Raw genomic sequence first — 143,175 nt, forward strand, 5'->3', positions numbered from 1 at the left:
TTCAATGGTGGATCTGCTTGGCATAAAATCAAATTAGTTATTTGTTACCTGTGTCTCTTGTCTCAACATTCATTCTATCACTCTTTTCCAAAACTTCAGGGTGTGGCTTATTAACTTGATCCTTCTATAGTTTCTACAACTCTGTATATTCCCCTTATTCTTGTAGATAGGTACCAATGTGCTCTTTCTCCACGCATTAAGTTATTCAAAATTAGCATACGTTAGAATTGCCTGAGATATTTTTTTGTGACATGTGAAGGAGAATCTTCAATTTGAGTGTCATGAGAGGGAGGATTAGAATTTTGCAAGCTACCAGGTTCAGATACATCAGCCTATACATTCAATGAAACCAAAAAGGGCAATGAATATATTTGAGGTTAATGTCACCAATTATAAGTCAGATAGGTCTCCAAACATTAGGTTATCAGACAAATAGGCCCCTGTAGAAGCATAATCATTAGGCAGATAGGTCTCTTCGAACAGGCAGATAGGTCCCCATTTAAAATGTTGCCGTTTCGCAACTCTGCCTTCCATGGTGGAAACAAATTTGTCCTCCACGAAACGACGTCGTTCGCCTCATGATCCAATACGGCGTCGTTTTGTTTAGCTTGGATTGGGACTAATTTGTCCTGGAGGTGACACGTGGCAGTTAACCTGACACGTCAGTCCATTAACCTCCATGTAGGACGTCCTGATTCGGTCAAACTGTCATGGGGACGTATCTGGTGTATACCTAAAAACATTAGGGTCAAAATTTTAGTTAAATTTTATTAGGAACAAATATGTCCGACCGTAAATTCCTTGAGAACCTATTTAGAATATTACTCTTTTTGTTATTTTAACTTTAATTCAAACTGTGTCGTTTTATGCAAACCAACCGGGTTTCAATTTGATCCGAACAACCGATTGGTTATTTTTGAAATGGTGTTTTTTTTTAAAGAACCGAACCGCAAATGCTTCCCCTTTTTGGTTGGATTAGTCTAATTAATCGGTTTGGTCCGATTTTTAGAATTATAGTTTTCGGGTGTCCTTGTTTCTTAATTCTTACTATGAGACATTGAGCGATACTAAGGTCATTAGAATTTATTATTTTAACTTTTGAGTCATCATTTAGTCATTAATTTAATTTTTTTAATTTAATAATTCAATAATATACTTTATCTCATACTTTAAATATTAATGACTAATTAAAGCTCAAAATAATAAATTTTAATAGTCCTTTAACATAATTCTATTTTTTTTTGTTGACTTTTTATTATGGAAATTTTTCTTGTAATAAGGTTTTGGTGTAAATATTTTACTGGTTCTTCTTACATTATAAACAACTGTTATCTATCTATTTGTTATTATCTATTACATTAGGGTAATGTCATAGTGAATAGTTAAAATTGTTTCTTTTGATAAAAAAAATATATATATATCATTACACGTTTTTTATAAATTTAGTAAGTTTTTTTTTTTAGAAATTGGTCTTCATCCAATTTTTTTAGTAATTTTATGGGGGGCAAAGTGTTGCTTGCTTCTCTTTCTTTACGTACAAGTTGGTTTTATATTTTTGTTCGCCATAGAAAAAATGGTTTGTCGATATGATTTCCTGGAGGTTATCACCCCATCTAGAGAGTGTTGAAAAATCCACGTCAGGGTGATCTTTCAGACAACCCATGTCCATAATTCCATCATGATAGGAAATTCATAAATGCATAGCATGGGTTACGGTGATTATCGTGCTAGCTAACTGCACAAAACTACATGCAAACGTGTGTAATTTATGAGAAATAAGGAAACGTCGTATCTTCCTGATTATTGAGAACTCAGGTCTCAACTCGCAAGCTATCCTAGTACAAAGAATTCAGCAGCACAGATCCAGCTGCAAGTACTTTATCTTCGCAGTTGCCTCTGCAAAAGCAAATATCAGTAGCATTAAAACCCATCAATGCATATGATAGTCCAAAACGTATTTTTCTGCTTTTGTCATGTTGAATTTTCATCAATGATTTAAAAAATGAATTAGGGAATTAAAAGGTATCTACAGCATTACAGGACTTATCATGTAATGAAAATGTACATTGCTAAGTACAGAGATAACAAACATACCCTTGGGGCATTTTGGACTACTTGCGGTCGCCTATCAGGAACTCTCTCCGGATCTGGTATCAACTCCGGACTATCGTGCTTATAGAATGCCTGTAAAGCTCTTCCGATGAATGGGCGAACGATATTCACTTCCATGGCAGACAAATTTTTTATCTACAATAAATGAAGAATTATGTTGTTCATTGCCAGCAAGAAATAAAAAGACCTATTATGAGAGGGTCAACGTCCAAAACAGTCCCTCAGATTTAGGGGCGGATCTAGCATAAAATTTTGGGAGGAGCCAAAGTTTAATTTTCGAATATAAAGAGATAAAAATAAAAATTTTAAGGGGGGCTAAACCAAAATTTACACAGTTTATAAAGAAAAATTGAAGTTTAGGGGGGCCATTGCCCATTGCCCCCCTTGAGACATGAGAGGCTCCGCCCCTGCTTAGATTGGTTGTATGCACTATAAAATAGTCCTCGAGATCCTAATCGCTCCAATTTATGTTTCTAAGATTGGCAAAAGTGCACCATGTTAGTCCTTCAGCCCTTTCCATCAACTGACTCATCACGCCATTAGAGACTAACGTGGTACACTTTTATCGATCTCAGGGATATAATTGGCGCAATTGGAATCTCAGAGACTATTTTATTGCATGCGGTGAATCTCAAGGACTACTTTGGGATTTAACTCAGTATGAGAACAAACAAGTGTAGGAATGCATGCAATTCTCAATGCAACAATTGTAATTTAAGTGTAGGAAAGTGAGAACCCAATCTCTCTATATTCTACTATATCATTATCTTTTACCTGCAGAGTCAATTAAACAGCTCTACTAGAAGGCAACAAATTTGTCTTGCTTGTATGCTTGCAGTTGGTTTACAAGCATATTAGACTATTAGTATGAATACTATGGAATCGACACAGCACAAGAAAATTTAAGATTCTTTATCTCCCAGCCTTTGTTATGTAAAATTCAAGGGAGGCAACTTTATTCAAAAACAATCTAGCTGTGGAAAAAGTGTGATGAGACCAAAATAACCACGCAAAAACTTGATCTGTTATAGATAATGGTCATGTACATATCATTTTCCAAGATGGCCAAGATTTAAGTTCATTGAAATATGTCGACAAAAGAGTTTAGTTTGGGTATCGGAAATTTTATATCTATATACTTTGGCAACTTGCCTACGCATTCGAGGCCCTCAAAATTTATTTGCCAAGATTATTCTTTGTAATTTTTTTTTTCTTGTGAACAGAACTCTACTTTCATGAAAGAAATTATTTAAAAAGAACTTTAAGTTAGTACAAAATCCTATATGTAATCAACAAGAAAGAACCACTTGATTATATATGGCAGGAACACTGGTATTTTAAACAACTATCAGTGAATCAAATTTACCCAATGCAAAAAGAAATAAAAAAATATTTACCTTAACAGCAATTGTGCGACCATTGAATGCCTCCAGGTCAGTTTCAACCTTATGAAATCGTACATCTCTGATGTCCTCAATTAGAGATCTCACCTGTATAGAAAATAATAAGGTAAAGCATCCGAAAAAAAAACCCAGGGTATATTTCCACAAGGGAGAGGACCATTTTTATACTCACCATATATGCATCCGAAATGTCATCATTTGCACTAAAATTTGAAAAGATGTTAGTCAATGTAGTAATAGTTTGTTTGGAATGCTAGGAATAAGAATTCACTCAAGAGTTAAATTCTTTTTCTTGTTTTGGAACTAAAAATGAATGATTTGAATTCTTTTGAGAATTTCAATTCTCATTTTTCTTTCATTTGTCAATCAGACCAAAAGGGATCTGATTTCCAAATCCACTCACACACTCTTCAAACTTGAATTCTATTCTATAATATATTATAGTCAATCAAAATCATGGAATTGGGTTTCACATAGAAATGAATTCTTTTCTTAAAGGAAATAGAATTCTTTTTTCATGTTAAATGGTTTCCAAACAAGCTTTAAGAGAAAAATGGTATACAACAGAATAATGTCTCTTTTTCTTATGAGAAGAGCAATGTCTCTTAAACTCTGGACTTACTGGTCAAACAGAAGTCTAGAAATTTCTACATAGTGAAATGGCAGTTGCTCTGACATCTCTTGCGAGTTTCGCTCAGCTTCCAAAACTTGAGTCAACTTCTCTAGTTACAGAAAAAGAAAAAGGAATTGGAATAATATTAGGCCTTGTATATTTGTTAATTTCACTTCAATGTAAACCATAAACCAAGAACCTTTAAACTAGCAATAGATCAAGACGAAAGCAGTAATATTGTACAAAACTATAGAACACATCACCATCAACAATAAAAAGGAAAAAACTTGTTACATTTTAAACCGTCTAGTAAAGTGATTACTCATCAAGCTATTGCAAGCAATTTAAGACTTGAGACGAGATTCTACCATCTTTTTTACAATAGGCACTACTCCAACTTTCTCTCTTGTATCTTCATTGCTTATTTTGTCCATACATGCCTAACCATTCATTCATCTCAACATTCTCATCTCTGTCACACTTAACTTATATTCATACTCATCCTTTGCCGCCCAACACTCTATTTCATATAATATAGCCGGTCTAATGGCAGTGCAATAAAATTTTCCTTTAAGTTTTAAAGGTATTTTTTTGTTGCATATAAAACCAGACGCACTCCGCCATTTTGATCAGCCCACTTGTATCCAATGTTTTACATCCTCCTCAATTTCTCTATTATCCTATATCATACATCCAAGATACTTAAAACATTTTACTTGCAGTAGAATGGTTTCTCTAATTTTCACTTCTATATTATTATTTCCTCCTCGCCTGCTAAACTTACATCCATATATACCATCTTACTGCGGCTTATGCTCAAACCGTATCATTCTAAAGCTCCTCTCCACAACTCTAACTTCTGATTTAAATCTTCCATTGTTTCTCCTATAAGGACGATGTCATCGGCAAAAAGCATACACCAGTATTGGTTCCTGGATATGCTTACTAAGCACATCCAAAACCAATGTGAAGAGATATGCGCTTAGAAATGATCCTTGGTGCAATCCTACACCAATAGGAAATTCCTCTATCACACCACCTTGAGTCTTTACATTAGTAGTAACCCCATCATACACATCCTTAATTGCATAAATATATGCAATCCTTACCCTCTTCTTTTCCAAGACTTTCCATAGAACCTTTCTTGGTACCTATCATATACTTTTTCCAAATAAATAAACAATCATGTGTAGATCTTTTTCGTTATTCCGATATCTCTAAAAAGGCAAAAAGAAAAATTTCCTAAGGTAAATCAAAAAGGAGATTTTCTACTATTAATGACAACAAAGTTTTGATTTCAAATTCACTCTTCCATTAACCCTTCTAGTTACACTCTAGAAATATAGAAGAGGCATGAATATTGCTCAAACAGTACAAATGACTCAATGTGAAGGGAAGAAATCCCCCTTAAATATCAGATTGGGAATCATTTAACAATCAACATAACTTTAAGAGAACTTATTAAATTCCTAATTCAATTCCATAGAAATAGAGTAACCAAATTATCTATGATCTCTAAACTTATAGCAAATTAAGGGATTGTGTCAATGGCCATTTGATCTCTGTTCCTAATTATTACCTGTCAATGCCTCTAACTTAATCAAGTACCTAAAATGGTATGTATCTCATGGTGCTTATAAGGTTTGAGTTGTTTCACCCACACTTTGTAATATGGTGCTCATAAACTTTAGCTTAATTCCGCTATACCCCAAAATGGTATTTAAGAAAAACTTGCACCCAATGTCCACAGTGCAAAATAAAGAGAGAATATTGTTGGAAGTTCGAAAATATTAGTTCAAACACATCCTTCAAATTTCCTTCATCTATTCTATATTTTTGGTTTCTCAATTATAGGTTGTAAAAGAAAAAATAATACGTATGGTCTTGTCAGGTCCGAAACATTGCGACCACTAAGATTGAAAGAAAATAAAATGGATAGAGATGTGAAAAGAGAAGCTCACCAACAGACATCCATTGAGGAGGGCAAATGGAGCACTTGCCCCTCTTTTTTAATGCAACAGCCAGCCAAAGCGGTACTTGGGCAACAATCTGTGGGATGAACGGGCCAAAATCTCCCTGCCATTGTTATTAAAAGCTAAGTAAATAACAATGCACTGTGTGTAAAAGGAATTAGTGTTGAGACGTTCCATTTATTGGTTATTGCTTACAGAGATGAAATTAAGAGGACCCATCTTGAGATTGGGCACAATGTCCACAATCTCATCCTCAGCAATGAACTCAAGCTGCACGGTGACCAAATCATAACGTATTAATAATCTGTGAACAATGTCAAAGAATGAAGCAGAGCAAAGGACCAAAAAATTTTAAAAATACCTCCTCTGCTGAAAACAGTGAAAGCTCAGGATCTGATTGCCCAGCCATCTCTTCTCTCCGAACTCAAGATGCAATGAGATATACTAAGCTATGATGCACACACACTAGTACAAAAGGAAATTTTCAGAAACTTTCTGTAATACAAAATGAAGTTCTATTTACTCATTGAAATTAAAGAATATATAAAAAGAATTTCTGAACAAGTAAAAAAATTGCAGCACACAGAGACACAAATGACACAAATTTCAGCACACAAAGAACACTTAGAAACAACAGAAATCGGAATAATAAAATAATAGTTTTGGGCTCTTGGCAGAAAAGAGAGAAAGAGGGCAAAGCAAGGTTGCTGGTAAGAGAGGTAACTTTGACTGAAGTTGCTATTTGTGTTGCTAGCTAGTGGTGGAACAGTCAAATAAATATGAGTGACTGTGAGAGAAGAAGAGATGTGTGGGCTGAGCCAAAAAATGAAAAAGAAAGCATGGGAACAAGGGTTTCTGGAAAATAGCATTGGAGAGAATGAAAACCAAAATAAACAAAAAAAAAAAAAAGAAAATAAAATGATCCAGTTTTAAGTCACTAATAGTGCTGAAAAATACTTTTCTTTGCCAAAGACTTCTTTTTCAAAGGACTTTGACCCTTGTGTGAGGTCAACATCATTTTCTTAAGACCTCTTTTTTCGTTCATCTTTTATGCAGAAAAATAGCAATAAACAAACTTATAAGGCATGCAAGATGAATGAAGTGTGTGGGAGCTATTCTTTTGTGAATTACAGCAACCAGGTCCCATAACTTGATTTTGCCAATGGATATCAATGCCATATAATACAAATGACCTGAAACAGAAGAATAAATACTAGCAACAAACAGTTTAACCTGTATAAGAAGGTAGAAAGGCTACCCACATCATGATGCAATGCTATTCCCATAAAATAATGAAAACTGAAATTAAAAATCAGAGGGGAAATGGCAGACTGAGACTTGAAAAGTAACTTCAGATGATGTTGACAGAAATTTAATCATGTAAAACACAAGAACAAATCATATACGCATCAACTTGCCACAATGGTAAAAGGAACTGAGAATGCAATAGCATGATTTACTTTTTCTTGGATTTAGATACATAGAAAACACAATGTGTGAGGATAGATACTATGGCAATCCTTTTAAACAAATGACACTAAGAGAACTTAAAAAAAGGTGAAGAAAGCAAGATTAATTAACTGTAAAGGGCCTAGCAAGTTCATGGTGAGTGATATAAGCAGCAAGTGTGACTACTGATCCACCTGATTACTACTTTTGATGATAGACTAAAGCAAGGCAATGACCAAAATCAATTTAAAATTAAGCTAGAAGGATACTTAACCTATTAGGGAATAATTAATTAGTCTAAGATCACTACAACTTGCTAATTAGCCTAAAGATCCTAAAGCAACTAATTAATTAAGTAAATAACTAACTTCCGATGGTATTGAAGTAAACGAACTGACACAATATCCAAAATTGCCACCAATCATGTATGTACATGGAATTATCTGCTAACAAATATTCCTTCATGACCAAATCTGCCTAGTTCTGAAGATTTGAATTTCATAATTTGGGAGAATTCAACAGTGCAACCCCTTATATGAGAAGTCCCTCAAAGATTGTATGTGATTTACACCTTCTTTCCTATCATCTATTATACAAACAAATAGAATGAAAACACCACTATAAGAATTAATAGCCAGACAGGAAGATATATTGTCTTTGAAAAGGAGTCACAATTTAAGGATATCAATTTTCACATAAGTTCCATGAATTATGGGAAAGGGACTTGGAAACTCTAGGGCATAGTTACTAGACCCGAACCAGTAATCAATCCAATCATATGACCGGGTCACTGGTTCAACCAGTAGATCACTGATTCACCCGGTTGACCCAATCATAATTAAAAATATATATATAATTATATAAATAAAACTAAAATCATGTGTTAAAACTTAAAATGCAAGTCTTTACAAACATAATAATAATCAAATATCAATTCTTAGACATAACCAATGATGCAAAAAGAGATATTAAATTAGTCTCTAGTACAAAATACTTTCTCAAATCTCAATTTAAATGAACAAGAACGAGCGAAAGATAACATAATCGGTAAATTAAGTCCAAAGGATGATCTCAAAGTCGGCATTTATATCTTCATAGGACAAATTTAGAGCTTGATCAAAATTTTCCTCATTTTGATTTGCATCTATATCTTTCATAGCATTCTTACTCAACTCGGCAACAATAATCAGCAACAAATTCAACTCAACTCAGCGATGTTATCCAGCAACAAAATTCAACTCAATGATGTTATCCAGCAGCAAAAAACTTTGCTCCGTGATATGTTCAGCAACAATTGAACTTACGACAACAAATTCAACTCAACTCAGCGATGTTATCCAGCAACAAAATTCAACTCAATAATATTATCCAGCAACAAAAAACTTCGTTCAGTGATATGTTCAGTATCATTTCAACATACAACAACAAATTCAACTCATTCATAATTTGCAACAACAAATTCAACTATGATAATTTTCAAATCCCTAGTATTCAGCTTCAACAATTCTAAAAAACCACATACAACAACAACAACCACCAGTCCATCACCATAAAATTCTAATTTCACTATGAAACCCTAAGGTACACTGAAATTGACACTGAAAGTCTGAAAGAACAGGATCGAAGAGAGCTCACCTGGGACCGAGGGTGGAGGAAGTTGACCAACTGAACTAACGGCCGAAACAAGAAGACGACCACCACCACCGCCCGAGGGACCAGATGCTGGTTCCGTCTGCTTCTGCCGCTGACGAAGCGAGCGCAGGGAAGGCGCGACAGAGTGCGAGACCGCGACGACGAGCTTCAGTCTGAGATGAGTCCGAGACCGAGAGAAAAGTGAGAGACCGGAGACGAGGTGAGGCCTGAGGGGAGAGATTGAAATAATAAACAATTAAACATGACCAGCCGGGTCACCGGGTTTACTAAAACCGGCCAGATCGAACCGGTTTTTTACGGGTCTAATACTTTGTTCAGTTTAACGAGTAATTTGGTCTGATTAAGTGTCTATGTTTTCGGTCAAACCAACCAAGAACCGCATCATAAATAGTGTAATTGACAAATTACACAATATAAGTTATCTTCATTATAAATATTATCATAATTGACAAATTAAAATGCAATCATCATGAATTCATTATCAAATATGAAAGCTGCTTTGATTGAAGCAATTTTGCAGAATCTTGTTCTAAGAACAAGAGCAGAAACAGAGAGATAGAAGAGAGATTTCTTGTGAATGAAGAAAACTGTAGTGCATTGAATTATGAGCAGGGACGGATGTATGTATACGAGTGTGGGGCAATCGCTCCATTACAATTTGAAATTTTTTTTAATAGTATATGATAATAATATTTATTTGCTCCTACTAAATTATTAAATTTGACCCCACAATAATTTTTTATTCAACTTTTGATACTTCATAGTCAATTTAAAAATTTTATATTAGATGTCATTAGAATGATCAATGCTCAATTTAAATAAAATTTGTGTTTTTTCTTAAAAATCAACTAGAAAGAGTGTTATTTATCTTTTTTTTATATTAGTTTTAATTTTTTTTCTATAACTACATTAGTTGAAATAATTTTTTCAACTATGAATTTCAATAAGAATTGACTTCTAATTGTATAAGAAGTAAACATCTAAATAAGTATTTATTTATATATATGTAAAAGAAATACTACACATCCAAGTTTTAAAAATACCCCTAAGTTTTATTTTGTTTTAATTTTGTCCCAAAAGTTTTCGATTTGCATCAAATATACCCTCGGAGGCTAAATTTTCAAAAAAAATTTAAGACCAATATAACAATAATGCACAAAAATTATGCTTGATTTGCTTGTGTTGAGGGATTGTTCTTATGAAATTATTGTTGAATCGATCTTAAATTTTTTGAAAAATTAGCCGTCAGGGGTATATTTGATGCAAATTGAAAACTTTTGGGATAAAATTGAAACAAAATAAAATTTAAGAATATTTTTAAAACTTTTGTCAAACTTTAAGGACAAAAAATATATTTTACCTTATTCATAAATGATTATTTTAGTGTTTTAATTTGTAAAATTAGATATTATAAAAACTAATTATATTATATTTACATCGAAAATAACTACCTGTGTATATATATTGAAATAAAAAATACATATTAAAAATAAATTAAATAATACATATATTTATATATGAATACATAATAATTAATAAATAATTTATTAACTAATTTTTATATACACATAATATTTTTATTATAAAAATTATTATTATATATATATATATATATATATATATATATATATATATATATATATATTTGCCCCCACTATCAAAATTTTCTGGATCGGTCGCTGATTATGAGTAAATAGATTGATACATTCTACACACTATATATATAGTGTAAAAAGTTGTTACAAGGGAACTAAGCTAGAGTGATCATATAACTAATTTTCTAACCATTTTTAGCTATATAACTACTGCCAATATCCCCCTTCAAAGTTAGAAGGGTTTACTAAACACTCTAAATTTGTCCCTAAATTTTGAGAACAAACGAAATGCTAAGAACTTGGTAAACATGTCTGTTATTTGATCTATAACAGGAATTTGAGTAACATAGAGTTATTTGCAATTCACCATGTCTCTAAACATAGAGGATTTATGAAGTCCTGGACATATTTTTATGATTCATTTACATAATGAAAAAACTTTGATGCAGCCAGACAATGATATCTCATAACTGGAATTTTAATGTCATCTCAGCTTTTCATGAAAAGAAAGGAGGATGAATGGAGATTTCATCTTCTATAGAAGGATTTAAGGAGTTTATGAGTGCACCGAATGACTTTCATGTGGGAGAATTGGTAGATATGAATTTTGAAGGAAGCAAGTTTATCTAGACCAACCGGTAATACGGAGGTGGTTTAAACAAAGAAAGATTGGATAGGTGTTTAGCCTCAAGTATTCTGCACCTCTAACCTGAGGGATCCGAGTGAAAAGATTAGCACAATTCCTCAAAAAGTCAGCCAGAGCACCAATTGAATTCTCACAAGGCCGACGAGGCGACGAATGAGAAAGAGAATAGAAGAGCAAATTTTCCATTTACCTTTTCTTTGCACCTTGGGAAGATGGATTCGCTGCAAAGTTTTATCAATTTTACTGGAGCATGATCAAAGAGGACATTATTCAAGCAGTGACAAGCTTCTTTAATGGAGGTAATACGCTGAAATCCTTTAATCACACACACATTTGTTTGATTTGTAAGGTGATTGGTGTTTTTATTATGATTCAAATAAGACCTATTAGCTTGGATTCTGTGTTCTATAAAATAAATTATTTCTAAAGCGCTAGTATATAGAATGCAGTTTGTTATGTATAGATTCATAAGTGATAACTAGAACACTTTCATAAGGTGAAGACTGATTAGTGATAATGTGCTTATTGTTCATGAATTGATGCATTTTCTGAAGAACAAATGAGGTGGGGATTGCGAGCTTACTCCGGAGGATTTCGAAGCAAATTAGCTTTTGTAATCGATGGATTAGATATAGTTAGAGGAGTGTGTGACTACAGTGTCTTATTCACAACTCAAGACTTTTTTTAAGTCTACAAGAGGTATTTGCTAAGAGGATTTTTTATGCATAGGGATTTTTTTCCTTGTCCTACAAAGAGAAAAAAAAGAATAATGTGATATCTATTTTGAAGTTAAATAGTAAGTGCCCAAAAGTCAACTATCTTTTTCTTGTAGATGACTCTATTTTCTTTTGCAAGACTCATCCTCAAGAGTGTACAAACTTGAAGGATATCATTTATGCTTATGGTGAGATCAGCAGCCAAGAGGTAAACCTGAACAAATCCTCAGTTTTCTTTAGTCGCAACACTCCTTAACATGATGGACATTCCTTTTCTATTGTCTTGAGAGTCTTTCACATAAGCTCTTAAGATAAGTACTTTGGGCTACTAGCCGTAATTAATAGATCAAAAAGAAAAATATTTAGCTGCATCAAAGACAAAATAATTAAGAAACAGCAGCATTGTAAGAGATCTTTACTATCAAGTAAAAGGGAGGTGTTTTTTAAATCAATTGGCTCAGCCAATTCTATATATGGGGTGTTTCAGACCCCGAAGACTCTTATTGATGATATCAAAAAAAGATGTTGCAGTTTTGAAAGGACAGAAACAAGATGAGAGAAAAATATAGTGAACTAAATGGAACACATTATGCATAGATAAATTACACAGGGATTGGAGTTCAACGATTTAAAAGCATTTAATTTAGCTTTGTTGGTCAAATAAATATTATTTTGTTTGCCGAATGAGCCTCTCATAGTTTCAATGCTGTGTAGCACTGTTCTAAATTTGCATCACCATCTTCGTCCAGTAATCAAGTTACAGCTAGTAGCTCTCTTGTCATGCGTAAAATTTGAGGCTTGCACAAAGCAAATATCGAGCATCACATCAGTGACAGGAAGTTAACAAAAACTGTTAATCCGTTGACCGAATAACAAACGTGATTAATTTTAAATATTTCATAAACTAATTTGATTGAAAAAATTATTAGTGGACGGATTTAAAATTCATCCTTCAAAAACTAATTTAACTATTATTTGCTAATTAATGAGAGGTGTTTGCTATGGTACAATAATAAATTCATACGTACCAATATAATAAAAATATTAACAAATTAAAATAAAGCATGTGGATTATATTTTTCACGTCAATAATTAATTTTTTTTAAATACAAATTATATCAATATTTTTACTAAATTATCTTTATACTTTAATAAAAATAAAAAATAAATTTTATTTAATTTTAATAAAAAGACTTAAATATACTTTTTATTTTTATTGAACAAAAATCACTCTAATCCTTTTAATTTAACCAAAATTCAATTAATTTTAGTTTATATCTGAATCAATTTAAAAACCAAAACCAAAATACATTTGATTATTTATATACACTACAAAATTACTTTATTTCTAATGAACCCTAATCTAATTTCTCCTTTCTCATTCATACCAAAAAATTATTTCTAAAATCTGGGTTTCAGAAACCCTCAAATCTTCTCAAGTTCTTCTCTCCTCTTCGTATCTCTCTCCCCTGGGGCTCGGTCTCTCTCATCTCTCTCACCGTGGCGTCGCCGTTGCTCTCTGTCTCGTCATCGTCTTGCACATGGTCGCGCGCCCTCGTTGCGCTCTTCGTCGCCGGCGGCAGAAGCAACAGGTCTTGGATTGCTGTCTTTCTGAATTGAAAGCCGAGATTGCTTTGCTCTGTGTCGCCAAGGTCACTGGTCTTTTCTCTGTTTACTTTGATGGGTTGCTTTCTTTCTGAATTGATTTTGGTGGTTCATGGATTCTGACATATTTCTTGTTCTGTGAAAAGGGGTTTTTGCTTTTAGGTCGGTTGAGTGTGTGTGGTGTTTTGCTCTGTTTTATCTTTGTCTGAAGGTGAATCTTAGGTGCTGCTATTCTTTGATTGCTTCTATGTACTCTTTTTCTCTTCATATTATTTGGTTTAATACTTTAATTGACTCTTTGGGTTGTTTTGTTGTTTCTAAAGTTTTAGTTTTTATTGGAATTTACATGCCAATTAGAGTAATCTGTAACTGGGATGAGGATTGAAGCTGTTGGTTAAGAAATTTGTAACTCTTGCAACTCTGTGATGATGTAATATAATATTCATACAACTATACATGATTGTCCATTCTATAAATTGTGTCTATTGTTTTATCTTAGAACCTTTTGTAATGGAAAAATGATACAATCCTATAATCCACTATAAGTTATCAAACATACATCCGAAACATGCCTAGGTCAAAACACTATAAGTTAACATCAGTTTATGAAACTGTCTACCTACCACAAGACAGATTAAGGGCAGTATGATTCTTCATTTTCAGGATTGTTTATGCATTTTTTCCAGCTCAATACATGTTTATTTTCGTTAAGCTTTTCCTTTTCAAATATTGTATTTTGTAATTTTATCTTTCCAATCTACAGATTTTGAATTTGACAGCAACGCTGAGGTGCTTGGCCCTGGTCCTTGTGAGGGTTCCCTTCTGCAAAACTCAATTTCAGAAAGTCATTCTTCAGAATTGAGTGGAAGCAGCGTTATTGGTTGGGTATCAGAATCTACAAAACTACCCATTTCACAATCGGAATGCAAAAATAATCCTCTAGATGATGTAGTGTCGTATCATTCACGTGGTGCCTTCAGGAACAATCCTCATCAATCGTCAAATGAAGATTGCCTGTACAACATTTCACTTGACCTACCGCATCTACATCAGTTGAATAATGATCATCATTTGGCTGGTGGTATATTATATTGTAAAAAGAAAACGGGTTCAATTGAAAATAGTCAACCAACTGCACTTAAAGAGAAGAGATTCCGAAAGCCTACTCTTAGGTACATTGAAGAGACTTCAAATTCAAGGTAAAAAAAAGGTACCAACTGTTGGTACAAAAAGAAAACATTCAAGTGCCTCATCATGTGATGAACTTCATATAAGAATTAAAGCATTGAGAAAGATTCGAGTTGAGAAGTCTAGTAATGGAATTAGTGATGTGACAATCCCAAAATATGTATATAGGAGGCATTATTGGTTTTTACCTACAACTTGTAATTCCATTGAGAAATAGAGGAGGATTATAGAAACTTGATGATGAGGAGGCATTTTCCTCGGACTCTGAGGATGAATGTTTGACACCAAAAAGATCTAAAAAGAAAGATCGGAGAAAGCATCAGAGGATGTGGACTCTCTCTGAGGTTATTAAGTTGGTTGATGGCATATCTGAATATGGAGTTGGTAGATGGACGGATATAAAGAGGTTTTCATTTTCTTCTTCAAGCTATCGAACACCCATAGATCTCAGGGTACCTCACAAAGCCTTGTTTATTTCAATTGTTTCCTTCTTTGCAAACCAAAGTTTTCTAAATGTGATTTCTGCAGGACAAGTGGCGTAATCTTTTAAGAGCTAGTTCCATTCAGACAAACACAATAGACCAGAAAGAGGTTAAATTTCTTCCTTTAAGAAAATTTGATGATGCATTACAAATATTTCAGTTAGTTCTATTGAGGTGCCAATATATGATTACAATCATTTGTGGTTGCAGGATGATCAAAATGATGATCATACTTTACGCCCCCTACCATTTAACGTGGCATGCCGTGTGCGTGAATTGGCTAAAATTCACCCGTACCCAAGGCAACGCGGTGGCTCAAAGAATTCTCGCAGTAGCAAACTTGGTACTTCTACTTCAGTTAGTCAAAGTAAAGATTCTCCTCCCATTTGCCATAGCAAAAGAAATATACGGAGGAAGTGTACTTACAAGTGAAACTCCCTCTTTACAGAGGTGAATCCACAGTCACAAAAAATCTTGTTGAAATTTAGATATATCATTTGCACAGCTATATACATTTAGTAGTTTCTGCTGGTCTTTTACAAAGGCATAGAAAATTTTTTTAGTTGTAAACTTGAGGAATTATTAGTTGGCTCCGCTCTACATAAATTTGCCATGGTTAATGCCTAATCCCTGCAAGAGTTTGATGTATTAAATGATGTCTGACATGTTTTAAAACCAAGTTTAGATGTAAAACATTTGACATCTTGATGTAGAGAAGGGTGTTATGAGCTTCATCTTGCAGCATTTTATCTTCTTTTCACACACAAAACATCGAGTTGTTTGCACTCTTTTTTTTTCCTTTTGACACCTAGGGAATTTTACTCCCCTTTATCATTAATCTATCCTTCATTTTATTCTCCCATTTTTTTTACTGTTACGAGAGGATTCAATTCTTTAGAAATTCAGAGATGGCACGACTAGCTAAGTAACAAAATAAGAGTACTACATAAATATGTGTTGCATTAGTTGAACATCACAAATTATTTCACATGAAATTGTAGAGAGCAGCAAAGACGTTAAGCTAGCTAGATAGAGAGATAGATAGCTGGATATTAAAAATTGAGGCCTTGTGTGCAAAGCAAGTTCTCAAAATCAAAAGAGAAGAATGAAGAGTAAGTAAGTATGCTTCCTATAGGGAAGCATAGAGAGGTGTTGATTGTGAGATGAGAGACGGGAACACAAATGATAGTGTCATATTTGATATTTAATTTTATGCATTATGAAGATTATTTTAATGTAATTATTAAGATCAGTGTAATTCAACAATAGATTTGAACGATTAAAAGTTTAATTATATTGTATGGATACAAGATTAATTAATTAAGATTAAGACAAAAAAATCATAATACGTGATTTTGTTTTTTTTTCTAATATATGAAGATAAGTAAAAAAAATAAATTAAAACATCACAATTTAAAAAAAAAATTCATACGTATAAATGGAAATTGGAGAATATGCACGAATATTCTTGACTTGATTATCTCCGTTTAATTAATTGACTTGATTATCTCCGTTTAATTAACTGATTCAAAATCCCAATTTCACAAACTTGCCATTCCATCCAATGATCCAAACTTTATATAACAAAAGATGCCTTTCTGAATGACTAATTTTAGTAATTTTAGTAATTTTCATACTACAAAACCCCTTGTAGGAACTAGGAACCAAAACTTGGAGTGAGCAATTATAGAATTATTACATGTAACGTGACCAAATTAAAAGTCTCAAATAAAATAAAACCATAACTATCGAAATTTAGATAGGTCAAATGAAATCCCCATGCAAGATTTTTTCTTATCTTTGATTTCCAGTTTTCTTGAATCCAAAGGCATGGTCTCCAATGTAACAAGTCCCTTCTATCTTTAATTCTGAGTTATCTTGGCCTCAACCAAGACTAGGAAACTATTCACTTTTTCTTAGCTTGTTAACATTGTTGGATTTTAAGCAGAAAACCATTATAAATTCATACTCATCATAGCCATTGTTACTGTTTCACGATTTCCTGCTAGAATCAAAGTCAAGAAAGCATTAGATGTGTGTTTGTAATAAAAACTTTTGTTTGAAAGGTGTTCTCTATATGATTGTGCAGTCCAAGTGGCAATGATCCTGAAGAGTCAAGGATACCACCTCCAAGAAATTGATTCATTTGCAAGCATAGGTTTAAATTACACATGATACTTTCAAGTTTAATAGAATAGCAAATAAATAAGTACCTCTTTATCTAATAGAAAAATGCCAGACTCACTTTCAAGTTGTAATGTTGATTAAAAGAACCGATGCACCAACATAAAAGAAGTCAGAAAAATACTCAAGAGGTTGCTAGGTATTATAAATAAAATTCATTACAACTGGCAGGTCATGGAGCTGCTGCTTATCAGTTTTGGCAAGAAAACTAAGTGAAACTATCTTGAATCAAAAAGATAGAAAGCAATAAACTATAGAAAAAAAGGAATTAAGTTTTGTGATTAGTTATTGATCATAAAAGAAGAAATCAAAATCATAGCTTTCTCTCTACAATGAGTTACACTATACATCAACTGCCCTCTCTCTATTATATATTCTTTACAAAAATCTATGGTCCTATCATACAGTGTTAAAACTCACAATACAGGCACGAATAAAAAGAAAGAAAGAAGGCACATGCAGGAACAGAGAATGAGACTTAAATAATTAAGTCTAAGTCGGTTAACATCAAACGAAAAATTTTCAAGCTCAGGGACCCTAGTTTGTTCAAAGGAATTAGATTAGCATATTAAGTATTTTTTGGTCTGCTCTATATAGTTAGAAATTATTTTTATTATTTTAAAAGCAAATTAAAGTTCCTCCACTCATTTTACAAAGAATAGCTAGATAGTGACTTGAGTTCTTATATTTTGTGCAATCTGTACAGGGAGTATAATCACTTCCAAGATAACTTATAAACAACTAGGAACTTGGCTTTTTTTAAATAAACAACTTTAAGAGTTGTATACAAGAAAATTGCCAACCAAAACCAGGAAGCAAACAGTGGATACCAGAAAAGTTGTATACAGTAAGTAAAAGAGAACAGGACCTGTTCATTATAGAGCTCAAAACCGGTAATGCTAAATTGGTACTGAGAAGTGGCACTTGAATCTGAGTTGGCTAAATTAAACAGCTCCTCAAATCAACAAGAGAGAGTTTGCTGTATGAGTTTTCACCGGTGATCAAATTGTTATGAAATATGTGTATTGTGACAATCCTGAAAATGAAGGCATATTAGAGAAAGGCACTTGTTTAAATTAGTGAACAGTACCAAGGAAAAAAACTAGGACAGATGAACATAAAATCGCACGATAATCTTTCACTTACTTTTTATCCCAGAATATTATCATGGTAATAAATTTGAAGAAACCTAAGGCAAACTAATGGATCTTGTTGCTTAATTAGGCCATTATTTTATTACGATTCATGCATTACATACTTCCTTCTTCTATTGTTACTTAACCAGGTCAACCAAGTGCAAAACTATTTTTGTGAAATAAGAAAATTTGTACATATTATAATACAACCTCCTAAGTACACTGATATCACTAACTACCTTAGCGGAAATAAGCTATCAGTTGAAGTATATCATGCAAAAACAAACTGAAATTATGAAACAATGTACAATATGAGCATGTATGTTGTGAGCAGGGAAGTTAGACCATACAAATGAGAAACATTAATCTTTAGTTAGTATTTGATGCTTGAACATTTGGTAATCCGATTGCTAAAACATTTAGTATTTGACCACTTCGTTAATAAAAAGTTCATACATATTTTTTGTACTTTCAAATATATTCTCTATCAATATATTTTTGTAATGCATTTTACATTATATAATTTTTTTTGCATAATTTTTTAATATTATATATGTTATTGGCCCCTAATGATACTATTTCTGGATCCGACCTGGATGGCCGGAAAAATGTCTATAAAGCGTTTGATAATCCCATCTGCCAAAAACATGATGCAGTAAGGACCTGTGCAGACTTATCGCAAGGAGGCACAGATTTCTTTTGCCCTCTGCACGTTCAGTGCAGGAAGTCTTTCATTGGATCATCATGGTGTACTCTCTTCATCCTGTATGCCTCCATATCCTCAGCCGTAACCTATAACATTACGAATATTTATATATATGCAAAAGGGGGCAATGTATTTTTATAAACACAATTCTTATCCAATGGCATCTTAAAATAATCATACCTCATCATTCCATCTGACATTATATTTACGCTTCCTCTCATCTTTCTCTTCTCTCTTCCTTTGATCCTCCTGTAAAACCAAACTTAACTAATCAGGCACCAAGATAAAAACACTAATATACATTTTTGAAAATTTTCACCTGGACATACCCAAATCCCCAAATAGGGGAAGAATAAAAACGCCAAACAGATCCCCTTCTTTTATGCGAGAAAATTTGGAGTCAAAACTAGTGGGTTACTCCATTCATGGTTTAGGTCAATAACCTTATCAGGACAACACAAATAACTCGTTCTACAGAAGGAAGATAATATAAACATCGAAGAATTAGAAATATTATGAATAAGAGACTTGCATCTACCTTTTTGAGGGCCTCAGCTAGCAACTTGTCATCCAGGACTATATCATCAGGGACATCAGTTCCCCATGTAGCAAGCTTTTTCTCCTCTGTAGGTGTAGGATCCTCTGCACAGATACAAAAAAAAAAGATCAAATTCAATTAAGAGAATGTCAAATATGAACAAACGCATCAAACAAAGACAAAAATAGCAATAGAAAAGGAAAAATGAGGAGGATAGATGCAAAATTAAATCTAGGTCTGGTGTATGTCAGTGTACAAACCTGCAGCAGCCTCCTTACGGGCAATATTAGCCTTCATAAGATCACTTGCAGCCTCAGCAGCCTCTATACCAGCAGCACCAGTGCAATAGCTATTACGTATGGTCTGCTTGCAGCACTTATAGCCCCATTGGTGGTCCCTCCACCATGAGCCCCAAACAGTAGTGTGGTTGTTAATGTAAACATCCTCCTCATACTTGCTTCTAGGAAGTGCTGCCTCCTGTTGACAGCATCAATTATAAAATAAATACATAATCTAAAGAGACATGACGTCACTAAACAAGAAGCGATATATACGTGAGTGTGTATTTTAAGACAATACAAAAGCGTGCATTGTTTTTAAAGGTTTAGAAGTAGAATTTTAGGTTCGGCAATAAAAATTTATGCTTTATAATGCAAAATTTACCTGTCCCTTGATAATTCTACCAGCTCGATCATACTCGACTTGTCTCTCACTTTGACCAAGGAGGAGTTCTCTTGGAAGTTTGTCCTCATCAGCTGCATTGCCATACTTCTCTACAATGGTGTCCTTTGTTTGGGATTTCAGTTTCTCCTTCATGACCTTAAAATTCTTATAGAGCAATTCAGCTTGGGATGGAGCTGCTTGCATGTGAACATCTTGCCCCTTGTCAAATGCTTCCCAAGCATGGATGTTTAATTCCTTGAATTCTAGAGCTTGACCACTATTTCTATATTGGTTATCACCCTACAGAAAAATAGTAGATTTAATCATATACAAGATTAGCATACATAAAACATAAAAACAAGAGAGGTTTCTATAAATTCAGATGCTAGAGTCTTACCCCATAAAACTTCTCATTTGGATCTGCATCCGGAAGAGGATCTTCACGCATAGACCTGGTCTTGGGATCGTAGTGTGCAGAATTGACTTCAAGATTGAGAAGGTATTTGGCAGTATCCTCTCGAATACGCAGGTTCCTAAAAAATATATTTCAGCCCCAATTCATCTAAGATAAACAATGAAAGTGATGCAGGACCAATTATTGTGGCCCTAGATTATCAAAAAGGATGGAACCGTAGGAATTACCTCACAGTTCCTGTACTTCCACCACCTGTTGTACGCACACGCTTCTCAACCTTTGCAAAGTCCATTTGTTTGCTTTCATCGACCTTTGCTTCATCTACCCTTAGGTCATCTTCCTCTTCATCCTCATCACTTGCAGCATCCTCCTCCCCATTTTGGTTGCTCTTCTCCAACTTCTTAAGCTGTTGTTCCTTTAAGTACTTCTTTCGAGCTTCATCTCTAGCTTCATACCTCTCAATGACTCGAGCATAAGTTGAAGCATCATACCCATTCCACCTGTCCCGTTTGCCATCATAGTCAAGCTCAAAAGTTTCTATCTTTTCATCAGGGGCTATGTGCTTGTTTGTCCATTTTGCTCCCACTCTCCTTGGTCTTTCCATGCATGACTTAGCATCATGTGTCATAGCTCCACAGCTAAACAAGAAAATCAATATAAAGCACCAAGTCAATCCACTATAAGAAAATGACAAGAAAAACTGAAAAAGTAAATAAAAGAAGACCCAATGCTTATGCAAAGTGTACTAAAATTCATGATCCAACTGAGAAGATAGTCAATGAGAACATTTACATCAAGACACACAATAAAAACACATTTAGAGTGGTAGATAGATTACTTACTTTTCACATGCACCTTTCCTGTACTTGTCAGCCTGGAAAATTTTAGCACCTCTATCATACCATGATTTGGTGTAATTGGGATCGGATTTCCACTTCCTTTGATGTTTTAAACTCTACAAAGGCAAAAAAGTACAATTCAGAATAACAAGTCCATTATACATGAATAATGTTTCAACTACCAAAATTTCTTGCAGATATAAAATAAATAAATAAATAAAAAATAACACTTACAGGTCTCTCAGCATTAAGATACCAAGGTGCAGATGACATATACTGGGGAATGTGAGGGTTAATTTCTTTACCATCTTCATCCACCTCAGCTGGTGCAAGCCCAGCTTTACGTGCTTCCTCTAACTCAATTTGTTTGCGATGGTCCTCCCTGGACTTGAATGCCACTGCAATCGGCCCCACGCAAAAAAGAAATAAATTATATAATTATTGCAAGAGAATTCACTAACGGCCAAAAAATTAAGCATTGACATCTTATTTGCATTGACTATGGAAAATTAATATCCATTAAAACAATACGGGAAAACCTAAAAGCTTTGAATTGGAGCATCTCTGATTTTTCAATCTCAATACTTGCCCAGATATGAAAGAACATTACAACGCCACTCCCCCCCCCCCCCCTCTTCTCAAACCCCCCACAAAAAATCCCCCCAAAAAAAATAAATGGAAAATCCCAATACGACTGAAGAGATTTTATTTTTTTCTGAAACAATTAGCTACAGAAAAGTAAACAAATAGATTATGTCCAGTTTAATCCAAAAACAAGCATATAGATTATACGATAACCATCATTACTGCTTTTCATGGAAAACTACACAGATAGCAAACCCAAATGGTAAGATTCTAGCTCGTCGGCCACCTAAACAGTTAGGTATTCATCATCCTACATATCACTTTTCTTTTTATCTTTTCTCTTTTCATAAAATAAATACTTTTCCTCAGTGACAGAAAAACAAACCACACCCCTAGTTAGTACCAGAACAATATCCTGAAAGAAAAGTGTGATGTCTAGCATCCTGATAGCTTAATTTCTCTGAGAGTTCAATTTATGCTTTCATATACTATGGCATAGTATACCCACACCCCTAGTTGGTACCAGAACAATATCCTGAAAGAAAAGTGTGATGTCTAGCATCCTGCTAGCTTAATTTCTTCCACAGTTCAATTTATGCTTTCATATTCTTTGGCACAGTATAGCCTAGTGGCTAGTACATACAAGATATTCAACAAACTAATCATTTTCTGGCCTTTGAAATGAAAGATCCAACAAATTTGCACCTCTCACACATTGCACAGAATAGCATCAATAATGGTGACGATCTTCAAAGACTTACAGTCTGCCAGCCATAACAACATGAAGCCCTAAGCCACAAGACATCGGCCTCATAAGAACCAAATGGAAGTATCAGGGCCATCAAAAACATTCAATAAATTCCTTCCTTTAAATTAGGGTAATTTTTAATAGGACATCAAATACTGCAAATGCTCAAACTATTAAGAGCCGATAGCATAAACCCTAGGGTACGAAAATTCACGAGAAAAGGGATCGAAATTGAATGAAAGGAAGAAGGTACCTGAAGCGGTGGCCATGTTGTGAACAACTGAAGAATCAGTCGGAAGAACGAGAGACGAAACGAACAAAGAAGCAGAAGAGAGACGCTGATTGTGATTTGGCGTTGTGTGATTTATGATAAAGTGATCTGATGCTGTGGAACACTAGCAGCCACTGTTGCTACATTACCAGCTGAATTCCTGAATTGAATCGGAAAAATAAAGTGAACTTTCAAACAGGTTAACACTCTACAACACAAACTTCCCAATATAGAATAGTAATCACTAATTGGCCCAAGCAAGAAATATTGTAATTTAATTTTGGCATAGTTCCCATTTACATTCATAATTGTTCATGTTGAGAGTAAAGGGCACTATTAAAATTATCAAACATTTAACACCATCAGCATCTTAGTATTGACACAAAATGATTGCAGTCAGCACATTGAAATTTTGCTTATAGGTTCAATACAAGGTATGGAGTCATGAGACTCAGATGCCACAATAGTGGAAAATAATTCATAAAAGTGGAAAATAGGTTCAATACAAGATACATGATTAGATACTATTATTGGAGTAATTTCCCATGGAGCAGGTTTTTCATTTCATTTTATCCATTGATACCTGCAATAAATCGAAGGAGACAACAAACACAAAGAAAGCCATCACTTCAGCACCAAATTAAGCTTAAGGCCAAAATGGACAAACCCTACCAATGAATTACCATCTCCTTTAAACTAAAAGTCAACACAGCATAAGCAGGGTCTTCAGTGGTTTCACTGAGACTATGATTAAATTGATTCAACAGTTATTATGAGATCATCTACAATCATATATACACTAGCTTAGTTTGAACACCCTAAGAGATTTTTGGGGAAAAAACCATTTTCAAGAGCTATGTCATAAATTTTTGTATTACAGGTTATTATTTCAAACACAAACTAACTTAATCAAGTAACCAGAGCAAAATTACAAAACAGAGCCAGCAACAAGCAACCAGCTAACAACGATTAGAAAACAGCAATTACACTAACATTGGTACATTATGAAACAGACCAGTAACCAGAGCAAAATTACAAAACAGAGCCAGCAACAAGCAACCAGCTAACAACAATTATAAAACAAACCAAAACATTAACCAATGCAATAATCACAAAACACTAAACCTTCACCCAACAATTACAAACATTAGCACATTATAAAACATTCCAAAACACTAAACCTTCACCCAGCAAAACCAACAATTACAAAACAAAGCAATCAGTGAATTTGAACAAAATAATTAAGAGCCATCAGCAACTAGTAATTACAAAACAGAGCCATCAGTAAATTTGAACAAAAATTTCAGAGCCATCACTATCCAACAATTACAAAGCAGTAAAACACTAAAATAGACGAACAGAACCATCGAGCCATCAGTAAATTTGAAAAAAAAATTTACAGCCATCACCAACAGGCAATTACAGAACATTACAAGAAAAATGGAACAAAAATTGAACAACAATTTCAGAACTTCAGACGAAGACGAAGACCGAACATTCAGAAATTAAAAGGAAGAAGCGGAGGCGAAGCCACTAACCTTCGATGGAGGAAGGTACGGCAATCGGCGAGACGAGGCGATAGGCGAGACGACGGCGAGCTGCTCCAAGCCACGAACAGAGAAGCCAGCGAAGATGAAGACGACGTGACGAGCTACCTGAGTTCCGGACACGGGGAAGAGGAAGAAGCGGCGACGCTGAGGACCTGGGAACGGCGGCGGCGCTGAGGACCTCGGGCACTACGGCGGCAATGAAGGGCTAGGGTTTTGCTTTGCTTCAGAGGTCTCCAGGGAGTAAACGAATGATTTGGGGAAGAGGGGGGCGTATTGTTCACGCATGGTTTTGGCTTTTCTTTTTTTATTTCTTAAAACAAATAAACAAAACTACAAAACAGTGTCGTTTTATTCGAACCGGCCGGTCACGGTCCGGCCCAACCGGCCGGTTCTCCGGTTTTCAAACGGTTTTCTATCAGACGGTTATTAGAGGAGGACCGGATCGCTTATATTGCTGGTTCACGGTTAAACCGGTCGAACCGGCTGGTCCGATCCGGTTTTCAAAACCTTGGATTTGTCAGAAGTCGCAGTTTCGGAATCGCGAGAGAGAGCTTAGTAATTACGACTCGAAGAAATTCGAATTCAGGATTGGCGCTAAGAGGTGAACAGGTTACAGTAGTTGGAGTTGTTCTAGAAGGTTCTTGTTCCTCCTTCTCCGGCTCCGATTATCCGGGATCGAAGTTGGCGAATGGGAGCGCGAAAACGATGACGTATTGGAGCAGAAACGGTGCAGAGAGAGAAAGAGAGTATTGGGAATTTTTTGAGGGAAAGATTCTACGGAGCACAAGCGAGAGATCCCACGTAAGTTAGAATACGGTGTGACAAGAGAATGGTGGACACGTGTTAGAAAGCTATTGGGCATGTCCATTTCTAATTAGGACAATGCGATCCCTCACCAAAAAAGTAACCCATGCCGGTCCTTGTCTATGCAAAAAATAACCTATCGCGCCCCCTCCCGTGTATCCCCCGTCCATAGTTGACGGAAAAAGCTTATGTGTCATTTACCGGCGCTGATCTGGCAGTTAACCCAGAGTTAAGTGCCAACGTGGAATAGTGGGAATGGACAGGGGTCGATTTGTCCCCCTGTCACATTCAAAAACTACGCTGTTGCTAGGTTTAAAAGAAGCAAACGTCATTCTCACCCTCATAACACCCCAAGCCCTAATTCAAATTTACAGAATAACCAAAACTCCTCAACCTTCTTCGCGTAATAGGACAGAGAGTGGTGGAAGTAGCAAGTGTTGGTGCTGACAAGGGTGCTGACAAGGCCGCCAGGAAGGACTCGGAGGACTCCTGTAACGCCGCACTTGACGGAGTGACTAACGTTGTGCAGCGGCAGCAGCTTGTGTAGGCATTCAGGTTAGTAATGAATTTGGGCATCTAAAAATTATTCTAATCCAAGCTCTATTCCTAAATTGCATGTTGGTGTCTTAGTGTTCAGTAGGTTGAAATGGGTTGCCTGGTTGTTTATTTTTATAAATGTTGTGATACTGAATGGATTTTGAAGTTTTTTAGTGAATTTGTTAAATAATTAATGTTAACTGTCAGTAGTTTATATGATTGGCACAGTGATGTTAAATTGTCATGAAATGGATTTTGGTTGGTAAAAATAATGTTCATATGGATGAGTTTGAAGTAGTTCCTGTTTTCTATCATGGAGGAATTTTTAAAAGGAATGCACAGGGCAAATTAAAATATGTTGATGGAAAAGTCAAGAAGTGGCCACCTTTAGACATTGATTTGGTGAACTTCTTTGATTTTGAAACGTTACTGAAGGAGTTGGATTATAGGGAGTACAAGACGATGTTTTGGTTTGATAGCATGGCACCTGACTTGAAATCTGGCTTACATGTAATCAGGGGTAATACTGAGATAAATGACATGAGGAATAACAAGATTAAAAATAAGGGGACAAACGATATTTATATCTACTTTGATCACCCGATTAGTGTGCCAGAAGTTGTGGATGAGGAGATGCAAGCTGAGGAGGTTATTATGAGTGAATCATCTGCCTCAGGTGATGGGTATGAAACAATTGAGGACGAGCCATATAAGCCACCTCCTCCGGAATATGAAGAGACTCATAGCAGTGACGATAGTGAAGTACAGAAAAGGAAGGAGAGGTTGAAGAAAAAGAAGAAGAAAATGGTGTCACCAAGGAAGAGAGCTAGTCAGGGTCCAACTGAGGAGGTGAAGAGTGGTCCAGCTGGTGAGGTGAAGGATGGACCAGATGGTGAGGTGAAGTCTGGCTCAAATAGGGATTTAAGCAAGGATGGCCCAAAAAATATGGATAAGCCTGGACCAAGTAAAGGTGATCCATGTTATTCTCCAAAAACAGCCAAGAAACAGGCTTCCAAGAGGTATTCAGGTAGGAGGAAAAAACATATTCTGAGGGATGGAAAAACTGGGGCAGAAGGTGCAGTAGTTGATGGGCCTGAAGCAGGTGGCGATGTGGAGGCTAGATATGGACTGGCTGGGAATACAATGGCATCAAGTTCTAATATTGTTGGGGAAGATCTAGACTCAGATTATGACAAGCCTTATGAATATGAGAGTGAAGCATTTAACAGCCCGGTGTCTGATGATGATGAAAACAAGACTGCATTTGATGCTTTCAATGAGGAGACAGAATTTGGGAAAGTTGAATTTAAGGTGGGGCAAACATTCATCACAATGGAAAGTTTTAAGAATGCACTAAAGGACTACTTTGTGTATGAAGGGAAGGATGTGATGTATCTAAAGAATGAAAAGAAGAGGGTGAGGGCTGCATGTGCAGGAGAGAACTGTCCTTGGTTGATTCTGACCTCTTGGAACAGTGCTGGGGGGTGTTATCAGGTGAAGACACTGATTAATCAGCACAACTGTGCTAGAGATTTTTGTAGTAACCTAGCTAACAGAGAATGGGTGACATCAAAGTTAGTGAAGAGGCTACTGACTCAGCCTGAGTTAAAGCCTAAACAGGCTAGGGAGTATATGATTGAGGAGTACAATGTACATCTTAGTGAGAAAATGATAAGTATGGGACTGAAGGTTGCCAGAGAGATAGTTATAGGGAATGAACAAGTTCAGTATAGAAAGCTCCGCGACTATCTGATGGAACTACACAGGAGTAATCCAGGGAGCACAGCTATGATGGATGTCATACCTCAGCCAGAGTCGCTGCCACTATTTGACAAATTGTATATAAGTTTGGATGCATGCAAAAGGCGGTTTAAAGATGGGTGCAGGCCTCTAATCGGGTTGGACAGGTGCATCCTCAAAGGTTACTATGGTAGACAGCTATTATCTGCAGTGGGGCAAGATGCCAACAACCACTTTTTTGTCATTGTGTATGCTGTGGTTCCAAACGAATGTAAAGACACCTTGAGATGGTTTTTGTCAATACTGAAGCAGGATCTAGGAGATTGTACTGAGTTGGGACTGAATTTTATCTCCGATCAATAAAAGGTCAACTCTAAACCATGCTAATTAGTTACTTGTGTTGAATACTTATGTCTGATGTACTATGTATTGTGTCATAGACTTGTACTACTCTGCTATGGAGTTGATTATAATTATATATAATTCTGCACTCTGTTTTGGTTGGTTACTATGTTCCATTGAGATAAAACTTTTTTTATCTTTTCAGTTTATTATTTCATGAATTAATTTTTATGTTAGCTAATGCTCTGTTTCATTCATCATCAATTATAGTTAACTATGTTGTATGGCAGCTCCCTCATTAGATATTGTATTTAATTTGAGCTACTTTAATTTGAGTCATAGCATTTGAAGTGTGGATCATTGTTAATTAGAAATTTTGTGTCACAAAACTATTAGTCTTTAATCTTAATTTTAATTCCAATCTCAAAAATAAACACACTTTAAAAAGTGTCTTAGCTTACTGTTTTTTCATTATTATATAAATACTGTAAGATTCATTATAAATATACATAAAGATACTCTATAATATATTTTTCTTTTCTACTGCAAAATTATGGAATTATTATTAATTAGGTAATGAATAGACATATAGATGCAGGTTATGGATATTTTCTTTGCTCTAATTATTATTAGATATACTAGCTTGCTTTGCAATAAATTAGAACAAAGTAAAGGCTTAAGTAGCAGCTAAATCTTAGCATGAATATTTTGGAATTCAATAGTATGATCTTAAAAATATAAACTATATATCTTACAGTACAACTTCTATCCACTAAAAAATGATCCCCAATAAAGAAATATTATTATATCAAAATCTGAAGAATCAGTGTTCGCTAAGAAATAGTTTGGTTGAAGTTACACTGCATCAAAGAGATATAACTGAAACTGTACATCAGAGCATTCCTTCCTTCCGAAATTCCTAACATGTACAGTAGAGTTCTTTCAATATAAAAATAGTGGTTGTTATCGGTTTAAGTAATAATAGTTGTCAACCATAGCTATATGACAAAATCATTACAAATTAATTAAGAGTGGCGTCAAGCATTTTATTGAATAAACTAGCTTGACCATTGTTGGTCTACTTTTTCAACTACTGCATGCATTGAAAGTCATTATGATTCGTTTAATGGTCATTGAATTGATGTTTTATTAATTTGAGCTACTTTAATTTGAGTCATAGCATTTGAAGTGTGGATCATTGTTAATTAGAAATTTCTTATCATATCATGTTCTTGGACTGATACACAGGGCTTGGCATTGGCCTTGAAGAAAATATTTTCGAGAGTTCACCACAAGAATTGTGTACTACATATTTGGAAGAACTTCATCAAGCACTTCAAAGACAAAGAGACGAAGCAATTGGTTTAGAAAGCTGCTAGGTGCACCACACACACACCGAATTAGCTGCTGCGATGAAAAAGTTAAAGCGAGTAAGTGCACCAGCATGGGAGTATATGCAAAAATTTGAGCCAGCTGCATGGTGTAAGGCGTACTTTAGTCATGGGCCGAAAGTGGACAACATAACTAATAATATGTGCGAATTATGGAATGCAAAGATTGTGGAGCATAGGGAAAAGCCTATTCTAACCATGTGTGAAGGGCTGCGGTGCTACATAATGAGAAAGATGGCAACGCACAAGAAGTTGGAGGCTCACATTGGACCACTTGCACCAGTCCAACACAAGAAGGTGGATAAATTTATCAAGCCTAAGAGTCATAAATAGAGAGCTATATGTGCTGGTGATTCGGAAAGAGTCCTCTTTGAGGTTCATTCCCAAAACCATAAAGTGGGTGTGAATCTTCACAAGAGGACATGTAGATGCAATGTATGGCAGTTGACTGGTAAGTCTGGTTATATAGTTATTGGATAATTATTTAGTTGTTATAATTTTTCGTTTATCCCTCTCTCTCCATTGTATTTTTCTGATTCTGCATCAATTTGTTATTGTCCATAGGAATGCCTTGTAGACATGCCGTTGCAGCGATAGCTAAAATGGGCCTTAAGGCTGAGGATTTTGTGCATAAGTGGCTAACTATGGAAGCCATCAAAGCAACTTATTACATTGCATTAAACCAGTCAACAGTGAAGAGTACTGGACACCTACCGATGCACCAAGGCCACTGCCTCCCACTATCAAAAGAGCTGCTCATAGGCCTAAGATGAAGAGAAGAGTTGCTCCAGTTGAAAGAGAGATGAGCACCACCAAGGCGAAGAAGACATTCGTTGTTACTTGCTCCAAGTGTGGCCAAACAGGCCATTACTACAAGACATGTCCGAATGCAGCACAAGATCCCAACTGGAAGCCTATGACTAAAAAAGAGAGACGATCACAGAAGAAGACAACAACTCACACATCATCAACTGATCCAGCAACAAACACTGCTCCAACCCCTAACACTAATCAGATACAATGTGTTAGCTTTAAGAACTGACTTGTCCTAAACAATAACTCTATGTTTGGAAATTAAGGTACAATGGCTGTGTTATGTACTGATTAGGTTTATATGTTGCTTGGTTGAGAATGGCTATGTTATGCACTGATTAGGTTTATATGTTGCTTGGTTAAGAATGGCTGTGTTATGTACAATGGCTGTGTTTCAGAATTTTCTTTTATTGCTTGCTTTCTATAATATATTGAATTTTGTCATAGAGCAAAGCTAGAAAAGCTAAGAAGAAACTACCCAAAAATCAGAGAGAAGAAATTTCAGTTTCGCAATCTGCACCACCAGCTGAGAAGGTATTTTTTTTCCTGTTGTTTAAAAAAATAAAACCTGTTTCATCCAAGAAATTATTACATCTCAATTCCTTAAAGTTTTCATTCATATAACTGTTAAACCTACATTGTTACAGGCTGCAGGAGAAAACTCCAATGACAACCCTCCAACATTTAGGGAGAAGCAGCAGATTGTTAGGCCTCCAGCTCCATGTAGCGTGCCTCCACCCATACCAGCACCGGGGCCAACCTTATGGTTCAAATCTCAAACTTCCCAAGCCCCAAACCTCATGCCTCACAGCTCACAGCTCCAATCAAATGACTCAATAGTTGCGAAAACTACTCTAGGAACCAGTCATGATGCGATTTCTGAAGAGACGATGGCAGTTGCAAATTCAACTACAGCATCACGACTTTTGAAATTTGTGCCAACACCCGGCTACAGGCCTCCAGGACTCAGGCCTACTAAGCAGGGGTGACATTTATAATAGGGACTTAGATATGTGATACTGAGATATGTGATAATGTTATTTTGGTATTTTGATACTTTAGTTTGAAGGATACAATTATGTCAAGAAATATCTTGCTGTTCTTTTGGTATTTTGGTATTTACGAATGTGTAAGTTTTGATTAGGGCCATGTTGCCTCTGCAATGATATTATCGCTGTCAACATATGAATTACATCTTTCTTGACAATATGAATATAATGGTATGAATTTCTATGCTTTACAAGGTTTACTTCAATCTATGTTACATGCACAAATATATGCTGCTCTAATTTGCATTAAGTTCAGGTAACAAGCTTTAAACAGTCAATATAATAATTCATCTTCATATAACCTACATCCACAATGTTTACATATCCAATCTCATCTTGCCACACAGTCCTTAAATAGCCTAAAATTATTCATTAGGTTGCATACATAGTTGTCCTAAATAAACAGACAACCATAATCCCAATCAAAAATGCAAAAATACTACACCCTAACCCCAAGCATCTATTTTCACCCATTTTTTTCCTGCTCTTTTCCAATTGATTTTCTAATCCAATCAACCTAATTTCTAGCTCTTCCACTTTGTCATCGAGCGCATCACTAAGGCCTTCAAATCGTTGCTAGTTCTGTGGCAATACCCCCTTTGATGTTGTCTTCGAAACATGCTCATTAAAGGAAGAGACATAATCATCTAGCCATATAAAAAACGAGCAACATCCTTCCGCAGTCTACATATACACAAATTCAAAAATGTTAAAACCATGAACAGACCTGGAACTAAGTATAGAATCGAACACATTCAGCACAAAATTTTTCATGAACATACCTTGAATTTAGGACACCGTAAGAATAACCTATCCGGATTACTTTTGGTCCTAGACATGAACAGAACAGCATCAGACCCGCAACAGCATTTTGGGGAGACCCATCTCTTCTTCCTTCTACCTACAATACTCTCATTAGAGTTCATGCTATAACTCCAACTATCACCAGCTCGCAAGTTGGAAGATGCACAACGTTCTCCACTTCCAACCATGGTCCCCTAGGATTTCGTTATTGTTTAGACTATGAATACTTTGTACAGAGGTTGGGGAACAAAAAGATGAAGTAAACATTTGCTTCTTCTAAACCTAGCAACGGCGTCGTTTTTGAATGTGACAGGAGGACAAATCGACCCCTGTCCATTCCCACTATTCTACATTGGCACTTAACTCTGGGTTAACTGCCAGATCAACGCCGGTAAATGACACATCAGCTTTTTTCGTCAACTATGGATGGGGGATACATGGGAGGGGCGCGATGAGTTATTTTTTGCATAGATAAGGACTGGCGTGGGTTACTTTTTTGGTGAGGAATCACGTTGTCCTAATTAGAAATGGACAGGGACCGAGTTGGGTGTTTATTCATATTTTAACAAATTATATATTTACCGCTTTTAAAGATTTAGTTACAATATAATCTAATTAGGTGAATTCTGTGATGACTTGTTGTTCAGTAGCTAAGGGTGGCTTTCTTTTGACCATCCAATGGTATAGGGACATGTGCAGCAAGCAATTAAATGAAAGAGTGCACTAACTTTCGGTCAAAACTAGCAGTTAGTGTTAAGTAGGGTAATATTAATAGTTTACTGCAAGGGCATGGGTGGGACTTTGGGTTCCAAAAACGACACTTTGACATGGGCTAAAGTTTGGGTCGGATAAAAACGTATAATTGAAAAACTTGTTGGATGACCAAAAAATTCTTAGACAATAACTAAGGTTTATAGTCTAATTTATAAATTATTTTATTTTAGATTTAATAATAATTATTAAAATAATTATATAATTTTAAATGTAATAAATATATATTTATAGATGTATAATAAAATAATTGATTAAATTAAAATTTTCTAATATTAAAAATTTTTTGTTATCGTAAATCATAAATAACTTTAAATTTTAATTTAATTGGTTTGAAAAATTTATATTTGTAAAATTCAATAATAATCAAAACACTTCGGACAATGCGCACGCTTTTGCAATAATGAAATGTTGGCTAAAACAAAAAACGTGTGTATTGTCCGAAGAGTCTTGATTATTGTTGAATTTTACTAATACAATTTTTTTAAACCAATTAAATTAAAATTTAAAATTACTTATGCTTTATGATAACAAAAAATATTTAATATTAGAAATCTTTAATTTAATCAATTATTTTATTATACATCTATAATTACATATTTGTTATATTTAAATTATATAATTATTTTAATAATAACCAATAAATATCAAATAAAATAATCTATAATTATTTATATCAAACTAATTTTTATTGTTTTCTAAATATTATTGATATAATTAATACTGTTACGTAATTTGTCTCCTTAAAAGTAACTAAAGGTTCTTTTAAAATTTTTCTCACTCAAATTTTAGCTTTTAACATAATAAACAAATTCTTATTCTCAAATAAGTTCTTTAAATTTTAAAATTACAACGATGAATTATTTTTTTTCAATTGAATCTAATACTTAAATTAATATAACTAAATTTTATTCTCAAACTTTTTTTATGATTTTCATTTTATACCTTAATCATGCTGTACATAATCTATATCAACAATCGGATATCATTTTTAAAGCTTATCCTAATTAACATGACAAAAAATTATTGAATGATTTTTTTCCTTTTCTTTTTAAATCAGACATAAGAATCACTTTTATCCTCTCTTTTTTTTATTTTGTCTACAACGGAATTCATAGTTTGCAGAATTTTTTGGATATCCAATTAATTTTTCAACTATATTATTTTGTCAGACTCAAACTTTGGCCATATCAAAGTCTTGTTTTTGGAACCAAAATCCCGCTCATGTTCCTAGAGTAAATATTTAATGTTTCCGCACTTAGCACTCGTTACTAGCTTTGACTAAAAGTTGGTGCACTCTTTCGTTTGACTGTCTACTGTACATGTGTCCCTATATCATTAGATGGTCAAAAGAAAGTCACTCTTAGCCACCAAACAACAAGTTACTACAGAATTTGCCATTTAATTATGATTAAAATAATAACTCAAATTAAAAATAAATATCCAATTAAAATGTTATACATCATAAAAAATAATTTACATATTCAGAAGTCTTATACTGATACACTGCACTCTTATTCTTTCAATTCTATTTCATTCTTCTTATTCCATATTGAAGAACATTGAAAATCTCTTAATTCAGTGTAAAACCACATCAGACCATCAGATATTATATGATTAGGCACATTGAAAATATATATATTAATTTATCATATAAAATTTAAGAGTTTGAGTATTAAAAATAAAAATGAGTCATTTACATTTTGATGTTGGGATGAAATAAGAAGAGGAGTTGATTGAATTTAAAAAGAGAAACTTAATCCGTTATTTAATTATTATTTAATGATAATATTCTACTGGATTTCTCTACAATTACGTGCAATTACAGCAACAAGTTGAGTAACCACAAAGAAAATAATGAATTCATACTCCTCAATCAAAATCCTGTAAACCCTCTCTTTTGAAGACCAATCCAAGGGGTTTGTTAATAGGCCACACTTGCAATTCTTCAAATCATATTTGAGGACAATATGGTCATGCTCTTTCTGAAAATAATATCAAATCCATCAATTAGCGAAATTTAGAGCATTAATCATGTTCATGAACAGAGACGGATCTACATAGAAGAGCAGCTTCAATAGGAGCAGATTTTGATTGAGTGTCCATCTAAAAGGTTTTTAGAATAGTGGATACTTGAATAAAAAAATTAATAATTATTTTTATATCACTACTAGAAAAATCACTTTTAGCGGCCATTTATTTTGCTTTTAGCGGCAATAAAAATAGCCGTTATTACATTTACCGGCAATTAGACATTAGCCGTCTTATGTTCTGTCGCTAAAAGGTTTTAGCAGCAATTATAACATTTGCCGATAAAGACCATTTTAATTGCCACAAAAAGTATATAACTTTTAACGGCAATTTTCTTGGCAATTTATATGGCTACCAAAAGTAATTCTAAAATTGGAATATTATTCACTTTTAGTGGCCATTACTATTGTTGCTAAAAATCATTTTACCGTCAATTTATAGGGCTACTAAAAATAATCCTAGAATTATAATGTTATTCACTTTTAGTTACCATTATTATTGCCGCTAAAATTTTAAGACCCTTTTAATTACTCACTCTTTTAGAAATAACAACCTATCTTTCTTCAAAAATTTCAAATTATTTTTACCAACAATTATTATTATTGTACATAATATAAATATACTAAAATTAATTACTACAAAATGAAATATTTTATTAAATTCAAAATATTTATACACAAATTTCTTTTAAAAGATAATAAAGCATATACAAATTTATTAATTTTATGCAATCTCCAAATGATACAGCTTTGGTCCAAGAGCTAAGTCAGCTGCAGATATGTCTTTTTCATTGACAAAAGTACCATATATGAAAGTTGCAAGAATCATGAAAATATTCTGCACAAGTTTTAATTCACAGACTTTAGGTAGCGTTTGTTTGTAGAGACACGACAGAACAGGACACTGAGACAAAGACAATAGGACAGAGACATTAAAAATTATGTTTTGTGTATCGTGTTTGGATACGATGGATAGGACACTAATGTAATGTCCAGTATTATGTTTGGATACACATGAACAAGACTAAAATATTATATAAAATGACTAAAATAGCCATGTGATTCCAAATTTTTTAGTATAAACTAATGTAATAAATAATGAGAGTACGTAGGAGTACAGACAGTGAGAACTTGAAAAAAATATTTGAAGCAGTCAAAAATTTTAATAAAAAATTATATAATAGTATTTATATTAAAATAAAATTTATAAATATAATTATTTATTTTTAAATTTATTATTAATATATAGGAATACATATGGTTAATATTAACAAAAAAAATCTGAGTTTGATTAATAAAAAATTTCATTTAGGTTAATAAGCCAAATTAATTTTAAATACAAAATCAGTTTTAAAAAAAGAATCCATTTTTAAATGAAAAAAAATTAATTTTTGCGCATAAAAATCTATTTTTATTTAGAAAATTAATTTTTTTATCTAAAATTTTATTTTTCTTTTCAAAAAATTAATTTTTCTTTAAATTATATAAAATCAATTACAATTTATAAATTATTTTTTAGCATTTTAAAATATCAATTTTACCTTTATAATATTTATCTTTTAAAATTCTCCAGACTAATTATTTTTGTTATTATTTTTATTACAAATCAAATAATATAATATAAGGTTAAAATGATGTTGAAGTAAGAATGATAAGAAAAAAAAAATTATCCAGTCCAATAAAAATTTTTATAAAAAAGGAGAGAGTACCTGAGAAAAAAAGAGAAAGAAAAAGAACGTAAAAATAGAAAAAGAGCATGGAGTAAAAAAAGTACTTTCTGAGAACAACGCAAAATAGGAAAAATAAAAAGGGGTAACAGTGGAATAATAAAAAATAGCACCATGGACAAAAAAGAAAAAAAATTCATAAAAACAGTCTGTGTCCCTCTTCCAAATCCTGTGTCCATCATTGTCCTTCGTAAAAGAGTGGACACAAAAGTATAAAAAACTGTCCTGGAGACAATATGGTCAGTGTCCATGTCTTTGCTTCCAAACGCTTTTTAAAAATGTGCTGTCCATGTCTCCGTGTCCTGTTTCCGAAAACAAACGCTACCTTAAATTACACCAAAGAGTAATTGCTAGTTAAGCATGGTGAATTAGTAGCACACAAGATGTCACATTAATGGCAAAGGGTGCTATATAAATATTATGAATCGAGTTCTCCATAATCACTCTCAGATAACCTAAATGACTTGTATGGGAGTACAAGCCTACAAAGGGCCCTTAGATTAGTCAAACAACTTGTTTCTCTATGTTTGTCTAAGTAATGTGCTGGAAATGAAATTAGTGTTTACTCTAGAGCACAAGAAAGAATTGAGAGATTCTATCTTATGTCTCTGCCTCCCAGGATTGATTAAAGCAACAGATTCCTAGTTCAGGAATAGTTCTGGACTACTTGCTTCCAATTCAACAATCAACTCAATTCAAATCCCAGACGTCTTATGCAAAAGGAGTAAAAATATCAGCGGTACATTTTACAGCGAATATCCACAGCAATAAAGATAAAAATAGATTTTGGCATATTTTGAATGGGTATGTGAGCTTTCATAATAACTCCATGATATATTCACAATAACTATGCTTCATTTTTCTCTCTAAATATTCCAAACTAAGTACATCAAGCACAAGAAAAACATAATAGCACAAAAATATCTAGTAATGATCAGGAAATCTAGAAGATAGATACATATATACTGTAGTTTTTTCGGGTGGAGTTACCAATGGTGGGATAGGATACTTCTCTTCTAGAATTTGTGTGATGATATCCGAATCAGAAACCCACTTCTCATCAAGCTTTATGACAGGAACTTTACCCTCAGCATTAATTTTTAAGCAGTAACACAAACAATAAGAAAAGGAACAAGAACAAGAACAAGAACGACAACAAACTAATAACTCTTGTACAAAGGAAGAACTTAAAGAAAGAAATGAACCAGAAGATCATCATTCTGGCTTGTTGGTCAAATCTACCAACTTGAGGTCATAAGGAAGATGTTTCTCCTCAAGAGTCAGCAACACCCTTTGGCAGAAGGGACTTGAAAGACAATTTAAACAACTGTCACTAATTGATTATAGGAACCTCAAGTTCAAAGGTCAAAACCAAACATAAATATTTTCCTCCCTCAATTGAAGTCAAATGAATAATTACTGATTCCGAACACACAAACTGAAACGAAACACATGATAACGTCATTGCCATTTTCTTCAAAGGCATCAAATTTCCACTCTGATAAACACAGTTTTAGAATTGAACTCCTCCTTTATTATTTCAGAATTAGGACTCAGATAATTTCATCAAAATTATACAATTCAGAATTAGGAAAAATTCTGCAAGTCTATCTGATCTATAAAGTCCAAACGAAAGAAAATCGATTGAGACCCCTAATAATAATCATTAATACTTTATAGTAAGTCAAACAGATTTCAGTATATACGTGACAAAAAGTCAAGCTGAACTCTAATAAAGAGGCCCAAGATTGAAATAATATACTGTGCTTTTCCATAAAAGCCAATAACTAGAACAAACACAGGGAAAATGTACATTGTTGGATCTTCCTTCTCTTCAAAGTTCAATTCAAAGCTCAATTACTTTTTAAGCCAACAACATTTATAGCTAATAAGGCAATGAAGAAAAAGTGATTGAATGTGAATCAGCATCATATGGCGGATCAAGAAAGCAAGAAAGCAAGAAAACAAGCAAGCATTTTAAACAAGGCTTGCTAACCTTGCCACTAAACTTCTTCTCAAGCTCCCTAACAAGCTTAACATGAATTTTCCTGAAGCATGTAATTGAGATCCTTACACTGCGGAATTGATATATAAATCCCTGAGGTCACTCTTAAGATCCTGGTTGGTATTTCAAGATCAAGGTTGAATGCACCCAGTGGATATAATTAGTACTAATTAGCAATATTTCAATGGCAGTCTCAAAATCAAGATAATGTTGGCTGTAATCTTTAACTGTGTAGAAAATATTTCAAACTCTTAAACCAAAATCCAAATATAAACGGAGCAAGCAAGCAAGAACGGTAGATCAAGCAAGTAAGAACGGAGAAGACAGAACAAATAAAAAATTAGGATCTGAATCACTTAAACACTTTAATTTCAGCTTGATCTGTTAGATTCATTAGGATCAAGCAAGCAAACATAGCAAAAGTAATAACACGGAGAGGAAATTACATGCTTCTGAGTATTCAAACCAAAATCGAAAAAATAAACGGAGAAGACCTATCGGCGGCGATGATCTTGTGCGTCTACGTGCAAGAACGGCGGCGGTGCAAGCGGCGGATGTGTGGTGTTGCGACAAGAGCAGCAACGGGCTGAAAGACTTTGGCAACGTAGATCTGAAACGAACAAACGATGACAGAGATGCGGATCGAATGGGAACGAAGTCCAAGGGATAGGATGATGGACGGCGGCTATCGGCAATGGTTACGGTGGTGGTGGTGGTGATGGTGGTCGGCGATGGCAATGGTTACAAGAGTTAACCCAGACCAATAGTGAAATCAATCTTTCATTGATGAAGAAAAGAGAGAGCGAGAAAGTGAAGAGAAACAAAGGATGGAGAGGGAAAATGATATTTTCTTTTGTATATCTTTCTGTATTTTCAGTTTGATTTACGGTAGATAAAAAATAAAAAGTGAGAATAAGAGTTTAGTGGCCATAATGGCAATAGCCACTATAAAAATTTAGAAAAATTAAAATTAAAAGTGAAAAAGGTTAGTAATTTTCTGGCAATAATAATAATGGCCACTATAACATATAATAATAATGACAAATATATAATTGTCGCGAAAATATAACTTAAATAAAAAAATTAGTAGCCATTATATTATTGCCACTAAAAATTTGTCGCTAAAATATAATTTTTTTGTAGTGTATAAAGATATTTTATTTTTATTATTGGATGATAAATTTTAAGATTTAATTTTTATATATTATAAAAATGTTATTTTTTGTTTAAAGTATAACAAAATAAATAGATCACACTTTTTAATTTAATCATTTATCTATTTCTTTTAACTTAAATTTTTTAGAATGAATAATTTCATAATATAATATAAAAATTTATCTATCTCTTTAATATTATTTATAGATAAAAAACAATTATTAAAATTAATTTAATTTATTTTTAATATATATTTTATTTTAATAATTAATTTTAGTGTATATTTAACATGATTCATAAAAATTTCTATAATTAAAAAATTTAAAATTCAATTTTTAGTAACCAAAATAAAAACTTTTAGTATTAAACAAATATTGTATAACAAGAAAGAGTGCTCACAAACACACTCTCACTCAATTGCCTTTTAATTTTTTTTTTAAGAAAGAAAATGAGAGAACTATATGGTAATTTTACAAGAGACGCTACAAGAAAAAAGGCCTATGGTCACGCTTTTTTCTTGCCACGCTTTAAAAGCGTGGCCAAAAGTAGTTAATGGCCACGCTTTTATGAGGGTGACGATAGATTAGAGATTTGGCCACTTTTTTATTGCCACGCTTTAAAAGCGTGGCAAAAAGTATCAACGGCCACGCTTTTGTATGGTGGCAATTGATTAGAGAAACGGCCACGCTTTTTTTTGCTACGCTTCAAAAGCGTGGCGATAGAGAGAAACGAGGACGTTTTGAAAGCGTGGCGACAGGGTTTCATTACGGCGTAAGCGTGGCCATATCCTAGTACTCTTTTGGCACGCTTTAAAAGCGTGGCCAAAATGTTTTTTCTGCCACGCTTCAAAAGCGTGGCCGTAGAGAGCTACAGGAACGGTTGAACCGGACAGAGAACCAACCGGTTTAAAAGAAACTTCGTCGTTTTTGCCAAATTTGCTTACTTTCACTCTTGGTTCTGAAGCTCCTTCGTTTCTTTCTCCCTTTCTCCCTCCGTTTCTTTCATTCACAGAAACTCAGCCAAAAAACCCTAACACTGTAAGCCTACACCACCGCCGCCGCAAGGAGTGGCATACTGCTGCCGCCCGTCCGTCTATCTAGCTTCCCTCGTGCTCCAAGTCTTCAACCCCCGTTCGCTGTCACCGATCGCAGCTGCTTCCTCGAGCTCGGCGTCCGTCGTCTTTGTCTGCTTAGCCGCGCTTCCGCTGCCGTTGGTTGCCGTTAACGTTCGCGTCTTCGTTCAGCCGTCATCTTCGTTCGCGTTCTTCGCCGTTCAAGTTTGCTCGGCGTTCACCGTTCGCGTTCACTCGCCGTTCACCGTTCGCGTTCACGTTCGTCTGGAAGCCACGTTGCCCTGCTTCAAACTCTGCGACCAACCCGTGTGCTCCACCTAGCCGTCGAACTGCTCTCTTTTGTCGCCGCCGTGAGTTCCCTAAACCCACCACCAGACAATACACTCACACAACACCAATACTCTGCTTGAAACTCTGCAACTTCTTATTTCTATTACAATAAGTAACTATTTGATTTGGCAGTGGTTTGGATTTTTTTCATAGACTGAATTAAAGTATACAATAGTTATGTTCTCTTCTCTATCACATTGATACTAAGCTTTGAATTCTCTTATTTCGTTTCAAGTTTACCGCACTCAACATGTTTGATGAAATGCTTTAACCATATTTCGGGTTGGTTTATCATTTCTAGCTTTTAGAAACTTAGTAAGTTGATTGCATGTGAAATTAGAATAACTGGATCTTAGTAATTAGGAAATTTTAGCTGCACAAATAGCATCTTTGTAGAAAACATATTAGCATGATGATTCCACTTGCATTAGTGTTCTCCTGGTAAATTTTAACTGTTAGTGTGAACTTGTTAATTTGCTAATTGTTCTTGTGTTGTTGTTCTGTTGTTCTTCTGTTATTTTTATTTTATTTTTTTTTTGTTGTGATTTTCTGTTTTTGAACCTATTAAGTTGATAATTTGCTAAATTATTGGGCTATTGTTGTTTTAATTTGCTAAATTGTTAGGTTTCTCAAATCCTTACATTATTGTTTTGGTATTTACATTTTGACAATTGTCCTTCTCAAAAGCAAATGGTCACGAGTTAATTATTCTCTTGCCAAAATTATAATTCTTGGTAGGTATTCTTGATAGAGGTATTCAGCTTTGTGTTTTTAAAACTATCTTGTTTACCATTTGTGTTTTTGCACTGTCAATTGTTTCAACCACTTTCTCGGTGTTACTTGATGGTTTTGTAGACAGTATGGAACCAGAGAAAGTAAAGAAGTTGCTGTAGAAGGGAGAGTTCAGTTTGATCTGCTCCTCCAGGTAATGTTGATTTTGCTTTTCATTAACTACCCTCTGTTTGGATAATCCAACTTTATTGCTGAGTAAGTTTTTTGGGCTTTGTTTTATTTGAAGGTTATGCAAAGAGACTACAAATTAAGTTCTTATTCTTTGAATTCTGTTTCAAAAAGTTTAAGCTTTAAGTGTGTAATTGACCGCAATGTTTAAGACTACAAATTAAGTTCTTATTCTTTGTATTGATTGTATCGAGTTAAGTGTGTAATTGACCGCAATGTAACTTGGCTATAGCATTGTTTGATTTGTATAGTTAACCTCGGCTAATATTTTGATTTTTGTGCTTTATGTGTGTGCAGGTCAGCTTCACCGGTTCGATGGAGGTAGGCCGTGAAATAATGGATGCTGCAGCTAGCAGCAACTTGAAACAAGTTTCACTTGAATTAGTAGGAAAGTCACCTCTTCTAATCTTTGATGATGCTGATGTAGATAAAGCTGCTAGCCTTGCTCTCTTGGGCATAGTATATAACAAGGTCAAATTTCTCTTAAGTGAATTAATAATGAAGAAACTCAGGTTACACATTATAATGACACTCTTTAACATTTTGTTCTTGTTTTGATTTCAGGGTGAGATATGTGTTGAAAGTTCAGTGTGTTTTTTCAAGAAGGGAATGTGCTGAATAATTATATTAAAAGATGGATTTAGGCATTCTTTTCTTCCTCTTTCACACCCTGCAGGTTTTGACAGCTACTAAAATTAGATATTGGAGGTTTTGTTCAATTAGATGCTAGGTTTTGACAAGTCCCCATGAGATGTAATGGCAAAAGAGAATTGATAGGCACAAAGTTTCTTCTTGTTATCATGCTATATAAAAAACATGTCTCAGTTGTGGTGGTTTGGTTTGGTTTTTGTTGTTTTCCATTGCAGGAATGCTATTGATTCCTCTTTATTCAAGCAATGATTGCATAACTTGCAAAGTGAGATTGGGATTCTAGCTGATGGCACCTTGGCTCTGAGACAAGTTCTAATTCAGGTAATTGCATCATCAGTGTTTAAAAAGTGGATATGATTTCTGATAATTAGGCCTTGTTAAGTGGTAATTTAAGTAACTGACTAACCTGTTAGTCTTCTAGTCTTATTCATGTTCTCAAATCAAAATCAACGAAACTAGTTGGACTCTTTTTGGTGTAAACAGGGTGTAGACATGTTTGGAAAGCGCATTGGGTTTCTCAAATTTAAAGCTGACATTTATAAGCCAGTCTATGTTTCCATTTTCTTGTGTTAATTTTAGCAAGGGGCTATGAACTAGTATGTGGTATCTAAAATGCACAACTATTAGGATCTTTTGCTTCTTACCTTATGTTCTCAGGCATCCATCATTCCTCTTTTGCTTGTAATTTCTGTGCACTTGCACCTGATGCTGATTTCTTTCTTTATATATAATAAAGTAAACCGTGATTAGGTTCCAGGTATTGTATTTGCAAGAGGACCTGCTGTGACTGTGTTGATACTTCTGGAATCAGATGGTGAAACTTATGCTGTCCTTACTGAACAGGTTCTTAGATGTTGGATCCTTGTAGAGAGAACTATGTTTTTTTTCAAACATTTTAACTAGTGTTCCATATCATGCTTATTATTTTTTATTTATCAGGCAAGGGTTCCTACTGGAAGAATTATTTTGGAATTGCCTGCTGGAATGTTGGATGATGACAAGGGTGATTTCGTTGGCACTGCAGTTCTTGAGGCTTCTCTCTCTCCAATTCTCTTCATGGCTTAGTTGTGCCTCTGACAGGTTGAAGAGGAGACTGGCATAAAGTTCAAACTTGAAGACATGGTTGATCTCACTGCTTTCTTGGATTCTTCAACAGGATGCAGATTTTTTCCCTCACCGGTATACCTTAAGCATTCTGCATCAACCTTATTGCTTTATTGGTTTTGCAAATAAATAATTTTGTCGCTTGAAAAAAGAGCTAATAATGCATCTGCTTTATAGTTGTTCAATAATTTAGTTTGGTATTTTGAGCATAGTTTAGTTTCGTGTTATTGTACTTTTAGATTTGCATTTACCAATCAGTGAGCATTCAATTCAATTTCTGGCTATCTGTGGTTCAATCTAACAGTATTTTATAGTAGAATGTGAACCTGGTTTAATTTGGAATTGTTAATACATGCATAAATTAGATTATTTCTTATAATATTTTTATATATATCGTTTTTGTTGGTTCAATTTGTTCTTGATATTTTGCTGCAGGCTAGTATTGGAATGGATAACTTGAACGCTTAATGCACAAAGTGGAGCAGTTTTAGGTTGATTTTGATCTTTTACTAAGTATTTAGGTTGATGATCATCTCTATTAGTGTAATTTGATATATCATGAGCAGTTCTAACTTGTATTGTTTCTGTATTTTTCTTCGGTTTTTAGTTTTGAAATTTGAACTCGAGATTTATTTTGTATTTGAGTAATAATTTTTTAATGTATAAAACAATTATAGTAAATTATATATCTCACTAATTATTGTTTGATTTGTCTTGTAATAAAAAGTTGCATACGATATTTGTAGGTTTGGTAATAAAAAAGGATTGAAAATTTATATTGTGTAGCAATGAAGATTAAGTAACCATGCTTTTAAAGCGTGGCTGTATATTTTGCTATGGAGCGTGGCCGTATCTCCACCTATCGCCACGCTTTAAAGCGTGGCCGTATCTCCAGCTATCGCCACGCTTTAAAAGTGTGGTCATATTTTTCACCTACAGCCACGGTTTTTCAAGTGGCCGTTTGTAAAAAAGCGTGGCAAACAAAAAGCGTGGCAATAGACTGCAAAAAACGTGGCGATAGAGCAACCGCCACCCTTTGATAGGTTACCCTTTCAAAAGCGTGGCAAAAAGCTATCGCCACGCTTTTTTTAGCTTTTCACCACGCTTTAAAAGCGTGGCAAAAGACGTGTTTTCTTGTAGTGAGAACATTATCTCATCTAAACGAATCCAACAACAAACTTTTAGGATTCTTGAAAAAATTCAGAGTTTTTTGTGGTAGTTGTTGTCATGGTGGTTGGTACCAAAATGAGGAGAAGAATGAACTTGTCATAATGGTTGTTAATTAATTTGTTGCGGAAAGCTGAAAGTGTTTGATATAATTAATAATATATTATGAGTATAGCTGTAAGAATGTTATATTAGAGAAAATACTAAAAGAAAATATTTGTTGACCAATTACTCAAATGAATTAAAACCTCAAATGTATTCAAAATATCTTATAGTATTAAATTAAATGGTGTATATTTAAAAAATAATCATTAATATAAAAAGAAGATATAAAATCTAACACAAATCTTTTTTTACCAAAAAAACCAATAAATAGACTTAATATACAAAACAAATGAAAAAGAACTCCAATACAAAAAATTTTAGGAATTTTTAACAGCGAGTTTTCTAACTCACCCATGACTCCCTAACTCAATTGGCTTACATTGTGAATTTAGACCTTTTAAAACACTAAATCCTTAGCATTTATATAGGCAAGAATTTAGACCTTTTAAAACACTAAATCCTTAGCATTTATATAGGCAACAAATGTGAATAATTTGGCAAAAATATCCATCACATATGCATGTGATGAACACACAAATTTCAATTACTTGCAATATGCATGTGAACACACAAGTTGCATTGAAAAAAATTGTTTTGCTTCATAAGTTTTTCAACCTTTTAAATATATTGCATTCAAATTTTGTTGCTACCACTATGCATATTGAGACTCTAACTATCTATTACAACTTGAACTTTTTTTAAATTCTACAATTTGTATGAAACTATAATTTAATAACCTTGTACTCAAATTGATTTTGATTTTCTTCATATATATTAGGGGTGTTCGCGGTACGATTTGGATCGGTTTTGAGTCAAAAACTCATCCGATCTGAATACTAGTTTTGTTTGCGGTGTGGTTTGGATTAAATGACTTTTAAAAAAAAAAATTCGATCCGATCCAATCCAATTTCAAGCGGTTTGGATTGGATTAGATTTGCGGCTTTGTAAATTAAAAAAAAAATAAATACATATAACAAGTCTTACCATCAAATTTCAAATAATCAACAATAACATAACAAGTCTTAACAATATCTTTAAAAGCCAACGATAACATAACAATAGAAATAAAATTATAGGTTAGTTAAAATAAATAAATAAATAACATTTTGAACATAAAATATTTATTAAATAATAATAATCTTGAATAATATAAAAATGTATAACAAATTGAACATGTTATAAGAATAATTGTAAATATAATAATAAAATAATAATATTATAGTACATTGTGCGATTTGGATTGAATTGGATCGGTTATGAAAAGTACATCCGAAATCCGATCCAATCCAGCAATTTGTAAAAAATAAAATCCAATCAAATCTAAATTAGTGCGATTTTAATCGGTTTTTGGTTTGAGTTTTTGTAATTATGGATCAAGTTAGTTTCTGTTATATAGTCTATTTTAACCCATTAATAAGAGGCTAAAATGAATCGAAATAATCATATTTACCTCACATGACACATGCAAAATAATTTGGGATATATATGGTATTGTCAAATAATGTGAAGATGCCACAAGGCACTTTTTGATCTACATGAACATCTTATTAACAAGTTCAAAGATAAAATTCACAAAAAAAAAAAACATAGATTCATATTTTTGCTATGCGTTGTTTTTCTATCTTTTTTCTCATAATATTGAGAAAACAAATTGATCCATTTAAAAACTCGTAGACCAAATTGACGAATAACAGTAACTTTTTTTTTTTTGAATCATCACAATTTAAAATTAGACACTCAAAATTAAATTATTTCTATCAATTTCTATAATTTTATCAAATTTATAATTAAGTTTTTATAGTATAAAAAATTTCAATTAAATACTTACATTATTTTAAATTTTATAATTAGATTCTTACTATACTTAAGGTTAGAATTAATAGAATATTTTCTCCCTAAATCCAAGATACTCATACTTAAAACTTAAAAGCCTAAATTTATAAATTTGGACGTTTATTATTTTTTAAATTTTTTATAAATTCTAATATTTTAGATTTGGTAAGAACCTAATTACAAAATTTAGAATAATATAAAAATTTAATTAAAAACCTTTAAATTTAGAGATTTAATTAGTAAACTTATAAAGAATCATAAAGTAATTTAACGGACAATAATCAATTTAACTAAGAACCAACAAACTTTGAACAACTTTCATTAAAATAATTGTCGGGATCCAATCTATTAACACCATGCTATTTTCTTAGCCTCAATCTACTAACATTCCGTCACAAAAAAAAAAAAAAAAAAAATCTACTAACATTCCCAATTTCGCTCACTTACACTCTCTTTTTTTTCACTCTTACCTCTCAGCTGGTCTAAAAAATTCAAACAACTCCTAACTCACACTCACAATTATTCAAACTGTCAAATCAAATCTTCTCTCGCCCCATAACAAACCTATCTCCGCCGGTCACAACTCTATAATGTCACAACTGCCACACATATATTCCAACATCCAAAATTCAATTTCACAACAAAAGGAAAGAAAAGAAAAAAGATGACAGATATTTTAATATTTATATGTTATACTTGTCTATCTGAAGTCTACAAAATTTTTTTTGTAAGGTTAGCATCACTAGCTGATTTGTTTTCAAATGATGCTTAATGACACACAATTCAATTGGCAAAGAGTCAAATAAATAAAAATAATGTGGCCCAATCACCTTAAATTCAAGTGCTATAGGGTCCCTTTGTACATAATCTTTCACCATCGATAATATTTTTGTTATATTTAATTATTTACTATTTAGCATGTATTGTTGTTTATTTATTCTTTTAAAGTAGTTACTCTTATGATAATATGAGTAGTCACCTTTGAATTTAATAAAGCTAACTGTTTGTTTAAAACATATAAGCGTAAACATTCTTTTCATAATGCAGAGAAAATATGGTATTTTAATTTATATATAAACTTCATTAGGGTAAAATTTATCTCTATTTTTATCTTCCCCGCTTATATTTGTTTAAATAAAAGTCAATTAATAGGATTACTCATTAAATTATACCGGCCCTAATTAAATTTCATAAATTAAAGTATGACCTTAACCATTCTCTCATTAATTAAAACAAACTTTGTCTATACTTGTAATAGAATCACATTTTGTTGGTCTTTAGTATTTTTTCCTGAAGTAAATGCTGTAGGCCCTGCAAGCATTTGCACAATTAAATTATCCTGGCCCTAATTATATTTCACAAATTAAAGTATTGACTTTAAACATTTTCTCATTAATTAAAACAATATTTATGTTACATGTACATTAAAATTAGTCACCAAAATCGATCACTAATATAAAATACTTGTTAGAATATAAATACACATTAAAAATAAATTAAATTACATATATATTTATACATAAATATATTGATAGCTGATTTTAGTGGCTGATTTTCGTATATAAATAACATTTTCCTTAAAATAAAACTTTGTCTTTTTGTAATAGAATCGCACTTTGTTGGTCTTTAGTATTTTTTCAGAAGTAATTGCTATACTCGCGTGCGCGCATTTGCACAATTTAATAATTCTAATACTTTTACATACATCGTCACCATCCAAAAATCGCAATTAGAATTATAGAAAATGTGTATGTATATGACTGGAAAGTTGTAATTAATTTATGTTTTATGCAAATTAAATTTCAGATGCATATCGGTCAATGCCTTAAAAATTGACACATACCTGTTATCTTTTTTGGTCTTATAGTTTATACAAAGAAAAAATATAGAATATCAATATATTATCTGTCAATTTATTGTTAATAATAATTAATTATTATATTTTAAATATATATAAAGAGACATATTTAAAAAATATATCTATAAAAATATTTTCATTAGACACAGTCATCAAAAAATATTTTTATTAAATACATTCACAAAGACACTTTCATAAAACGCCGTTATAAACAAGAGTTGATAGAAGTTGGCAGAAATGCTGTAACGTAACGGAATTGTTATACAAATTCATTAATTTAATTACATTACAGTGCTCCAATAATAATTGGTGAGAATGATAAATTTTACAAACTTACTCCTCTTCATGTTGTTATGCACATATAGCTAGGTCCCTCGTCTCTCAAAAAAAAAAATCTTGCTCATTTTTATCTAAATACACTAGCTAATAAAATGAATAAAAAAATTTTAACAACAAAATGAGATTAAATAAAAATCGTTATTATATATTTACCTAACTACTGTAAAAATATATTTCAAAATTAATTCGTCATTTCTAAATTTAAAAAGATTAAAATAACTTTAATTTATTCTAATAAATATCTATATTTATTATTATTATTATTTATATTATTATTAAAGTCATTTTAAATGTTAAAATTAATTCTATCAAACACTATATAGCTTCATTACAATAAAACTCACTTTTAGCGGCAACTTTTCAGTAGCAAATAGCAATAACATGATGACCAAATTAACCACTATATATTTTATTTAACTTATATTTTTTGCAATAATTACATAGTTGTCGTTATTATTACATATTATAAGAATAATTATATATTTCTTGCGGTTATCAAAAAAGTTTTATTAACAATTATATAATTGTTGTTAATGTCTAAATACCGATAAATATATTAATAATTATTTTTATTGTCACTAAAAATAAAATAAATCATTATTAAAAATAAATTTTTTTAATATAATACTTGTATTTATTAGAAATTATATTTATTTTTATTTACCAAACATAACAATTACGCCATTTAAAAAGTAGTTAAAAAAGTTATGCTTAAAAAAAGGCTTTTTTACTTAAATAAATTAAACAACTTCTAAAATTACTCAAATTTCCTAAAACAATTTTTGAAACGTGAATACCCTAATTTTAATATTATATAAATCGTGTCAGGAAAATGTGATTTATATAATATGTTAATCACTACATCTTGGAACGATTTATACATGAATGACTTCTGAGAAATAACACATAAATCGTTCCAAAGTTGCCAACTTTACTAATTGTATATAAATCGTTCCAGGCTAAGAGGATTTACGTGGTTTCAGGCAAAAATATAAGATCCTGCCACAATTTATGTATAAGTTGTAACCCCAGCACTCTACTACAATTTATGTGTCAACTGTAACTTTCAGCACAATTTATGTTCTAGTAACACTCCCTAAGATCCAACCACGAGTTACCCACAAATTTTAGCGTTGTATACAAAAACTTCAATTTTCATCCTATCTAAACATTTAGCGATAAGGTTGGGGAGGAAGAGAGTCCGCCGCAGTGGGAAAAGAGGCATTAAGTGACATGTCTGGTGTACATCAATGGAAGAAGGGACATTATGAATATCAAATTAAATAAAAATAATACTAAAAAAAGTACTAAAATTAAATTAAATCAAAATTTTTTAATATTAAAATATTAAGAGAGGATTTAGGATTGAGGATTTAGGATTTAGGATTTAGTATTCATAAAAAACAATGAATATAAAATTTTTAATATTCATTATTTATATAATTTTTTTACTTATTTTTATTCATATAAATTTTTTATAAAAAAATTTGTTATTTTTTATAAAAAAAATTATTATTTTTTATTTGACTTTATATATTTTTACGGTATATTCTTGAATTAATATGTACTTTACTTACTATTGTTATTTATTTATAATATAAATTACTTATTCCATTATAAAGATCAAATTAAATAAAAATAATATTAAAAGAGAATATTAAAATTAAATAAAATTAAAAATTTTTAATATTAAAATATTAAGAGAGAATTTAGAATTTAAGATTTATAAAAAATTAATATAAAATTTTTAATACTCATTGTTCATATAATTTTTTTAATTATTTTTATTTATACATATTTTCTATAAAAAAATTGTTATTTTTTTTAATTTTAATTTTGTATATTTTTATTGTATATTCTTAAATTAGTATGTACTTTACTTACTATTGTCATTTGTTTATAATATAAATTATTTATTTCAATTAAAAGATCAAATTAAATAAAAAATAAACTTTATTAAAGCTCGTCTTTGTCTTTTGTGGTAATAGTATTATCTTTTGCGGTGATTTAATAATCAATTATTTGTGATAAACCCACAAAATCATAATTTCAATAATAACTGAATTATCTTACCTTTGTTGTATTTCTGCCAATTTTTCTCATTCCAATATATTATTGTTTCCAATTTTTCATCTTCCACATTGATATAAAAACGACACTGCTAAGCTGTAATGATCGGATATAGGTCAAATTACTCACTGTACCCTCGCAATAAAATTTATAACGCGTACAATCATTATTGACTTTAATTAAAAACTTACTAGTATAGAACCGTAATCACTATATAGTGTGTATACATATTCACCGCAACTAACCAAACTTACCACCATAGACTTAGCCTAGTAATTGATGTTGATTTTTTTTAGGGAAAGTCTTTTGTATTTTTTGGCCAGCATTTAACCATCAAAATAAAAATAATAGATCTTTCATCATTAGATACCATTAGATATAATCTTACACCATTAAAAATATTATTAATGATCAATTGATGGTTATAAAATACCAAAATTACTGTTTCCTAACATTTTTCTTTTTTTTAACCAAAATTACTGCCCCTAACATTTCTAGTATGAGACTATGAGTTATAATTTGTTTTCTAATAATTAATATTGATTGCTTTGTCATATATATTACATGTTATGGTAGTTATTATTATGATCATTTAATTATTTAAAAAGTATGGTTAAAATTAAAATAATATTTTTTTAATTTGACAAATTTTTTAATTTAAAAAAATAAATATTATAAAAATATAAAAAAAATTTATCTTAATTCTGGATAGTATGTAATCACCGTAGATTCCATATATATAGAGAGAGAAACGTTACCTGCACATAGACAACACATTAATAATTAAAACCAAAATTGTTGTTAAGCATAAAGCTCTAGAGATAGCTTGAATAACAACAATACATTTTCGATCAGATAGATGAGGCGAGAGAGAATCTCCGGCGCACTACCGGCGGCAGAACAAGAAGACCGCAACCGGAAGATAGTGAAATCACTGTACAAGGCGTTGCGGGGAGGCGGCGACACGGCGAAGGTAGAGAAGATAGTGGGAAAAGAGATTGAATGGTGGTACCATGGGCCTCCACATTGGCATCACATGATGAAGGCGTTGACTGGGAAGTCAACGGGAGATTGTTTCGAGTTTAGGCCAAGGAGAGTGAAGGCCATTGGTGATGAGCGTGTGATTGTTGAAGGATGGGAAGGGGTGGGAGAGTATTGGGTGCATGTGTGGGGACTCAAGCAGGGGATAATTTCCCAGCTGCGTGAGTACTTCAACACCTTGGTCACTGTAGTGGTGGTGGTTCGTGTCGATGAGGATGGTGGCGGTTGTAAGCGCCAGGAAGAAGTTAGGTTATGGCGGACCACGTCTTGGGTTAGGGCTCGTGGATCTTTACCTGATCTTGTCCTCGCCATATAAATCATATCATCTTATGAGTAGTCTTATCATCAATTTTAATTATTGTTTTTCTATTAGGATGAATGAAATTTAGAAAATTAGGTGATTATATATATATATATATATATATATATATATATATATATATATATAGGTGTAGTCTATGGTGGCCACAAATTTTGGTGCCTATAGTGGCTACGGACTTCACAAAATAATATTTTCAACCAAATAAAATAAAAAATTGAAGTACGTTTCAGTTCTATTAATAAATAATGACATGTTTATGAGTGTAAATAAAAGAAAAAAAATTAGACCATTTATCATATTTTTTGACAAAAAAATGATCTATCGTTTTTCCTCGTCATCGGAAATGAAGTCGCTACCAATGCCCAAAATTTAAAAAATGATAGTATCTAAAAATACTTACATTGCATTAATATTTTCATTATCTACTTATATTTTTCTTTTTTGTAATTAATAATTTTAAATTTCACTTTACTAATATTAAAATTTAATTAATAACAGTAATTTTAGACTTCAAAATTTTTATTGCAGAATAAAATAATTATTTTAATTAAAAATAAAAGATATAAATAATTATTTATTAACGTGAAAAAAAATTAATGCAATGTAAGTATTTTAGATACTATTATTTTTTAAATTTTAGGTATTGGTAGCAACTCTATTTTTGACGACGAGAGAAAACGATAGATCATTTTTTTGTCAAAAAATATGATAAATGGTCTAATTTTTTTCTTTTATTTATACTCATAAACATGTCATTATTTATTAATAAAACTGAAACGTGCTTCAATTTTTTATTTCATTTGGTTGAAAATATTATTTTGTGAAGTTTATAGCCACCATAGACATCAAAACTTGTGACCACTATAGGCTATATATATATATATATATATATATATATATGGTTTACGAATAAAATGCGTTCAAATTAATGATTTTCTTGGTTAATATATTACTTTTTTTAATGTTTTCTTTTGATTCTTTTTATCTGCATATAGTTCGGAGTTTCTTTTTTAAGGGATTAAAGTTTGTGAATTTTTTGTTTTTCATGATATTTTTTAATTTAATAAGATAAAAATTAATCCATGAATTAAAATTTTATTTAAGAGTTTATAATTGACTAATAAATTATTATACGTACAAGATATAAATATTGGGTAATGCCAGAGAAACAAAAAAATAGTCCAAATTAAATACTGAATAAAGCAAATTATGACCGTTTTTTATTAATTTTTTTTTGTTACCATTTACCAAATATTTCCGATAAATATTAGGTTGTAATAATTTTATGCCAATAAGACTTGTAAAAAAAAAATTATTTTAGATTCGTTTTTTGGCTGTCCAAAAATTGGACCCGTCCTTGATTATTTTCGTTTCATTCCAATAAACGAAATAAATCATTAATTTTGGAAAAAAAAATTGTGAGTTTTTATTTTTATTATTGAAAACCTAATTTTAAATTCAATTCGAAATGAGACGTCAAAATTGCCAGAGATCTTCTGACAATTATTTTTTTATTCTTCCAACTTAAATATGAAAAAGAATGATACTACAAATTGGTCTCTATTAATTTTTATACAGGATGAATTTCTTTTATTCTTCAAATTCTAGACAATTTAATCTCTCAATTATAATAATTTCTAGAAGAATTAAGAACTAGTTTGATCACTTTTAAAATATTAAAAATTAATTTATTATTTTATTTTATCAGAGATTAATTATCTAATATTTTAAATGATAAAATTTTTTATTTTTTAAAAATTAATTTATTGGATTAAAAAATATTTACCACTTTCACAAGTGACTACTAATGGTTAATGGGCGAATTAAATGTTAAAATTAAAAAAAAAAACACACACACTTTATGTGTACCATTGTTGGCAACCATATATTTTTACATGGGAATTTATTAATTAAGAAAAGCTAATAAAACTAAACAAAGCACGGTGACATTACATCCACAAATGATAGGACGTGGCATATGACGTGGTTAATTAATGTGATTGCATATATAACCAGCCATAATTTCCACAAGACCACAACTAGAATCAAACAGGACATATAAGATAAGATATTAAAACAACTGACTAGATCACACTCACTACTCACTCACTCTTTTAATTTGCTACTATATGACTCAATACATTTTCAACATGACACTATGCTGGCAGCAAAGAGCATAGTATATGTTAAGTTCTGAAAACCTAACAAGGGTTTTCCATTATTAACATGCATCATATACAGTGATAAAAAGCTTTCGACATTAATCGAATTAGTATTCAAATGCCAACAAACATTTGAAAATACTAAATTGTTAGAATGAGTCCAGGTACGGACTCATCTGAAAGAGTGCTTTTCCAAATGCTAAAGCATTTAGAGGCATTTTGCACTGCCTGTGATGGTGACGTGGCAACACCAAGTTGAGTCACGGTTAGGGCAGTGTTCACATATTCTCTAACTTGAGTGATGACACCATTTTCATTAACGGTCCATGCGTGCACCCACCAGATTAAATTGGTCTCGTCGTATCCTTCGGCCACAACAACTGAGCCGAACCCTACGACGAGATCAGGAACCGAAGACGGCGGTGATGGTGAGGATCCAGTCAGCCATGGAACCAAGTGGTGGCGATGGCATGGTGGTCCATGGAACCACCACTCCAAGTCTTGAGCCACAAGGCCATAAAGTGTTTGTGTGTCTTTGGAGGTTAAGGCTTTGTAGAAGTCCCTCACCACTCTTTTGTTTCTTTCCTCTAATTGCCCTAGGCATGCCTTTGATGACTCTGAGTTTGCCAGCTCCGAAGGGTAATTTTGGGAAAAAGAGTTAATTATATATAGTGTTACTTGAGGAAAATGGAAGTGAGTGAAGAATGGGAATGTGAGGATACTTATATATAGTGGTGGAGGTGAGATTCACTATGGAAAATGTTTGGGGTTTGCATGGACAAGGGACCCACTCCTTATGAAAATAATTAATTATTGTGGACTAAGAAATGATATATAGTTTATATTATTTTGTATAAATTATTGTGGTGAGTTCTTTGGATTGGAGTATTGTGCTTCACATGATGTATTGCCAAATTTTTTTAAGCTTCTTGCAATGTCATTTAGTGGTTATGATTAGGTTGATAGTTGATAGTTAGTTGAGGATGAAGTATATAGCCAACAATTTTCATATTAGGGGAACATACAATTTTTATTATTTAACTAGAATGTTTGTCACAATAATATATGATATAGTGATGGAGTAAATATGAAGTAAATTATAGTCACCTTCTTTAAAGTTTGTCGAAATTCAAAATTTTGCTTTCGCATAAGTGTCCAACTTGTGTGTCTTAAGTGTTTGGTTTTAATTATGTTAAGTAATTTGTCTCTATAATAAATGACTCGTGGTAAATATGAAAACCAAACCAAAAAGGGAAGTTGTTTTTTTCTTTCATTAACAACCAAAAAGAGGATTTTTTTTAAGAGCTATGTTATATGTACACTAAAATTAGCTATTAAAATTAATTATCAGTATAAAATATATGTTGAAATATAAATACATATTAAAAATAAATTAAACAACACATGTATTTATATACAAATACATTGATAGCTGATTTTAGTATATAAATAATATTTTTATTTTTTTAAACAAATATTTTAATTATTTTATTTATTGAAATAGGTATTTTGGACACTATTTACGTTTTTAAATTTCGTTACCTATCTCATTTATATATCATAGATGCAAACAATTTATTTATTTAAAATTTGTATATCTCTTATCTCATTTAGAGTATAAACAAGATATATTTATAATTAATTCATTTATATTGTAAATAAGATATGTAATAAGATACAAAATGATGCTCTCTAAATGATGTATTTCGGTAAATAAAATATTTAATTTATTTATTTAAAAAAAAAAACAAAAAAGGAAGCTTCCTTATTGTCACCTAATTCACTACTCTTAAGAATTTATGTTTAATTATTATTGGACTTATGTCACAAAGCACCTAGCTAGTGCAAGCCCCAACGAGCTACTAACGTTTATTAGGTAACTTATTTATTTATTTATTTTAAAATAGCTAATAACTTTTTTACTAACATAAGGCGACCTCATATTATTTATTTATTAAAAAAATAGCTAATAACTTTTAACTAATAAACGTCAACGTTAGATTTAGGGATGACAATTGAGATCCATAACCCTAAATATCTGTGAAAATACTCAAAGACGAAAAAAAAATCATCCATAAAAATAGAAATGAGGATAAAGATTTTCTTATAGAAATTTTTAAAGTGAAAATGAGATTATATCCCAACCCCAGAAAATTTCTTTTATATATATATAAAAGTAAAATTTAATTTATATATATATAGTCGAATTATATATGACTCAATGCAAAACATATGGCACGACGACCCTTGAGAAAAAAAGAGCTAACTTAATTATTGATATTTATTGAGATTGTGTTTAGAAATGAGATTAAGATTGATAAATAAAGATTAGGAGATAAAAATTAAAAGATAAAGATTAAATTAAGTTTTTATATTATATTTAGTGTAAATTGTATTGGACCGAGTTATATCTTAATATTATGTTTGGTTTAAAATAAATATGAAGATTAAGAGATAAATTTAAAATTTAAAAAGTTAAATAAAAATATTTAAATAAAAAAGTTAAAAAATTTCAATCTTCGTTTCTAAAAATTTTAATTCACTGTGTCCTTATTTTTTAGAAGTACTGAAAGAACTAAAATTTTATATTTCGAGACTAAAATTTTTATTTTATTAATTTCTCATCATCAAATATAATACTCAATTCCAGTCTTTTAATTTCAGTTCTAGTCCCATAAAAATGAAGAGTACATACTCATATGAGATAAACAATTTATATATTTTTAGTTTGAAATATTTAATCATAATAAACAATTCAATATGTAAATAAAAAAATTCCTATTCTAAAGTCAAATATTACACATTAGACATTTTTATCAAGTAGCTGTTTCCTTTTTTCGTACTAAATTAGATTAACATATCTTCTAAATGTGGCTTAGATATTGGACTAATATCACCTTTATTAGCCAAGATCTGAGCGAAATAAATCCCAACTAATATTATCGCTGTTAACTATAGATTTTTAGTCAGAGTCTCATAATAATTCACTTGGCAGCCTGTGAATAGTTCTCATATATATAGAAGAATAATAAATAATACGAACACATATAATGAAGTTGAGTTGGTTTAGTAATTAGTTTACTAATTTATTTAAGTAAGTGTTAAGAGTTCGAATCTCTCCGATGCGTGCAACAAAAAAAAATCGACCTAGATTGGAAAACTACTAAAAATTACTTGCCCAAAAAGTTTCTCAAAAAATAATACCAACACATATATGAGAGAATAGCAGCACCATGCATGCATATTTGAAAAAATGTTTATATATATGAATGGTGTTATGTGCATAAATTAAAGTGAATAGTATTATACTATTATTACGTGTAAATAAATAATGACAAATACATTCAAGTGAATAACAATACTTAAGTTATTTTTATAATTTTTTGGAGAGTGTTGTAATTAATGAGGAAAAAATGAACATCATTTTAAAGTCTTTTTAATATACAAAGGGGGCCAGCTGGCCAGGTATATGTGAAAGTGTCTACATACCGAAGATGAATTTACATTTACATATTAAAGTGTGACCACAATTTTTCTAAATTAAATAATATCTAAATTGTTAGTCACCATATTAATTAGGTAATTCACGAAACTCTCCAAATATATAGTTTGAAACTTTGAATTACTTATATATCTTTCAAGCTTGATAATTGTTTAGATTAATTAGTTAACTAATAGTTCCGGAAACATCATCATGTTCCACATTGTTGTAATTAGACTAGTGCGCTACCGAAAGTTATTATGCGTTATCTAGTATTATTATTATTGCGTCACACTTGAAACATTGAAGAGTATACACACTATCTACTCACATCTAAATAAACATTCAAAGGGACCTTTGGTATTCATCAAAGGACACTTATCATTATGTCTTTGAAGCGGAATAATAATGCATATATAACAACATAATAAGGGTTAAAGATTTAATTAAGATAATGTTCGAATATAGAGTTATTTGAACAAGATTATAGAGAAATTCATAAGAAACATGAAGTTGTCGTTCATCCTCTCACTCTAAACTTATAGGTCTCTTATAAGTTATTGGTTACTAACTTTTTAAGTTCTAATCATTTTATAAATAAACACAATGAATTAATGTATATTGAAAACAATAACAAGGTCATTCATGTCTACATGAATGCTACAGAAGTGCTCTAATATTAGCATCAACAATGCCAAAGAAATTAATTGTAAAAATTTTAATAAAATATGGGGAGCATATGCTATAAATTTTATCTGATGCACAAAATTTATTCTAAGCAGAAATAAATTGAGGAATATTTGGTGACTACACTAATTGAGATTCAAGTGAAAAACTTTGTCAGCACAAACTGCTACAATAACTGGACCCGCTAAATCACCAATAATACAACCTGAAAAAAAAGGGGTCATATTTAAAACTATGGGGAAACGGAAAATAATAGAAAATCATCATTGTATGAATCAAAGAAATTCAATTCACAAGTGGTAATGTGAGAATGTTAGGGTTATAATTAGGCTTGGGTTAGTAAAATTTTATTTTTCGAAAATAATTTATCAATGTTAGTTTTTAAAAAATATTATTTTAAACGTTGTAGTAATTATATTTTACCAAAATAATTCTTAATAAGTACAAGCAATAATAATGATATTTTATAAAATAATTTTTAAAGTTTAAAAAGATCATAATAAATATAAATATAAAAATAAATTTAGATATTTATTGATATATGAGATTATATTAGATTATTAATTTTAATAAGGACACAATACAATTTTAAAAAGTTTTATTTTAAATATTTTTAAAAATATCTTTAATTTTTAAAAATTGTAAGTAAAAATACGTCATCTTTTTTATTTATCAAACACAACGAAATACTTATATTTTTAAAAAGTATAAATATCTCTTCAAAATTTTTTATCAAACCAAGCTTTTGGTTTTCGAATTAACACATGTGAATTATTTTAGTTTTAAGAAATTTAGAATAATAATTTTCGCATACAAGTCAAATGAGTTGTTTAACATGATTTAAGTTAATTTCTTATAAGACACTCAAATAGCTAATTTAACTTACATACATTTATTAATTACAAAAAGAATAAGTATATATAGACAAGAGATTTATATTAGGGTTAGGATTTAAAATTTAAGATAAAAAAAATTAAAAAAACTAATTTGATATTAGCGAAAATTGATTTTCTAATTGAATTGCATGCTTTTAGTGTTGATAATAATAATCTTACCAATCCACTGGCCAGTTGAAGGTTTAAAGAGGGTAGCACCAATTCCAGCCCCAATAGAGGCAAAAACAAGAGAGGCACTACACTTTACTGTTGCCACAAAAACCTTCTGCTTCACTTGTCTAATTTTCTCACATTTTTCAATGTTATTATCATTTACTTTCTTGCATGGGCACATAGAAATACCAAATTGACATAATTTGCTGCCTACTTGGACAATCCATGATGCTGCAACTCCAAGTATGTACCCTACCACAAACTCACAAACACTATTAGCACATAATAATTTAAGTAAACAATTCAATTAATCAAACATTATAATATACTAGTCACCTAATTGGTGCTATTATCATTAGATTTAATTATCCTATTGGTCTTATAATTTTCAAAGTTTTTAATTAGGTCTTCATATATTTTTTTTAATTGGGTTTCTGCACCAATTTTTTTTCAATTAAGTCCCTCTTAACACTAATTAGTTTAATTATATAGAGATCCAATTAAAAAAGAAAATTGGTACAGGAACCCAAATAAATGAAAAAGAAAGTATAGGGACCAATTAAAAATAAAATTTATTGTAAAGACTCAATTAAAAGGAAAAAAAAAAGTATAGAGACTTAATTGAAAATTTCGTAAAATTATAGGGATCAACAGAGTAATTAAACCTTAACATTATAATATATACTAGTTTAAGAAAAAAAAGGATAAAATATACTTTTTGTCCAAAAGTTTGACAAAAGTTTCAAAAATACTCCTAAGTTTTATTTTGTTTCAATTTTGTCCTAAAAATTTTCAATTTACATCAAATATACCATTAACGGCTAATTTTTAAAAAAATTTAAGAATAATTCAACAACAATTTCATAAGAACAACTCTCAGCACAATCAAATCAAGCATAATTTTATACGTTATTGTTATATTAGTCTTAAATTTTTTGAAAATTTAACCGTCAAGAATATATTTGATGCAAATAAAAAACTTCTCGGACAAAATTAAAACTTAGGGATATTTTTAAAATTTTTGCCAAATTTTAAGAACAAAAAATATACTTTACCAGAAAAAAATAGTTCATGGCCTAATTTAACCTTAAATAAATACCGAAAATTAATGTTTAATTAGTTAATATTAATATTTTTTATTAATTTTTTTTTAGAGAACTTAAAATTTATAATTTAAAATTTAAGAATAAAAAATATTTTTAAAAAATTAGTTAATATTAGTCGAAAAAAGTTAATTCTTAAACTCTTTAACCTCTGAATGTTGTTCTGGTCACAGAGAGGAAGTAGACAAGAGTTGGCATTTTTCTTGCAGCCTTGCGAGTAGCTGATGCAGGAACATCTGATCATGAAAATCACACATAAATAAAATGCATGTAAGTGTATGTGTTGAACATTTTATTTTATTTTTGAAAGAAAAGAAGTATCATCTAGAAATAATTTGAAAGAACAAGCACAATATATACACTGTACCTTTAAGAAGCTTCCATGCCATTCTTCGAGAAAGATAATAGAAAGAGACTCTTTCTAAAATGCGTCTAGTTGTTAGGACAGTTACCTGTGTGATGATGAAGAATTCAAAATAAATCAACTTTTGAACCATCTTGCAAAAATTTTCTTGACAAAGCTAGACATAAATGCAATAGAAGACATCGTATATATTGGCAATATTAGAAAAACAAAAAAAGGTTCGAAATTATCTTATTTAGTATTTATCAATTATTATAATAATTAATTAATATTAAATAAGACAAGTTTGTACTGTTTTTAGTTAATTTTTTTTGTTATCAAATATTTACGTATTTTTAGTAATATGGTCATTCTTACTTATTAATTGATAAGATTTTAAGTTCTGAAATGTAAAAAGAGTTTAACTAAAAAACCAACTTTTTTCAACTAATTTCAATATAAAAATCGTAATTTTAAATTTTAAATTTTAAATTCTCCAAAAAAAATTTAAAAAATAATTTTACAATTAAAAAAATTAATATTAACTATATAAAAGTTAATTTTTTTTATACAGAAAAAAAAAGTATTCTAACCTCTCGGATAATTTGCCATATCGACTTTTTAAAAGGGACGGAAAGATTGCGACAGATGGTATTTTGATTATTTGTTTGAAGATAGTCATGATCGTCTTGTTCCATCTTTGCATGAGGCTCCAAAAGTGGCAAATAGAACATCAAGAACGACCTTAGGGTAATCAATCCAAATGTCCACAATTCAAAAGCAGAAGACAAAGGCTTAAGTTCAATGTTGTAGTTCTTTGCTGTTGTATATTTTAGAGTATCATGGTAAAAATATCTCTCAGGTACACTTCGTTTGGTAGGAATATAATCTTCTGATGTTGCTGCTCCAACATCACAATAAGCAATAACTGATGGTGTCCTGAAACTAAAATTAATGTGGCTACAATGTTAGTATGCATCCTCAAAATTTAAATTTAGAGTGCAAAATTCAAAATTTTTTTTATATCATGTTAAAACATAATATGATGAAGCCCTTTAATAACTTACCAAGTTTAATTTGGCTACTATAATTCACTTAGAAAATAAAAGATCTAAATGGATGAGTAGTTATGCAAGCTATCACAACATAATAGTTGTTATAATTATTTTTTCTTATAAAATAATAAAAAAATAAAAAAATCTGTGAATCAGAACAATGATTTTCATAGAAAATGGAAAAAAAATTTAAAAGATTTTGCTAGGATTTATCCTTAAAATTAGGTTTTTTAGAAATTTCATTACCTTTTACACTCTTAATTTCAATTTGTTTTGATATTATTGTTCTATAATCTTAATCGATATGCCATTTAATTTACTGTATAAATCTTTAAAATTTCATCAAAATTTTCATTAAATTTTTACAATTTAAAAGTTTGTAGGTAAATTTTTATATTAGATAAAAACTTTCAATTAAGATCTTATTAACAATTGCCTTTAAAAATAATAAAGAACTATTTCAAGAATATTCACTCTCATTAGTAAATATATTAAAAAAATCCATTTTTTTAATGATAACTATATATTAAAAGAAATCTACTGAAAATTTGTATCTAATATAAACATTTAATGACAAATTCTTTTAATTAAAAGACTTACTTAAAAAGTTGATGAAATTATAAAAATCATAATAATTTAACATCATTTTACAAAAGAAATTCTAAATAACTGTGCATAAAATATAGACATTAAATTAGATAAACTAGCTATACATAGGGTGAAGGATCATACCCAAAAAAGTCCTTTGAAGCAAAAGCGGATCCTAGAGCAAAAGAGGCAGTGGTAGCAGATGCAGAGATGAACCATGAAGATTGATAGTTTCTTGCAGTGTTAAAATTTTGGTTTTTCCTCCATAGATCCAAAAGCAATGATATTCCAGCCATTGTAAGACCTAAATTATGATACACAGTTCTATGACCAATTAGAAACTCATGAAATCAATCTCCTCATGCAAGAAAATTTAATGCACAAAAGGTTGGTATTTATATATCACTAATAATTAATGTAGTCCATTTATAAAATCAATAGGTCAGGTTTGAGCTAGTCTTGATCAAGATCGACAAAAGTGGTAAAGACTCAAAACATTTTTAACAAAAATGCGAGTTCGAATATTTTCTATTAACTGGTATCACTTACCTAAAGGATTTTAAATGACTCGTAATTACAGTTACAATTTGTTGGTTGCCATCTGGGAGATGACTACCACACAATGCAATTGTAGTGTAACACTTATTTTTTGTAAAAATAAATCACAATTTCCTCAATTGAAATAATTGTGGTGAAATTACATTTGCAATCGCAATTTAATATCATCACCTAAGCTTTTGATTGAAAAACGTTGATTAATTCTGTAGTTTCTCATACACTAAGATAGAGTGATGTTAGATATAGAAATATAATATTTTAATGCAAGAATAACCCAAAAAATAATGAATTGAAATTGTAAAGTACAACAAAATAAGTAACATAAGCATATACCTTGTGTGTTTGTTGTGGAGTTTGAAACACAAATTAGAAGAGAGTAAGGTAAGAAATTTGGTAGCAGAGGAGAGACAGAGTGAAGTAGAAAGAGGTAACAGTTACAAGATCCGTTTTTGTGGCAATTTGGCTTCGTGAATCGTTCTTTCTAACTTCTATCAGTGCTTCATGCTTTTTTAATTTCTACAAATAATAATATATTGATTCATATTCTATTTTTTTTTTTTTGGTAGATGATTCATATTCTATTTATTCTTGGAGAAAAGGCAAGTCTTATAAGTTTTTTTTTTATTATAAATAAAGCATGAATCAATACAATGTCACACAAAAATATCAAGTATATATATATATATTCGATAAACAAAAACAATATTTATCTAGATTACATTATTCTCTCTGGCTAAAGCCCAAGCCAATAGTTTCAACTTAATACTGAGTTCCTGTCCAAAAAAAAAAAAGTTTCAGCCCAAATCTGAGTTTGTATTCCCTTACAATACGAAAGTACAATAACACCCCCACAGTACTCCTCAATTTCCCAACTTTGCTACCCTCTTCTCTGCCATTCCAAAACCCAAAACCAGAGAAAGAGAAAGAAATGTTGCGGTCCCTTGTGAGAGCCACAGCAACAACAAACTCCAAAATCCAGCCATGGCGCGTGCCTCCTACTTTCCGTTACTCTTCCAAGCCCGCTCACTTTCTCAAACCCGATCCCAGGAATCCCGGCGCCGCCGCCACCGCTGCCATAGCCGGCCAGGCCGTCTCCGATCGACAGGAGCGCCTCCGCCTCCTCGCCGAAGATGACAAGAACCCTTCCCTTGACGTCGGCCCCAATGGCCGCCCCCTCTTTACCTCCGCTCCTTCTCTCTCACACCTCGCTCGCCAACACGCTTCCACCTACTTCAAATTCACGTACTTTCTGACATTTCTTCCGTTGTGACATTTCTTCGAACATCTTATGTGCATTACTGATTTTTTTTTTTTTTTGGGTTCAGGAAGGAGGGGTTGAACTCTGTGTTGCCGGAGGGGTTACCGATGGGAATGGTGACGGAGTTCCAGGAGTCCATGAGAACAGCTTTGCTTGTTCGCCAGAGCTTCCTCGATCTTCGCGACAACTTCCGGCGTGTTGTTGATCCTCCAATGTGGTCTACTAATGCTAAAGGTGTGTAGATCATGTTGAAAGTTGCTACGTTTTGTTTTTTCTGGGTGCTTCATTATGCATTTCCTTAGACTCAATGTGACTAGTGTTTGGATTTAACTTAAGTTTCCTTGATCAGCTGAAAGTGTTTGATCCTAATATATGGAATTTGGCTTGCTTTTCTATGGTTGATTCTGATTTTGGGTGATTTTTCGTTTTTTGGTTATAATTATTATTATTATTATTACTAGAAGCTTGATTGCCACACTGCTAATCTGCTCCCATTGAAGCTGCAGTTTTAAATTTTTGTAGATATTGTTATAATTAGACATTAAATTTAATGTTTTGAAAGTTTGATAGATAGGAGTAGTTTTGTTGGAGATAAAAATGAGAGGGATAGTTACTATACTGAATGTATTTATGGACTTGAGAAAAGATTTAATACAATTAACAGAGACCAAAAGGTAGTTATTGAACCCAATTCTCTTTCTTATATGTAATATATTTATATGTATATGGATATATAATAAAGATTATTATTAATATGCATATTTGAGGCTGATGGTGATGTGTCTTTGGCTTGATTCCCCCACCCTCTCTTTTGGTTCCGTCTAGTATTGTAGTGAGGAAGCAAGTTGGGTTAGAACCAATAGATATGCTTGGTTATTTTTAGGTCGACATAGATTTGGGTGATTTCTGGTGTCTGATGATTCATTTTTAAAGTGAGGTTCAGTGTGATTTGCGAGTCTGTTTCTTTTTTTAGGTGTTAAAGTTAGGAAGCAAGTTGTGTTAGATGGTCCGGTTAGCTGTGGAAAGAGCATTGCACTTGCAATGCTTGTGCATTGGGCTAGGGAAGAAGGTTGGCTGGTTTTCTATGTCCCTAGAGGCAAGGCATGGACTCATGGAGGATTTTTCTATAGGCACCCGCTAACTGGTCTGTGGGATACTCCTATACAGGCTGCAAAGGTCCTCGAGGCAAGTATGCTAATTTCTTGCTTGTTAAATTGAATAATATCCCAGAGGTACTCTTCATTGGCAATTCCATTTGTTAATATGTTAAACAGAAGGGAAAAGAAGGAAACAGCATGTGTATTTTATTGACTAGTATATTAACAAATCAACAATAGATCAATTTACAAATGGCTTCACTGTTGCTTAGGAACTGAGCAACTTTTTGCATTATCCAAATCACTCTATAGATTGCCATTTCTCAGGGATGTATTTGTATGCGGCAACTTTCTTTCTTTTACGAGTTATCGCCTTCTCTTGTCCAAAATATTTTGACAGCATTTAAGTTACCCCTCCTTTAGGATTTGCACATATGATAAGAATATATCCTTTTATGATACTTTCTTTAACTAAATATTTGCTCTAGCTGAGAATATCCCCTATACTTATTCAGCGTTACGATAATTTCTGGAGAATTTTTATAGAAGAAAAAAGTTGAAACCACAGCTTCCATTTCTGGAAATTTTAATACCATTCCGAACAGGTATAAATTCAAAGAAAAAAAATAATAAAATAAATTGAGATAGAAGGAAGAGAGGAACTTGTTATCTTAAATTGAGATCAATGCTCTTTTGAATAAAAAGGATAATTATTTACACCTTAAAAGGTACCTTTTTACAATCTTTTGCATGGTATAAAAATTGCATTTTTTGGAATCTATAACTTCAAGCTTCTTAAGTATAAAATATCTTTGTAAATTATAAACAAGCTGGTTAAGGATTAACAACTGGTTAAAATGTTACGTTCTGTCAAACTTAAATTTTACCTTTTTCAAAAGATCATTTGAAAAAGATGTTTTTTTATGAAGCTCATGGCCTCATCAAAACTAGCTCAGTATTTATTAATGGAAAATATTACCGCACATAGTATTTTGTTGTCAGGGTGTCATGGCATCATATTTTGTGTTATTTTAAATTTATGAGTCATTTGTTTCCAGGATTTTTTGAAGTACAATGAATCCTACTTAAAGCGACTGCCATGCCAAATATTTGATCCAATCCCATTAGGTGAAGGTGCTGGTGTTGGATGGTTGAAAGATGTTGATTCCTTGGCAGTTTCTGAAGGAACAATGTTATACGAGCTAGTGAAGACTGGAATTGAAGAAACACATGCAGCTGTTGGAGTTGTTGTTCGTTTGAGGAAAGAGTTATCACTTGTGAAAGACATGCCTGTACTTATTGCAATTGATCAAGTGAGAAACATATGCCTTGAAATTGTTTGTTTTCAAAGTTGTGTTATGCACTATTTTTGGTATCTTATTTGCTGTGGTTGCTGTCTCCAGTATAATAACTGGTTTACATTCAGTGAGTACGAGGAGCCAGTCACAATTCGTTCTTGTCGACCAATACATGCCAGAGAACTTACAATGGTTAGTGTGATGCTGCCATATATTTTGCAACAATATTAGCAGTAGATCCCTTTATGGGTAATATATCTGCCTCTGCTTCTGAAAACATGCTCATATACTACATTTTATCTGCATGCTTATCTTGTTGGTTTATAGTTACTTCTTTGAGAATGTTGGCTATCTTTATCGCGGGGGGGGGGGGGGGGGGGGGGGGGGGGGGGGGGGGGGGGGGGGGGGGGGAGGGGGAGACTAAGAGTTAAGAGAGAGAGTAAACTACTATTTTTGTCTATGAAAGTTCAGAATGTTGATAAATCTATCCTTGAATAAATGAAACTAACTTTATACTCATAAAAAATGAAAAACTATCATTTCTACCCATGAAAGTTTGGAATATTAACAATTCTACACATGAATAAAATTAATGTTAGAGTACTTTTATTACTTAGAAACCATCTTTCATGGATACAAATTAGTTTCGAGCATTCATTGTTAAATTTGACATCATTTTAAAATTTCATGGTTAGAAATTACAGTTTACTCTAAGAGAACTCTAATGTCTGGCATCGAAAAAGATCTTCCTTTATTTGCTTGCCAGCAGTTAGGATTATGTGCAATTAATCAATGCTTCCGTCTTACTGTTGTAGGTGAATGCATTTAGGTCAATGATGCATGATGATATGATGGTAGGGGCTTTCTCTCACTCAACAGCTGTAGGAAAGCTTCGAAAAGACTTGCCTGATGTTCCGGTAGATGCCCGTGTTATGTTTCCTCGATACAGTTTGGAGGAAGCTGAGACTGTTTGCCATTATTATTTGAGGTACTTTCACTGTCTCTATTCTTGCAAGCAAGTTAATGTTGGCAATATTCTACCTTACATCTTTGTGAGAAACACAGTTGCATTTTGCTTTGTCATGGCTGAGACTTGAGTGCCAATGAACCACAGAGCTCGAACTTCTGTTTTGGATTTTGAGCTTATTCTGTTTTCATTTCTGACAGGCAAAGGCTTATTCGCCATGAAGTATTTTCCGAAGAAAATTGGAAGAAGATTTACTTCCTAACCAATGGAAATGGAACAGAGATGCGAGGGTTACTTCCTCACATGACATCATAGACAACAAATGCATTAATTTTTTATCCAATTTGATGGATTCAGACTGTTAGTTAATAAGAGAAAATTTTGATGTTTACAATTATCCTGAGTTATTCATCATAGGAAACAGTGGGTTTACTAATTACATGATCCACTTAAATCTGTTAAATTAGCATTAAGAATCGTTGTCCAATCGAATGTACCACTGGTTCTTCACCGTCCTGCTTGCTGATTCCTTAGGTGGTCTGTGTATCAGGTTGTTTTATGTTTCTGTCGCACAGGAAAAAAGGCAGTGTACTACTATGTATATTAATTTGCAACTTGTAGTTTTAAAATTAGAAATATTTTGTTTGAGTTTTATATTTACTATGATATATTGTTCTCTTAAATGATGAATATGCTTGTTTGATTGCCTAGAAGAGTAAATTTTTGGACAAAAGTGTATAACATTGCCGGAACAACATATATGCCTATGATTGCTAATGAATGAAGGCAAAAGATTCCTTGACCATGTCATGGACAAGGGGAAAGGCATTGCTGGCGTACAAGGTTGAGAGTTGAGAGTTAAAAGCCATCATGGCACATAATTCAGCTTGCAAGTTCATTTTCTGTTTAAAGATACAAATAATTATGTGCAAGAAACCCAACTAATCACCATTTCCTGTCCTCAATATTTCAACAATGAACTAATACAAAATATGTTTATTTCACATATAATTTGTGATTTATTGCATTATTTGTTAGAGAATCAAGAGGCGAAGTATAAGAAAGTACTTATAGTGGCTTCATAGCTTACAGCACACACAACTCAAGATTGGAACAAAGGTGCACATCAAAGGACTACAAACAAAGAAGAAACAAATTTGAAAATTTCTTGGTCTGCCATATCATTCTAGTTTGGAGCTATTATCATATAGGATAATCAAACTGGAGAGTTTACTTGAACATTTGAACTTGTAAACTTGTGAACTAAATTTCAGGACTTAAACTTGTAAATTCGAGAGTTTGAGAACCTTGCTTTCCTCATCTTTCATAATCTTGAGAGCCTCCATCTCCTCCTTGAACTTGGGCATGGAAGCTTTGGGAAGGGAAACATAAACTCTAACACCTCCTTTCATTGAAGGATCAAAGTTACTAGGAGGCAAGAAAAGGGTCAAATCCACATAGCCAAACATGTTCCAAGGGAGAGGTATCATATTAACCGAAGCTTTCCATCCAAAATCCACTTCATCCAACAATTCCAATTGCCTCCAATCTGTTAATACCATTGATGCACCTAAACCTCCAATCTTAATGTTACATTTCCTCATTGTCTCCAACATATTGATGTTGCTTCTTATGTATTCCATATTACAAGGTTGTTTTTTGCTTTCTTTAATGAGCTTCACAACCTCTGAGAGTGGTTTCTTATTAAGTTCTTTCACTGTTAAGACCACATTTGAATTCACAAAAGCATTCCCATAATACCCTTCTGGCAAAGGTGGATCCAATAGGTGCCTCACACCAACTGCTAAACACAACAAAGTCTTCCCATCACTACTCAATTCCATGGCTCTAACCTTTGATCTCCAAACATAGGCACCAAGTGCTTCAAGTGTTGTGAAGATTTCCTTACCATTATTATCATCACCTTTTTCCTTCATCAACTCCATTTTAAGTCTCTTTATGCTCTCACCTATTCCATAATACAAATACAAGCACAAAATAAATATACGTGTTGTTTAACTTATTTTCAATATGTATTTTGTATTTCAACATATATAGGTGGTTGATTTTTTTATAGTATGATTGATTTTATACAGATACATATGATATAAATATAGTGAGTAAAACGAAGTGTTTATAAATCATAGGCTCTCACCCTTGAAGTGAAAGCATTCATGTGAAAGCTCATTAGATGGCCAAAATGGTGAAACTGCCATTGAAGTTTTATCTAACGGAAATTTCAGTGGCTGCTTGAGAACTGTTCCGATTAATCTCTCCCTCTCCCACACAGGTTTCACAGAAGGCTCACTTTTCCCACTTGCAAGTTCAGCAACAGCTTTAAAGAATTGCGACGCACCAAAACCGTCACAAACAGCATGTGACAATCCCATTCCAATTGTGAAACCGCCACAAAGAAACTTTGTTACCTATATCGCACATATACATGTATAAGTATTAATACTATACAATACCATAAGAAAAATACAGGACAATATGTATTACATAACATGCCATAATTATATAATAAAAGAAATATTAATAATTTTAAAAAAATATATATTGTTAACAGAAAAATAAATAATAACATCAGACAATAAAATTATTTATCTTATCTTCTTCAAATAATAAAACTTTTAGCATATCAAATATTATCTTAACAAAAGAAAAATCATACAATGGTAGTATAAAAAATTTTACACGGTCATTTAATTATATGTTGTCATATTAATAAAAATAATTAATTTTCAAACTTACTAATAATTAAAAAAATTATCTAAATATAAAAATCTAATTAAATGACAGCATAAAGTTATTTATATTGTATCAGTGAATCAAAATTAAATTAAAAAAAAACTATGGAGATATGTATAGGAGTATTGATGTATAAGGTTGGGTTTTAATACGTGTATATCACCAATTTTAAAGTATGCATGCATGATTGTTTAGTCACCTTGAAAACCAAGGGATGTTGACTAGTTTGATCATGATGAAGAGAAGGTTTGTCATAATCAAACACCAATTTCTGTGCTGTTGGAACATCAATCCCTTCAAGATAGTGAAGAGAAGAGAGCTCACAATTAGCATTTGCCTCCAAGAATGGAACTCCATCATCAGCATTATTATTGCACTTGATTCCAAGTCTTCCATCACCACCATTATTTGTTATTATCTTCCCTGCAAGAGGGTAATAGTAAACCAAAGCCTTTGAAATGCCTTGTTTTATCACATGACAAGGATCTAATAGTAATTGGCCTTTTGGGTCATCAAGATTTGCTTGGTATGCATAAATGATGTGACAGAGAACGTTGAGCTCAGGATTGTTGTCAATGCTTGATAGAGGAAGAACACAAGAAGGTGTTGGTTTGGAAGGTTTGATGATCACAACATCCTTCATCTCAAGTGAGAGTGTAGTTGCATTGTTATTTGCCATGAAAGAATGTGAAAGCTATGTGTTGAGAGAGATTATTAGATTGGTATGCTTAATATTATTGCTTCATCTCTCTATATATAGGTAGATTAGAGCTTATTATTGTGTGCAAATGCATGTACTTTGATCTTATCCATTCAATGTGAAATTGGAATCATTATTACAATTATTCCAACTTCAGAAGTGGGATTGGAAGAAGTTGCATTGTCAATGACCGAAGAGGAATTGGGTAGTGACACCTTGATTATTAGGAAGGTAAGCAGATCTTGGAGTGTAGCATACAGTAGTTATATTACAAAGTTTTTCACTGTAGGGGAGAAAATATTCTTATAATATATTATTTTAACATTTTTAATATTAGAGTCTTTACGTGTAACAAATTAAATTATGAATAATATTATATGACTAACAAATTTATTATTTTATAATTAACGCTTGACTAACTCAAGATTCTGAATACTAAAATCTAATGATGTAAAATAAAAATTTAAAGAATCAACTACAACCTAAGTCAATAATAAGTCAATAAATATTTTTGAATTGTACTCTATATTAATTAATTGTCATTAATTAGTGATTATTTAAATTTTATTTTTTTAAAATATAAAATGAATAATTATTAATTGTAGTTGTTTAAAGTTAATTGATTAAAAATTGTTTACTTATACTTTTTCAAAAATAAAATATTAATCGAAAATATATATTAACTAATATTAATAAAAAATATAAATTTTCAAACATTTTTCATAAATTAATATGATTACGATATAAAGAAAAAGTGTATTTTATAGTATATCCATATAAACTAACACATCTCTCTTCCTCTTTTCAGGAATCTAAGGAAAAAGTGTATTTTACAAGATGAAGATTAATGTGAAAAAATTTAAAACGCTATGCTCTAGAAATGTTTCAGCGACAAGAAAAGAGATTTTTATCAGAGTATTTTCCATAAGATTTGTTCAGAATTTGGGCAAGTATTTAGGGGTGAAAACCTTAATTACTCTCGGGTAACACGCGCAATTTTCAACGATGTTCAAGACAAGATTCGAAAAAGGCTAGCCAGCTGAAAAGAGAGATTGCTTAATAAGGCGGATAGACTCTGTTTGCTCAATTCGGTAGTGACTACGATTCCTACTTATCGCATGCAGATATCTCTCTTCCCTAAAGGGGTAACTAATAAGATAGAATCCATGATGCGAAATTTTTTATGGAAGGGTCAAGCTGACGGTAGAGGCCTGAATCTAGTTAACTAGAAAGTGTTGGTCACCCCTAAGAAGTTTGGAGGTCTGAGAATTAGAGATCCTTTTTGTGTTAATATTGTTCTTCTTGAAAAGCTAGTTTGGTAACTTTTTCACCATCCTAACAAGTTATGGGTTCAACTGTTGACGGAGAAATACTATTCTTCTAAAATGATTGTTTTAGTCAGTCTCGAGGAAGAGGATCTTATGTTTGGAAGAGTATATGTCGAGCTTGGGATATTCTGAAGGAAGGTTTTATTTGGTGCATTGGGGATTTGGAATAGAACTTTTGGTTTTCCAAATGGAGAAGAGATGGGCGACTGTGTCAGGAGATGGATTATGTTCACATTTCTGATTCAGATTTCAGGATCTTGGATCTTTGGTCATTTGGACAGTGGAACCTTGAGAATATATATTCTCCTCTGCATCAGTCTCTGCAGAGCAACATTAACTCTTACAACCCAGATGTTCAAGCTAGTTCAGAGGTCGGTTGGTGTTGGATTGGTGCGTCTTCAAAGGTTTATGATGCTCGTAGTGGTTATTTGTGGCTCAGTAAGAAGATGTTTAGTTGGGAGGATAGGTGTAATTGGCTTTGGCTTTAGTGTCAACATGTTTCGGAAAAGCACAAATTTTTTGCCTGGCTATGTCTTTGGGAGGCTCTTCCTACTGCTGCATTTCGTTTTAGGAGGGGCATTTCGCACACGGATAGCTGTCCACGATGTTTCTCAGGTCGAGAATCGGTTTTACATTGTATTCGGGATTGTCCAAAAGCCCAACTTGTTTGGCAAGCTTTAGGGATCTCTGATCAACCAGTGGATTTGATGAGTTGGTTCTTACATAATAGAAAACAGCGTCCCTTTAGATTCTTTTCTGATCTCTGATGGATTTGGCGTTCGAGGAATAACGAAATCTTTCATCCTCACGAGCATTGGACCACAGACAAGGTGATTGGTATCGCTTTGTCCTTGGAAAAAGAGCTCCGAAATATTTTTGAGTTGCAACGATTGTCTATCCCCTCCACCATTAGTAGCTCTTGGATTCTCCCCTCAGTGGGTACCTTTAAGATTAATTGTGATGCTAGCTATCCTGACAATGGTGCTCGAGTTAGTTTTGCTTGTGTTAGCAGAGATTGGAAGGAAAGGTGGCAACGAGGCTGTTTGGGAACAATTGAGAGTCATAGCATTTTGTAAGGAGAGTTGTTTGCTATTGGAAAGGCTTTCTTTTAGCGCGGGACTCGAGACAAAGAGACATTATATGTGAGACAGACTGTGTGGAGGCTTTTACTATTATCAATAATTTACAGGATTGTTCTGCGTTGATTGATTCTTTGGTGTTCAAAATCCGAGATATCATGTCTTGGAAATGGCGTGCTAATCTCCGATTAATCTTGAGAGATGCAAATATAGTAGTAGACATCATGGCAAAGACTGCAATGAGGACCCTTTCTCCCCAGGTGAAATTTCCATTGCCTTGGAATGAGTTTAAGAGTAGTATTCATAAGGACTGTCTTTTTTAAGCAGTTTCCTCCTGTTTATTTTTTCTTTCTTAATTGTTTTTTTTAAGTCACTACAAAAAATCTCTTTTCCTCTTTTAAGTAGTTGCATGTTATTTGTTTTAGATTATTATTATTATTATTTTTGGAAAATAAACCACCCTACTCCCACTGCCCTTAGACATAAGGCATGGCTATCTTGAAATGGGGAGCAATAAATTTCTCGTAGAATAAGAGTTTGAATCTCTTAATCTAACTTATTAATGAATTTTTCCTGAGCATTTACAATCTTGTAACATTGCCTTAGATACAATGACAAACAAAATTATTCAAAGAACTAGAGATTTTTATAATGTCTTTGTCTAGTACAATTGCTAAAAAAAAAAAAAAAAAACTAAAAGAGCTAAATTTGAAAATTTTGTTTTTTAACGAGAATGGTAGATGAGTGATAGATGTTAACGATGCTTCGTTTGATAATTAACAAAGCAAGTAAATTTCGTGCTCTTATATATTATATGGTAGAAACACATTCCTCGTAGAGATGTCTCTTAGTCTTAGATAACTTCATTTAAAAGTTTAAGCTAAGAGTATTTGGCAATTGGCACTTGGGTCCTTCATTTTGAATGTTCCGAGTATTTGGCACTTGGTTCTATGTATATTAACTTTCAACTCAAGTTATGAATAGAATGAAAAAGTACTGCTACAATTTAATGAGACACAAGCTTTTTTTTTTCTTTTCTTTTTTACTCTAAGAAATTATGTGTTAGAATATTTTAGATTTGGACTTTCCATTGATTGTCAAATTTTGATTTCTTGGACATGGGTTTAGAAGTCACTATATATTATTAGACTTGAAGTGGTTTTGACGTTTTGTACCTTGAATAGCTTGTAAAATGGGTTGAGTATATGTAAACTTAAAAATTTGTGTCTTTATTTATTCTTTAGTCCATTTTATTTGTTGTCTTATTTTTTATGTAGATTCTAACTTCGTCCTAAGATTGGTGCAATTGATGTAGGTTTTACAATGGTGAAAACTCAGGTGCAGTCGACTTTACGTGAAGTTGATATTTGGGAGTCATTAGATGATTTGACTGATTTGATTAAATTTTTATCTAATGACTCTCAGATATCAACTTCACGTAAAGTCGACTTCACCTGAATTTTTACCTTTCACAATACATTGAAGAGCTAACAATCAGGGTTTTATTTTTATTTTCAAATCTTAAATTTCAATTTCAGTTTGAATAAACTTTAAGTTTTAAGTTCTCCATGCGATTTAATTACTAATGAGTAAGTGTAAGCCGGACGTAAGTACATAATCACATACATAATATAAAAAAGAAAATTTAATGCTAACTCATATTATACATAACATGCTTTGCTCAGTGCAAAGACCGTTCTAAACTAAAATATTACACTAATAAGATCACAATTAGAGCATGTTCGTCATCCAAGATTATGGCATAGTGCAATTGGCTTCACATCTTTAACATTGTGTAGTCCATCACATCTACAAGAAAATCTATATAATGATGCAAAAAATGGCGAGAATTAGCAAGAAAACATATAATAAGTACTATGAAGAGAAAGAAAAAAAGGGTGATGATAGTGATGACAACAACAAACCTGCATCTTCCTTAGTGAAACATAGTGGAGGTGTAATCCTTATAACATTTCCATGAAAGCCACCTTTCCCAACTAGCACCCCCATATCTGAAATAGAATTGTAAGCTTAAATGGGGTTAATTGCATTGTATTTCTTTTTCTTAACAAGTAATTACGTTCTATTTCTTAAACTTTACATCACGTTGGTTTATTGAAAGAGTAAAGGATTGTTTTTGTCTCTAATATTTGGGGTAAGTTCTATTTATGTTCCTAATCTTATTTATATCCCTAATGTTCGTAAAAGTGATTCAATGTTATCTTGTTGTCAATTATACATCATAAGTTTTAGTTTGAGTTTTAAAATTTTATTCTCGAAGCTAGAATACAAATATCTGAGACAGAATCGATGATCCATTCCAAAAAATAACTCATCAAAAGTTAAAACTAATTCCTATAATATTTACATAATTCACTTTTTTAAGAACATAATTGAACCTAAAGACAAATAATGAGTACAATATTGAAGTCGAACATATTCAAGTGAGATCTAATTGAGAATGAATACATTTAAGTGAGAATAATTGAAAAATACAATCTGATTTGTTAATATAATTGATGACAGGATGACATTGAATCATTCTTATAAACTTAAGAATACAAATAAGACGATTTAAACGTTAAGGATACAAATATGACTATTCCAAATTGGAGACAAAAATAATATTTTATTCTTTATTGAAAATATACAAATCTAAAAAACTTTGACAGTAAGAATAAAATATATTATTTTTATAGTAATGTAATATAATGAAAATAAATAAATACTATTATTATTATTATTATTATTGTTGTTGTTGTTGTTGTTATTGTTGTTGTTTTTGTTGTTGTTGTTCTTCAAAACATTTTCAAATTCTAGTGGGGCACTTGTCTCCAGAAGTTCCTACATGGATCCGAGTTTGATTATATTGACAATCTTTTTATCAATAGTTGGCAAAACTAACATTTTTTCAAAACAATGTTTAGGAGATCAACGTTGTTTATTGAAGAAAGTTTAGGAAGTGATATGCACATAACTCAAAAAGTTCAAGGCGTATGATGCACCTAAGTGTCTATTTGTAAAATTTGAAAGTTTAAATGACTGAAGTGCATCATATTATATGTAAAGTTGAACAGAGAAATAACCCTGATTAATAGGTATCACTATCACAAGTTGTAGAATGAACCTTTCATCTTTTCAATGATATGCAGCATTTCAGCATTAGCAGGAACTTTCAACTTCTTATCTTTCACAAGCTCAACTCCAAGCAACATTCCTTTTCCCCTCACATCCCCAATTACTTGCATAACAAGAAAACATAATGTTATTCATCATAGAAAAAAAAATTAAAACTAGAAGAAGCAAAAGAAGCTTACTTTCATGCTTATCCATGAGAGAACTAAGGCACTCTTTTAGATATGATCCAACAACAAATGCATTTTGCTTAAGTTTTTCCTTCTCAATTACTCTCAAAACGGCATGCCCCGCCGCACTACATACCGGATTCCCACCAAATGTGCTAAAGTAAGTGCGGCGAGTTAACACCTCTGCTATCTGAGGAGTTGTAACCACCGCGCCAATAGGCGCGCCGTTACCAATCCCCTGAAATGTATAATTAGTTCAATAATTCGCATACACTTTGTCCAATTTAAAAAAAAAAAACTAAAGACTGCCCTCGAGAACAAGAACAAAGAGACCAACTTTTTTTTTATCTTATCTTTGTCTACTTTATGACAATTCACTTACCTAACACACAATGATTTCTAGTCTAAGAAAGTGGTTTAATTCATTGTTACATGAGAAATACTCACCTGCAGTTTTCTTTATGTGAAGTTAAGAGCCATTAAATAACAATTTAGTCAAACATGTCAAATCATCTAACAGTTTTCAAGAAACAGCTTCACATAAAAACTGCTTGTGAGTTTCTACTTGTTACATACATGAATGTTTTGTGCAAATTCCAGTGCATGTCACTTAGGAATAAAGAAGTGCTACCTTAGCCAGAGTTATAATATCAGGGACAATTCCATGTGCCTCAAAGCCCCAGAAGTGGCTTCCGGTTCGACCGAATCCGGTCTGGACCTCGTCTGCTATAAAGAGACCCCCTGCTTTCTTTATGATGCTATGAACCTCAGGCAAGTAACCAGGAGCCAATTCTATTACTCCACCCACTCCCTGTCAAATACAAACCCTTCACTAAATTAAGGAATAGAATTTCGATTCATAAAGCAATGAAAAAAGCTATCGAAAAGAGGATTCCTCACTTCTTTCTCATTCAAAACCCTGCATGAGACTTTCATCTCGCACGGCTCTCGTAAGTGATAAAAGAAAGAAAATCAAATCCATTCGATTTAGAATTTTTTGTAAAATGACCAACAAAATGTAACCTCATCAAGGACTGAAGTGATGAATGATAGCATCACCTGAATAGACTCAGCAATAAACCCAGCTACTCGACCGCAAGTTCCATAATCGATTATATCTTGAACATCGTTTGCATATTTGACTCCATCCGAACCAAAGGCACCTCTATATGGATCTGGATTAAGGGCATGATGAACTCCACTCTAAAAGGCATAGTAGATGCAGTGACTATCAAGTTCTAACTTTAATTGAACATTGGTTTAAAACAGAGAACCATTCACCTGCACAACATTGAACTTGTGAATGTTTTGAGCAGTGGCACCCATTGTTGAGGTTGCATTTCCATGGTAGCCATTTCTGATGGAAATTATGTCATGGCAGCTTGTGTACAGCCTGGCAATCATCAAAGCCAGCTCGTTGGCTTCTGTCCCAGAATTTGTGAAGAACACAGCCTGAATGAAAATTTGCAAGTTAGGGAATCCCTAAAATCTAAGCTTGAAGATCATTCCATCAAATGAACTAGGTGCAAGAAATCATGATTACAGAACCAGGTGCACAAGCATCATGCGGAAACGCTGGAAACTTAGGTACAGTTAACGTTATCTTCATGTGAAGTTGATGGCTGAGAGTGATAATTTAGTCAAATCTGTCAAATCATTTAACGACTCTCAGCTATCAACTTTATATAAAGTTAACTGCATCTGAGTTTTCACCCATTTGAACACTTCAACCAGTATGATTGAAAAAGCATAGAGATAAATGAAAAACCTTGAGGTCACCGGGAAACTTAGCAGCAAGAGCCTCGGCGAAATCGATGACAGCATGGTTCAAATAGAGGACAGTGGTATGCTGCAAGAGTCTCATCTGGTTAACAGTTGCTTCAACTACATCAGGGTGGCAATGGCCGCATGAAACGGTGGCAATGCCACCAAATGCATCAAGATACCTTGTACCATTCTCATCATATAGGTACTGCATTTTACCCTCCACCAGATTCAACTGTCACAAATCATGTATCATATATCATTTACAAGGTCTCAAATTAAATTCATTACCTTGTTTAAGCAATATCAAGCTGCTTATTATTTGGACTAATCCGTGTTAGTACTTAGATTATATTTGCATTATAATAACTACTTTATCCAAAGCACTGATAAGAGAAGAGAAGATATGTTATATAAATCATATAAAATTGAAAAAGAAACTAAATTGAACCATCACCATCGTCATAAAAAAGAAACATTCATTTTTATCTTAGTGTACGAACTAACATACTAAGTCCCTAATTAACAAGCACTAATGTGTGATTGAAAATGCTTACTGGGTTGGTGTAATAGGGGCCAACGGATGTAGGTAGGTAGTGTTTGCGCTTCTTGAAGAGATCAGATGCTGAAGGACCACGGTAAGGTGATGGAGTGTGATTGAAGTGTGGCATTTCAGGAGGAACAACCAAATTGCCACCAACACCATCTTTTTCTTCTTCTTCTTCTTTGTTGCTTGGAGCTATGGTGGTGGTAGACAACAAAAATTGCCAACTAGTTTTGTTGTCCTTCTTCCGCAGTAGTAATGACCGATAAGGACATGAAAAATGCTTCATCATGGTCCTTTACAGATTACAGTTCTTGGTGGTTGGTGTTGGGTTGTCATCTACAGTTACATCCGTACAACACTTGAAAGTTATATCATAGTATCAGATGTCTTGAAAAGTGATGTTAAACGCTAAATGACAAAAACGGGGTGGTCCATGATACTCATAAGTCATAACTAGGTTTTTTTTTTTTCAACCGTATTTCCCGAATCAAGAAAATGCTAGGGCCAGCAATTTTTGTAATTGTTAGCCATCAACTAGCCATCAATGATGATTTGATGGTGTGAGATTGGTGTGAGATTTCATCCAATGGCTCACTTTCCTCTGCTGGTTACATGCTGGCCAAAATTCAATAAAACTGCTGGCCCCCTAGACTTTTCCTTAATTTATTGTAGATGTGAGTTTTATTTAAAGGTTTGTTATTGGTCAATAAATTACTGCATAACTAGTTATTTTTAGAAAGACTCAGCGCTTATTTGGGTGTCATTAAGTTGGTAAAAAAATTATTCAAATACGCTAAAAAATAAAAAAAAATTATTCAATATTTTTTTTAATTTTTTAGCGTGTTTAAAAAAATCTTAATAATAAAAGTAAAAATACTAAAACACAAAAAAAATATTTTTTGAGAAGTTATAATTTATATTTTTTTAAAAAGATTTTTTTTTGTTACATAATAAATAAACAAAAAATACTTTTATACTGTTATACCCAAACATAATTGATAAATAAATTTTTTTTACATGAGATATCTAAACATAATTATTTTTTTTTTAATTTTTTTAAAAAAAGATAACTCAAAAATAGATCTTGTCTTAAAAATTCATCCAAATTTGTCCTAATACTTAAATAATTTAATATATTTAATTATATAAAAATAATCATTTTTGGATAATATACGGTGAAATGTTATATGCACTTTTTTATAAATTTTTTTAAGAAAATAAAATCAGTGTTTTTTTTGTGGAAAAAAAGTATTTTTTCAAATGAATAATAATGTTGAGATAAAATTTTCAAAATATATTATAATCAAAATTAATAATTATAAATTGAAAAATAGTTCATAAGAAAAAATAATATTTTAAACTTTTTACTATAAACAAAAGCTTATTGTTTTCAAAAAGAAATGCCAGAATACACAAGATTATGTATAAGTTAGCATTCTAATTATGATAATTGATATATAAAAATCTAACTCTTTCTTTTGTATTAAATTATATTTTTGGTTAAATTTATAATTTTATTTATGATAATTACTTAATAGAAAAGCAGAGAAGATGACTTGAGAACTAAAAATTCGAGTCTTGCAGAAAAAAATGAGAATCAGAAAGCTTAAAGCTGAACAAAGGGAAATTGAATATCAAGTGTGTATTTGGTATGAATCTATTCTTAATATATAAAAGTAGATACATAAGTATGCACCACATTACTTCTAAGTTATTTCTCTTATTCTATTAACGCCATGTCAGCAATATTGCTTATGTGGCAAAATTTTAGAAACAACCAATCAAATCTTGCCAAATTTCAACCACTCAAATCTTGCCAAATCAACTTCTATTTTCAAATTAAAAAAAAAAACTAAAAAACTGAATAAAAAATAACAAAAACACAAATTAACATTTACCCCAAAAAACCTCTGAAAACCAAAAAGTTCATTACTTTTCTCATGTTTTTCGCCTGAAAACTCCTTACTCTTCTCATGCTTTCTTGGCACCTCTCCGTACCAAGATCCTATTTCCTCCATGCTCTTCCGGTATGAGCCATTGTGTTTTCCTCGAATCAAATTTTACTCTTCTCATACTTCTCGAAACCCTCTTCTTCTTGGCACCTCTCCGCATTGCATCAATTGCAGAAACCAGACCAACTAAAAAAATTCGTCCAACGAAAAAAATTCGTGCCAAGTATTTTCCTAAGGATTACAACATTGAGGTAATTTTATATAAGAAATTAAAAGTAGATATACTTAACCTATCTTTTATCTTTTTTATTCATAAACTTATTCTTTCCCAGTCGTTTATGCTTGTAGTACTTGATTCCATATCAATGGCGTTTCAACAAACTCATGAGAATATATCTTCTATAAAGTAAGTCATCTCTTACACATTGTGAGTCGATGAGTAATTTCATACCAAACTCCTTTGAAAAAACTTGCGATAATATATTTCTTCATAAGTAATCAATTTTTTACGTCTGGAGTAATGTTTATATTTCTTTCTTCTAAAATTTCTCATACATATTTTTTGTGAAAATGGTTGTATCTACAGGTATAACACGCTTCGAAATAAGGTCGACCTCTACAATGCTCTAACTAGTCCGAAAATTAAATCTCAATACTTCTTTTTAGACATTGCACATATAACCATAGGTTGAATTTAAGGATATTTTTTCCTCTTAGTTTTGTATACTTCTAAATTTATTTATATATTATGCTACAGTTTTTTATTTTTTTTCTTTTACAAAATTCTTAATCATATTATTTATAAATCATAATTTAAACCACTTAAAATTGGTCTATGAAATTTATGTAATATTCTTAATCACATATAATAATTTAAATAGGTTAAAGTTACATTTTAAAGCTTATAATAATTTATTAGTTAGTAAATAAATTTATATCATTATTATTGCATATTACTTCACTAAGAAATATATATTTAAATGTGACAATATCATATTAGGTGGAATGCTTGGTCATCTTTAGCATTAAGATATCGGCATTCAATTTGATCCACCAAGGACCGATCACATTTAATAATATGATATTATCTAATTTAACTTGCTAATTTATGTATTTTATTAGGAATAATTGGTATTATTCATGATTACAGATAAAAATACTATTATTAATTAATAAATTGCTTTAAAAGTGGGATAAAAAAAAATGGGCAGAAAGAAGATGTACTAGCTTCTATTCTAATTGCAAAATTTTATGAAGTCATTTAATTAAATAATTAGAATATTAATTTTGAATTACTGCTAATAAACTTTTCGCCATTTTCGGTACGTTAGTATATATTAATTGTTCAAAGAGAAACGTTAAGGACTAATATTTTTTATTAATATTAGTCTAAAAATTTTCAATTAAGTCCATATAATATACAAATATTGTTTAATCAAGTCTTTTTAAATTAAAATTTTTGAAATAAATTTGTAACATATAAAAATATTGAAATCATATTCCTATATTTATTATATCTTACCGTTATAAATAATACAATAAATTTATTATACTAATAATTAATTTATTAATTTATGTAAATTAACTCATTAAAAATTTATATCATTATTATTGCATATTACTTCACTACTGCCATTATTTCAGCGAACTTAGGTCTCAATTTTGGATCTCTACAATACAAAAAGAGTATCATATAGTCACACCAAGCATCGGGTGTATTTCATTCATGTAGGTGAAGTATTCTAAAATTTCCTAAAACTTAAACATTTGCAAATAGCCTAAAAATTTTCTATTAAGTCCATATAAATCTAGAAGTTTTTGATTAAATTCATATAATATACAAATATTCTTCAACCAAGTCTTTTTAAATTATAAATTTTGAAATTAAGTTTGTAACCTATAAAGATATTAAATCTATATTCTTATATTTATTATATTTATAAACAATATAATAACTTATAACACCAATAATTAATTTATTAATTTCTATAAACTCAATCATTAAATGTAATAAATATCCATATAATAAATGCCATAATAATATTATTAATCATAATAAATTTTACGTTACAAATATTTAAATTATATACTATTTGAACTACTTATATAAGTCTCTAATCACTATTCTTTAAAATAACATCAAATTTACCATAAGAAATTTCTTTCCAAACTATACACATCTCAAACCTACTCAATGGAGCATCATTCATTGGACAATCTACCAAACATACGGACAATTGGTTTATCAAAATTTGCGTGGTTCGTCTATGGAAAACATTAACACCCAAAAATAAAGAGGAGTCTCTTTTCTTAAATGATTATATTAGATGAAAAGGTACAAAATAAACAATTTATTCTGTTTTTAAATTGAATTTAAAAAAATGCTTTAATTATTTTTGTTTTTTATACTTTTAATATTTTATAATTTATTATATTGTATTTTAATATCGTTAAAGTTAAATCTCTCAATTTGATAATCATTGTTCCTTTTCTAATAATAATATAAACGCAATTTTTTTTAACTAATTGTTAACAATGATTTACTAACTGGAGGGAACACCTCTTCATGTAATTGTGAAGAAAAATGATAAACAAATTCAAACATTTGTTAGAAGAAGAAAAAGTCTATACTATCAAAATTTGAAATAGAAGATGCAAATGATTTGTATAGAGCAATTAAAGGTACTATGAAAAAATTTTTAATAAAACTATTGTGAAAGAAATCAAAGATCCAATTTTGAACATTCTCCAACACTATTTTGAACTTGCATCACTTGAGACATTATCTAACAGAGTGGGTCAAAGACAATTTTAACAGGTAATTTTATTTATATTATTTCAATTATTCTTAAAAATAATTTATTAAAAAAATCAACATTTTTGTTCTTTTTATTGTAGATGTCATTAAAAAACTGCATGCAATAGGAGAAGAAGAACAAGTAGATGTTAAAGGAAAACCCACAAAAATACGAAGAATGGAATTGATACTCAAAGAGTAAAAAATATACAACCAATTCATTTTCATTTAGATATAGTTATTAACAAATACTATTAATTTTAGGAACATCGTGTTGAAAGTTACGTTGTGGAGAAATCTCTCAAATCAGATAAATAAAGAAATTACAACACAAATCAAGGGCCAAAAAATTGTTTGCACTCACATCAACATTGGTTAGTAAAAAATATAAAGGTATGATCTTTTCAAAAATTTTAATTTATTTTTTTTAGTTCAAAGAATTTATTTTATAATACATTAATTCACAATACAACACAATCTTATTTTATAACCTATTATATTATAATATTAGGTGATTATTAGGTTAGCACAACTTCAAGTAAAAATCTATATCAATCCAAATTGAAGAATTCACACAGCTGACTTATGGATATTGCATAACTAATAAGTCTCTCAAAAATTCATTTATTTCTAATTTATATTATTCATTGATTATAGGAACCAACTTCGCCAACACCAATATCAGACGAATATTATATACCTATCAAGAGGTTGAGGAGAAAAAAAAATGATACAAATTCAAGACCATTTTCGGAAGAAGACCATACATGCAAAGAGGGAGCAAACAACACAAAAGAAAGTGCACACAACTCACCAATTCATAAGGAACATGCCTTCATAACAACCTATGACAGAAAGAAGAAAGTAACAACTCTAACAAAACCAATAAAAAAAAGGCGAGTGACATATAAGAAGACCAATTCCATCAATTAAACCAAATACAAATCAATTCCAACATCCAAATACTTTGTACTACCATTTCTTTTAAATAAAATACCATTTAAATTTATTTTTAGTTTATACATATTTCATTTAATTCTACAAAATATAATAATTTTTAGTATTTATCATATATTATTATTAATTTACCATCCCGCGCATCGCGCGGGTCACGTTCTAGTTGAGTTAATACTTGATACACTTCTAGTAGCTCAAGTATATATAATGCACATCATAATAGAATTCGACTAACAATGTAAAGAGCTTTGATTGAATCTTTTTCTTAATAATCTGTACATTCAACTGATAATGCTTAGTACGATTATGAAATATTTAACTAGCAATTAACAATATATTACTCATGTTATCACAAAAAATAGTTGGTAAAGTTTTAAAAAAAATCTGCAACTCAACTAATAAATTTTGTAATTATTCTAGCTCATCTTCTATAAACATAATATCCACACTTAATTGACCTCAAAATCACTCATTCACATAAATAATATTATTATATTTTTTTATTTTTTATACTCACCAGAGAAAAATTTATAACAACTCAATATATTTTCATTCATATAAAATAAAATTATTAAAATGCATGTTTTTCAAGCCTTTATATAAACAAAATATGATAACATACTTAATTATTAAAAAGAATATTATTAACTATAAACAATTAAGCATTAGTTATAATGGAGGTGATAAAATTTGTAGAAAGTTTAAGTTACTATTGTTGACTACTTTTAACATGTAGTCAAACTTTATAATTTATATTTGACTTTATATCCAAAACACGTCTAGTATGTTGTAAATAATTTGTAGCATTCTTGAATTTTTTAGGGTTTTATAGAAAATATTATATGAATTATAAATTCTCAAATCTTCTAACAATTTGGTAATATGTGGAGTCTTCTAGTTTCTTTTGTAATTTTATTCAATTTGGCAATTTGCTTATCTAATGATCATTGATTCTAATATGGAGGTGGATACAAATTAATTTATTTTATACAACAATGGCTCCCTTAAATCAAATTTGTAGAATTTATTATTTCAAGCATCTTCTTCAACTTGTAAAATAACTCAGTGTTCAATGAGTTTGTAAATATATTCGCAACTTGTTCTTTAGTATGATAGAATTTGATCACAACTTCTTTCTTATTACCAATTCTCTAATTTTGTGAAACCGTAAATCAATATGCTTTCATCTCCCCCTCTGTTAGGTATTGTCAACTCCTTGTTGCAAACCTGGTTCAATAAAATTTCACAGGTTCTGAGCTTTCAAATGAATAGACATCAAACTCTCCCAATAACTATAGTCGATTTTTCCATCTAATTTAGAATTATACCATACAATATTGAAAGTATTTGCCATACTGACTCTATGAACAAATAACTATGAGAGAACCTTCTCACACTTTACAAATTCTCATATACCAGGCGTTAGATTAATCAGCTCTGATACCAAATGTAAGTATAATACCCATACATAATTGGTCTTAAGATCACCCTCTCACATAAATAACGCTATTATATTTTTTTTATCTCTCAAACTCACCAACACACTCACAAAAGAAAAGAAAATTTCTAACAATTCAATATATTTTCATTCATATGGAGAGATTATTAAAGTACATGGATTTTAAGCCTTTAAATAGACAAAATATGATAACATACTTAATTGTTAAGAAAGGTTATTATTGGCTATGAACAACTAAGCAAGGTTGTAATGGAAGTGATGAAACTTGTAGAAAATTTAAGCCACTATTGTTGACTACTTTTAGCATGTAGTCAAACTTTGCAACTCATATTTGACTTTACATTCTAAATACTTCTAGCATGTTGTAAGCAATTTGTAACATTTTTAAATTTTCTAGGGTTTTGTAGAAAACATCATATGAGTTGTAAATTCTCAAATCTTCTAACAACTTGGGCAATATATGGAGTCTTCTCGTCTCTTGTACTTTTATCCAATTTGACAACTTGTTTATCTCATGATTATACATGATGATTGCAATATGGAGGTGGATATAAGTTGATTTATTTTATCAAACACTGTGTCTCTTAAATCAGGCTTGTAAAATTTATCATTTCAAGCATCTTCTTTAACTTATAAAATAACTCGGTCTTCAATGACTTTGTAAATATATCTGTAATTTGTTATTCAGCATGACAGAATTCGATCACAACTTTTTTCTCATCCACTAATTCTCTAATTTTGTGAAATCGTATATCAATATTCTTTGATTTCCCTTCTTTTGGGCATTGTCAACTCCTTGTTGCAAACCTGGTTCAATAAAATTTCACAAGTTCTAAGCCTTCAAATGAGTTGACATCAAAGTCTCCCAGTAACTGTAGTCGAGTTTTCTATCTAATTTGGAATCGTACCACACAATATTGAAAGTGTTTGCCATACTAACTCTATGAACAAACTACTATAGGAGAACCCTCTCACATCTCACAAACTCTCAGGCACCAGGCACTGGATTAACCAGCTCTGATACCAAAGGTAAGTATAATACCCACACTTAATTGGTCCTCAGATCCCTCACTCACATAAATAACACTACCATATTTTTTTATTTCTCAAACTCACCAACACACTCACAAAAGAGAAAAAAATTTCTAATAACCCAATACATTTTCATTCATATGGAGAGATTATTAATGTACATGAGTTTCAAACTTTATATAGGCAAAATATGATAACATACTTAATTCCTAAGAAAGGTTATTATTGGCTATGAACAACTAAACATGAATTGTAATGTAGGTGATGAAACTTGTAGAAAGTTCAACCTACTATTATTGACTACTTTTAGCATGTAATCAAACTTTGTAACTCATTTTTGACTTTATATTCTAAACACTTCTAGAATGTTGTAAGCAATTTGTAACATTCTTGAATCTTTTAGTTTTTGTAAAAAACATCATATGAGTTATAAATTTTTAAATCTTCTAACAACTTGGCAATATGTGGAGTCTTCTAGTCTCTTGTACTTTTATCCAATTTGACAACTTGGTTATCTCATAATAATTTATAATGATTCTAATATGGAGGTGGATACAAGTTGATTTATTTTATCCAACATTGCCTCCCTTAAATCAAACTTGTAGAATTTATCATTCCAAATATCTTCATCAACTTGTAAAATAACTCGGTCTTTAATGATTTTGTAAATATTTTTGTAACTTGTTCTTCAATTTGACAGAATTCGATCACAACTTCTTTCTTATTCACCAATCCTCCAATTTTGTGAAACCGTATATCAATATGCTTTGATCTCTCTTCTATTGGACAGTATCAGCTCCTTATTATAAATCTGGTTCAATAAAATTTCACAGGTTTTGATCCTTCAAATGGGTAGACATCAAAGTCTTCCAGTAACTATAGTCGAATTTTCCATCTAATTTGGAACTGGACCACACAACATTGAAAGTGTTTGCCATACTAACTCTATGAACAAACAACTAGAACTCTCTCACACCTCACCAACTGTCATACACCAGACGCTGGATTAACTAGCTCTGATACCAAATGTAAGTATAATACATAGTACACCACGATTCTTGGATGCTATTAACCAACTCCTCCAAATGGTTTCAAAGTCTCCTTCTATTAGCTAAGTACGGACTTTCATATACAGTTGTAAACTACCTCCTTCTTATTATCTGAATTTATAATTCTTATGTGTATAAGTTAATCTTGAATAGAGATAGGTTCAATATTCCAAAAATCTTTATTCCAAAGACACCAAATGCTACCAGCAAACTGACCAACAGCTTCACTGATACACCAAGAGTCAAAATCTAGTCTTTTAATAATATTTTCAGCCTTGTTTCCTGATACATGAGATTTCAAAAGCATATAGAAATTAGCATTGTATCTATAAGACATATCTTTAATAATAATGAAAAATCCTCTAGAGAGAGTTCCTCTACAATTCCAAATAATAAAATTCATTAAAACAAACAAAGAAAAAGAGTTCAACAATTCATTAAAACAAACAAAGAAAAAGAGTTCAGAATTCTCTTGAAGGGAGATTCTTTCCTATCCTCATACCGATCTTTGATAACCATATCTTTCGATCCAGAGCTCTATTATTTGTTTCCTGGATCGATTGGGTTATTAGCTGCACTGTTGTCTCTGTGTTCTGTACACTGTCCTCCCATGAACCTTATGATTACATGGTGGCATGGTCCATGATATCAGAGAAAGAGATGCGTCTTCCATTGTCGTGTTCTTTGGCTAATTTCTTTTGGAGTAAACTAAAGCTTCTCCAGTAATCATGGTGGCTATTTTTCTGTTTCTCTTTATTATGTGTATGCTCCATGATATTTACTTGGTTCTGATTATTTGGCTTTTCAAGATTTTGAGTGATGCTTGATTTGTTCTGGTGTTAATTTTGGTTGGGACTTTTTTTCTTTCCTACATCGAAGGCTTTCTTCTTTAAGCTTGAGGTAGATGCCTTACTTTTTGGATGACTCATTTAGGCTTGCTGTTTATGGTTATGCTTGTAAGCATTGTTGCCATATTTTTCTTGATCTTGCATTTTTGCCTTGATTGAATTCTAATTATACCCATTTCTATCCACAATATTTTCTTACATGTTCTTATTATTGTCATCAAGAGTTTTCTCTGATAAGACTTGGAATTTGAAACCATAAAAATTTTTCTTTTTTGCTCTCGCAGATTCCTCCATTTTGATTTTACTCTTTTTAGGATTGTGTTTGACCAGCCTCCACGATCCAAGAGGATTCTCATTATTGGTGAGTTTATTATTTTTTTTCTCCTCGTTAATAGTAGGATTATTCCTTTTCTCTATTGCTGACTCTTGTGCCTTAACCTGTAATCCCTAATATTGCGCCATAATAACCTCACTCCCATTAGGGGTTTTCTTTTCTAGTGATCCCATCAGGTTACCGTTATTTTCGTCTTCTCTTTTCTGTTTCGGTGTTTGATCACCATCTATGGCTACCTGAAACACTTGTTTGAGCATTTCTCTCACAAATTTTGGGCAATTTTTCATCCTATATTCGTATCGCCCACATTTAAAACATATTTAATGGAGTCCTTCGTATTCGAGTTTGAATTTTTTCTCCAAAACCATGAAAGAGGGTACAATCTTCTTCTTTAGATCAATTTCTATACATATGCAAGCAAATTTTTCTCTAAAATGTATCGATATAAGCTCATCAATCTTTAGCATTGTTCATAAGGCTTTTCCTACCCTCCAAAGAAAATATTTATTGTAGAATTTTGTTGGAAGGTTTGAAATTTTGATTCAGACAACTACCTTGCGTATATCTATATCTTGTGACATGAAGAGAGGTCTCCAAAGTTGTACTAGGAGGTAGTGATCCGCTATCATCCAAAGTCCCTCGAAGAGAGCGTACGAGTAGTCTTCTTTATTAGAGAAACGAATTAAAAAGAAGTTCTCCTCAAAATCTATGACTCGAACTACATCTTTTCTAGCCCATTTTTGACAACCCATCTCTCCACAGCTTGGAGATTGAGGCTTTTACCAAGGGATTTCACTATCAGTGATAGCTTCCATGGCTTGCACCAATCTTTATACTCCTCCAAAATGACTTTAATGCTTAGTTTGAGATTGAAGAGAGTCTCCAAATCTTTTCTAGCTTCCAAAGATTCTTGATTCGACATGTACTTTTCTGCAACCAGTTCAGCTATTTCTTCTGGTTCATGTTTTCTCTATCAATAATCCCTTCCTAAACCTTCATTGGACTGGAGAGAGGATAAGTTATGTCCATATTTCAATTCTTTATAGACTTATAAATTTAATATTTTAATTTTGGTTAAATTATTCTGTTAATTTTTATAATTTTATTAAATTTGTAATTAAGTTTTTATATTTTAAAAAGTTTTAATTGGGTCTTTACATTAGTTTTAAATTTATAATCACATCTCTACTCTTCAAAAAATATTTAACTTAGTAAAATATACTGATATATATTTATTAGTGATATGAGATAAATAAAAATATTTTTGTAATATTTATCATAAAAAATAATTTAATTATAAATTTAAAATTAATATAAAAATTTAACAAAAATTTTTTAAAATATAAAAAATTAATTATAAATTAAAAAAACTATAAAAACTAACAAATAATTTATAATGACTTATTTGATATTTTTTCATTGAGAAACTTATAAGTCAATCATAGAATTTTTTAAAAAATTTATTTGGTACTTTATTTTCCTCAAGTGTGTAAGTTTATTATAAAATTTACTAAAATATTATTTGTATACTAAAATTAGTCACTAAAATTAACTATCAATATATTTATGTAAATATATATGTGATTTAGTTTATTTTCAATATGTATTTATATTCTAACATATATTTTATATTAATCAATAACTTTAATAATTGATTTTAGTATACAGGTAGCATTAATCTAAAATTTATTAAGGACGGACTTCTCTTATTCTTCTATTAAAATTTTAGTAAATTATTGTTTAATATATTTATCTAAAATTAATCTATTCTAAAATGGAGAAACAGGGAGTGAATAAAGTCAATATACATTGGTATTTAGAGAATATCTTAAAAGTATAAATAATGTGCATTAAATAAGGCTATTAATAAAAAGAGACAAGACATTAATAAATGAGAGAGAAAATGTTAAAATATAATTAGTGTGAATGATAGTAAATGACATATTTATCCTTAATTTTAAACTAACATTAAAAACTAAAAAGTGAAAGAGTTTATTAGGATATTATTATTTATAAAACTATTTAAACTTTTTATTTTAACAAATGTATGATAAATATATTAATAATTAAATTTTGTATTTTACATTTTTAGTTCATAATTTTCAGAGTGTTATAAAGACACATGTTTAAGTTATTATCTTAAAAATTGTTTAAAAAATATTTTAATAAAAAATAAGAATTATTCTTTTTATAATAGAAAGAAAAAAGATACATAATCTACAATGCATATTTTTCTTAAAAATTTAATTACAACCTTTTTTTTCTAACTTCAATCTTCAATAAAGAGAAAGAGAAATTTATAAAATCTTATATGCCAAAATAAAATAGAAAATGATTTGTACTTTATTAGGAAAAAAATTAAAATAATAATAAAAAAATAAGAAAAACAGAGCTTTTCCCCAAATAAAGAAGAGTCCACTCGAGTGAACCACCCCACGCGACTCAGCACTCAACACTCACAACACTCAGCACTCAGCAGTGTTGATGAGCAACAAAGTTCGTATCTTTCCTCAGCTTCATGCCCCGTGATCGCTTATGCACTTCTCTATTACCTCACCTACTCATCATGCAATTCAAGGTTTCAAGTATGATTTGAATATGCTCCAGACCGAGTTGTCTTTCACTCAATTTAAGGTTTGAACTTTGATACTTTTTTCATGCCCCAAAGATGTTTGTGTTAATGCTTTTGAGTGTAACAGTGTTTGGTTTGAGTTAACTGCTCTGCAATTCTTTTGATTAGTAAAGTGTGAATACGCGTTATTAATTTTAGAAGTACTGTTTCCGATTAAGTGGGGTGCTTGTGTATATGGCTGTTTAGTATTGATGTTACTGTATAATTGTATATGTCTAGGCTTTGATTCATGAGTAGGTAGATTAGAAGAAGTTTGAGGTATGGAGATTTTGAACTTCTTTAGCCATATTTGGCGTTAGGCCTATGAATAATAGTATGATTAGTTTATAGTAGTCCAATTAGTAGTATGAGGGCTAGTTATAATATGAATTACTATAACCACGAGGATCAGCACTAGTAGTAGTTGCTTGGTTTGTTTGAGTGTCATGCCCTTCGATTCGATCCTCAAGGACAGTGTATATGCATCAGGTATCAGGCCTCAGACCCAATTTAAAGGTGAAATCTGACGAGGCTAGGGATTAGTCATTAGCTACCAACCGATAGATATCCGAGGATTAAAATCCATTAAGTGAAAAGTGAACCATTCTTCGAATTTCCTCGTTTGGAAATCGGAATATTCTCCATGTTTGGCCTTCTTGAAATTAGTTTTGGCTTCCAATTTTGTATCCATTTTTTCCCCTTCTAGTTATTTGGTTGTGCTTAAATCTTAAACAAAGATCAATTTCTGTGATTGAATGCCTGAAATCCTGACAAACCTGCTTTGATTGAGAGGATGGCTTGGATTAGGAGCGGTCCAATTTTCTATTTTTCACCTTCCTTACTGGTTTTTATGATGGTTTTGTGTGTCCCTAAACGGGAAACTCAAGAGTATAAGTTAAGATTTTAGAAAACCAAGTTATGAAATATGAATACATAACGATAAGTTAGGTCCTTAACTTGGTCTACTGGACCTTTCTTTTTTTTTTCTTTTCCCTTTGATTGAATGATTAAAATCCTCAACACGAATGATGTTTTGTGGATGTCTATTGCCTTACTATTGTTATTGGTTTATTGCTGAATTTGAAATATTGTATTTCCTTAAACTGAGTATTGCAAAGAATGGATTAATAGTTGTCAGGTTCTGTTCCTAATACCATTATATTAATCACTTCTATTGCCCTTATGCATGGGACATTTTCATTAAACAAATATGTATTGTTTTCAGTTTTTCATGCCTCTGCTGGTTCTTAATGTGTTTTCATATATGTTGAGTGGAAAGAATCCTAATTATATTTATACTGTTCTTAATGTGATTTGTTCCTGTGCTGGTGTAATAGGTTGCTTCTGGAACGTCCTTGTATGCGTTTGCTGTTTATTCATGTTAGTCTCTATCACTCTTCTATAGCAGTATGCTGTTTAGTTCTTACTTTTGCAGCTCTTTGAATTGCATACCCATTGAATATTAATGTCATGTATAATATATTGGAATAGTAGTTTGAATTGTAATAGTTTGTAGTTGTAGGAATGTAGGTGCTATATTTTACAGTATTTGTCTTCCCTTAATATTCGTTATTGCTTGTTGCTTTCTTTGCTGCCCCATTTGATGTTTGTGAGTAATTTAGGGTTGATCTATTACTTTTATTTATTTTTTTTAATACTTTATGTTTTCTCATTTGCAATTAAAATTTATAAACAACAGTATTGGCATATGAGCTGAATTTACCAAGACGAACTCCCTAATGTTGGTAGTGAGTTTGATCTATAGCTCCGTTTAGCTTTGCTGTCCTTAATCTAAAGTTGAACTAAGACAGTGATCCTATTTACTATGCTCTTGTTTGTCAGATTTAAGTTTAACATCTTATCAATCTGCATTTGTTTATATAAGAATACTGTTTTATGTTAATAGAAAGATGGAGCGCACCAGATTTAACATGAGGGGTCGTAACTCTGGTTCAACTCCGTCAGAAGAATCATCTTTGGACCTTGAAAGAAATTGTTGCAGTCATTCTAATCTGCCTTCACTGAGTCCACCAACACTACAACCCTTTGCCTCGGCTGGGCAGCACTGTGATGGCAATGCTGCCTACTTCTCATGGCCAAGCCGCTTGAATGATGCTGCGGAAGAGCGAGCAAACTATTTTTTAAATCTACAAAAGGGGGTACTACCTGAAACACTTGGTCGGTTGCCAAAGGGGCAGCAGGCAACCACATTGCTTGAACTCATGACAATTAGGGCATTTCACAGCAAGATACTGCGTTGTTACAGCCTTGGTACAGCAATTGGTTTTCGCATACGGCGAGGTGTATTAACAGATATTCCTGCCATTTTAGTATTTGTTTCGAGGAAAGTTCACAAACAATGGCTCAGCCCAATCCAATGTCTACCCACTGCTCTTGAGGTTGTTGACAATATTTAATCTGAATCTACCCTAACTTTTTTAGATATTTAGTAATTATTTGTTCTCTAATGCCTAGTGCAGCACTTAAATGTTTAATATGTAAATCAGGGGCCTGGTGGAGTATGGTGTGATGTAGATGTGGTGGAATTCTCTTATTTTGGTGCCCCAGAGCCAGTTCCAAAGGAACAGCTGTATACAGAGATTGTAGATGACTTGCGTGGGGGTGACCCTTGCATTGGTTCAGGATCTCAGGTGTTTCTTTGTTCCAATTTAAAATAGATTACTTTTGATTCATTTTATATTGTGTAGATTTAATGACGAAAGAAGGCTTTTTGGTCTGATAATGATGTCATGATAAGGTAACCGTTGTTACTGTCCTTTTAACGGTTTGCCAATTATGATGTTCATTTTAATGTGGTTCTGTTGCCAAGAAAGCCTTTTCTACATGATTCTAACTTTGTTGGTTGTATGTTGTGATTTCAACTAGTATTGTAATTGTTCTCTATGGTCACCTCTGAAGTTTAATATCCTCATGTGTGGACCTTCTATAGTCCTCGATTTCATTCTTCATCATTTTATTGTATCTATTACTTTTCCGGAACCATAATGGTGTCAAAATTCCGGTATTCATGAATCAGTTGAATTTCTAATTGCCTACTTCCTTCATACAGGTGGCAAGCCAGGAGACATATGGAACTTTGGGTGCCATTGTTAGGAGCCAAACAGGTAGTCGGCAGGTTGGTTTTCTCACAAATCGACATGTCGCAGTTGACCTGGATTATCCGAATCAAAAGATGTTTCATCCTCTTCCACCCACCTTGGGGCCTGGGGTTTACCTTGGTGCAGTAGAGCGAGCAACTTCATTTATAACAGATGAACTTTGGTATGGCATATTTGCTGGAATAAACCCAGGTAACATAGTTTTATAGGTCTGATAAATTCTATTGCACCGACTCACATTTCCCCATGCGTAGTCATCCTTCATCACGGTGTGTTTCTCTTGCAGAGACTTTTGTGAGAGCCGATGGCGCATTTATTCCTTTTGCCGATGACTTTGACATGTCCACTGTTACTACTGTAGTGAGAGGCGTTGGAGATATCGGTGGTGTAAAAATTATTGACCTACAGGCACCAATTAGTAGCCTTATTGGAAAACAGGTGGTGAAGGTCGGAAGAAGTTCCGGCTTAACTACAGGCATTGTTTTGGCTTATGCCTTAGAGTATAATGATGAAAAAGGAATATGCTTTCTAACAGATTTTCTTGTGGTTGGCGAGAACCAGCAAACGTTTGACCTCGAAGGAGACAGTGGAAGTCTCATCATGTTAAAGGGTGACAATAGCGAGAAACCACGACCAATTGGGATCATATGGGGAGGAACGGCTAATAGGGGCCGCCTTAAGTTGAAAATTGGGCAACCTCCTGAGAATTGGACTAGTGGGGTTGATCTAGGCCGTCTTCTCAATCTACTTGAACTCGATTTGATAACAACAGATGAAGGACTAAGAGGTTTGTCAAATTTTTCTCAGAATGATCTGTTTTTTTTTTTTTTACTCTTTTCCGTCATTCAGATCATGTGTTATAAATCCTGATTCTTTTTTTCTGCTGTCACATATTAGTGGCGGTGCAAGAACAAAGAGCTGCTTCTGCAACCGCGATTGGCTCTACAGTTGGCGACTCATCAACCCCTGATGCTATGCTTCTGAAAGATAAATCCGTAGATAAGTACGAGTCACTTGGTCTTCAGATTCAGTCCATTCCCTTAGGAGTTGAGACTAGCAACCAAGACATGAAACCGTCGACTATGGAGACTGAATTTCAGTTAGAAGATGGGATCAAGGTAGCTCCCAGTATCGAACACCAGTTCATCCCGAGTTTCATGAGCCGGTCTCCACTGCACAAGAACAGCATGCAGGAGCGGGCTGCGACCGAGAATTTGTCCTCGTTGAGGAGTGGCTGCGACGAAGATTTATGCGTTTCGCTGCATCTTGGTGATAACGAAGCAAAGAGAAGGCGTTCTGAAGCATCAACTAGCACTGAGGAAGCTCAGTGAAGTAGATTATTTACATGAGCTGGATGAACCTGCTTGTTAAAAGATTCAATCATTTTTAATTAGTCCCTTTTTTCTCACCGGGTAACGTGTTGTTTGTAACATTTATGATACTGTATTTTATGCTTAGAAGCTGAGACAATGAGCAATGATCTTTGTGGAGTTCGCTGTCTATGAAAGTGAATCTGTGGTTAGAGACAGAGAAGAAAAGTTTGTCTTGGTGTCTAGTTGATAGCTTTCCAACTCCTCCTTTTTCTAAAAGAAGAAAACAAAAAAATCTGAAGATCATATTTCCATTCAAATTAGTCAAACATTTTACATTTCACGTATGATTAAATTCTGATCTAACAGAAAATCACAGTTAACCCTTGATGCCTACAATAAATAAAAAAATTCCTATTACAAACTATAAAAAAATATAATTAATATTAGAATTTAATTTGGATGGATCGGTCATTCTATTAAATTCATGTGTTTAAATTAATTTTTAGATAATAAATTTAAAAATTAATTATTTTTACTCACATAACAATACACAAATAATTGTTTTGTATACAAATTTTTTATACTAATAGTATATAAGAATTAAATTCTTAATATAAAAAAAACTAATTCAAATTATTTTTGCGTATTTGTTTTAATATAAATTCATTGATATCTCACATCTATATAAATCCTTGTTTAAAAAATTAATATAAATTTGAAACAAAAGGGGAAAAAAATAACATAACAAATTAGGGGTATATATAGTCTGGTCCGATTCGAAGGTTCGGCCCATATCCAAATACTTTAGAGGTTAATTTAGTGCGATTTTATCGGGTCTAATGTCAACTAAAGGTCTCAAAAATAGACCTGATTATTATTTAGGGTCGGATTCAGGTCAAGCGAATCCGGCTTCACCCATTCTACATAGGATTAAAAAAGGTATATATGTTTTAAATTAATTCTAATATTATATTATATTAATTATAAGTTTATTGTTTATTTTTAATCACACGTAATTGAATTAAAAATAGATCAAAGAGGCACGAAATTAGAATTTATAGACAAATTCAAATTCAAATATAAATATTAATTTTTCGATAATAAATATATTTTTTTCTTCTTTATAAATAAGTGTACCATCATTTTTTGACATATAATTTATCAAGACTCGAATTTTAATGATTTACATTCTATTTTAGTGTGACCTAAAATAATATAATTTTAAATAAATTTACTAATTATTTAGAGTCGGATTCAAATTAAGACGAACTCAACTTCAGCTACGCATATCCAACCCTACAACAAACAAAAACAAATCACATTTGAAAGTTAAAACATAAATTCATGAAAAGAAAAACGCAATAACCATTAACTACCCTTATCTCGCCGCATAAGTGTACCCGCCCTGCGCCAAATGAAAAATTGAAAACTCTTGAATTGCTCTAAACCATTCCTTTTTGCCATTCTAGCCACCGCCACAAAAAGAGAGCGACAAAATTCACCTATCTCTGCCAGAATTCAAAGCAGGTCTTTGCATAACGGAATCACCAGCTGTCGCCATTGTTGAAAAGGAAGCATTGCTGTTGTCGCCACCGCCGAAGGAGATCCGCCGCTCCTTTTTGCTTGGTTCAACAAAATCCCAGGTTCTTAATCTCTTCCTTGGTTGTTTTTGCCGTTACTTGAATATGATAGTGAAGGAAAAGAGTCTTTGTAAATTTGATTATATTATTAGACAACCAAAAAAGCACAAATTAGGATGACGAAATCGGAAACTAGGTTTAATTAATTAATGGATTTGGATTTTTCTTTGGAAGTGCTTTTGTGGTTAATTGATGGGTAAATTGAGTCTCAGTCTTGCCTTACTAGCTGCATTTTTTTTTAATTAGTTGTGGAAAATATTGCACGTCTGAATGGTTCTGAAGTTTGAGAATAGACTTCTCAAATGGATTAAGCTGATTCATTGTGGTTTGGAATTGGTTGTTGTTGGATCTGAATTGAGGTTAAGGGCACTCTTTTATATGTTATGATGAAAATAGCAAGTTGAGTTTGAGCGAGAATGGCAGAAGTTTGAGTCTGCTTCAAGTTTAAAGGCATTGCTTGGCGAGCCAATCAACAATTTGATGAAATTGGAGAATCTGAGCAGATCGGAGTTTGTGATTGGTTAATCGTGTATTAGGATCGAAAAGGGTAGGTTGGATCCTTAATTTAGTGTTTCCAAAGGTCTGGAATCAACTTGAGTTAGTAGGTTGTTAAACAGTGTTGTTCAAGTTCTGGTTTCTCCGCAGAATTAAGTGCAGGGACAGCAACTTATGGAACCTATATCTCGCTGCACAGACCACATTTTTGTGTGGGACCAAATTTGGGTGAAAGCTAGTTGTGTCTAGTGTATGGTCACCAAATTCGGGAGTATTTCAATCTCTGTAAGATTAGATTTGAGTTTTGGAAGAAGGACTGCCAGACTTGATTCTGAATTTCTTCAATAACGGGACAGCTAACTGCTAAAATTTATAATTAAGTCTATAAAGCTTGAAAACATATGAGATTAAAACAAGTGTGAATTTTAGTACCTCTAGTTGTCCCCACCAAATTTTAGCTCATCTAGAGGTCTTTAGAATTTATGGTGATTTTTGGAAGAAAGTGACAGTGCAGTTTTTCTGCTGCAGGGCAGTTTCAGTAATTTCCCTTTATCTAAATATGTAGCACCGAAAAATTCATGATTCTTGAATCGTTGGCAAGCTTGTTTGAATACGGAGGTGTTGATATGAAAGTTTGCACATTCTCGTTGTCGTTTGCACTGGTTTCAATAGCAAGTTTCTCGCGCATTAGCGGTTAAATGCCCGTTTTTCCTCTATGATGTGTATAAGTTCGATTTGAGTTGGCCTTAGTAATTCTGATATTTTGATGTTACTTTGGCGATTAGAGGCTGTTAAGAGATTTGGGGATGAGTCTTAGGCCTAGTGACAAGAGTTTGCTGTTAAGAGGTTGTTCACTAAAAGTACCATTTGGTCAATGTCAGTTCCCTGGACTTTTCTTGTAATTTTGAAATGCTTTTGAAGCTGCTAGTTATTCCTGTTCTCACTTTCGATCTAGTTGTGCCCACCAAGCCCATCCAAATCTAACCCAAAATATCGCAAATACTGCACTGTCTTAACCTCAATTGACACCCTTCAATTTCAATTTCAATTTCTTTTTTCTCTTCCTCTTGGAATCCTAATCAGTAGCCACAGTCCTATACTCACTAGTCGCTCCAATCGCATTTTACTTCTGCCATTGTTGCCGGTGCTCTCCACTGCGTTGCTGTCTGTTAGTGTTCATTTTTCGAACTCTCCGTAGTCCTATGCTCATTATCCACTCTTTGATGCAACATTGCCCACAAGGGTGGACCAACGAATGCCAGCTGTTGTTTCTTTACTGTTGATGCTGTGAACTAATAAGGATTGTTCTTTCTTGACAGAACTGAATTCAACAACTTAACTATTGTTAGACACGACAAGATGCGAGTTCAGAGACTTTCAGGAATGCAGAAGCAAGTACTCAGCTTATATAGAGGATTTCTTCGTGTCGCCCGATCCAAATCTGATAAAGAACGACACAAGATAGAGTCGATAATATCAGAAGAGTTCCGCCGAAATTCCACGGAAGTAGACCGGAAGAATTTTCAATACATTGAGTACTTACTCCGTCGTGGCAAGAAACAGCTTGATCAGCTTAGGAGCCCTGGCACCACTGGGTTAACTTCATTAGAAGTTGATTTGTCTAGAACCAACAAGACTAACTCTTAAAGTAAGGATTAGAATGCATGTCATTTGTTATTACCAAATAAATATATTTGTAATCATGTTTTAACATCATATACTAATTTTAACAAAATATTTAATTGTAATTTCATGCTATAGATTTGCACATATTGATTACCAAAATATTTAATGGTAATTTCATGCTATAAATTGTTTGCACATTAGACACTTTCCCAAACTTTAAAGACCCATGCAAATGCTTAGCTTTAAGCTAGACTAGGATACTTATATAATTAATTGTATATCAAATTTCATAATTAGAAATGTTACAAAGCCAATGATTTTTGGCCAGTAGTGAACTAATATACTAGATTTTTTTTATATTTTATTAGTTTTTTACACACACGCATATACACATAATTTAATATCATTTGTACTCATATTATACGGTCTGTAGTCTGTGCACAGATTGATAGAGCATACATATTAAATCATTATATTTTGCAACACGAATTCCCCTTTTCCCTCTTCCGGTGCTGCCTCTTCCTCTTGTGGCATTGTCCCTCCCTCCAGTGATTACCTTTTCATAATCAAAATGTTAAAGAAGTTAAAGGCTCTGAAATTCTGATCTGGTTGAAAACCTTTCTAGAAGCATTATTGTTGATATTGTTAATACCATGCAAGGTTATCCTCCTATGGATATTGGCTCTTTATATCTTAGGGAGGTTTGTGATATTGTCGCTCTTGGAATATTTTCTCTTGTTTTTAATTCTCTTTCGCTATTAGTGATATTCCAGCTTTAGATCTCCGGTTCCATAACCCAAGAAAGTGGTGTTGTGAGGAGAATTCATTTTCTCGGTTGTTATGGCTTGAGATTAATGGTGTTCAACCTTGAAGGCTATTAATGGAATTTGGTGTTCATGTGTTGATTTTGATGAAAAATAGCTTCTAGAAGGTTCCTCTGCTGTTAAAGCATGCTTTCTTTGAATATGGGTGAATTTTCTTATGTGGTTAGGGTTCTTGAAAGCTCAGTATGGCCTTCAGAGCCCGTATCTCTTTTAAGCCACAAGGTGTTTCAGCCTTGTCGTCTTGATGTATGCAAGTAATTCTAATGTAGCTCTTGAATAGATATTGAGCTTTTATTCCAGACAAAAAGTATTACAAACGTTCAAGGCAACATTAGGAAGAAGAAAGACCCAGAATCCCTAGCACGAATCAAACATGAAACACATTTGATTACCATAATTATATATGTATTTATTTTACATTATAGACATCACACCATCAATTTATTTATTATTATTTATCATTAGATGAGAGGTTATTGTAGACACCATAGTTTTTGCATGCATGATGAACACATCAAGCACCCTTTATTATTGTTGTTGTTGTTTCCCATCATCTATGGTTTAACAAGCATGAGAGCTTCCATCTCCTCCTTGAACATGGGCATAGCATCATTAGGCAGAGAAACAAAGATTCTAACACCTCCATTCATTGAAGGATCCAAGTCACTAGGAGGTGAAAAAATGCACACTCCAACTGTCCCAAACATGTTGCATGGTGCCGGTACCATGTTCACTGGCTTAGCCCACCCTTTGTTCATGTTTTCCAACATACCCAAGTGCATCCAACTAGACAAAACCATAGATGCACCGATACCTTGATAATCAAAGTGCTCTATTTTTGTCTCTTTTGTGTCAATAGCATTCCTTATATACTCCTTTGAGAAACCAAGCTTCTTAGTCTCTTTGATCATCTTTACCACATGGGATAGTGGCTTTTCATTGAGTTCCTTTACTGTTAGCACAACTTTTGGGTCCACAAAAGCATTCCCATAATACCCTTCAGGCAAAGGAGGAATCAACGAGTGATTCCTTCTTAACCCTACAACAATAGCCAATGAAGTTTTTCCATCATAGTTGAGTTTCAAAGCTCTAGTTCTTGACCTCCAAACATAAGCACCAAGGGCTTCAAAACTTGTAAAGCTTTCACCCTCCAAAGAGTAATTAATATTATTGCTATAACTTATTTCCTTCATTAAACTCTTTTTGAGTCTTTTTATGCTCTCACTATCCACCTTAAAACATTCATGCACGAGAGTTTTGGTGGGCAAGTAAGGTGAAACCGCGGCCGAGGCCTCATCCATGGGACTTAGCAATGGATGTTCAGTAATTGACCCATTTAGCCTTTCCCTCTCCCACACAGGTTTCACAGATGGCTCGCTTTTTCCGCTCGCAAGTTCAGCCATGGCTTGAAAGAATTGAGATCCTCCAATTCCATCAAAAACAGCATGTGATGCGCCTATTCCAACTGTGAACCCGCCACAGAGAAACTTGGTCACCTTTATTCCCAAGGGATATTGGTAACCATTTTCATCATCATCATCTTCATGAAAAGGATTATCAAAAGCCAAGTGTTTTGCATTTTCAGTGTCACTACCATCAAGGTAGTGAAGGCAAGAAAGCTTGCAGTTCGCAATGGCCTCCAGAAATGGAACTCCATATGCATTGCAATGGATTCTAAGTTTCCCATCAGCATGTTTTACAAGCCTTCCAGCAAGAGGGTAGTAATAGAACAAAGCCTTCGAGAGTGCTTCTTTGATCACAAGTGCAGGGTCATTTTGGGCATTTTGAGGATCATCAATAAGAATAGTGTTATTTGGTGGTTTAAATATGTGAATGGTTTGACATAGACTATTAAGTTCTGGTCTATTATCAATTGTGGATAGAGAGATTACAGATGAAGGAGTTGGTTTTGATGGCTTTACTAAGATAACATCTTCCATGGTAAGCTTAAGGTCAAGGAATGGTTTTTCATATGCCATAGAGATAGAATATATTTAGTTGTTTTGTATGTGTTATACTATGTGTGAGTTTGAGATGGGTAGGATAATATATGGCCATATGCTTCTTCATGTATTTATAGAATTTGCTTGTATGTGCATGTGTGTGAGAGAGAGAACTTACTAATAATTAACAAGATGGGAGATGTTGATAATCTTAAAACATGGTTATTTAAATTATTTGATCTTCTAAAGCTTTATTCTAATATACTAAACACATACATGAGAACACAATTGTTTTTTTTTTCTTTTTTCTTTCTTATCCTTCATTTTAAATTCTTTGTAACCTTTGGTAATAACAATGGTTTAACCCAACATATAGGACTGTAAGTAGATTAAGGGTCCGTTTGGGAAACACCAAAAAGTTATTATTTTTTAACTTTTGATTTATAAAAAGTTGCATTAATAGTGTTTGGTAAAAATAAATTTTTAACTTTTCAAAAAGTTATTTAAGAGTTTTTGAAGAAGTTAAAAAATGTGACTTCTTCTATTTTCAAAAGCTATTTTATTACTCCTATTTAATGCACAATTTTAAAACAAGAACTTCTATAATAACTTTCCAAACACAAAATAATTTATTTAAAAGTTATTATTAATAAAAGTCTTTATATTTTAAGCTCCTTTTTCAAAAGAACTTATTTAAGAAGTTTAGCTAAACTGGCCCTAAGTTAGATTATAATTTAGCTCAAGTTCGATTCTTTATCAGTTCGATAAACTAATGAGTTCATGAATTTATGAGCCAAGCTTGAGTATGAATTTGAATTTATATATTAAATGAATCGAATTTAAATTTGAATAAACTAAGTTCGTTAGCTAATGAGTTGGTTTGATTATATATATATTATGTATTTTTATTTTAATTTGTAATAATAATTTTACACAAACACATAATTATAATATTCATATTTGTTAGTCAATTTTTTTTCCATATCCAAATTGTAATATTTTTTATTTTATTATAGATTGAATAGATAATAAGTCTTGTTAAATTTTTTATAATAGAAGAGAGTAAAATATCTATATATTAATGATTTAGATAAAATATTATATTAATCTCTAACATTTAAAATAAGTTCTAATTTCATCTCTAATATTTGAAACGTCTTATTTTTATCCTTGAACATTTATATCGTTATATTTTAATTTTCTTATCAAAATAAAAATATTCTTCCAAAAATACCCTTTCATCCATTATGATTTTCCAAAAATCGTAAATATATCATTATTCATTACAATGGTTGTTATAGTAATTTGAGAGTGAATGCAACAAAATAATAAGAGAAAAGCGATAAAGAGAGGGAAAAAAAGTATTTTTGAAAGAAAATTTTAACAGACTAAAGGACAAAAATAAAACGAAATAAAATATTTGAGATGAAAATCAATCATTACTGTTCTAAAATCTAAGAAAAATTATTTATATTAGTGATTATTGAAGGGTGATACTAAAATCAAATGTTATTGTATTTTTAATATGTTAATTTTTCATGTCAAATTTAATAATGGAACAATATTAGTTTTGAAACTTTATTAAACTAAAATAAGTCGTTTAAAACGTTAATAATCAAACTATAATTTAGTCCAAATATTTAAAACTAAAATAATTTTTTATTTTTTATTTTTTAATTTTTAAATTAAAAAGTGTTGTTAAATAGGAAAACAACTCATCCCACATGATCATAAAAACCATATATAATCACCATAGTTTTAGCTGGCTAATTTTTTTGGATATGCATATTCTGTGTGTGTTGTACATGGATATGGAGATGAATAGTGCTAGACATGAATGTGGGATATTTTTTTTTGAATCATAAAGTGAAGAAATCGGACTATGCGATTTCTTTGTTAAAAAAATTTTGAACACAAATCGGATGGTCCGATTTGTGTGGGAGGAAAAATCGGAAGATCCGATTTGTACTTTTAAATTTTTTTATTTTGAAAACAAAAATCGGATGGTCCGATTTGAATATTAATTTTTTTTAATTGTTTAAAATACAAATCGGACGGTCCGATTTGTGTAATGCAATATTTTTTTAATTTTTAAACACAAATCGGACTATCTGATTTGCTCTTGACACCACAACTGTATAAAGCACCTATACACTCTATAACTGTGTCCTACACCATTTTTTTTCCATATCTAAATTAAAAAGTGGTTTTAGCTAACATGTATTTTAATAGAACAAATTAAAATTATTATTAATAAAATGTTTTAAATTTTTTATTTTAATAAATACATAATAGTTACATTGAAAACTAAATTATATATATTTTTCTATAATAACTTTTTTAATTTTAATGACTTTAAGCATATCTTTAACTAAACTCCTTTATAAATAAAATCAATTTTTAATTAATCAAATTGGAAAGTGAACTTAATTTTTGTGAATCTTTGATCTAAGTCAATTCTATTCAACTCAATTTCAATCCTAGTAACATGCAATTTTATAAGAGAAAAAGTTTAAGAGATCAGTACTTAATTAACAAAAAAAAAGTAAATAATCTCACATCATTAAAAATATTAATAATAACTAATTAATAATTTTAAATCACAAAATTTATTGTTTTCTAACACTCCTCTTTATTAGGGCTGGCAATTCATACTCCATCCGTGGGTACCCAATCCGGTCCAATCCGTTTGGGTAGGGTACGCTACCCAACCCGCTGCAGGTACGATAGGGTACGGTTCGGGTATGCCTGCAGGTAGGGTAGAGTACGGATTTAGGGTGTACCCTACTCTACCCTACCCGCACCTCTTATATAACACATATTTTATAAAAATTAGGTATATAGTGAAGGAAGTGAGAGTTAAACCCACAACTTTCCTTATGTAATGATTTACAAAAAGTGAACAACCGCTAAACTAGTTAGTTAATTTAGTAATTTAGAGTATTAGTTTTTTATTTTTTATGTTATTAATATGTATAAAATTCGAAATGATTGAATTTTATATTTATTTTGAAAAAATTTGATATTTTTACGGGTAGGATAGGGTATGATAGAGTTTAGAATTTTAGGGTGCGGGTAGAGTTAGAGTTGAGAGATTCTCAACTCCCAGATAGAGTAGGATAGAATTTTAATAAAATTTTCAACCCACAAATAGAATTAGGATAGAGTCTAAACCCTACTCTATTCTACTTATTGTTAGCCCTATTCTTTATAAGATTAATGAGTGAATTATTGGTAAAAGTCTTTCTTTCTAATCAGCTTCACGTAATAAAGTCCTACTAACACATGAATATTTTATTCTTATTATTTAGCTTGTAATTGCTCTATGACCAAGGCGTAGAACATGTATAGATCTTTTCATCATTGTTTATAAACCCCCCCCCCCCCCCCCCCCTTCTTCTGATCTCTTTTAATGTCATAACAGTTCCTAATTAAACAACCAGGCTTACAATTAAGTAGGGTCTGTATCAAATTCAATACAGCATTCACCAATGATACACTTCCTTGGATTTAGAGCATGTGATATATATGATAAGTGAACGCACATGATACACCTTGGATTTAGAACATGTGATATATAAGTGAATAATGATTATAATCACTACCTCTGTGTGTGTGTGGCGGAAATTTGATGCATTTGATAATGGTACCAAAAAGTTGACGGGATACAAACATATGATATATCCTCAATATAAGTTCAAGTCTGAAAAGTTCATAGTGGTGATATAGCTAGTGCTCCATTTTGTATCATCGTTGGGTGCAAGCAACGGTTCATCGTATTATTGTAGATCAAATCTTGAAACTTGATATGGTTATGAAATTTCCCAACAAAATCAGAAAAAGACGAAAAAACCAATTAAATAAAGAAAGAAATTGAGAATTAAAATAAATTAGTTTAACAATACAATGACTAAATTCTAATAATGGTTCATGAGATTTAATGTATTTATCATTTTAGTCTCTTATATTTAAAATTTGGTGAATGCTACCCAATCCTCTCTAAAATAACATGTAAGTTACCCTTCATTATGTGTCATATTATAATTGGTCCTTATTTTAATCATAGTTGGATTATTTTATAATTTATTATTTTTAAAATATATACTTCCACTCCCGTTAATTAAGCATATTCCACTCCTCCATGCTTTGTTAATTGGTCCTTCCAAGCACCGTCGCGTTAGTGACAAGAAGCACCGTCGCCATGCCCTCTCTTCCCAGTAGTATAGCCAACGCCTCTTTTACTGTGGATCACTGTTTACTTACATAATTAATGGTTAATTTGGTTATTAATTTTTTTTATTAAAAAAATATATCTTTATTTAATTACGTTAGAACATATATTTATATGTAAAATATAATATAATAAAATAAATCTATTCAAAGTATTTAAAAATATAATTAAAATCATGAACATACAAATATAATAATAAAATTTGTACTCCAAACAAATAAACATATTTTTTTATCATACATATATTATTTAAAAATAAATATATTATTAAAATTAATAACATAAATTTAAAATGATAAAATTCAATTTTTTATCGTATTTTTTATAGTATTTTTATTTTTTAATTTTTAATTTATTAGTACTTTATTATTTAATTAATAATTAAACAAATTATTTTTATGAAAAATTATTTTTTATATTATATTAGAGAAGAGACCAATATAACACTTTAAAAAATAAATTATATAAATATTTAAGAGATAAATATGAAATACATATCTTTTTTTTGGTGACTATATGAAATGCATATCTAAGCAGTGTTTAGTTTGATTATTAAATTTTTTTATTAAAACAAATCTTTATTTAATTACACGATAGAACATATATTTATATGTAAAATATAATATAATAATTCTATTTAGAGTACTTAAAAGTATAATTAAAATCAGAAAAATATATTTTTTATCGTACATAAATAATTTTAAAAAATAATAAATTGTTAAAATTAATAACACAAGTTTAAAATGATAAAATCTAACTTTTTTACAAGTATTTTTTATAGTATTTTTATTCTTTTAATTTTTAATTTATTCGTACTTTATTATTTAATTAATGATTAAATAAATTATCTTCATGATAAATTTTTTTGTATTATCTTAAAGAGACCAATATAACAGTTTAAAAAATAATGTAAAAATAATTTTTAAATAAAAAATAGATAACATTAAAATTTTTAAATACAAAATTAAATTATATAGATAGATATTTAAGAGATAAATATGAAATACATGCCTAAAATAAATAAAACAGACAAAAATAATTCTCCATTTCTCAAGAGTACTCCCATTTTGTCTGTTTTATTTATTTTAGGTATGTATTTCATATTTATCTCTTAAATATTTATACAATTTATTTTTTAAACTGCTATATTGGTCTATTCTCTAATATAATACAAAAAATAATTTTTCATAAAAATAATTTGTTTAATTATTAATTAAATAATAAAGTACTAATAAATTAAAAATTAAAAAAATAAAATACTATAAAAAATACGGTAAGAAAGTTAAATTTTATCATTTTAAATTTCTGTTATTAATTTTAATAATATATTTATTTTTTAAATAATATATGTATGATAAAAAAATATGTTTATTTGTTTGGAGTACAAATTTTATTATTATATTTGTATGTTTATAATTTTAATTATACTTTTAAATACTTTGAATAGATTTATTTTATTATATTATATTTTACATATAAATATGTGTTCCATCACGTAATTAAATAAAGATATATTTTTTTAATAAAAAAATTTAATAACCAAAATTAACCATTAATTACGTGGATAAGCAGTGATCCATGGCAAAAGAGGCACTGGCTATATTGAGAAGGACAAGTTATGGGCGACGGAATTTAACGACGTGACTAAGGGATGATGCACTAAAGAAAGAGAGGTTGTGTGGGAGGGCAGTAGATGGCGATGACGTTGGTGCTTCTTGTCACGAACGCGACGGTGCTTCAGTGCTTGGAAGGACTGAATCTAGGTGATGAAGTGATGAACAAAAAATGGAGGAGTGGAATATGCTTCAATTAACGGGAGTGGAGCTTTGATATTTTAAGAATAATAAATTATAAAATAACCCAACTATGGTTAAGATAAAGACCAATTACAATGTGACACATAATGAAGGGTAACTTACATGTTATTTTAAAGGGGGTTGGATAGCATTCACCTTAAAATTTATTATACTGATACCTGAGATTTAACTTCAAACACGCACTATATTAGTTTTTGAACTCTTTTCGATATTAAGTCAACGAATAGAATGTTAAACTAACTCTAAATGATCATGTTAGACACAGGACTAAATAACGACATTTTATTTTGGCGCTTAAATAAGATAAAAATAAAGTCATTTTAGAGAACGAGAGAAGATAATACAGTTTGCACGTTATATAAATTCTTCTTCATCTTCTCGTTTTTTGCCTTATTTAAGTGACAAATGATATAATATTGTTTAGTCCTGTGTTCCATTGTTATCAAAACCGGACTGGACCGGCCAATTCGACCAAAAATTAAGTAAATCAAATTTTATACCGATCCAGTCCGATGATTAGACCGCACAAGATTAAAAATCGATGGAAACCGATCAAATTCAGAGTGAACCGATAAAAATCGACCAACTCGGTAAAGATCGGTCCGATCGAACCGTTTCAACTTCAAATTTTTTTCAAAATGAAACCGTTGAGGTTCAAATCCCCTCCCTCAAGGATATGAACAGTAGCCTCAACCACCAACCACGAGGCTAACTTGTTTGTTACTAGTATATATGCAAATTAAAATATGTATTGATATCTTTCAACAAATAATTTATTTTTATTTAATTTATTTTAATTTTAATTATAAGCTCACTCATTCTTAAATTAATTATATTTTTATTTAACAGTAATTATAAACTCACTTATTATTTTTTTCATAATTATATAATATCTATTAATATTATTTTTCAATAAATACTTGTAGTATATAATAGTATAATAGATATAAACTAATTAATAAATTATTAAAATTAGAAAATAATAGTTATTTTAATATAAAAATAAAATAAAAATATTTATGATAGAGTAAAATTAACAAAATACTTATTGTTTCTGTTCCATATTGTTTAGAATAGCTAGATATTTTTAAAATATTAGTAAAAATATGTATTTTAAATTTTTATTTCTAAATTTTTTACTATATTTTATTTTTTATTTATATAGGACCGGGTCAATCGGTTCAATCAGTGACCTACTGGTTGAACTAATAACCTAATGACCAGTAATTTAATCGGTTCGATCACCGGTTTGATTCTGATAACTATGATGTGTTCAGTCTTATTAGTCAAAATCAATTTAGCACTTTATTCGTCGATTCAGTATACTAAAAAGAGTTTAATGATTAATATAATATCCAAAATTAGATCTTGGAAGTCAATACAGTTAATTTTGATTTTGAAAAGCTAAAATAGTAAAAATCATAAATCTAAAAGATTATTATAAGAATTTAGTCACAATACATATATATAAATATATTATGACTAATTTTATAATTAATTTTTAATATATATAATATTTTTAAATTAAAAATTTAGTAAATTTATAGTGGTAAACGAATCAATTAAAGCTAACAAAAAATCATTCACCCAATACAGCTTACATCTCTCAAGTCTTTAGTTGACTAAGATAGTGAAGATACACTCTTCTCATTTTTTTTTGGGTGACTACACTCTTCCCATTTTATTGAGAGTAATACACTAAATTAGTTCTCAATAATTTTGATTTGGAATAAATTAGTTTTTAACAAAAAAATTAACAAATTGATCTTGATTTTTTAGAATATTAGGCAAATTAATTTCTAAAAAAATAAAATGATAAGTTAGTTATTTATCTTTTTAAAAATTTAAATAGCTTAACTAATTTTCCTATAAAAAATATTAGAAGCGTATTAAAATTTATTATTTTTTATTATTATTTTTAATTATTAATTGAATTTTTTTTTTTAGTTTAATAATCCAACAACTTGTATTTTTAAACATTGATAATTAATTAATAACAAACCCTGTATACTAAACCCAAAATAATTATATTTTATAGTTATAAGTTACCTTAGAATCATCCTAGACCTAGTTATCAAAATTAGACCATATCTATAAAAAATTCAGCAAATCGATACTCCAGCAGTTTAGTTAGCCATTTAGACCAAAGTTGCTGTTTTATATTTAGTGTTAATAATTATATATATTATTTTAAAGTTTTGACTAAATTATCATTTCTATATTTATTTAATTAAACTTAAGTGATGTAAATTACTTTTTTATCATTTAATAAAAATATTCTATTTCTTTATTTTATTATTTGAGTTCTTATTTTTAATATAATTTTATATATTTATTTAATTATTATCGAATTAAACAATTAATATAATTAAACGTTTCAATCGAACACTTAATTCAATAATTAGTAACTTAGCCGAATCTATTATATATACGAAAAAATTCTGCATCCATGTATTTTTTATATGGTTGTTAATCAAGTAATTTTTTTTACACACGGGTCCTTCATCCCTCACTCGTTTGTCATACACGCGCTACATATAACGTGCTGTAACCTAAAGCTTTGCTCAACGTAAACCTTCTGCTGCAATGTAAACTTCCTTCTTCTCCTTCTTCTTCTTCTTCTTCTCTCGTTCTTCCTTATTGATCTGCATTGCCTTCGTCGTTCTCCTCTGGTCGCGTTCATCTTCTCGTTTTCTTATTTCGATCTGGTTACGTTGCATTTATTTTCTTCATATTCTTTTTCATTTTATTTTTCAATCTGCACTTCTGAATCGAAACAATAAATGACTCAATTTCAAATTAGGAGAGCGATTTGTATTACTCTTCTAAAACGAATCAAACTGACAAAATTTGGATTATTCAATTTTGAATCGAAGTGAATGGAATGCAATTGCTAATTTGAATTGAATTAAATGGACGGAGGTGTACTGAATTGAATTGAATTGAATTAATAATATGTAAATTGTAGGCAGAGTTATTTGAATTTGATTTTATATAATGGATTATGTTTCGTTCACTCAGTATTATACAATTGCTTCACCATGAGTATTGTATTCGGTTCACCATGAGACTATCTTCGGTTCACCATGAATACTGTGTTCGGTTCATTCTGTAGAAAGCTGTTTGAATTTGATTTTATATAATGGATTATGTTTCGTTCACTCAGTACTATACAATTGTATTGTGTTCGATTCACCATGAATACTATGTTCAGTTCACCATGAGTACTGTGTTCGGTTCACCATAAATACTGTGTTCGGTTCATTCTGAACTATTCAAAACTCTTCTTCCTCACCTTCTACTGCTTCTTCACCAGAGAGAGAAGAAGGAAAAGACAAAAAAAATACAGCAGCAACAACAAAAGAATGACGATAAGGAGAAAACACGTGAAGAAGAAGGAACACAAAAGCTGTTTGAATTTGATTTTATATAATGGATTATATTTCGTTTACTCAGTACTATACAATTGTATTGTGTTCGGTTCACCATGAGTACTGTGTTCAGTTCATTCTGCACTATTCAAAACTCTTCTTCCTCACCTTCTACCGCTTCTTCACCAGAGAGAGAAGAAGGAAAAGACAAAAAAATACAGCAACAATAACAAAAGAATGACGATAAGGAGAAAACACATGAAGAAGAAAGAACACGAAAAAGGAGGAGAAGGAGGAGAAGGAGGAATGCGAAAAAGAAAACGAAGAAGAAGAAGACGCTCCGTGCGTAAACAAAAAGAAGAGCGGGAGAAGAAGAAGAAGCGTGGGGGAAAAGAAGCGTTAGGCAAGAGTAATTTTCGTATGTGTTGGATGCGTGTATTTCATGTTTCATTTAATGTTATTAAATTTTTTTGGTGTTGAACCAACTTAGTTACATAGTTACATAAATGTGTAGCTTCCCCTTGTATATATTGTTGGTACAGTTTTCATATCTACAATAGAACTCAGACACATTTGTCTTAGTTTTTTCCATAAGTTTCTCACACTTAACCAAGCCACCAACCAAAGAGCAGAGAACAAAAGTGATAGCTAAAGGTGTATTTGATTTAGTATTTGGAGTATTAAATACATGTTTAATTTTTTTTTAGTTTTATTATAATTTATTTTGATAATAAAAATAATTGTCAAATATAAATTACATTAATACCAACTTATTTTTAATCAAAATTAATTTTACAAAATTAATTTTATATAAATTACGGTTTACAAACTTTAATTCAAACACTTACTAAGTTGTGAACATGCACATATCTCTGTGGCCATAGCTGATCCAAGCATTAGAAATGAGATGAAATATGCCTTCATATAGTATTTATTAGGGATAAGTACTTTTTTCGTCTCCAAAATCTTGGGGTCAAAATCAAAATTGTCTCCGACCTTTTTTGTTATTAAAATCATCTTCAACGTTACAAAACGTTATAAAATCGTCATTTTCTATTTTTTTTTACTAAATTACCTTTCATTATTAAAAAATTATAAAATAAAATAAATATAAAATAAATAAATAAATAAATAAAGAAGAAAAGGGGGTGAGGACTGGGGGGGGGGAGAAAGAAAGGGGGGAGGAGGGGGGAAGAGGGGGGAGAGAAGGGGACCACTGCACTGCCTGCCGCTCCGCACCGCACCGCCGTCCTGCAGCACCGCACCGCACCGTCACCACCGCATGACCATCTTCTTCTTCGTCTTCTTCTCCATACTGTCGCACCGTCGCCCTGCCGTCCTACCGCACCGCACCGCACCACCCCACCACCGCTTCTTCTTCTTCTTTTTCTTCTTCTTTTTCTTCTTCTTCTGTGAACTGGATTTTTTGAGAAATTTCTGAATTTTTGGTGAAACTTATTGTGAAATATTTATTGTGAAATTTCTGGTTTTTGTGAAATTTATCTGTTGATGATGATGATGATGACCATGAAGAAAGGGGCATGAGAAAGGGGGGTGGAGGGTTACGGTGAGGGAGTGAGGGAGTGGGGTGAGGGGTGGGGGGCTGGATGGTGGTGATGGTTACGATGAGGGGGTGAGGGAGTGAAGAGTTACGGTGAGGGGGTGAGGGAGTGGGGTGAGGGGTAGGGGGATTGATGGTGGTGATGGTTACGGTGAGGGGGTGGGGGGTTACGGTGAGGGAGTGAGGGGTGGGGGTTACGATGAGGGGCTTGATGGTGGTAGTGGTGGTGGTGGTGGTGTTGGTATTGATATTGGTTGTGGTGGTATGGTGTTGTTGCTGTTGTTTAGTGTTTTTGGTGTTGATGTTGGTTGGTGTTGGTGGTGGTGTTTGTGTTGGTGTTGGTGTTGGTGTTGGTGTTGATGGTGGTTGTGGTGGTAATATTGGTGGCAATGGAGGTGGTGGGGTGAAGAAGGTAAAGAGGAGAATGATGATGATGAGGGTATTTTGGTTCAAAAATTCGAAAAATGACGATTTTATAACGTTTTATAACGTTGAGAATGATTTTAATAACAAAAAAAGGTCGGAGACGATTTTGATTTTGATCCCTGGGGACGAAAAAAATACTTATTCCTATTTATTAACTTCACAATAATATAAAACACAAAATTACAAATAAAAACTACAAAAGGTAATTATATTTTATAGAATTGTGCATTTTAAAAAATATTTTAAAGAAAAAAAAAACTAAACGAGGAGTACTCAATGGCTAATTAGCTATGTTGAGTATAGCAGCATCATCCCTCTCACTGCGGGTACCTGTTTGGTCTTTTTTATTGCGTTTTATGTGGTTTTGCTTGTTCACATGGGCTGCTCACAAGGCTCGTGAGTACAAAAAATAGTGTGATAAATGATAATTAGGCAATGCAACTACCAGTTATGAGCATTTGCTAGGTCAAAAGTTTTGAAGGGGACCTAAGCTGATGGTGCATTTGGGTATGTGGTGGGTATACCAGGTGTAAGAAGGATGCTAATAATGGAACTTTATATTTAGCGACTAAGATGTTAGAATATAATTAAGATTAATTAATATTATTTAGTATATTTGAATATTTATTATAAGAGATTACATTTTTATTATTACGATTCTCTTAATATCTATTAATACCCTTTTATATTGTATCATTCTAGACAACTTAAATAGATAACTTAAATACATTTAATAATACACAAATTCTTTTTCAATTTAGTCTCTTATTTTTAACACAACAAAAAAAACCTTGTATTTGGTATTTGGCTATTTGCCTTGAAAGAAGATGCTAATTTAAATAAACTTAGCTAAAATTATAAAGAGCTATAAAATAATTAAATTTTAGAAATTCTATTTGACAACACAATTATCTATTTCAACCTTTTCATTGGTTATCCGATATAGTTTTAAATGCGTTGTGTAAAAGAAAATAAAAATTACTTTAAAATGGTCATAAAATTATTTTTAAAAAAATAAATAAATTAATAAAAATATATATAAATAATTATATCTCTAATATATTTTTTTATACAAAAACATGTTTTAAGTTTGCATAAATTTTTATATTAATAGTACTAAAAGACTAATAATTTTATTATTTTTTATTATCAATTAGCTAGCATTATATTTTTGTACACAAATTCAATAAAAGTTTAAGAGTAAACTACCATTTTTATCCACGAAAGTTGAAAAAGTTAACATATCTACCCATAAAAAAAGAAAATTACCATTTGTACCCATAAAGATTGACTTTCGCAAGCAAAATTACCTAAACCCTAAATAATTACGTAAAATCCCCAAATTACCCTCTTCTTTTCTCTCAGACACCCACCCTCACTCACTATCTGTAGTACCTAAACCACCATTACTATAGCATCATCTTCCTTCCTACTGTCTCTCTCTCTATCACTCACTTACTCACTTTTTCTCTCTCACCTCTTGAACATCAACATAACCTAACCATTGTCCTCTTCAAAATCACAAAAAAGAACAAACTCAAATCAAATTGAAGAATAGAACATGCACAGATTCAAAATAAAACCCTAATTTCTTAGAACCTTCCCAAAAAATTGACAATTTCTCATATTTCAGATCACCATATTTTTGTTGCAAATAACACAGAACACGAATTTGATTTTGGCGACACTGGGAGGAGATGATGAAGACGCATCGTTAGGAGGAGAAGAGAGCAGTGATGCCAAGGGAAGGAGAAGACGAAGTGTTCTTCCTCCTCTTCAGGCTCCCTCAACAACGGCGACGATGATGCGATAGCGGCGGCAAGTCCCCACATTTTCAGTGCGGTCTCTCTCTCCCTCCTCTTCTCTTATTCTTCCTCAGGTGGGGTGTGTGTAATGTCTCCGTGTGTGAATTTTGGAGGAAAAGGGGGTGGTGGCTGAGTGAAGAGGATTAGGGTTAGAAAGGTGGTTGGGTGAAGGGAGTGGTGGTGGAATTTGAGATTAGAAAGAAAAAGGGGTGGTGGCTGGATGAAGAGGGTTAAAGTTAGAAAGGTGGTTAGGTAAAGGGGGTGGTGGTAGAATTTGAAATTAGAAAGGAAAAGGGGGTGATGGCAAGGTGAAGAGGGTGAAGGGGGTGGTGGTGGAATTTGAGATTAGAAAGGGAAAGGGAGTGGTGACTGGGTGAAGAGGGTGAAGAGGGTGGTGGTGGAATTTGATATTAAAAAGAGAAAGGGGATGGTGGCTGGGTGAAGAGGGTGAAGGGGGTGGTGGGACTGGAAATTAGAAAAATAATGGTGAAGATAAGGGTAATTTAGGGATTTTAAGTAATTTTTTAGTATTTGGATAATTTTATTATGCGAAACTCATATTTTATGGGGTACAAATGGTAATTTTTTTTATGGGTAGATATGTCAGCGTTTTCAATTTTTGTGAGTAGAAATGGTAGTTTATTCAAAATTTAAACACAACATAATATTAAAGACTTAATGTTGGCTAAATATTAGCTAAAATTTGTTCAAATTAATGGCCACGGAGACTTTTTTTTATATAGGACTTTTTTTTAAGAGTAAAATCTCTAAATAGGTCCCTAAAAATTTGAGTATAGGTCAAATTTATCCTTAACAAAGATTAATTAGGTTGGAGCTCTTCAACCTTTTATACCGATTGTCAATTCTACTTGTTAAAGACGAATTTGTCTTATATCCAAATTCTTGAAAACTTGTTTGTGGTATTGATCATCTTTTTATTTGTTTTATGCTATTTTTTTTTAAGTCAATAAAGATCGATTCTAATGTCAAATATTTAGAACTAATTAATCAAATTCTTATTAAAGTACACTCTTTTTGTTTTTTGTCAAAGCTTCAAGAACTTAAAATAATAAAAAAAAGTAACGGAAAATTTTAAGAAACTAAAGTAACAAAACAAAAAATTATAAATTAAACACTACAATTAAACAAAACTAAATTTAGGATTAGAGAAAAAAATTAATAAAATCCTTAAATTTTAGAGAAAATTAGAACTTTTTTATCTAAAATTTAATGTCTCAAAATCTTTAAAAAAAAGAAAAAAAATGAGTGTGTATAAATTGTGTCTCCCTCCCTTTATTTTGGCTTCTAAATTTAGAATTTTTGGAACTTCTAGGGCCTTTGAAAAGCCCAAAAATAAGTCTTAGCATGCTTCATTAAACCTGATACATAGGTGCAAAAAAATGGCTATAACAATGTAAAGAACATATTATCACTTTTTCTCTCTGTACAGTGACCCTTTCTCTCGTTTCCTTGTGTGACCCTATTGTCATCTCTGATGAGGGGAGGCTTTACTAGGGGGGGACACTCCCGCGCCCATGAGCCAAGCTCGTCCAAAAGAATGAAGAAGGTCCAAATGGGAGGGGAGGTGCACACCTTCACAGGCACAGAATCATTGGTTCCAAGGGAGGAAGAATGGATGCGAGATAATCCTGGGTGTATGGTTCAACCTAAACCCCCAGCCAGGTCTTTCAGTGACATGGTTAGAGGAGGAAGAGTATCAATGGCAATGGAAGAGGATGATAGCTTTTCTGAATCGGAGGAAGAATTGATAGAAAAGAGTAATGAAGAGCGAGAAGTAAATGGAAAACAGGACAAGGCAAGAGATAACAAAGACCAGGAACCAAGCATAAGGGTAGAAAAAGTTGCTGGCATTTACAACATTGTTATAAATGAAGCAGCCATGAAGTCTCTAAGAAACCCGTGGTGGAAATGTTTGATTGTTAAACTTTTAGGTTGTCGTATCTCCCTAGCAGTATTGACGAGAAAGCTTGAGGCATTGTGGAGCAAGATGGGAAGCATCGACGTCATCGATATTGGAAACGATTTTTTTATCGTTAGGTTCTTTTCACAGGAGGACCTAGATTTTGCCTTAACAGGAGGACCATGGAAGATTTTTGATCATTATCTCTCCATTCGCTTTTGGCAACCTGATTTCAATCCGTTAGAGGCAACCATTGACAGGATAGCGGCATGGGTAAGACTACCCGGCCTGGCTATTGAGTATTACGATGAGGACATGTTAAAAAGAATTGGAAACATAGTGGGGAGAACCATGAGAGTGGACACTCATACTGCAGAAAAATGCAGAGGTAAATTTGCACGACTGTGTGTGGAATTGAACCTGACTGAACCTCTAGTTTCACAATATTCAATTAATGGAACAAAATATTGAGTTGAATATGAAGGGCTCCACTGTATATGTTTTAATTGTGGAATGGCAGGACATGAAAAATCCAACTGTGCGATGTCACAAAAAGCGGCTGAAACGGACGGAATAACAGCGGCGACAACTGCTGGTGTAGTAGAGGAAAGACAAGAGGAGAATCAGAAGAGTCAGAGTCAAGAAAGGGGTAATGTTGTCATTACAGAAAATGAAAAGGGCAAAAAAGTCATCCAACATGATAATGACACCTATGGACCTTGGATGCTGGTCCAGCGTCCTACGCGTGGCAAGAAGGTGGGCAAAATGGGAGCTAGTACAAGCAATGCAGGTGGTAATGCGCTGAATGCAAAAGATACTGCCATGACAGTGCCAGGTACGAGGTTCTCGATCCTTCAACAAGAAGAGAATGATGTCTTGCAAAACAATCCTGAGAGACTACCCAATTATGTGGAGAAGGAGAATTTTATTATCTTATCACAACCTCAACCATATCCTAGAACCCACCCGAAATCCCCACAAAAGACAACCCAACCCAGAGCTTTACCAGCCCAAAACCAGACCTCAAAACAAGCCCAGAATGCATCTTCAGCCCAAAACCCAAATATGACACCACAACAGAATCCACCTTTGTGTGATGTTCTAACCCAGCCCAACTTTGCTCCTACACATAACCCCGTCCCTAACCAGGCTACCTCCAACCCAACTATGAAACAACATGACCAAGACTATGACCATGTTCCTACCAACCCTCCCCTCTTGAACCGTTCAACCCTTCCTCACCATCATAGTGTAAATTGGCAAGTGTCTCAAGATACTTCCCAAAACACGGCAATGGAAGTCACTTTCGTACCAGAATCAGCTCTATTGGATGACAGAAATGAGGACCAGGAACCCAAACCACCTGACTTCAGTTCTGTTGGGACAGATGTTATGCTTGAAGCAATCAATAATTATGAAGAAGAGGTACGACTGAAACTCCCTCAAATAGTAGACGAACCCATGGTGAATGGAAATATGGAATGTGAGGCAAGCCCCACTCTTCAAGAGAAGGGAAGTGATGTTACAACCCCCAAGGGGGACAATGCCTAATATGTTCCTGTTAGCCTTTTGTTGCTTCCTGATAAAGGAAGTTTGATGCTGTCTTGATAGATATTATGATTGTTATTGCGTGGAATTGTAGGGGAGCAGCTAGCTTGGCTTTTAGCCGCTCCCTTAGAGAATTGGTTCGACAAAGAAATTCCGATTTGTTAATTTTGCTAGAAAGCCATTGTAGTGGTGAACAGGCCCAAAAGGCGATTAAAAGCTTTGGTTTTGGTCATAGCCATATTGAGGAAGCAAGAGGATTTAGTGGAGGTATATGGTTGCTGTGGAGAAATCCTGACCTAAAGATTGAAGTGATAATGTCAACACCTCAATTCGTGCATTGCAAAGTTGTTCACGATAACAAGAGTTGGATTATGTCAGCAATATATGCCAGCCCACAATCGAATGCAAGAGAGGAGCTATGGAGAAAATTGACAAGAATAGCAACAAGTATGAATGAGGATTGGCTGCTTCTAGGAGACTTCAATGAAATTGCTTGTCCATCAGAGAAGAAAGGAGGGGGACGAACTGACACCCAGGCGTGCCGGAAATTTGCAAACTGGATCAACCACTGTTCCCTAATAGACTTGGGACATATAGGGACTAAGTATACCTGGAGGGGCCCTAAGTGGGAAGGGCGGGAAAGAGTCTTCAAGAGACTTGATCGTGCACTAGCTAATGCTCCTTGGAGAACTAGCTACCCTGAAGCAAGAGTTGACATACTTACAAGAATTCAGTCTGACCACCATCCCATTATGGTTTCTCTGGAACCTCCCAACAGTAGAACTAGTAATAGACCTTTTAGATATGAGGCCATGTGGAGGATACATCCAGATTTCCCAGAGTTCATACAAGAAAAATGGGGAAATAAGGCAAGTTTACTTGAAGCCCTGGAATCTCTTAAGGATGATCTCAAGGTGTGGAATAGAGAGGTTTTTGGCCATATAGGAAGACAAAAACACAGAATTATGAATAGAATTTGAGGGATACAAAGAGCTAGTGACTATGGTCGCAATCCCTTCTTGGACGAGCTGGAAAAGGAGTTAACCACGGAGTTAGAGGATATCCTTGATAGAGAAGAAACTCTATGGAGACAAAAATCGAGAGATGATTGGGTGGTAAAAGGTGATAGAAATACACGCTATTTCCATACCAAAACAATTATTAGACGGAGAAGAAATAGGATCTTGAAGTTAAGAAAACAGAATGGAGAGTGGATAGAGGAACCAGGTGAATTGGTGGAACATGCCGTTAATTTCTTCAAAGATTTGTACTCAGAGAAAAACCATAACCTTCCCCCTCTTCATACCAACACCTTGTACCCTGCTCTTGATGAGGACATTGGCAAGATGCTAAGCTGCACCCCACACAATGAAGAAATCAAAAGAGCTATCTTTGACATAGGGTCGTGGAAAGCACCGGGAGCAGATGGGTTTCCAGCCTTATTCTTCAAGGAAAATTGGAACATTATTCAGAAGGATGTCATTGAACATGTCAAGCTTGTTTGGAACAATCCAGAAATCATCAAAGGCCACAACAAAACTCTCATAACCCTTATACCAAAGGTCCAGGTACCGGAATTTATCACTCAATTTCAACCTATAGCCTTATGTAATGTTAGTTATAAATGTATATCTAAGATTATTGTCGAGAGGCTCAAGCCCACCCTTAAGGAAAGAATAGCTCCCTACCAGTCTAGCTATGTCCCGGGTAGAAAGATACAAGATAACATAATTATTGCCAAGGAGATAATGCACTCTATGAAAAAGTGCAAAGGGAGGAAAGGTTTTATGGCGATAAAATTTGATTTTGAGAAAGCATATGATCGCCTTAATTGGAATTTTCTGAGAAACTGCCTCACTGAATTTAATCTACCACCAGCTCTTGTTCACATAATTATGGAATGCGTTTCAACTGTATCATATCATGTGCTGTGGAATGGGGATAAAACGGAAGAATTTAGCCCGTCCAGAGGGATTAGACAGGGTGACCCGATCTCTCCTTATATGTTTGTCATCGCCATGGACAAATTGTCACAACTCATAGAGGATAGTGTCAAAGAGCAAGGCTGGAGGGGGTTTAAAGTTGGCAAGGAGGGACCAATCATATCACACCTTCTCTTTGCGGATGACCTTTTGGTCTTTGCGGAGGCAACTTTACAGCAAATTGACGTTGTGAAAAAAGTGATGAGCAAGTTTTGTCAGGCCTCAGGCCTAAAAGTGAGCGAAACAAAAACAACCATAACTTTCTCAACGAATGTGAAGACTGAAGTGAGAAAGGCAATAAAGGATCGGTGCAATTATAGAGAGCAACCAAGCCTTGGCAAGTACTTAGGTGCGATGATCACTAATAATCGGGTAGGCAAAGAGAGGTTCAAGAATATAATAGAAAAGGTGAAGAACAAGTTGAAGGGATGGAAAGCAAACTGTCTCTCCCTAGCAGGGAGGGTGACCTTGGCAAAGTCAGTGATAGCCCCAATTTCAAATTATGATATGCAGCATTGCTTTCTGCCCAAGGGAATATGCAGAGAAGTTGAAAGATTACATAGAGCTTTTATTTGGGGGAAAACACAAGGTACAAGAAAGATGCACCATATAGGGTGGAACACCCTGTGTCTTCCCAAGCTCCAAGGCGGTTATGGATTAAAACATCTTGAGAAGGTTAACGAGGCTTTTCAAATGAAAATAATTTGGAGGATAATCAATGAACCAGATGCCTTATGGGTTAAATTACTAAACCACAAATATGGAAGGAACCAACATGGGGCTAATAGATTTGTGAGCAGAAGTACAGATTCCTTGTTTTGGAAGGATATCTCAAAGCTGTGGGAGGCCAAAAGAGGAGAATTCTCATGGGTGGTAAAAAATGGACGGCAAATCTCGTTCTTTAAAGATAAATGGCTCAAAGGAGGAGAAGTGTTGTACAATCTAGCTCGAAGAGAGATGACAGAAGCAGAAGAAAATATGCCTCTGGAAAAAGCTGTTGATAATTGGGGTAATTGGAATAAAGATCTTATAAGCGACCTACTGCCTGAGCAGATTCATGGTATAATACTTACAAATCAACCCCCTAACAGATGTTCAGGGGAGGACACTGTTTTTTGGAGCCATACTGCAAATGAAATTTTCTCTGTGGCCTCAGCATATAGAGTGCTAACTAAGCAACGAAGCGATAAAGAAAGAATATGGAAAATCATATAGGGATGGAGAGGTCCTGAAAGGATCAAATCCTTCGCCTGGTTAGTTGCACATGAGCGCATACTCACTGCAGAAAGGAAAGCTAAAGTGCTCGGGCTTAATTCAGCCTGCCACTCATGCTCAGACAAGATGGAAACAATGATTCACATGTTCAGAGACTATCCAAAAGTAGCTAGAATTTGGATCCAAGTCCTATCCCCAATTGCAACCCCCATTTTCTTTAATCTACCATTCAAAGAGTGGCTAGTTCTCAATTTGGAGAATGAATTAGGGGCCAAAAACTCACAACAATGGATTGATATTTTTCTTATAACATGTTGGAAATTATGGAAATGGAAGAATCAGGAGATTCATTCTCCTCCTTTTCAGATCCCCAATAATGCAGTTAACATAATTTACCGAGCTGCTGCTGATTATAGGAAAGCCTTTGATAAAGAGGAGGAGGGAACACACAACCCATCTAGTACCAAAATAAATACCAATTGGAAACCCCCAGACAAAGGGTGGGTTAAACTTAACACAGATGGTGCAGTGTCAGTTGGGGCGAGAAGAGCGGCATGTGGTGGACTTATCCGGACTCACAATGGAGAATGGATAAGTGGATACACCGCCAACCTGGGAAAATGCAGTTCGGTGCAAGCAGAACTCTGGGGAGTCATACATGGGCTGAGCGTCGCTTGGGAATTAGGCATGAGAAGAATAGTAATTGAGCTATATTTTAAAGATGGTGTCGATTCTATAAACATGGACGACGACAAAAACCAATGTCTTAATCCGTTGCTGAAAGAAATCAAAGAATGGAAGAAAAGACCTTGGGAGATTCAATTCAAGTACATATGCAGAGAAGCAAATCAGGCGGCAGACTGGTTAGCAAAATTTGGAATGAATAAAAAATAAGGGTTTCAATTCATCGATGTACCACCAGAAGAACTAAAGGCCATCTTGAGTGATGAGGCTAAGGGAATGGATAGATCCCATGTGAATAGTAGCCACTAGTTTTTCTTTCTTTTTGGGCTTAGGCCCCGATGTACAACCAAAAAAAAAAAAACCTGATACATAGGTGCATCTCGCTATAGCGACAAAAGTTTGCTATAGTGAGAATCTCGCTCAAGCGAAAAGAAAGCTTGTTATAATAAGGATCTAACCAGCCGAATTTTTGAATTATTTTTTGAATTTGCTTTTTTATTCAATTCTTTTCGATTTTTTAAGGTCATTAATGTGTCTTAATCCTGAAATACTTAAATAAATTTGATGACGGCATTGAATGTTATATAATAATTAGGAGCACAAAAAATATATTTTTTATGCACAACTTCATTGAAAGTAAAATTCGAAAAATTCAATTAATTGAACCAAAATTGAACAAGTTTATTATTGATAAACTCCATATTTTTTAACACAATTTTAAAACGATAAAATAGAGTATATCACAGATAGAACTGAAGTAGCTTACTATGCTCATGGAGAGGTTACTTTAGTTGACCGTTCTTCTGCTTTACCGATTTTTATGACTTTCCTTGCTTGGTTCTAGGGATAGAAAAACTCCCCGAGACGCGGGGTTCCCTGCGAGGATTGTCCCGAATGGAGATCCGATTGTGGAGAATTTTTTTCGCGGGGATGGGGACAGGGGACAAATTTTTCCGAAGCAGGCGCGAGGACTCGAGCGGGAATCCCTGTCCCGTCCCCGCCCATCCCAAAATTCATAAATTTACTTAATTGTTCTTAATAGTTTATTTCTCATATATGGTTTTTACTCATTTCACATGCCATATATGCATATATATAGGGAGAGAAACTCAAAATTCCTAATCCTCATTTACATAACCTTTCTTTAATTCATAGATCCTAACGTCATCCATACTCCAACCAACCTTTCTGCAGTCACTCCCTCGCCACTCTCTCGTCTCACCGTATTGTCACCGCTCACCGTTCTATCACCCTCACCGCGTTGTTCTTTGTATTCGTGGTATTCCTTTCTATAACTCTGTCGTCGTATCCATTCTCCTCTCTGCTGCCGCATCCCCCACCTTGTCCATTGCTCTGTGTTTTGGCTCGCCATGGCGTCACGCACAGTGTCATTTTGAAAGTTACCATCTTGTCGTTTAGAATTTTTGTATAAAATTTTGTTTTTTTTTTGTATAGGATTGATACTTTCAACTCTATTCCTATGTAAATTAATAATTAGTCAAAATTATAAAAAAGATGGAGAATGGGGTCCCCGCAGAGAATGGGGCACTATGGGAAATGGGGACGGAGAGCGATATTCCCCCACGGCGGGGAATGGGAACGGAGAAGGAGAGTAGGGCTGACAATGGGTAGGGTAGGGTAGGATTTGGACCCTACCCTAACCCTAACCCTACCATACCCTAAAGTTCTAAATCCTACCCTATCCTATTCTACCCGCAGAAATATCAAATTTTTTCAAAGTAAATATAAAATTCAATCATTTCAAATTTTATACATATTAATAACATAAAAAATAAAAAACTAATGCTCTAAATTACTAAATGTTGAGTTAAGAAATTAACCAATTTAATTAGTGATGACAAACATTATTTTTGGGCAAAATATACTTATTACTAATTACTTATTGTTGTAGGCTAAAATTCAACAGCCCAAATAGAATGAAAAGCAATTAGCAAGACTGGTGGGCTGGTCAAACAAACAAAGCCCAGTAGAAACAAAGCCAAAATCAAACGGGTTGCTTAATGGATGTCTGATCCAAGCCCGAGTGGATTTCAATTCCCTCCAAACTTGATCTCACATCACAAGCAACGTTCCTCTCCTCTTTGACCAAGTCAAATCACAAATTCAGAAAAGTGAGAAAGAGAAAGAGAAAGCTTCTTCCATAAGCTTATCACCAAAGAAGCAAGAAAGAAAAAGATTAAGTTTGAAAGGCAGATATCAAATCATCTAGTTTAAACCAAATCAAGCTTAGGCTAAAGGTAACCCTTTCCTCTTTCATGCATCAGATCTTCTTCTCTTATTCCCAACTCTCTGCTCTATCCGAAATGGGATACAAAGGAAAGCTAGTTTCTGTTCTTCTCTGCTGTGTATCCACGGTCTTAAACATGACTTGGGGACCAAGTTAGTTTTCAAGGACTCAGATTGAGTTGACCATTGAAAGATTTCTATGGTTACTATTTTATGGCTTTCGGTCAAGATGAAGAAGTCAGAAGCAAAGTTTCTAATCTGGGGATTAAGGAGAAAAAGTGGATCTGTGGGTTGGTGAAGCTCAAGGCTCAAGGTGTTCGACCTTGGAAGAAGAATCAAGAAACATGCAAGGAGATAAAAAAAGCTTGTTGTTCACTCAGAAAGCAAGGAGAGATAACCAGAGTATAGAGGTTTTGTTCTGAGAAGTGTTCTTTGAGAGAGTTCAACTAACTGGACAGTGTAACCTAATCAAAGGTGCATTCCGTCAGTATGAAGAACTGAATCAGAGGCTTGCTAATCTGGTTTTCGCATAGCACAAAGGCTGTTGATGAAGTCAATCTCCTTCATGTTTTATTGATTGTAATGTACTTTTCTAATTTTATCTTTCTGTAATTTCTTGTGAGAAAAAGGCATTGTGAGAAAGTTTAAGTAAAAGCCATGAGTGGAAAAAGGCTGAGTGATACACTTGAGAGAAAAGCCTAGAGTTATTTTCTGATTTCTTTAGGTTGGTCAAGTGTCTTATATCTTGTACCTGTTTGGTATCCCTTTCTTAGTTGGGTTAGCACTAAGAGTGAATAGTTAGGTGTTAGCATAGCCAATGTCAAGTTAGGTTAGAACTTGAGTGTGAAATTGGTGTATGTAATACTTTTAACTATAGTGGAAATTCCTCCATTGTTGTGGAGGAGACTGGATGTAGGTTGCATAGCACAACGCAACCGAACCAGGATATATGCTGGTGTTAGCTTCTCTCTTCTCTGCTGTGTTCTGTTTTTCTGATATTCATGAGACAAAAATAAATTATCTCATAAATTTTCACTGTTGAGTACAAACAGAATCAAATTTAAAAGTTTAGTCTAAAAAGGGTTATAACAGTTACGAAAAGAATGGCATAGATTCAACCCCCCTTCTCTAAGCCTACCACAACCTTCACTAAATTAACTAACTAGTTTAGTGGTTGTTTACTTATTGTAAGTCATTACATAAGGAAGATTATGGGTTCAACTCTCACTTCTTTCACTATATAGAGAGATTTTTATAAAATATGTGTTATATATGAGGTGTCCTACCATACCCGCAGGCATACTCGGAACGGGTTGGATACCCGCGGGTAGGGTATGAATTGCTAGCCCTAACGGAGAGCAAATATGGGGACGTGAGTGTGCTTTTATTATGTGGTCAGAAAAACCTGGTAGGTTACAAGAAGGGATATGGAATTTTTTGTAGGGGTGTTCATGGATCGGATCCAATTCGCATATTCGCGGTATTTATCCGAATCCGATCCGAAAATTGTGGATATGGATCCGATCCGCAATGCTATCGGATCGGATCGGATCCGCACACTAATCGAATCGGATTGCGAATTTTGTGTAAATATCCACATATCCGCGTATTCGCAAAAATAAAGAAATAAATAAGTGAATATTCCTTTTGTGTTTTATTTCAACTAATAATTATCATATATGTTGTATTATTTTAATTTATTATTTAAAAAAAGTATGTTTAATATTATTTTAAGGGTAAATATATTTAAAAAGAATAGAAAAAAATGAATTTTATTAATATTTTTTTAATAAAAATAAGCCTTTAAAAATATTTTTGTGCGAATCGGATCAGATCGGATTCAAACTTAAAATCTGCGGATATTGAATCCAATCCGATCCGATAATTTTAGTGCGGATTGGATCGAAATTTTAGCCATATCCGATCCGATCTGATCCGCATTCACCCCTAATTTTTTGTACCTGCTGCAAATCTGAGGTGCTTTTCCTCTTGATGTATTCTATGCGTTGCCAAATACAGGCATTGTTTATATTTCCTTTTTTTTTTGGGTTTTTAATTCTTAAAAACTTTCATGTTCAGGTCAGGGCCTCTCAGTTTGAAGCCCATGCTGGCTTCGCATCTGGACGCAAGCCATGAGTATCTACTATTTAGCCAACCAAGTTGGGTTGGTCTAGTGGTTAGCTCACTAGTCCGTTTAAGCAAGTGTCGGGGGTTCAAATCCCGCCTTGTGCATGCAGCAACCCATTGGCCAATGGCAAACCCTTAAATGGAGCTCAGTACCGCGGCGGATTAGTCCTTGGCCTGCCGGGCTGGGGGATACCGTGGGAAACCAAAAAAAAATCTACTATTTAGCCATATGCGTTAAACAGCTCATCACAGTTTTACTCTGTTGTGAAACTATTTGTGTCACCTTAGAATGCAGTTGAAGATATAATATTGCAATTGTTCTAAGATATATATATTATGAAACTTTTAGATATCTCGTTCCAATCTTTTATGTTATACGATTGAGTCTAACTTTTCCTTTCACAAACTTGTGTGTGCCTCTTTGTTTGCTATGATTTAGTACGGGCTGACATTGTTCTTGAACTAGCTTGGATGCACAATATGATTGATGTTGCCTTCCCATATCTCTTGCAAGTATGTATTTTTTGTCCCGTTCAGTAGTATCACCTGTAATTAGATTCACATGTATTTAATTCTCTTACAATATGTGAATAAATAGGCTACAAAACTTCATAGACTAATTACTGCTCCAAAACAAATTTATTTTTTTAAATTTGGTACATTGAACTTGTTTTGTAGTGATCACTGAGCAAGCACTGCAGCATGTAATGTAAGCATTGTTCTTGTTTGTAGTTAAATTTTTTGGGGTACTGATTGAATTAATAAAAGAATATTATTCTATTAAGTTTTTTAACACATTATGGGTATTCTTCAAATTCACCCTTCAAATTTGGACTGATACCATTCCGACTTCATAAATTTCAATTCAGGTTAGCATCCTAAATTTATCTTTGTTAACGACAAACTGAGTTGACACATTAGGTTGCCACACTGTACGAATAAAAATGACATAATTTTATTGAAGCGATGGAAATTTCTTAGAATTATATCATAGAAAAGAGGAAGAATAACGAACGAGGGTTTTGTGTGAGAATGTTAATCTAGTTATCTAAATATGATAGGATATTGCTTTCTTGTCTAATTTATAAAGCCACAAAATGACATTTTTTCCATTTGTGTCACGTGGAAACTTAATGCGCCAACAGAGCAAGCTGTTAACGAAAACAAATATAAAGATTAACACAAATGTTGAGTAAATTTTATTTTACATAATTTGGTGTTTACTTGTTCATCTTTTTGGACCTTTTGTTCATCACGTTGTTTACTTTCCTTTTTTCTTTCAAAGAAGTGACATACACGGATGACATTGATAGAAATAGCAAAAATTAAAACATTTTACCTATAAAGAATTTTGCCGCATTTTGATGCTTATAAACACGAATTTAACTCTACAATTGACTACTTTTTAAACGCATAATCTAAAATTATTTAAACTCATAAATTTGATTGAATGTCTGTGTAAAACTTTTTAGGTATCAAAACCAACAAAATATTTATGTTTCTTATTAAATTTGAATTTAGGTTTCATCTCTAATCAGTAATATGCAAAGAAACCACACATTGTTTATATATATAATTTATCAAGATTTAAACTGAATTGTCATTTATAAGTAAGTATCCCCATTTTTATAGAACTTGAGTTAAGGATTTGTTTGGCCCTCATTCTTTTATAGGCTTAGCTGACAACACATTATGCTAATAGAAAAATGAATTGCAGTGAAGAAGAGAAGAATAATGTGCAATAAAAGATAATTTAGATACCAAGTGCATACATTAACCCAATCCATCACTTCTCAAAACTGAACACTGAAGAAGGAAAATTATGCATAATAATGATTCCATCACCAAGAAACAGATCATCATGCAAGTATTAGTAGCTATGAACAAAATCAAAGGTTTAAGTAGGGATGGAGATGGAAGTTTGAAACAAGGCATCATCCTAGAAAGTCATCACAGTTTAAAAACTGTTCCCATAACAATTTTATGGTATCTTCAAGCATCTTTGAAATCAATGCTGTGTCAACCTTTTGCACCTGTTGAAAAGAGAGATGTATAGAATTGTAAATCAAATGAAGGATTCACATGTATCTTTCACTCAGGCACAAAGTAAATACTAGTAATGTCACTAATCATTCAGTGATTGTTCATGAGGCTCCTTTGTGAATTCTACAGTTGAAATAAGAGACAAGTACAATAACATGTTAAAAAATATTAAACTATAGTCTAAACTTTATAACCTAACAAATTCTGCAAATAGAAATCACTAGTCTTTTCTCCCCATTTTGCCACAAATATTAATAATACCTGTAATGCAGAGAGAATTCCTTTCAGTTTCAGGGAAACTTCAGATGCAGATTCACCAGTTGATGTCAGAAAATCAAATCGATCAGCATGTCTCGCCTTCAGCCTCAAGGAAGGACCTACATAAGCTTTAGTTATAGTGTGCCAGACCCCAATAACAGAAAACCTGTCTCCAGAAGATGCTTTCCCTAGGGGCCATCTCAAACCACCTTTCACATTTTCATCTAGAACTGCAGAATCAATCAACTTTTGAATGCATTGAATTTCATCATCCTGGGATAGGAGCACATACAGTAAGTTCAATTGCATTTTCTATGTTCCTTTTTTCTATTTAAGAAATGGATAAAAACTATGCTTTAGCAATTCAATTTGACATGTAATAAAAATAAAGGGAACAGAAGGATTGTGAAAACTATATAACCGAATTCTCTACACGAAAACATTGGCACGATATAATCTTTAGAAATGAATAAAAACGACACTTACTTTTGGAGCTGCTATAATCCTTTTGGTGCATAGCATTAGTCTGAGATCAAGGTTCTTAGCAGGACAGGATACATCTGTGACCATGTGGCGAACATGCTTTAGTTCAACCTACAATTACAAGTGATATTTAATTTCCAACATGAGGATGAAAAAGGGATCAAATATACTGAAAGATGGAAATGAAAAAAAGCAAGTGTAACATGTTTTGCTAACATTTTCTAATCAACTAATCAAATCATGATTTTTTACCTTGTAGAGCTTAAGCTTGTTCTGCTCCTTTATTATGCTACACTTGCAATAAATAGTTGCTTCTGGTCGGTTGGCATCAGACAGCTAGATAATATAAGCAAGAAATTGGCAAGTCAATAGGAAACATGATCACAGCTTGAGCAGAAACACTTTTATTAAAATCTTGCCAGCACTTATCCAGCAAAAGAAAAGTGAGTAATTCTATACCGTTAGATGTAATCTCACACTATTAAAAACACTAATGATGACTAATTGATAACTACAAATCACAAAACTTGCTGGCCGCATAGCACTCCTCTATATAGGGCATATGTATATATACCTTCACAAGATACAACTCTTTTTCTGTATGATGAGGTTCAATTCCAAGTTCAAGTGGCAACGAAGTGGTCATTTTCTCCATATAGGAGGCAGGAACACTTGTGTAAAACGATCTACGAAGCTGTCGCATTGTGGGTCTTTCTTCTTGTGCAAAAGTACTGACAAATATTGTAACATTTACCACTCATATCAAGATATAAATAAAACTACTGTTAGCTTATGTGAACTTCATCTATTGCTTACCCGTGGAAGAGAATCTTGCCAAATCTTGCAACCAGTAAAGGCTTAATTTGTTCAGATTGGGGGTTTTGGGACTTCAATTCAGTCCTCACGTTTTCGAAAGAAGAAAGCAAGTAGTCAATGGTTTTAGCTGCCACAATTTCCCAGGGGTTTCTTGTTGCATGTGTCCCTGTGATGTACATGAGTATTTATTAGTCTAAAAACACAATTCTCAGATGATAATGAAGATTGTATAGTGTAACCTTGAGATTGATGCTGGTTGCTCTCAACTAAAATATGTGGCTTTTGTTTGAAGTTGCAGTCAGAAGATTCCAAAGAAACGGGACGAAGTTGTAAAGAAGGGTGAAGCTGATTATCGTCACGATCATGATCATGTGAAGAAACCACAAACCAATTGGAAACAGCATCCTTGGAATAGATGCTTGACAAGTTCAATCTAGGGCTTTGGCTGAATTGTCTCCGGCGAGGGGGCAACTCGGGTGAAGGTGAGGGTCTTTGGTTGTCCTTGGAGTGCCTCATGTGCGGAGGAACATAAGCCATGATTAATCTCTCAAGCAAACTAACAAGAGAATATTGCTAAGGACTGAGGATTATAATCTTCACCTTCATAGAGAAAGCAAGCAGGTGTCAGCACTCAGAAAAATAGATTAGAACCATCGCATGAGTGCCTTTACCTTCTTTACTCGTCCCAAGTCCCAGTCTTACACCTTACAAATACTTTACCTTCTCATTTCCGTGCAAAATAACCCACTCATTTACTTTTTTTTTTTTTTTTTTTGAGTGCTATTTTATGTTTTAACAATGAAATACATCATGAATAGTTACCAACTACGAATACTTAGCTAGGGGAGCTAAATTTATCGGGTCCGCTCGTTTATTCGCGTAAATGAACAAATTTTGTTTCTAAAATTAAGTTTGTTTAAATTGTGAATTAAACGAGTTGAGTCTGATTAATCTAAAAAAAAACAGGTTAAATAGATTTAATCTGTCATCTAAACAGATAGTTCGTTTATTTTTTATATTTTTTTTAAAATAACACTTTTATCCAATATTTTTTAATCCGATTCATCAATTAAAAAAATATTATTTTTTAAAGGTTTTTTATTTAAAAATCGTATTTTTTGTCAAAATATTTTTTAAAAGATAAAATAAAATGATAAACGGACTGGCTTGTTTAACTCATCGAACTAACCATAAACGATCCAGATTAAAAAATTTTGGCCCGCAAATAAAACGAATTTAAATGGACCAACCCATTTAATCCATGAACTTAACGAATTAGGACTAAATGGACCGGGTTAATCTGTTTGACAGTCCTATACTTAGCATACCACGAATTCAATTTACCAAAACACCCTTAATCCGACAGGAGAAAGCACATGAATGTTATATTTTTTACAGTGATATTTAGGGCAATTTACTCAAATAAATAAAATGGATGAAAGCTTTACTCAAATACACAAAACAGAAACAGGTTACCTACATGTGCATTTTTACCTTTCTATGTAATCCGTGGGAAGCTATCACGGTTTTCAAGGTGTACATAAACCGTGGCAGCCAGCAACGGTTTATGAGTTGTTGGTTTTGTATGTAAACCGTGGCAGGCCACCACGGTTTACTAATGCTGCGAGTTGATCATAAAACGTTGTAGGCTACAACGGTTTATGAAGGAGAAAATATGGGCATAAAACCTTGTAGGTTACCACGATTTAAGAGGACCTAAACTCTATATATATGTGGGTGATATTCAAGCTGCATAAGAGATCATTCTCACAATGACAAGTGAGGAAGAGAGTGTTCTTGCCTTAGTGCATTGCTCTGGGAAAATTAAAAAAAGCAAAAGCCATGGTGTGAAGTTCACTGACAGATAACCACTGAGTGTCTTTATTAGTTCATCAAGCACTTTGTCTGATTTAAAGAACAGCATCTTGCAGAAGCTTGGCGTGTTTGGTAGCAAGTGGGTGAAGAAGCTATTCTACAAGATTTCCATCGCAGTTGTCTCGACCGGTGTTCAATATGATACTTTTGTGCTAGCGGCTGATGAAGATATTAGGGTTCTGTTCCATTGTGTTAGGAGTTTTCCAGAGATCCGAATTCACGAGTTGTTTGCGAAGTTGGAGGTCGGCGTCGATAGTTCTGGGGCATCAGCTCCAGTTCATAGCTCGACTGCTGCGGGAGGTGCGTCTAGTTCGATGCCTGCGGTGAGACCGTATCTTCCGCCGGTCGGATCCCCTACGTTCGCGGCTGATTTAGACCGAACGGAGGTTGTTGGTTCTCTACAGTTGGAGAATGCACCAGTCATTGAGCAGGCTTACGTCGTGGGCACGGGTGGTGGCCAGTTACCTTATATGCAAGGCTTTGGTGAACCTGATCGAGTAGAGAATGCAATGGTGACGACGACTCTGACCAGGAGCCTGTTGATATCATTGGGGACAGCGACGATGACACAGGTGCCAATCCACCGCAGCAGCATGGGCCTTCAAGTTCTGCTTCTCAGCAGTACCCTCCACACTTCTCCACACTAAACTTGGACGTTCTGGGTCAACAGGAGGACGGTGGTAACACGGTCGGGGGCTCCTCTACAGAATTTCAGATTGGGCAATCTTTCCAGAATAAAGATGAGGCTGTGCTGAGTGTGAAGGACTATAGCATCCGGCGAGGTGTTGAGTACAGAGTCATCGAATCAGATCATCTGAAGTATCATGGAAAATGCAAGCAATTCAGCAAGGGTTCTACTTGGTTGATTCGCATTGCGCTGCGTGCACGAAAGGGCACTTGGGAGGTTAGGAAGTACAACGGGCCACACACATGCTTGGCAACCTCTATTTCTAGTGATCACCGTCAGCTGGATTACCACGTTATCTGTGCGAGAATTCTTCCGTTGGTTAGGGCAGATGCTGCGGTTATGGTAAAGGTATTGCAACAAGCTACAGAATCCGATTACGGTTTCAGGCCTAGTTACAGGAAGGTTTGGATGGCCAAACAGAAGGCAGTGACACAAATATATGGAGATTGGGAAGAGTCATACGCAGAGTTGCCACGTTGGATGCTAGGAGTACAGTCAACAATGGCCGAAACAATAACCGTGTTGAAGACCATTCCTGTTCGGCTTCGTGGTGAGGTTGATGAGTCGACGGTGTACTTTCACTGACTATTATGGACATTCCCACCCTGTATCGAGGCATTCCGTCATTGCAAGCCCCTCGTCAGTATTGACGGTACCCACTTGTATGGCAAGTATGGAGGGACGCTGCTGTTGGCGATAGCGCAGGATGGGAACTCGAACATCCTCCCGATAGCATTCGCCCTTGTGGAAGGAGAAAATGCAGAGTCGTGGTCATTTTTCTTGTCCAACCTATGAGAGCATGTGACTACTCAGGAGGGTATCCTTGTTATCTCTGACAGGCATAATGGGATCAAGGCAGCGCTTGAAGCACCTGAGAATGGGTGGCTACCTCCACGTGCTTTCCGAGCATATTGTATTCGGCATGTTGCTGCAAATTTTGCCCTAACTTTTAAAGGTAAGGACTCAAGGAGGATGTTGGTGAATGCTGCCTACGCAAAGACTGAAGCAGAGTTTTATTACTGGTTTGGCATCATGCGGACTGAGAATCCAGTAATGTGTGAATGGGCCAATCGGATGGAGTACGATAAATGGCCCCAGCATGAGGATAGTGGTAGACGTTTCGGGCACATGACAACCAACATCAGTGAATGTGTGAACTCGGTTTTAAAGGGAACTCGCAACCTCCCGGTCACATCGTTGGTTTAATCAACTTACGGGAGGCTTGCTCAGCTATTTGTGGTACGGGGATAGACATCAGAGGCACAGATCGGATCTGGTAATGAATTTTGTTAGGCGTTGGCCAAAGCAATTGATCAGAATCTCAGAGACTCTAGGTGCTTCACCGTCACTTTATACGACATGCATCAATTGGAGTACACCGTCACCGAGACAACACCGACCGGGCGCTTTTCGCTTGGTAGCTATAGAGTTTCCCTTAAAGATCACAGATGCGACTGTGGCCACTTTCAGGCGCTTCATTATCCTTGTTGCCACGCTATTGCGTGTTGCGCCTACTCCCGCCTTAATTGGGCGTCATATGTGCACGAGGTTTATCGTATGACTGAGGTGTTCAACGTTTACAAGCAGGATTTTCTTCCGCCTATCCCAGAAGGCCTATGGCCGCCATATGATGGGCCAACTATCATTCCTGACCCTAATATGAGGCGTGCAAAGGAAGGTCGTCCAAGGGCAACCAGGATCCGTGGTAGTATGGATCAGTCGCTGGAGAACCAGCCGAAGCGTTGTGGACTATGCCGTCAGCCTGGGCATACGCGGAAGAACTGTGACCAGCGAAGACATACTGCTGCGGGGGATGCCTAGATGTCATTCCGTTTATCACGTCCTCCTTGTTGTTTTAGTTGTTTTATGAAATGTTTAGTTGAGTAGTGTATGGTTGGATAAGTCTATGAATGTGACCATGTTTACTTTCTGCATTAATTTCTTATAAATGAATTGCATTTATTTTAGATGTTTGATTGCATCAATGTGGTATCATTCAGATTGCGCATGATAATAGTGACAGAATGAAAGGTTACCATAGAAGCTCAAACCGTTCTAAATATCAAATACATAGCAGATAACATTTTATCTACCTCGAGCCCCTTCACATCCGTCCTGGGCTGGCTGTCGTCTGGCTCTACGTCGAGGAACACGATAATCTACCGCATCTCCATGATCAGCTCTAGGGATGTCCTCCTCTAAACGGTCAGCCAGATCTCGCCACTCTCGATCCGTGGTACGGGTGCCTATACGCCGACGCCGATCTACTCGCCTGTTATCTGGTCTGTCGTAAACGTGCACCCTAGGAGGTGCCTGTGACGACCCTCTATGACGAGCCTCCTCAGTCAACACAATGGGCCTCGGATCCTGAAATACAACATCTGGGGATAGAAATTTGTGCGCCACACGGCACCACCAATCCAGGTAGTCTGATGATGGACCGGGATCAGGGACTCGATCGACCCAGATGACTGAATGAAGTCGGTTCTCCCAATGCTGATGCCACTCCCGATAATACGTGGGGAACCACCGGTCCCCACCCCTGCCATCCTTCGCATGTAGCCAATCTATGTTCAGAGCTGGCTGAGGGAGATGCTGAACACCACCAAACTGTGGTAGAACTATGTCAATCTGATGCCACTCAATCGCAGCAAAATAGATCAGGCTAGTGATGGCCGTCCATAGCCTACGGTGCTCATCAGCTAGTATCTTCGGATGAATAACAGCAGCAACCTCGGCAGAAGAATAAGGCTCCCACACAAACTGTATCGATACAGTAAGGGTTTCGTCAGACCATGACACTTAACATAAACCATTGAAACTAAGAGAAATAATTAAACGACTCATATCGTGGACACGCAATCGATCCAAGGAAAGGCATGCAGATAATAATCTTTGATCCCCGACATCGTTCCTCGGCATATACGTAGCCCACCTGCAATTTTCATTGGAATGATGTCATAACATGGAATAACACATGATATTGAACAATTTATGAACCGAAAATAATAAAACGTACCTGGAAGCAAGAGGAAATCCGAATCCATCAAACCCACTAGGCCTCAAAGTGGGAAACCTCTAGAAAATCCAAGACTGTAGAATTTGTAGCGGCCCGGCCAAGTTAACAACGTTTCTATTTGTCCCACGACAAAGACATCTATACAACCATGCCAGTGCAGCAGAACCCCAGCTATATCTGCCCAAGTCGTCCAACGATGCCAAATAAGGCAACCAACGAAGGTGGACCCGGTTTGCATTCTTGTCCGCAAACAGCTGAGAGGACAAGAGAATCAGAATATAAGCAAGAGCGTATATACGCACGGTCTCATCACTAGCATCTGTTGGGAGAACGCGGAATCTCTCATGGAACCATGTGTAGCACACTGTCATCTGCTTTACTTTACTCTGTGGAGGTAACTCCCCAAACAACTCGCGGAACCACACCCATGCTGGTCTACCGTGCTCCATCAGATTCTCAAACTCAGTCAGGCACCCACTAACGGGCTCACTATCGATGGGCAAACCCAGCTGATATGCCACATCTTGCAAAGTAATACTGCACTCACCAAAGGGCATATGGAAGGTGTGGGTCTCAGGATGCCACCGCTCAATAAATGCGCTAAGGAAAGACTCATCAACCCAGAACCACTGACTGTTAAGCCTAGTCAAATGATACAGGCCTGCGGTCTCCAAATAGGGTATAATCCGGTCGTGTAAGGGCATATTCTGTTGTCTCCTAACGCCGCTAATCACCCTAGTAGGCTGCTAAATGTGGGTAACAAAATCCCTCAACATACGACCATTACTAATAACATCAAGCATAATTTCTAAAAATTTATTTGAAGCCTCACATTGGTTTTGTTGATTCCCTAATTATAGCAATAATACTTATAATAACATTAACAATGAAACTACTAATATGATGCACTCATAATAACAATAAAAATTAAATATAAAAAAATATTTTACTAACAATAACCAAAATAAAATCAATATTTATACAAATAATAATAATAAGAATATGAATAATAATAATAATAATAACTAACCTCTGCGTCGATATATCTAGCCACGTGAGCGACGTCATTTAGTCGGTACAAGCGATTCTCATCTTCCATGCTCCACCACCCAAACCTCTCAAACCTTCAAAGCTTTCCACAAATTCTCTCAAACCAACAACCCTCAAAATTTTGTTTGTGACACAAATGATCCGTGAGGAGTTTAAGTGGATTATGTATTTATAGCCTCTAACACGTAAACTGTGGTAACCTACAAGGGTTTACGTTTAAACCGTCCTCTTCATAAACCGTGGTAGCCTCCCACGGTTTATGCATTGATTTTTTCCTTCGTAATCCGTTGCAACTTGCCACGGTTTACGTTCACAAAACCACCTTTCATAATCCGTTGCTAGCTACCACGGTTTATGTTCAAATGTGAAACCGTGGTTGCTTCCCACGAATTACATATAAATGACAAAATGCATATGCATGTAACAGAATTCTATTTTGTGTATTTAGGTAAAGCTTTCACCCATTTTATTTATTTGAGTAAATTGCCCTGATATTTAAATTTATGAGAGGACATAGCATAAAGTCTACATAAAAGACTATTTGTTAAAATAGTTAGCCGAACAAATTGAAAGTGTTAAAATTACATAGTTTAAAATTTTAATTAATTAAAAATATTAAGTTATCAATATTTTTCTTCTATTTATTTTATATTTAAGTCCATACTAATTAATTCTCTAATTGTTTTCATTAAAAATGTCAAACCCCAACATTATTCTACGTTAAGGAAAATAGTAAAATACCAAACCTTTTTTTTTGTTTTTTGGTCAAGATAAAATACCAAACCTTAAACATTTTAGACGATGAGTTTCCACATACTTTGTAGCCCTGTGAATATGGGCCGAGGGCCTTAGTTGATTGAGTTGAAGAAGGAGATGGGGCTTTTTTTTGCCATCAAGGAGCGAGATGCAGCCTTGAACGATGAGCTTGACATTGGCTATTATTGGTTCTGTCGTTTATTTGAGTGATGGTGGACGCGTGTTTGTTGGGGAACATATTTTTGGTCAAAGATAGTTAGGATCCCATTTATAAAGAAAGAAAATGCTGTAATTCATCACCACAGAAGAAGCGACTTCTCAATCAAACCCAAAAAAAACGATGAGTTGGGCTGAAGCTTTGATTTGTGTATTATGGAAATTTACTGAAGGAACATGAGTTGGGCTGAGACATAAAGTATTGGACTTGCACTACTAAATACCAAAGTTCTGAGAATCGGACCGGTCAATAAACTAGTAGAAGTACTGGTTCAAAGGTTTAATGATTAACCGTGGTTAAATCGTAGTTGAACCGGTTTAATTAAATATTAAAATTTTTAACTTGGTGATCACTATCTCATTATTCCATCTTTAAAATAAAAAATTCCTAAATAATTTTACTCAATAACAAGTCAATAACTAATAAATTAATTCAGAATCAGAACAAATACCAGAAGTCAGAACAATAATAGTCCAAAAATCAGAACAATAACACAAAAATAACTCAGAACATTATATATAATCAACAATAATAGTCCAAAAGTCAAAACAAATACCAACAATCCCGCTCTCTTCACAACAACAATGAACAATGAAAAAACTTAACTCACATAACAAGCATATAATCCAGAAAAACAACGATTCGCGATCAACATATCCAAAAAAACAGCAATCAACTCCCAGAAATCAAACTGAAGAAGCCCTGGAGGAGCTTACCGTTAAAGACGTCGAAGAAGCAAGCAACGAAAAATGAAGAGACAACGATGGACACAGAAACCCTAATCCCCAAATCAATTTGGTCACTCGACAGTGATCGAGGCGATCGTTCACCGCCGTTTATCGAATTTTTTTCTGCGACTGAGCGCCACCAATTCGAACCTTTCGTCTCGTCTGTAATCTAGTTCAGTTATCAATACCCTTTCTTTTTCACTGTCCAGTCGCCACCTCCAGTCCGCCACACTCCCAGAAGGCTAACACCGTCCCGTTCTACAGAAGCCACCAGCGTCCAGTTCTTCTCTAGACTCCGCCATCCTTTCTGCTCCGTCGTGATCGTCTCCCTCATCTCCGACAGTGCATGCGCTTCCTCTCCCAGAGATTGAAGCTGCAAGTTCCTCTGTCCCTCACTACGTGAGCTCTATCATCGTCTTCTCCCTCTCGCCGCCTTCTCCTTCAACGCAACTTTGGTGTGTGTTAGCAAGGTTTCAGCTTTAGGGTTAGATTTTGATGAGAGAGAGAGAGAAGGGAAACAGGAGGGGGGTGTCTGTCTCTCTGTCCGTTTGGACTTTCTTTTCAGTTTTTCCCAATTTTTATTAATCAAAACGGTGTAGTTTTGATTTAGAAATAGCAAACCGGCACTCCAAAAAACCGGACTGGTTCATTCGATTCACCGGTTAACCACCAATTTTTTGACCGATTTTTTGCAGATCGATTTTTGCCATTAACCGGATCAATAAGGAGACCGGTTTTCGGTTAACCTGGTCGAACCGCCCGGTCCAATCTGATTCGCAGAACATTGCTAAATACACATTAAACTACATTTGGACTTTTTAACTCAATAAATATTTGTCATCATATATACTTAAAATCACTTCTAACTCAACAAAACTTATATTATACATATAAAAGACGAGTTCCGACAAAACTATACAAACACTAAAAAATTATCCAAAATTCTCAAACTATCTTTCTAACCTAACTTAATCCAAAACTTTGACCCAAATGTTTGTAGGAAAAAATTATAGAGATTGAGCAACGTAATGAATTCTCTAGAGTGTTGTCTCAAAATGATTTGGTTGTTAAAGTTCTTAAAAAAGAGTAATCGGATAGAATGCGTGACGTAAATTTTAGACTGACTCCGAGTCAATTCTTTGGTCCAAATTCACAACAACCAAGAGATGGAGCTCAAACAAAGAAAACTCAAAAGGTGCTGCTTGAACTATAGACATAGATGGTAGCCGAAAAATTGAAAAGAAAGATTGTGGAGGATAAAGTGACAGTAGAGAAGATAAAGAGACAATAAAGAGTGCTCTAAGATATTTAATTCAACGATAAGGTGGAGAGTCGAACATCACTACAAAGATGAATTTTTTGAAAGGACAAATAAATATTAAAAGATAGTTGTTCGAACTGTTGTTATTTTCCGCCGATAATTTAGTTTGCGACAAATTAAAACTACTACAATGTTTTAAAATAAACCGCTCCTAGGTGTTGTAGCAATCCTAATTCCTAAACCACCTGTATGTAGAGAGAAGTAGAAACAAGTCGAGAGCCAAATATATACATGGATCAATTAACCACACAGAAAGTTATAAAAAAAAGTAAAAGAAAGATGAAATAATTAATTAAAATACACCAAATAAAATAAATTATTCGTCAACCTGGAAAAAGGTCGTGGAAACAACAAATAAATATTAAAATAAGTCTTGAAATCTTATTTTATTAGGCATCAAATAAACTAGAAGACTTACACGGTAAACTTGAAACAACGGGAGTTAAAAATATGAAAAAGATTCATAGATTAGATCATTTAGCACTAAGCGATAATTAATAAAACCTATGAAAATCATATCCCTATTTTTATTCAATAACAAAACTCAACTATATATAAACCCTAACAAGAAACACGTGTAACTTATTTAATTATGATTTACCTATATTTTAACTAATGATAAAAATTTACGTGTATTTATTTTTATGTAAAAATACAGTTATAAATTATTAAATGATAATTTAATTAAATAAATTAAATCATTTAATAATTTTTAACTATTATCTTCAGATAAAAATATTAGTACATGAATAATCACCTTAACTAATAGTAATTGCA

The 143,175-nt window shown here is 32.8% G+C and overlaps 15 protein-coding genes and 1 long non-coding RNA gene across 23 annotated transcripts in view; 6 read left to right on the plus strand and 10 right to left on the minus strand.

Annotated features, from left to right (window-relative positions):
• Positions 1-1,664: 1,664 nt before the first annotated feature.
• LOC130945842 (DNA replication complex GINS protein PSF2-like) lies at positions 1,665-9,417 on the minus strand. Its single transcript, XM_057874541.1, has 9 exons — positions 9,186-9,417; positions 6,463-6,566; positions 6,297-6,371; positions 6,090-6,204; positions 4,138-4,237; positions 3,688-3,718; positions 3,510-3,602; positions 2,095-2,247; positions 1,665-1,896 (listed from the first exon to the last, which is right to left on the minus strand). Exons 2-9 carry the CDS (start codon positions 6,508-6,510, stop codon positions 1,879-1,881), a joined length of 633 nt encoding a protein of 210 aa, XP_057730524.1. The 5' UTR covers positions 6,511-6,566; positions 9,186-9,417; the 3' UTR covers positions 1,665-1,878.
• Positions 9,418-13,509: 4,092 nt separating this feature from the next.
• Positions 13,510-16,167, plus strand: LOC130947300 (single myb histone 6-like). Its single transcript, XM_057875968.1, has 4 exons — positions 13,510-13,812; positions 14,529-15,405; positions 15,482-15,544; positions 15,646-16,167. The coding sequence occupies exons 2-4, from the start codon at positions 15,280-15,282 to the stop codon at positions 15,865-15,867; spliced, it is 411 nt and encodes a 136-aa protein (XP_057731951.1). The 5' UTR covers positions 13,510-13,812; positions 14,529-15,279; the 3' UTR covers positions 15,868-16,167.
• Positions 16,168-16,974: 807 nt separating this feature from the next.
• LOC130963264 (pre-mRNA-splicing factor SLU7) lies at positions 16,975-25,343 on the minus strand. 4 transcript variants are annotated; one of them, XM_057889408.1, is made up of 13 exons: positions 25,059-25,343; positions 23,503-23,680; positions 22,151-22,314; positions 21,920-22,032; positions 21,305-21,715; positions 21,060-21,195; positions 20,663-20,962; positions 20,260-20,476; positions 20,000-20,103; positions 19,642-19,710; positions 19,419-19,547; positions 18,488-18,655; positions 16,975-17,437 (listed from the first exon to the last, which is right to left on the minus strand). In XM_057889408.1, exons 2-11 carry the CDS (start codon positions 23,516-23,518, stop codon positions 19,470-19,472), a joined length of 1,608 nt encoding a protein of 535 aa, XP_057745391.1. In that variant the 5' UTR covers positions 23,519-23,680; positions 25,059-25,343; the 3' UTR covers positions 16,975-17,437; positions 18,488-18,655; positions 19,419-19,469. The 4 variants fall into 4 exon arrangements, with proteins under 4 accessions (XP_057745391.1, XP_057745385.1, XP_057745379.1 ...); XM_057889402.1 differs by having other exon boundaries at positions 17,649-18,655; XM_057889396.1 differs by having other exon boundaries at positions 16,975-18,655.
• A 12,036-nt stretch (positions 25,344-37,379) lies between these two features.
• Positions 37,380-39,759, minus strand: LOC130962428 (glutathione S-transferase DHAR3, chloroplastic-like). Its single transcript, XM_057888648.1, has 4 exons — positions 39,578-39,759; positions 39,075-39,196; positions 38,297-38,384; positions 37,380-38,188 (listed from the first exon to the last, which is right to left on the minus strand). The coding sequence occupies exons 2-4, from the start codon at positions 39,116-39,118 to the stop codon at positions 38,003-38,005; spliced, it is 318 nt and encodes a 105-aa protein (XP_057744631.1). The 5' UTR covers positions 39,119-39,196; positions 39,578-39,759; the 3' UTR covers positions 37,380-38,002.
• Positions 39,760-41,192: 1,433 nt separating this feature from the next.
• LOC130962387 (uncharacterized) lies at positions 41,193-45,019 on the plus strand. Of its 4 annotated transcripts, XR_009079786.1 has the most exons (8): positions 41,193-41,660; positions 42,496-42,565; positions 42,898-43,071; positions 43,165-43,276; positions 43,467-43,572; positions 44,002-44,094; positions 44,191-44,430; positions 44,791-45,019. It is a non-coding gene; the product is annotated as an uncharacterized LOC130962387 (long non-coding RNA). The 4 variants fall into 4 exon arrangements; XR_009079785.1 differs by having other exon boundaries at positions 43,165-43,572; XR_009079788.1 differs by having other exon boundaries at positions 43,165-43,572; positions 44,009-44,094.
• A 7,559-nt stretch (positions 45,020-52,578) lies between these two features.
• Positions 52,579-53,084, plus strand: LOC130964087 (senescence associated gene 20-like). The gene has a single exon (XM_057889859.1). The coding sequence runs from the start codon at positions 52,587-52,589 to the stop codon at positions 53,082-53,084; it is 498 nt and encodes a 165-aa protein (XP_057745842.1). The 5' UTR covers positions 52,579-52,586.
• A 1,877-nt stretch (positions 53,085-54,961) lies between these two features.
• On the minus strand, positions 54,962-58,063 carry LOC130974523 (uncharacterized). Its single transcript, XM_057899400.1, has 2 exons — positions 58,053-58,063; positions 54,962-55,973 (listed from the first exon to the last, which is right to left on the minus strand). Exons 1-2 carry the CDS (start codon positions 58,061-58,063, stop codon positions 55,394-55,396), a joined length of 591 nt encoding a protein of 196 aa, XP_057755383.1. The 3' UTR covers positions 54,962-55,393.
• Positions 58,064-59,545: 1,482 nt separating this feature from the next.
• LOC130974531 (uncharacterized) lies at positions 59,546-63,854 on the minus strand. Its single transcript, XM_057899408.1, has 6 exons — positions 63,703-63,854; positions 62,509-62,854; positions 61,940-62,024; positions 61,722-61,808; positions 60,476-60,721; positions 59,546-59,625 (listed from the first exon to the last, which is right to left on the minus strand). Exons 1-6 carry the CDS (start codon positions 63,852-63,854, stop codon positions 59,546-59,548), a joined length of 996 nt encoding a protein of 331 aa, XP_057755391.1.
• A 1,127-nt stretch (positions 63,855-64,981) lies between these two features.
• On the plus strand, positions 64,982-69,404 carry LOC130968208 (uncharacterized). The gene is made up of 7 exons (XM_057893379.1): positions 64,982-65,358; positions 65,442-65,608; positions 66,348-66,559; positions 67,530-67,784; positions 67,875-67,961; positions 68,585-68,757; positions 68,937-69,404. Exons 1-7 carry the CDS (start codon positions 65,045-65,047, stop codon positions 69,049-69,051), a joined length of 1,323 nt encoding a protein of 440 aa, XP_057749362.1. The 5' UTR covers positions 64,982-65,044; the 3' UTR covers positions 69,052-69,404.
• Positions 69,405-69,717: 313 nt separating this feature from the next.
• LOC130968201 (spermidine coumaroyl-CoA acyltransferase-like) lies at positions 69,718-72,202 on the minus strand. Its single transcript, XM_057893367.1, has 3 exons — positions 71,687-72,202; positions 70,892-71,162; positions 69,718-70,705 (listed from the first exon to the last, which is right to left on the minus strand). The coding sequence occupies exons 1-3, from the start codon at positions 72,164-72,166 to the stop codon at positions 70,014-70,016; spliced, it is 1,443 nt and encodes a 480-aa protein (XP_057749350.1). The 5' UTR covers positions 72,167-72,202; the 3' UTR covers positions 69,718-70,013.
• A 3,941-nt stretch (positions 72,203-76,143) lies between these two features.
• On the minus strand, positions 76,144-80,551 carry LOC130939909 (alanine--glyoxylate aminotransferase 2 homolog 2, mitochondrial-like). The gene is made up of 9 exons (XM_057867978.1): positions 80,221-80,551; positions 79,668-79,898; positions 79,181-79,351; positions 78,959-79,102; positions 78,531-78,710; positions 77,912-78,137; positions 77,722-77,835; positions 76,520-76,606; positions 76,144-76,415 (listed from the first exon to the last, which is right to left on the minus strand). The coding sequence occupies exons 1-9, from the start codon at positions 80,497-80,499 to the stop codon at positions 76,372-76,374; spliced, it is 1,476 nt and encodes a 491-aa protein (XP_057723961.1). The 5' UTR covers positions 80,500-80,551; the 3' UTR covers positions 76,144-76,371.
• Positions 80,552-93,071: 12,520 nt separating this feature from the next.
• LOC130941408 (protein NARROW LEAF 1-like) lies at positions 93,072-97,957 on the plus strand. Of its 2 annotated transcripts, XM_057869899.1 has the most exons (7): positions 93,072-93,272; positions 94,587-94,629; positions 95,156-95,648; positions 95,757-95,900; positions 96,320-96,560; positions 96,655-97,155; positions 97,266-97,957. In XM_057869899.1, exons 3-7 carry the CDS (start codon positions 95,160-95,162, stop codon positions 97,697-97,699), a joined length of 1,809 nt encoding a protein of 602 aa, XP_057725882.1. In that variant the 5' UTR covers positions 93,072-93,272; positions 94,587-94,629; positions 95,156-95,159; the 3' UTR covers positions 97,700-97,957. The 2 variants fall into 2 exon arrangements, with proteins under 2 accessions (XP_057725882.1, XP_057725892.1); XM_057869909.1 differs by lacking the exon at positions 94,587-94,629.
• A 1,063-nt stretch (positions 97,958-99,020) lies between these two features.
• Positions 99,021-101,695, plus strand: LOC130939314 (succinate dehydrogenase assembly factor 1, mitochondrial). The gene is made up of 2 exons (XM_057867428.1): positions 99,021-99,324; positions 101,136-101,695. Exon 2 carries the CDS (start codon positions 101,176-101,178, stop codon positions 101,461-101,463), a length of 288 nt encoding a protein of 95 aa, XP_057723411.1. The 5' UTR covers positions 99,021-99,324; positions 101,136-101,175; the 3' UTR covers positions 101,464-101,695.
• Positions 101,696-102,558: 863 nt separating this feature from the next.
• On the minus strand, positions 102,559-104,299 carry LOC130942947 (spermidine coumaroyl-CoA acyltransferase-like). The gene has a single exon (XM_057871042.1). It carries the CDS (start codon positions 104,243-104,245, stop codon positions 102,821-102,823), a length of 1,425 nt encoding a protein of 474 aa, XP_057727025.1. The 5' UTR covers positions 104,246-104,299; the 3' UTR covers positions 102,559-102,820.
• Positions 104,300-130,876: 26,577 nt separating this feature from the next.
• LOC130939241 (uncharacterized) lies at positions 130,877-133,441 on the minus strand. The gene is made up of 7 exons (XM_057867390.1): positions 132,984-133,441; positions 132,745-132,910; positions 132,503-132,659; positions 132,181-132,264; positions 131,932-132,039; positions 131,449-131,718; positions 130,877-131,177 (listed from the first exon to the last, which is right to left on the minus strand). Exons 1-7 carry the CDS (start codon positions 133,279-133,281, stop codon positions 131,079-131,081), a joined length of 1,182 nt encoding a protein of 393 aa, XP_057723373.1. The 5' UTR covers positions 133,282-133,441; the 3' UTR covers positions 130,877-131,078.
• A 9,564-nt stretch (positions 133,442-143,005) lies between these two features.
• The window catches only part of LOC130944445 (spermidine coumaroyl-CoA acyltransferase-like), a 1,614-nt gene continuing 1,444 nt past the window's right edge, over positions 143,006-143,175 (minus strand). Inside the window, exon 1 of the mRNA XM_057872777.1 lies at positions 143,006-143,175. This exon is cut by the window's right edge and continues 1,444 nt beyond it. Coding sequence (XP_057728760.1) covers positions 143,157-143,175 — 19 coding nt within the window. The 3' untranslated portion in view covers positions 143,006-143,156.

Source organism: Arachis stenosperma, chromosome 1 (genome assembly GCF_014773155.1).
Source record: "Arachis stenosperma cultivar V10309 chromosome 1, arast.V10309.gnm1.PFL2, whole genome shotgun sequence".
NCBI lineage: Eukaryota > Viridiplantae > Streptophyta > Magnoliopsida > Fabales > Fabaceae > Arachis > Arachis stenosperma.

Excerpts from the sequence above, each read along its gene's own strand:
- LOC130945842 (XM_057874541.1), bottom strand. The coding sequence starts at position 6,510 with ATGGCTGGGCAATCAGATCCTGAGCTTTCACTGTTTTCAGCAGAGGAG. Across the intron at positions 6,205-6,296 it reads GTCCTCTTAATTTCATCTCT|GGAGATTTTGGCCCGTTCAT; the intron begins GTAAGCAATAAC and ends TAACAATGGCAG. Across the intron at positions 3,719-4,137 it reads TCTAGACTTCTGTTTGACCA|TGCAAATGATGACATTTCGG; the intron begins GTAAGTCCAGAG and ends TTCAAATTTTAG.
- LOC130947300 (XM_057875968.1), top strand. The coding sequence starts at position 15,280 with ATGTGGACTCTCTCTGAGGTTATTAAGTTGGTTGATGGCATATCTGAA. Across the intron at positions 15,406-15,481 it reads GAACACCCATAGATCTCAGG|GACAAGTGGCGTAATCTTTT; the intron begins GTACCTCACAAA and ends TGATTTCTGCAG. Across the intron at positions 15,545-15,645 it reads ACACAATAGACCAGAAAGAG|GATGATCAAAATGATGATCA; the intron begins GTTAAATTTCTT and ends TTGTGGTTGCAG.
- LOC130963264 (XM_057889408.1), bottom strand. Across the intron at positions 21,196-21,304 it reads GGAAGTACAGGAACTGTGAG|GAACCTGCGTATTCGAGAGG; the intron begins GTAATTCCTACG and ends TATATTTTTTAG. Across the intron at positions 20,104-20,259 it reads CCGTAAGGAGGCTGCTGCAG|AGGATCCTACACCTACAGAG; the intron begins GTTTGTACACTG and ends GTATCTGTGCAG.
- LOC130962428 (XM_057888648.1), bottom strand. The coding sequence starts at position 39,118 with ATGTTAAGCTTGTTAGGGAGCTTGAGAAGAAGTTTAGTGGCAAG. Across the intron at positions 38,385-39,074 it reads AGAAGAAGTTTAGTGGCAAG|TCCCTTCTGCCAAAGGGTGT; the intron begins GTTAGCAAGCCT and ends TTGTCTTTCAAG. Across the intron at positions 38,189-38,296 it reads ATTTGACCAACAAGCCAGAA|TACTGCTTAAAAATTAATGC; the intron begins TGATGATCTTCT and ends TATTGTTTGTGT.
- LOC130964087 (XM_057889859.1), top strand. The coding sequence starts at position 52,587 with ATGAGGCGAGAGAGAATCTCCGGCGCACTACCGGCGGCAGAACAAGAA.
- LOC130974531 (XM_057899408.1), bottom strand. The coding sequence starts at position 63,854 with ATGGCTGGAATATCATTGCTTTTGGATCTATGGAGGAAAAACCAAAAT. Across the intron at positions 62,855-63,702 it reads GCTTCAAAGGACTTTTTTGG|GACACCATCAGTTATTGCTT; the intron begins GTATGATCCTTC and ends TTTTAGTTTCAG. Across the intron at positions 62,025-62,508 it reads TATGGCAAATTATCCGAGAG|GTAACTGTCCTAACAACTAG; the intron begins GTTAGAATACTT and ends ATCATCACACAG.
- LOC130968208 (XM_057893379.1), top strand. The coding sequence starts at position 65,045 with ATGTTGCGGTCCCTTGTGAGAGCCACAGCAACAACAAACTCCAAAATC. Across the intron at positions 65,359-65,441 it reads TCCACCTACTTCAAATTCAC|GAAGGAGGGGTTGAACTCTG; the intron begins GTACTTTCTGAC and ends TTTTGGGTTCAG. Across the intron at positions 65,609-66,347 it reads GTGGTCTACTAATGCTAAAG|GTGTTAAAGTTAGGAAGCAA; the intron begins GTGTGTAGATCA and ends TTCTTTTTTTAG.
- LOC130968201 (XM_057893367.1), bottom strand. The coding sequence starts at position 72,166 with ATGGCAAATAACAATGCAACTACACTCTCACTTGAGATGAAGGATGTT. Across the intron at positions 71,163-71,686 it reads AACATCCCTTGGTTTTCAAG|GTAACAAAGTTTCTTTGTGG; the intron begins GTGACTAAACAA and ends TGTGCGATATAG. Across the intron at positions 70,706-70,891 it reads TGAATGCTTTCACTTCAAGG|GTGAGAGCATAAAGAGACTT; the intron begins GTGAGAGCCTAT and ends ATTATGGAATAG.
- LOC130939909 (XM_057867978.1), bottom strand. The coding sequence starts at position 80,499 with ATGATGAAGCATTTTTCATGTCCTTATCGGTCATTACTACTGCGGAAG. Across the intron at positions 77,836-77,911 it reads TCTCATGGATAAGCATGAAA|TAATTGGGGATGTGAGGGGA; the intron begins GTAAGCTTCTTT and ends TTGTTATGCAAG. Across the intron at positions 76,416-76,519 it reads TTTCACTAAGGAAGATGCAG|ATTTTCTTGTAGATGTGATG; the intron begins GTTTGTTGTTGT and ends ATCATTATATAG.
- LOC130941408 (XM_057869899.1), top strand. The coding sequence starts at position 95,160 with ATGGAGCGCACCAGATTTAACATGAGGGGTCGTAACTCTGGTTCAACT. Across the intron at positions 95,649-95,756 it reads GTCTACCCACTGCTCTTGAG|GGGCCTGGTGGAGTATGGTG; the intron begins GTTGTTGACAAT and ends TATGTAAATCAG. Across the intron at positions 97,156-97,265 it reads AACAGATGAAGGACTAAGAG|TGGCGGTGCAAGAACAAAGA; the intron begins GTTTGTCAAATT and ends GTCACATATTAG.
- LOC130939314 (XM_057867428.1), top strand. The coding sequence starts at position 101,176 with ATGCGAGTTCAGAGACTTTCAGGAATGCAGAAGCAAGTACTCAGCTTA.
- LOC130942947 (XM_057871042.1), bottom strand. The coding sequence starts at position 104,245 with ATGGCATATGAAAAACCATTCCTTGACCTTAAGCTTACCATGGAAGAT.
- LOC130939241 (XM_057867390.1), bottom strand. The coding sequence starts at position 133,281 with ATGGCTTATGTTCCTCCGCACATGAGGCACTCCAAGGACAACCAAAGA. Across the intron at positions 132,660-132,744 it reads GGCAAGATTCTCTTCCACGG|TACTTTTGCACAAGAAGAAA; the intron begins GTAAGCAATAGA and ends AATATTTGTCAG. Across the intron at positions 131,178-131,448 it reads GAATTCTCTCTGCATTACAG|GTGCAAAAGGTTGACACAGC; the intron begins GTATTATTAATA and ends TCTTTTCAACAG.